Source organism: Talpa occidentalis, unplaced genomic scaffold (genome assembly GCF_014898055.3).
Source record: "Talpa occidentalis isolate TD23 unplaced genomic scaffold, MPIMG_talOcc4v2.1 talOcc4.12, whole genome shotgun sequence".
In the NCBI taxonomy this organism is placed as follows: Eukaryota; Metazoa; Chordata; class Mammalia; order Eulipotyphla; family Talpidae; genus Talpa; species Talpa occidentalis.
In genome coordinates, this window is record NW_023601212.1 from 81,522,532 (window position 1) to 81,666,710 (window position 144,179).

Here is a 144,179-nt window from a genome sequence, read left to right on the forward strand (position 1 = left end):
TTTTGGTTTGTTACGTTCTATTTGTACTTGAAAAAATGTCAACTTATTTAGCTTTCTGTTCTGTGCCAATACTTTCAAGTCTGTCTTCTTTAAACTTAATAAGCTCAGTTTTATAGTCTCTGTCTATATTAGTTATGGTAACATTCAAACCTTAAAATTCTGTGACTTAAACTAATACAAGTTTGTTGCTCACAGAGCAGTGCATTGCGGATTTTTCTCTGTTAGGAGCTTCTTTCTGAATGTCAAATTGGGGGACCCTGACTCTTTGGTTCTTGTACTTTCTTGTCATCAACCCATGGCTCGTAAGGCTCCTCTAGGGTTTGCGTCCATCCCAGGAATCCAGAAATGGGAGAACATGGAAGCTCATATAAGACGTTTTTATGGGCAAGACCCGAACTCACACATTACTCCCTCCATTCCATGGCCCAGACTTCAGTGACATGGCCACGCCTAGCTGTAAAGGATATTGGGCAAAGTGTCGAGGCCATGTGTGCAGAGGATGAATGTGACCAGCCAGCTCACGTCTGCCCCAGTGCAGTGATTGCAGCATCTGAAGCCTGTGTGGATGGAGCGTTGTGTCTACTGTTCTTGGTCTCCTATGTGCTGATCACAGACTTGGAAAACTTAAGATGTGGGATTCCTGGAGGCCTAGGGTATAGGAACCTAGGGAGGAGTCCAGAGAATCCAAGTTCTCTGCCCAGGGGGTTTGCACAGAGGTCACTCATCTTGGCCTGAAGTCAGTGCAAGGGTAGTTCTGTGACTCCAACTTCTCAGGGTCTCTTTTTTAATTTTGATTTTGCTTCTCAGTGCTAAGTTAATATTTTCCTTTGGTTTCTGAGGTTTGGCGCAGGATGGAGGGGCAGATTTAATTCCGATTCATTCCTCCCCTAAGAGTATGACTTCATATCAGTTTAGAAGGGGGCGGGGGCCTTTTGTAATTGTCCCCACTTTGTGTAGGACTTCAGCCCTCTTCCCCTATGAAGCTCCCAAATAGATGACAAAATTTCTCAGGACACAAGAGCACTAATCAGTCAGAATGGACATCAGCGGCATGGCCAATAGAAGCCGCAGCTGAATGTCATGGTTGTTGCCAGGCAGATTTCTCTTCACGGAAAACAGGCTAGATTATCTGAGCCAACCATCTCACTGCAAAGAAATGCCGGGTAAGATATTTGAAAACCATCAGTTAAGGAACACTGAAGCACTCACTGACAAAATAGTGGAGAAATTCTAGCACTCGGGTACAAGCACCTCCCAGGGGGGCCTGATGGAGGCGAGAGGGGAAGCAGGGAGAGGCCCTGCCCATCAACTGTCCTGCCTGGCAGTAACTAAACAGTCCTCAGTGAATAGTGAACCCAAAATTGCACCAGTTATGACCTGACACATGCAGTTAGCTAGGAAAGGGACATGTTTCCCAACAGGTGTCCATGCAGAAAAGAACACAGAATGAAAAGCTCTGATGCAGCTGGTACCTTGGCCACACCCACCTGCTTCCAGCTCTTGGGCAGGTCACTGACTCCTCCCACCTGTAAGCTGGGACTCGTCCCTCAAGCCTCCATGCAGAAGGCAGAGACAGGCCTCACTGCCATGCATCTCCTTTCCTAGGTTCCACATGGGGCAGATGTATGGTAGGTAGGTCTGTACCCACCCCCCCGTATTACCTGGTCCTCAGGATCCAGGCGCAGCTGTTAGGGTACTCATTGACTACATGAGATTTGTACTTGCCGGCTGGGGTCCTAGAAAGAGGATGGATCAATCAGATACTTACTTAAAACAACAGCATTTTAGGACTTGTAAGGGGCCTGAAGGGTTGACCAGGCTGTACAGGGAGTGACCACCTAGGATGGGCCTTCAGTGTGGCCGTGGAAACAAGCCTGGGCTATGCCTCAAGCAATTTTGCAGTCCTAGTTACCAGTACAGGTCTGTTGAATGACTGAATAACTGGAGCTCTTGTAGCAGGCATCCAGAGGGATAGATAGTCTCAGAGATTCCTTCTCAGGGTGCAAGTCTAGGTTGGGGTAGGGGCTGTCTCCACTTAAGGGACTCCCACCCCTCACTCTATGCCTGCACAGGAGCACAAGGACAGAGACCTCAAGTCTCATCCCCTTCACAAAGACGGTCTTCCTTGCACTACTCTGTTCCTGTCAGAGCCAAGATGTGTCGCCATGGAAACTGCTTGGCAAACATGCTGGTAGGCAGAGGCGGCAACAGCAGCCCGGGCGCCTGTCGGAGTGAGGGTGGAGGGGACGGCATGAGTGGGCAGCCTGTGTGTGTGACTGTGGAGAGTGAGGGCTCGGGCAGCATGTGCAGTGGGCATGTGGCCTGGTGTGCAGTGTCACTGTTAGTCTGAGTGTGCATGTGTGGATGTACCTGTGTAGATGGAGGCAGATGTGTCCATGTGGGTGTGTGGACTGCCATGAGCGGGCAGGGGTGTGGGTGTGTGCTGGGGTGGGGATTCTGAGCACGCTGTGATGCGTGGCAGCACGCTCTCCTCAGCTGAGTGCTCGCTCCAGGCTGGGCGCTGGACTAGGTGCTGACACAAAACAGAGTGGCTGTCGCCCCACCCCACAGCATGCAGCTCCAGGTGGAGGACAGCCAGTGATCAGGTAAGTGTCGCTGGAAGTGTTTGGGGGGTGGGGTGGGTTTCTGGGAAGAATGTGCTATTGAGCCTCAAACCTGTGTGGAGGGAGGGGAACTTGACTGTCATCCAGGTGAGGTCTGGTGGTGCCGGTAGATTAGCCTGGGGCTGCGGTAGTGTAAAAGATTTTTGGAGGTTGACCAGATGCTCCCTGGTGACAAGCGGATGAGGGAGTGGGAAGGAGCCTGGGTGATATGTTTTTGGGATGGGAAACACTCAGGGGAGAAGGATCTGGGAGGAAGGTTTGGGTTCCCTCAGGAAAATACCCACCAGGAATTCCCATAACAGACTGTTCTCCGAGCTCTTAGGTTAGACTGCACAGCTGCCAAATTCCAGCCCCTGCAGACACCTCCTGCCAGGCTGGCTGGGGTGTGTGACCCTCTAAGCAGGTTCTTCTGTAGGACTCCAGCTCCCTAGGACTACCCCAGGCGCCTCCAGAAGCCAGCTGGAGCAGCAGGAGGCCCCAGGCCACAGAACCTCAGGAGTGGGCCAGGGTACTTGGTTCCCTGCCTCAGTCTCAGCTGCCTCTTGGCCCTGAGATTGTGTTTTCAGGTTTGGATGCCGCTGGAGCTCCCCGCTAGCCCAGGAGGGAGGGGCCTGCCATTCCCACAGCCCACCTGGCTCTGGATGGAGATGGAGCTGATGGCACAGGGGGTCTCTGACACTGGTCTACTGTGTGCCAGAGGACACATTTCAGGGTGACTGACTCACCTTGGCACCCTACCCCTGCCACCTTCCCTTACTGACCTCTCCCCTGGGCCCCTTGCTTGAGTAAAACTTCTAGGCCATGGTTTCTGAGGACTCAAACCCTCCAAAAAGCTGGGCCTCCTCAGGCAGTGCTTGGTGTGGCCAGGGGTCCACCTGGAGTTCTGCTCCCTCAGACTCTGGGCCTCCCCAGTCTCCCTGTGGGCCTGGCCAGGGCCTCCAGGCATATCTGCCAGGAGGGTGGAGGAGGGACTGGTGGGTCCTCACTGGGAGTAAGGCTATTCCCAGTCCCACCAAACCAACCCTGAACCTTTGATACACCCACCCCCCTAAAGATGTGCTCAGCTACATGTGCTGGCGGGCTGCTGGGGCCAGGAACCTCCCTGGTCACTGAGCACTGATGCATTCCCACCCACGGACCCCATCATCGCTTTTCACTACCCAACTGGCCGTGAGGTAGCCATGGCTTGTGGTTGAAGAACTGGCTGAGCAGGGAGAGCACTCCATGTTGAAGCTTTATCATTGATGGTGGTGTTGGGACCACATGCAGGGCTGTGGTTCCCCTGAGCCCAAACAGGAAATGTCCAGGCCCAAGGGGAATGTCTTTAAGAGGTCCAGAGACCAGCTGACGCTCACAGGGACAGAGACAGGGCTGGAGACAGGGGTGCTTCCTGAGGAATGTGGGTGCCGAGCAGAAGTCTCTCGCCTGCCTCACTGTTTCTGTTCAAGAAGCGACATGTGGGGATTCTCTCTGAGCCTCTGATCACACAAAACCCCAGAGGAGAAGAGACTGAGATGGAGAGGAGACAATGACAGAGAGACTGAGAGCAAGACCCCTAGCGGGGGTCCCCAGAGCCCCACTCCTGATACCTAGGACCTCCACTCCCACCTGGGCTTGGCTGAGCCTATGGGGAGCTTAGGCAGGAGGGAGAGAGCCTGTGCCGTTTCCCTACCAGGGCCAAGGCCCTGGGTGTGTGTGTGGGGGAGGGACTGAGACCATCCCCCAGGCCTCAGCTGGCCTGGCTGCTCTCTCGAGGGAACAAGGGCTTTCAGAGTCCAGAGACCCAGAGTGAATGCTAATGGGGCTCAGAGGGCAGACACACAGGCTGGGGCAGGGTAGCAGGCTCTGTCTAGGTGCTCTGGCCTCGCTCTGCTCTTACACCCTCAGGAGGGCTTTTATCGTGCCCGGGCTGCTGGCCAGGCCCACCTGTCCTGCCTCTAACACCAGGGCTTTCCATTGCCCCCAAGCCTGAGAGGGCTCTTGGCTACCCCTGGACAGGGGATGAGGAGTGTCAGGGCCCCTGGGCTGGCCTAGGGTGAAAACTCAGTAAATGGTCAGTTAAAATAGCTGCCTGGACAGTTCCAGGCAGGTGAAATGTCCTCAGATTCCCCCTGCATTTTTGCAGTGAAAAAGCTCAACTTCAGAGCACCCCGGGACAAGCAGTCTGGGGAAACTGAGGCACAGGCAGGCAGCCCCTTGGGAAGCCTGGACCCTGCACTCCTGCCCCATCCAAGCAGACCCCAGGCCAACTCTGAGGTCCTTCTCCCCATCTCCTCCAGGCCTGACTGGGCGTTGGCTGCCTGACGGATCAGCTGGTCTTAGACTGAAAATCTGGGGTTTGGGGGTACTGGGCACCCCCATTATACAGTGGAAATCCTTCTGGATGAGCAAGGCAAACATGTGGGTCCTAAGTTTTGGGCAGATGAAAGGATGTTTCCCCGGGCCTGACACGTAATTACTGTTCCTGCCCCCGTTGTGCCTTCCCACCAGAGCAGAGCTGGTACCCATGTCCTGTGTAGTGCCCAGTTTGAGGAAAGACCCTGGAGCTGAACTTTCTGCCACAACAGTGATAAATGGGGACAAGCTCAGTTAGGCATGTAAAAGGGCAGTGTTGTGAACCACAATCTGTTTGTAGGGATTTATGCCAAGGTGGGGTGGGAGGGTAAATCCCTGTGCAACGAACGGTTGTGGGAACAAGAGTGACAGAGTGACATATATGAAATAGCAAGAAGTGGGGGAAGCCCAAATGTCCCAAACCAGGTTCCTCACACACGTAGCACAGCAGCTCGGACGCAGCGGGGTGCTGACTGGCAAGCAGGGAAGGGGGTTCGGTGACAGAGCTGCCGGCGGGGTGGAGTATGTAGTGCAAAAACCCCTTTAGATGTGGAGAAAGAATGGCCTGGAGGAAATCTGAGAAAAATGTTGAGAGCTTACATCTCCATGGTTGGATGGTGAGGTCTTCTTTTGTTTTCTTTATTTTTCGGCAAGTTGTAAATCTTCTATAACAAACATCTGTTGTTATAACTTCATTTCATAAGACTTCACCAAATAGGGCCTCCCCGGTGGCGCAGCGGTTGAGCGCTGGGTTGCGAAGCTGCCCGCAGCTTCTGCAGCGCTGGTTAGATCCCCGGCTGCTCCCCGGCCACCGGAGGAGGGTCCCACATGGCGCGCAGACCTCTCCTGCCACCCGCTGCTCCCCTCAGCAGTGTACTTCGGTCCTTCTGCCTGCTCTGCTCCCCGCTCTGGCTCTGGTGAATTCTCTCGCCCTCCTGCGCTTCTGACTATACCCAGTGCTTGTATAAACAAAACAAACAAACAAACAAACAAACAAACAAATAAATAAATAAATAACATTCCTCTATGGGGGGGGGGGGAAAGACTTCACCAAATTCCCGGGCAGCGTTAGGAGAAAATGGTGACAAATCCCTCAGTCATTTGTGGGGGCATTTCTCCAAAGTGAGGCTGGGCAGGTGGGGGGGGCGGGCTGCCTGGAAGTTGGCAACCCGGGGCCTGCACAACTTTCGGCTCCAAGGAAGGCCTTATCATAAAGGTTTTCAAAGAGAAAAAGGGCAGCTTGGGGGAAAAGTTTCCTCGTGGGAGCTGGACCATCATGCCGGCCTTCATCGCACGGCTCCTCCCTGCACTTGGAGTCCTTTCTACTCGGGGGTGGAAGCACAAGGCCAGGCCACTCTCACAGCTGGCCTGGCCGAGCTGCGGTGCAGTCCTCATGGCTGATAGACAGGAGGCCCCGGCCAGCCACGATGGTCAGGAGACGGGAGAAATGGTGACCCGCACTCAAGGTGTACGTGAGATTGAGCCTTGCCCGGCCCTGGCCAGCACCCCAGCCCCAAGCAGCCCTTGAGAGGACCCTTGGGGGGGACACAGAAGCCTCATGGAAGCTGGCAACAGCCAGCTGGGCCGACCTCCAAGAAAGGGCTCCTCACATCCCAAAAGTACAAGGGGGACCTCTCCCCTGGGAGGCAGACCCCTGACCCAGCCTGCAGAGATCAGGTTCTGGCAGCAGCCTCAAGGAGAAACAAGCTTTGTTGCAAACTGATGGCAAGGAGGCAGGAAGTGAGGTCAAATCTCTTGGAGTAAGAAAGGGAATGAGTTTATCAGGTTTGGGGGGCTGAGGCTGAGAACAAAGGAGTTAAATTGTATTGGCTGGGGAGCCTGTGAGGGACAGAGAAACGCGAACTTGGCGGTAATGCTTCGGCTAGTTACAGGCCAATCCACGTGTGAGCAAGTATGACGAGGCTCTTCTGCAGCTAACTGCAGTGCTGCATGGCTGTGGTGGCCCCTCACCTGCGGGGAGCCCCCTTCCTGTGTGCGCAGTCTCCTGGCTCTAGCCTTGAAGCCCGGCTCAAGGTTAGCTGAGAAGCAACAGCCCTGCTGTGTCTGTGCAAAGCAATCTCAGAGAAAAGTTCAGAGAAGTTCCTTTCTCCCTGCTGTGCTCTTAGGATCTGAGACCAATTTAACCACCCGGCCTCCATTTCAGGGGCGCTTGTGTATTTGTCCCCCCACCTCAACTGTTCAGCTTCTTGAATTAACAGCCACCTGCCTGGGCCCCGCCAAAGGGAGCGAACCAGGGTGGACTCACTGCTCCGCGTACAGCTGGTAACAGGACCCTGCGGACCCTGCCTGGCCTGCTCCAGCCACCTCCGGTGACGGTGCAGTGCGTGCGCTCCCCAGGCCCAGCCACCTGCAGTCGTCACGCGATGGGCACCTGACCACACTCGGCCATGGACACACTATCTGGGGACATTAGCACGCTGCCCGGAAGGAGGCCTGACAGCCCTGGGCTGAGGGAGGGCTTTCTAGTGTCTCCTGCTTAGGCAGCTGGAGGGGCGCCATGACACTTGTCGCCAGAAGGGGGCGAGGGTGAGCGCATACGTGCCTGTTGTGGCCTGGGCTTCAGGAGGCCCAGCCTTCTAGGGGTACAGGAGCCCCCTGACCCTAGACGAGAACCTCTCAGGGTTCAGGTGGGCCGTTTCCCCACCTGAGATAGGAGGATCGTAATAGCACCTGTGACCTCGCAAGGCCATGGGGCTGCTTGCCTTGCCCTGTGGAACTGCTATGCCAACTTGGGCCTTCCCCAGTTGCGTGATGGCAGAGTCCATTCCAGCCGGGCAAGGTGGAGGCTGCTGAGAGGACAAGGCCCAGAAAGGCCAAGTAGCAATTCCAGTGGCCACCCAGGGGACCCGTCCTCTGCTTTCATAGAGACCTGCCCCAGCACAGGCCCTGCCCGCCTCCCAGGAGCTGTTCTCCAGTGGGAAGATGGCACGTGGGCGACAGGCTGATACACGGGCATTGTGGAGGGATCTGTGGCCGCCCTTCTCCCAGGAACATGAGCAACCCAGACATGGCTCCTTGTTGGGGCCCTGCGGACCAGGGCCATGAGTCCTTTCAGTTCCCGGGACAAAGACCTCCAGGATACAAGCCAGCAGGTCGACTGCATCCACCCTCACTGGCATCCCAGGTGGCAATGAAGCCCCCACTCTGCCGGCTGCCTGCCTACTTCCTGACTACTCAGTTTTTCATCCATAAAGTGGAAACAAAAAGGATAGTTATCACACAGGCCTTTAAGAGGCTGGAATGAGGTCATAAATGGAAACATTTAGTATATTGTGCTGGCTTATATAAAGTTCTTTTTTTCCTCTAAAGATTTATTTATGCATACAAAAGCTGGGGTACAGGCTAGAAGTGTGGGCGGTGAGAGGATTCACCAGAGACAGAGTGGGGAACAGAACAGGCAGACTGACTGAAATACACTGCTGAGGGGAGCAGCGGGCCTGACAGGAGAGGTCTGCTGCGCCATGTGGGTAGCTCCCTGGCCAGGGGATTGAACTCGTGCTGCAGAGGCTGCTGGACAGCTTCATAAGCTTGCGTCTCAACCCCTTGCGCCACCAGGGGGGCCCGGCCTGTATAAAGTTCTGAAAAATCATTATTGCAGTTTAATGGGGATCCACCAAATGAAGGGGAGTTGGGGGGGAGTGATGAAAAAATCATGTTGGAATTGCACCCCCACATTACTGAACTCTGATGCCAGTGTCTTCCCGCAGCAGCGCTCACCCATCCCTCTCACCTGGGAGCCTCACAACAAGCTCCCCTCCCTCTCTCACCTGCGGCCCTGCGCGCACCTGGCTCACCTCTCTCGGGCTGGGCTTTAAGACCTCGGGCCCACCCCCGGGCCCACCCCCGAGCCTCCCCCGGCATTTCTGGGAGTGTCAGGGGTGCCCCAGCGCAGGCTGGGAGCGGCAGGGGCTGGCGCGGGTGGGGCCGGGGCCGGGGCCGGCCGCGGGGGAGCGCGCACGCGGGGGGTGGTGCCGCCCGGAGCCCGCCCCCCTCTCCGGGGCCCGTCGCTTTCCACGGGTGCTGCCCCTCCGCGGTGACGTCATGCCGGGACCTCCTCGATTTTCCGAGCCCCTGCCAAGAGCCCACGCTGCTCTCAGCCAACTTGCGGTCCCGCCGTCCGCGGGCGCGAGGGCAGCGCTGCCAGGTGGGAGCCGCGGGCGGGCGCGGGCGGGCGGGCGCGCGGCGCGGGGGGAGCGGCGCTGCGCGCTGGGAGAGCGCCGAGCGGGGCGGGAGGTCCAAGAGCTTGGGGGGGGGGTGACCTAGCGGGACCGCGCTGGGGGGCGCCGAGCACTCAGCGTCCCGTCCGCGCGGCCACGCGGGCGCCTGGACGGCGCGGGGAGGGCCCCTGGCGTGGACGCGGGAGCCCTGGGGCGGGAGGCGAGGGGCTCGGGCGCCGCGCCCGGGCGGTGGGGGCGGTGTGGGGTGGGGGGTGGGGTTGGCGTGGGACCGCGCTCTGCCCAGGATTAGGGTCCGGACTTCCCAGGTGGGGCCCCTGAGGGAGGAGACCCCGAGGGGCAGGGGAGCCGGGTAAGGAAGGGGCCAGGCTACCCGTCCCCATCTGCTTTCCGGGGGGGCGTCTCGGGCGCTGTTTGCCACGCTCTCGGCTCGCGCGTGGTGGGGGCGAAAAGGGAGTGGGACAGTGGGGAGAGGCGAGGAAAGGGGCAATTCCTGGGTCTGGGAAGTGGAGGACCCCCCCCTCCCCCGCCCTGACTCCCCGCCCTAGGGCCTCCGGAGCCGCAGGTGAGGATGGAGGAGGCGCAATTAGGTCCGCACACCCGGCAAAATAGGGCACGGGATTTAGACCAGAAAACCGGGGGTGGGGTGCAGAGATGCCAAACTTTAAAATGCCGCTAGGGTCAGAAGGGGGAGGGGTGTGGCCCTCCCTGCCTGTCTCCCCTGAGGCGTGTCAGGACCCGGATTTCCCATTCACAGGTACAGAAAGTCAGGGGTCTGGCTCGGGGCCCCACACCCTGTGGTCCAGCCCCGGACCTCCCCTCTGGTAAATGGAAACCTTCTGAGAAGTGTGAAACCCCAAACCCTTTACATGCCTTTCTGCATGGGGCTGCTCGGATGAAGGTTAGGGCTGACAATTAATGAATAACTCGATGCAGCTGCGGGGAGGTTCTGCAAAGCGCATTCAGAATAACAAGAATCAGAGTGTGGTTTGTTGCGCGGAGGCTGGGGCATGTGTCTAGTCAGATGGGGGAGCAAGTGCCCAGGGCCTGGAAGTTTGGAACAGCCTTGCCCCTCGGGGCTGCTGGCTGGCCCTCTCCTGCAGGAGGACGTGGCCTGCCCCAGGACGATGCTTTCCCAGCCTTTGGGCAAAACAGAGGCTAGGAGAGGAGCAAGTGGGTGACCCCGAGCAAGGCGAGCTGGCCAGAAGCATTCACAGTGGTGGGACAGAGATATTGCTGCCCGAGGGAGGCGACGTCCCGCCTGTGATTCTGGAACCCCCTTAGCAGGGAATTAGTTTGGGTTCTGGTGTGAGGCAGGCTTTGAAACCTGGCTGCTGCCCAGCTGTGACTGGTTGCCCACCTGATCTAGGAGGCTCATGATAGCACCTGGGACCTCACGAGCCCGTGGGGCTTAATCAGGAGACTCAGCAGAGCGTCCGGCCCACGACCAAGGTCTGTGCGCGTTGGCTGTGTCCTGTAGCGGGGTGTGATGGCCAGTGGCCCAGTCCCAGTGGCAGCAAGGAGCCCCGTACAGGAGGGTTCCCTTCTGGAGCGTTCCCCATCGGCAAGATTAATGGACTGGCAGGTAGCAGAGAGGACCTTGCTCTGTGTGCCCTCCCATGTCCCCCCCAACCTGCTGCCCCACCTCCCCACCCCAGACTAGCTGCCCTGCCGGGACACGGCTTCACCTCTGCCCCAGTCTAGCGCTGGTTCTGCATGAGAAATGGATTTATGCAGAAATAGCCTGGCAGGATGGAAAGGCCAGGTGGGGGTTCCCCTAACACCCCGGGAAGGTGAGGCTCCACAGGCTATTTGAGAGGAGAGGAACAGACATTCGTGTCCAGGACCCCAGAGAGTGGGAACTTTGTGGAAGGACAGAGGGACTTCAGCACCTTCTTGTCCAACCTGGACCCTCCCATCCTGTTGACCTGCCAGCCCGTGCCAGTCTGGAGTTCAGGGGCCGCCTCGATGCCTTTGGGCTTTCGAGGTGGCCGGTGGGCCGAGGCCTGCTCAAGGGCAGGTGGTCGTGGGGCATCCTCTGACGGGTGTCCTACACGGTGTGTGCTCACCACCGCCCGTGAGCGTGAAACGTCCCTGGGAGGAGGGTTTGGGCGGGACGCAGTTCTCAGAGTGTGTTCCAAAGACTGCAGCCATGCGGGCGGGCCCCGCGGTTTTCACAGCGGCATCTGCTCTCTCCACCTGTGGGCCTGCTGAGGGCTCTTCCCGCGGCCGCAGGACGTGTGTGACGCGATGGCGGCGTTGTGTCCTTGCGCTTCCCAGCTAGAACTTTGGCTTTGAGTTGATAGGAATAACCCATCAGCTCAAGCTCTTGGGTGTCTTTAGGACTTTGTCAGTGGTTTTGTGGGCACGCAAAGGGGCCCTGAGACCGAGGCTCAGGGGCCGCCCTGCAGAGGTGCAGCCCCCCAGCCTCCTTTGGAGGTGCTGGCCCAGCTGTGGGTCTGGTCTTCACTCAAAGGCCTATGCTCGCCCCTTTCGTCTTGCTCACCTTTGGGCCCCGCAGAGCTGGCCGCTGTGGCCCTTCCTGATGTCCTGGGCACCTGGTTGTGTCCAAAGCAGCGAAATGAGCCTGAAGTTTACAGTTTGGTCCAAGTCTCCAGGGGACAGATGTGTCAGGCCCTTGAACGTTTGGTAAAATGGGATTTTTCGGTTTTCAAGGATTTGTCTGGGTTAGAGGTATTTGCTGACAGCGACGCTCTGAGCAGGATTTGGGAGTGGCAAGGGGAGTGGGTGCTGGCAGGAAGGATCCTTCGAGGGCAGGAGCTTCTGTGAATAAGGAGCAGAGTGAGGGGCACTGTGTCAGGAGCCCGGAGAGCTGCGTGTGAGTCCTGGAAGGCTGAAACCTTGGGCAAGTGGCTTGCCCTCCCCGTCAGCTTCCTTGGCTAGCGGGCGGGTGAGAAGGTTTCAGGCAGTTCAGATGAGGTATCCTGTCAAAGTGGTGGTGGGGATGGTGGACTTGTGAGGAGGGAGGCCCACCTGGACCAGGTAGCTGCCCAGACATCTGAGCTGTCTTATTCTTGCCTCACCTGGAAAGCCGAGACACAGGCCCTCCTGGGCACCTGGTAGGGCCAGGCTGCTTCGGAGAAACAGTTTACAGGCCACTCCCAGTTCCCGAAGGAATCATCCTGAGCTGCTGTGACACTAAGCTGTCGGGGTAGAGCCCCTCGCTCCAGCAACTCGTGAGGGTGTTTGTGAGCAGGTCTGGAGAGAGCGCAGAGCACAGAAGTGGGGGCATGTGACCCACATCCAGAAACAAAAATAGGCTGGTGAGATGCACGTGACCGGTGCTGGCCCAGTGCACGCTGGCCCAGGAGGGCAGGTGGTACCAACCCAGTGTACCTGGGAGGAGTCTGAGGCACAGTGTTAGGGTTAAGGTCAGAGGGCCAGGTCATGCCAGAGCTGCAGCTGGCATTCAGGGACTTGGTCCTCAAGGGGTCCCGGGATCTGCTGGGATCTCATGGTCTCCTAACGCTCCTGCAGGCTCCTGCCTCAAGGCCCACCGTGCCTCGGCCGGCTGGGGAAGAGACAGGCTTCCTGGAGCCATGCTTGCACATGCGCACATGGCTCACGTCACCCCTGTCCATGCGGCTCAAGGTGAAGGCCAGATCCCTAAGAACGGCCTTCCTCGTGTTGTGTGATGTGCCGGCCCCTCCACTCCTGCCACGAGCCTGCCCCGCTGTCCCTGAGCCCGCGGCGTGTGTGTGCGGCGGGGCCTTTGCACGCGCGCCTCTGCTTGGATGCTCCTGCCCCGACCCCCTGCCCTGATGCCCTCCAGTCTGTGAGCCCGTGTTCCCAGGAAGCACTCTCTGCACACCCTCTTGAAACGCGCAGCACCCCCCGCCTCACCCCTCTCTGCCTTTTCTGCTTTCTGACTAATCAGCTCTTGGGAGATGCGACTTCTTGTCTGACCTCTCGGGAATTTAAGCTCCACGAGGCCAGGGACCTGTCTGTTTGGGCCACGGGTGACCAGGCGCGTGGGGACTATCTGCTGAAGGAATGAGTGAAGGGGCCCACGTGAGCCCCTGCCCTGGGCCCGCCCTGCCTCCTCTGGAAGCGCCCACGGTGTCTCTCGGGCCCCAAGACACTTGGCCACTTGGCTTGCCGCTGCGGCCTTCCCTGAGGGTTTGTCCGCAGGTGTCTGCACGGCTGGCGTTTTTGCTTACAGCCTGGGGGCCGGGGCTCATCCCGGTGCGAGCTGCCCGTGTTGCCCCAGCCTGGTGGCGCACAAGGGGCTCAGGCGGGGCTCCTGAGAAGGTGGGGCCGGGCTGCTTCTGGTGATGGCTCCTGGGGTGCGCGAGCAGTCAGTGAGCTAGTCCACCTCTGACTCTTACAAGTTATGGCACTGTGGTTAAGTTGGTTTAAATCACTTTGTCTCAGTTTCACCCTCTTGAAAATGGAGCTAATGCCCGTCCCTGCAGTGACGTCCGTCGAGCAGGGAGGATCCAGTGCTGACTTGGAACTCCCAGCGCTGGTGGGGGTGACTTGCACAGTCTTACAAAGCAGTTGAGCCACGCAAATCAAGATTCCTCACGGTACCTAAAACTGTCTGGAGGGGTCTCGGGGGCCCCCTCAGCTCATCCCGGCCCTCCTCTTGTCTGAGCTAGCGCTTGACTGCAAAGAAAATGGTATCTGTACAGATCTCTGGGGAGCTGATATCTTCTGGGGAAATTATATGCACATAATTCTCCAGAAGAAACTTTATAAGTTTTGTATCCACCCACATTTCCTGCACATGCACCCATGTTTATACGTGCTGCATATCCTGACACACACGGACACCGGAGTCTGTGTCTAAATTGATTTTTGGGGACAAATGATCCAATTTGGACTTGCTTGAAGGAGTGTGGGCTTGTTCATTCTCCCTCAGAATCCAGGCCCAGGGCTGTCTCTCCGGCCAGGGCTGGGGGCCTCGCAATGTGCCTTCTGCAGAGAAGCGCTTCGTGCGTCTGGCTCGACTTTCTGCATGCGGCACCAGCGTCCGCGGCTGCCTCTCCCTGGCTCTCCGCTGTTATTTGTGTAGCTTCTTTTCTCCAGTTGTTTTCCCTCGTGACCTCCCCCATCTTTATTCTGCGTGCACCCCACCCCCGCCGCCTCCCCCATCGGGTCTTAGGCCTCATCTGTCAGTGCTTCTCGGGATGTGGCTGTGCGGAGGGTGGGGAGGGGGAGCTTGATTCTGATGACTCCACGATGCACCGGCTGTGGCGCCCCACTGGGAAGGAAAAATCCTGTTTGTAAAGTGACTCTGTCACTGCTCCCCCCGCCCATCTGTCCCTCCTGCCTCTGCTTTCCCGTCCAGCCTGCCCAGCAGTTAAAGCCTCTCTGTTGCTTCTCCACAGCTCCCTGTTCATGGACTTCAGGGACTGGCACTGGGTCTGCCCAGGCTTGGGTGGGGAAAGTTCTGGGTCTGGGCACAGCAGGGGCTGCCTTTCTCTCCTCCTGGGCTGGCCTGGCCTGGCCATGGACTCGAGGATGGGACTCCCTTCCTGGGGCATGTAGAGCCTCTGCCGGGAAAGCTGGCAGTTGGGGCAAGGAGGTGCTGCGGGGTCCCGGGTGACAGGTGATCACGAGGAGACACTGTGGCTGGTGTGCTGCTTGGCGAGGCCCCTCTGGCTTTTCTGGGGCTCAGTGGTCTCCCTTGGAATGCCCCTCCTGCTGAGGGCTTGGGGCAGAATGTGATGGGCGTGGATGTTGGGGCTGCTATCCTTAGGGGCCTGTGTACCTTTTTGGGGTTCCAGAACTGGGGGAGGTACAAGGGAGGTTGGGTGCCCCTATTGGTTTTTGTCTACCCCCCACCCCCAGATCCTTCCCAGGCCTGGGTGGCACTGACTCTTGCTTTCCCTGCCTGCTCGGCTCACTGGTGCATGTCCCCCACCTGCAGGGTGTCCGGCGGCCAGGAGGTGTCCATCCTGTCCCCTGCTGTGCCAAGGAGGCCCAATGCTGGGCACATCCATCTGTGGGGAGCCCTCAGCAGCCACTCTGGTCAGACCTAGGGAAAATTCTGGAAGAGATTGTGGCCATCCTTGCATGGTTCATGGGCAGCAGCAGGGGTTCTTGGATGTGGCCAGGCCTGGGGGCCGTCCCTGAGTCCCCGCCTGTCCACCCACCATGCTGCAGTGCAGGCCCGCCCAGGAGTTCAGCTTTGGCCCCCGGGCCCTAAAGGACGCACTGGTGTCCACGGACACAGCCCTGCAGCAGCTCTACGTGTCCACCTTCTCCCCCGCCGAGAGGCTTTTCCTGGCTGAGGCCTACAACCCCCAGAGGACCCTCTTCTGCACCCTGCTCATCCGTACCGCCTTCGACTGGCTCCTTAGCCGCCCCGAGGCTCCTGAGGACTTCCAGACCTTCCATGCGGCGCTGCTGCCCAGGAAGCAGAGCCAGGCCCGGAAGCACATCTACCTGCAGCCCATAGGTACTGGCACGGGTGTGGGCCCACAGGGCCAGCAAGTGGGTGATGAGCTGGATGGGGCATCCTGACCACCAGGACCCCAAGAGGGGATGAGGCCTAGATCTAGCACAAGGTGGGGGTGTCTGTGCCTGGGCCCAGGGAGGACAGTACCGGTAGGTTTGGGGCGCAGGGGCGGCGGGGCAGGGGAGGCCCTCTGGGCTCAGACATTCTCCCACCTCATCTGGGACACTGTTTAGGAAATCTAGGGTCCTGGACCTGTTGGGCAGTGCTGTGTGCTCCTCTTTCAGACTCCTGTGTGGTGTGCAGTCCTGAGATTGGGGTCATGCTGCTTCGCACACAGGAACCCGAGGCTGGGCCAGGTCGCTTACCTGCCCAAGAGGCAGAGCTGGCAGTTGGTAGAGGCAGAATTTGCATGAAGGTTCCCCAGAGGCCCAGGTCTTAACCTCAGTCTATATTGCGAGGCTCTGGCTGAGCATGGCATGGCACACCCCATCGCCTCCCTGTCAAGAGGGGCTGAGATCCCCGAGGCAGGTTCTCTGGAGACCCGCTGGCTGGGTGTTGAGGGAGCCAGAGATCTGTGGGTATCCCCCATCTCCATAGATTCTGACCTTGCAAACCATCCTTGTTGCTCCAGGCCCTAACAGCCAGAGCAGCACCCCTCAAATGCTAACATGCAGTTTCTGGGGTTCCTTGTTCAGATGCAGCTTGAGTCTGGGTAGCCTGGGGTGTCTGCATTTTTAACAGCTCCTGGGCAAGGCTGATGCTGTTGGCCTTTCTCACAGGTCCCCCATCCATGTCCCTCTGTCCCCCTAAAATGTGGTCTGGCTGTGCTTCCTGCCATGGTGCCCTGCAGCCTCAGGACAGCCTCACTGCCCTGGGACAGCTCAGCAGTCGTGGGACAGTCCCGCCCACTTGTCTTGCACCTTTGCTGCCCCCCCCCCCCCTGCCAGACTGGCAGTCTTACGGGAGTAAGCCCAGCTGTGCCTCTACTGCTGGCTCCCGCCTTCCCCGCTGTCCTCTGGGATGGAGGGAGCTGGCAGAGGACCCTCCTCTCAACTTCCCACCGAGCAGACCAGTCGACTGCCACTGTGACGATTGTCCCTTACCTGGCATTAACCTCTCACCCCCTACCCCCACTTGTTTGTGGCCCTTAAAGAGAAGTGCTTAGTGTCTCTTAATGTGATCTCTGTGCCCGCCTCGGCCCTGTGAGGCCAGGCCCAGGCTCGGCTGGTGTTGGGCCTCCAGGTGCTGGGCACAGGCCGGCAGGGCCTCCAGGAGCCGGGGCAGGCTCAGAGCCGGGCTGACGGTGCTGCTCTGCCCCCAGATCTGAGCGAGGGGCCGGCAGACGCTCTCCTTGACCACCTACGGAGCTGCACGGAGGCCTTCTTCCTGGGCCTGCAGGTCAAGTGCCTGCCCTCGGTGGCGGCCGAGTCCATCCGCTGCTCCTCTCGCCCCAGTCGGGATGCGGACAGCCTCCAGCTCCACGCAGGTGAGTGAGGGGGCCAGCACAGCGCAGGCCGACGCAGACTCAGGCCTCCACCACCTAGTATGAGGCCCTTTCCAGAAGGCAAAGGGTGGAGGAAGGGGGCCCAGAAGGAAGGACCCCTATGCTGCATTTTTTTTTTTTTTTTGTGGAAAACATTTATTTCCTTGTTTTGTAAAAGGATTAAACAAGCGTCCCTTGACCTTACAGGCCAGCAGGGTGGGTCTAAATTTTCTGGTGTTTAGGGAATTTAGGGTACAGGGAGCAGCTGGTGTTGAATTTTCAGGTTTGACAGGGACTCACTGGCAGGGAAGGTGCCAGACTTCAGGCATGGTCATTCTGAGAACCATCCTGCTGTGCGCACAGCCTTCACCCATCTCCAGGGTCCGGAGTGGACCCGGGGAGCCAGGGCCCAGCCCCTCCACCTGCCTCTGCTCCCCCGTGTCCCTGCGGTGCTGTCCACCTGACTTGGGAGGAGTTTGTGTCCATGCCAGCTGCCTGGGGACTGGAGTGTGGCTTGGAGACCCCAGCTTGGCGGTGCCTGGAGTACATGTGTCACTCCTCCACCTCCTCTTCTGCTTAGTGCGCCTGCTCTGCTCTTGGCCCCACACCGCGGGGCGCATGGGATGCTGGGACTAGGTAGCCTCAGGGAGGTTCTTAGAGGCTGGTAGAACCCACAGCAAATGTGGGGTTCAATTCTTGTGGTCGGAGGAGCTTGTGTAGATTACTGAACTGGTTTCCTGGGCTGTCGTAACAAAGTACCACAGACTTGAGGGGCTTAAAAAGCAGAAATTAATTTTTTTCAGCCCTGGAGGTCACAGGTCCGAGAGGGAGGTGTGGGCGGGGCCCCGTTCTGTCTGCAGGCTCTCGGGCGGTCCGGTCCTCACCACCTGCGCGCCACAGCGGCTTTCAGACCTCCCCCTAGATACCACCTGTTTCCTGCTCTGCCCTCGGGGTCTTTGGTCCCGCTGCCCGCCCAGCTCCCCGGCCTTGCTGTCACACTGCTTTACTGCGGTCTCGCCCGCCTCCCCCTCCTGTCCACACCTGGGTAAACTCGACGCCCGTCTAGCATGAATACTTTCTCCTCTTCTTTTCTACCGGCAACCAAAGCGGAAGCTCCACACTTCCCTCCACGGCTCCCCACTGCCTGCACCTCTGCGCCTCAGTTTAGGGATGCCGGTCTCCCTAGGCCCTACCCCATACCCGCTCTCCTGCTCCCAACCCTCTTTCCCACAGCCCTGCCTGTGCCACAGGCTGCTCCCCGCTCAAAGGCTCTGCCCCCGTGTGCCCCCAGCTCCTCCACTCCGCTACTCCTTTCTCTAGCTGTCCCCTGGGAAAATCCCTTAGCTTGCCTCTCCCTCCAGCCACTCAGACCTCCCTGGTCTTGGACCTCGCTGGCTGCCCCACCTGCATCTCTTGGGGTCCCTCCTCAATCCCTGAGGCCTTGTCCTGGGTTCCCTCCCTGGCCCTGCAGCCAGGTTCCTGGAGACGGTTTCCTTTGTGCTGTAACAAGTCACTGCAAGGTCACTTAGCGGCTGAAACTTCTCTGCTCCTCTTGCGTCTCTGGGGTCAGAAGTCTCCCTGGAGTCTGCAGGACTGGTTCCTTCCATACCCAGCTTCCAGAGGAGCCCGAATTCCTCGCCTCGTGGCCCCTGTTCCACCTCCAGTCGGCAGCAGAGCCTCTTCAGCTCTCTCTGGCCTTCCTGCCTAAGACTTTGGGAAGACCCCAGGTCCACTGGATAATCCGGAGCTCCCTTGCCCCTTGCAGAGTTCAACGAGTCGCAGGCGCACAGGTCCTGGGCTAGGACGTGATGGTGCTGGCTGCCACTTCCCTGCAGCCCTGTCAGCCCAGCTGTCTTTTCAGAACTCCCCTGGCCTGGCCAGGCACCTTGGCCCTGCCTTGTTCAGGTCAGTTTTCTTGGCAATTCAGGAAATGGACATCCTGAGAACTTTTTGGCCCGGATGATCCATACTGCCTGACGCTGGGACTCAGGCCTGTGGCCCCACATTTTGCAGCTCGGTGGTTTGAGTTCTCAGCCTCAGACTAAAGCTTTCTCTGTTGGACTTTGCGAGGGCCTGGGAGAAGGGCCCTCTTGCCCTCACTCTGACCACTGGCCCTCTCCCCTCAGATGGCATCCTGTCTTTCCTGAAGAGCAGCAAGCCGGGCGACGCCCTGTGTGTGCTGGGCCTGACGCTGTCTGACCTGTACCCTTGCGAGGCCTGGAGCTTCACCTTCGGCATGTTCCTTCCGGGGCACGGTGAGCCAGGCCCCGCGTCACACAGTCGGCGCTCAGCAGGGGTGGAGCGGGGGGAGGGCTGCACTCAGCACAGGTGCATTGTGCATGACTGAACACGCACCCTCCTTGCTCTTACTCCGAGAATGCCCCCACTCCTCTACTCAACAGCCACACTTGAACTCCAGGCCCCATATTCCAGCTTCTCTGGGCAAGGGGCATTCCTCTAGCTTCTGCCCAGGGCTGTCTTCCCGTGGACACGCTGGCAGGCAGATCCTTTGGGTTCTGAGGATGGGGTGGTCTGCCCTAGGGCTCCCTGAAGCAGGGGCTGCCCCCTGAGCCCTCTTCCCTCTGCCTCTCCCCAGAAGTGGGCATCTGTAGCTTTGCCCGGTTTGTGGGGGAGTTCCTGCAGATGGGGCCCAGCGCCTCTGATCCAGCCCCGACAGAGGTGGCAGCCAGCGGCCCTGAGAATCCCCTGCAGGACAGAGGCTGGACCCTGTGCTTCAACGCCCTGGGGATGGCCCAGTGCTGCAAGGTGGGCATGGAGGCCAGGGCGCAGGGGGTGCTGCCCAGATGGTGGGAGAAGGTGGGGATGGGAAGAGGGTAGAAGGTTGGGGGCCCTGGGGAGAAGCTAAGGATGTAGAATCAGAAGGATGTAGTGGTCAGCAGTTGATCCCTCTGTGCTCACCCAGTTACTGTCCAGTTTGCACACGAGGATGCCCCTTCACTTAGAGTGAGGAAGCCAAGGCTCAGAGATGTTAAATCCTTTACCCAAGGTCACACAGCCATGAAACCACAGGGCTAGGGTTTGAACCTGTTTATGACATCCACGGTCCCGCTCACCTTTCTCTTGTGGCCCAGCGGGGCCTAGATTCTGCCCCACAGAGAAGTCAGTTGTCACCTTGTGCATTCAGGGGTGGGGCTGGAGGGGGTGCTTGGACCACTTCCCAGGAATAGGCCTTGGCCAGGGTGTTCAGGCTCCTGGCGGGGCTGCTCAGGAATCCTAGGGATGGGCTGGGTGGCGGGTCATGGCTGCAAGGGTGGTGGTGACCTTCCTTTCTCAGGTTGTGTGCCATGAGCTCTGCCACCTCCTTGGCCTGGGGAACTGCCGCTGGCTCCGCTGTCTCATGCAGGGGGCACTCAGCCTGGATGAGGCCCTGGGGCGGCCCCTGGACCTCTGTCCCATCTGCCTGCGGAAGCTGCAGCACATCCTGGGCTTCAGGCTCGTAGACAGGTACAAGGTGAGTGCACTCTGGAGAAGCCCTGCTGCAGGCCTTGAGCGCCACAGTGGCCACTGACCCGCCTGCTGCTCCTGGGAAGCAGAGGGAGACGGTCATGTGTGTTTGTAAGTGCTTGGGCTCTAAGCAGTGAGGGGGCCCAGCTTAAGCAAAAGGACCTGAGCTCAACTTAGGCTCTAAGTTAGCTCGAGCTGGCGTGCAGCTGCCTAAGCCGCGACACTGCCTGAGCGCTTACTGTTCTGTTCATGTTAGGCCTTGCACTGTAAAGGGGTATCCCTGCATCTCTGCAGACTGATAGTGTGGCTGTCCCTTGTGTAACCTCCCAGTGCACCGCCCCAACTTTCATGTTATGTGGCTCACTGACCCCAGAGCAAGTGCAGGCCCCTCAGGGGGTAGAACCAGACTAAACAAGACTCCCTTTGGAAAGTCATGCACTTCTTAACCCAGCCCAGCCTCTCCCTTTGCACCAGCGTGGCAATGCTGCCCTCTGCTGGGAGCAGCGGGCACTGCCTGGAGCAGGTCCCAGGACAAAGGAGGTCCTGGGACTCTTGTACCTGCTCCCCTGCAGGGAAAAGTCTTATTCTATGGGAAGGTCTGTCTGCAAACTCAAACACTTAACGCTGAGTTCAGAGTTCAAAGAAACCCACTGTTGAATGAAAACACTGAATTAAAGTTTTCATTCCAATAAAGGCATAAGGCCTCCCAACCAAATAGCTTTGGCTTAATTTTAAAAACAAAAGTTTTCAGCCAAATGCTGTAAATGAACCTGATTGTCTAGACTCTGGGAACCCTCTCTCCTCTTGGAGGTGGGCAGTCTGCACTGGAGTGGTGCATTTGGTCATGATGCTGGTTCAACTGGACTAACTGGGAGGGATTTCTCCTTTGGCACCGCTGGGGCTGGTGAAGAGTTTGCATTTTAACAGGCTCCTGGTGATGCTGCCAGTCTGGTGACCCCGCTTTGAGGTCCTCTGCACGAGAGGTCCAGGCATTCCACTAGAGGGCTGCCTCCCTGCGCGGCTCTTGTACATGGACTGAACTTGTACGGAGAGGAGCCAGCCCGCCTGGTGGGAGTGGGGCCTGCGCCAGGTCTCATCTGCAGGGGCACTAAGGAGGCCCCGTGAGGGGATTGTTAAGGCGTGCTAGCTCTGAGCCCCAAGCCTGCTCCCTGGGGCCAAAGGAAGCGCAGTAAGCAGCTCTACTTCCCTGGCAGGGGGAAGGGAGGTGAGGACTGGGGTTCACCTGACCTGACCTGTTACTCCGTTGATGTCACCACCTTTACACACCCACAGACAGGAGCTGCACCTCTCCCAACTCCTGTCCTGCTCAGGAGGCCTGGACCTCTTTGGATCTGAGCAGAGAGTGGTTCCTCTTTTCCACCCATGGTACTCTAATGGGGTCACCCTCCCCTGTCCCCAGTGAGCGTCATTCAGTGTGATACCAGAAGGGCCTGAGGAGGGCAGGGGGACACTCCAGCCCCAAGTGGAGGTGATGTACTGTACTCCTTGCCTTCCAGGCTGTTGTGGGGGAGGGGGTGCCATGCAGATGGGGCAGAACAGGTTCCTGCTGTCTATGTAAAGCCCTCGCCTGTGAGCTGGCAAATGCCAGCAGCCTTGAGCACAGTACCTGCGGATCCCCAGTGTAAATCCTCTCTCACCTTGCCAGTTGCCAGTGTCATCACTGAGGCAGAACGGGAGCAGGGTACACGGGAGCCATCATTACCCAGCGTGGCCACCATACAGGTGATGTGAAGCATGAGAGCAGAGAAAAGGAGTAAAAATGATGAGTTTTGGATATTTATCCCCTTTGCTTTTAACACAGTTTACTGTTGATGGTCGGGCTAACTAACTGGCTTGCAAAGCTCCTGAGACTTTCCCAGGGCAAGTGCGAGCTGGACTGTCCCCCAGGCATCAGCGTGAGAAGGGCCCTGGCACATTAGCCCGAAGTAGCCAGGGACAGTGGGGCCACCTCACAGGAGGGGTTTACCTAAGTAACTGAAGTCCGAGGCAAATGACCGCCTGGAGAACGCTTGGCCTATCTTTCCTCTTAGAGGCTCCATGCCTGGACTCGAGCAGCGGTGGGGCTGCGGCCCGGCCAGGAGGCATCCCTGTCGGAGGACACCCTGCCCTGCAGCGCTGACTCAGGCCTGTGCTGCGAGAGCGACTCGGAGCCCGGCACCAGCCTGTCAGAGCCCCTCACTCCGGATGCGGAGCTGGAGCCCGAGGACGGGCTGAGCTCCCTGGCAGCCTCCGAGGGCCTGCCGCAACTGGGAACCCCGGCAGAGGCCATCGAGGAGCATGGACGGTGGCTGGCGATGTGCATCCAGGCCCTGGAGAAGGAGGTGACTGAGGAGGAGCTGGCGAGGGTGGACAGGGCCGTGGACGGCCTTGCTCGGTGGGAAATGTTCACGGGCCGGCTCCCGGTCACCAGGCAGGAACTGCCCTGCGGCAGAGACGGAGACGGCACAGGGCTACGCAAGGTCCTAGGGGACAAGTTCTCCTCCTTAAGGAAGAAGCTGAGCACCCGCAAACTGTCCAGAACGGACTCGTCCCCCTGTCGCTGGAAGGAGGAGGAGAATTAGCACAGCTTGTGCACCATCGGCCAGGGCCTGTATTTCCCTGGGACAATGGTTCTACCCCCTACATTTGATTGTGGCCAAGGGTGGCCCCACTGTGGGTCAGAAGGAAAGGCTCTGCACTCGGCCACAGCCTCAGTGTGACCCGTGGCACTAACAGAGGATGGTGGGAGGCACGTGCCCCCATATTTTTGGCTGGAGCTCAGGGTCCTGTTCCTACAAACGTGGCTGCCAAGGCCCATAACTGGGGTCTCCCCTCAACAGGGAAGCAGAGTTTTTTACCTTCTGTCTAGAATATCTATCCCACACTCAGAAAGGGTTGCTTTCTGTGAGACTTCACTCAGGAGTCTGTGAGAAGTTCTGGAAGGTCACCACTCACCTGGAACTAGCTCACTGAGGCCTGCCATTTCTTTAGTTGAATGTCGCAGGAAAGGCGGGTGTCTAAGTTGCAGGTTTGAAGGTGCTGCCAGGCTACCTACTGGAAATTGCAGCAGGGTTTCCTTCGTGGGACAACTTCTGCCAAAGGTGACTTGCAATGTTAATAGCAACTAGGTCAAGGTGGGGGAGGGGCGGGAGGAGGAGAGAGAGAGAGAGAGAGAGAGAGAGAGAGAGAGAGAGGAGTGAGAAGAGTATTTACAGCAGTTGCTGAGCGAAAAACTGATATCAGGTTTTCCAAAATAGGAAGTTCCGATTTGGTAGGTTATGTTTTGGGTTTGGGAACATTCAAACATTTTTTTTTCAATAAATGAATGCTAATAGTGCTCCCAGACCTAAAACACAACCTCTGAATCAGGACATTCTACCTTCAGAACCTGGGGAGACCTGTCTATGTTAAAATACCCAGCCCTGATGTGGATATGACCGTGTTCCTTTCAGTTTGTCAAATCACACTTCCCATCACTGCTCTTTTACGTGCACCTACATTTGATTGATGAATCCCTCCTGCCACCATTATCAAATGCCCTAGCTGGCCTGCAGGGAGAAGCTGGTTTCCCATGTGGAAAGAGGCAAGAACAGGGGCAGTGCCTACATTTTGAAGGCAGCTTACACAGTTTTGGTGGTCTGGTAAGAAAAACAGTACAAAAAACAAATAGAATTAAGGGGGGCCTACCCGGAAGAGCTGAAGCTTCCTTGTAATCTGACACCAGGCACAGCCAGGATTCCACCCAGGAAAACTCAGAGATGAGTACACACTGAATTTAAAGTCGTTCCGGGTCCCCTGTTCTGTTCAGCAGAGCTTCCAGGAGGCATCATGAAGGTCTGGGAGGTAACACTGATGGGGGAAGGGAAGGTGAGGAGGAGCTGGGCACACCCCACAGAAGGGGAAAGGGTGCTGTGTGACGAAAGACCCAAATCCTGACAGCTTAAAACTCTGACAATCTATTCAGCTTATGACTCTGTAATGCAGTTGGGGGGTGGAGGCGGCAGGGGTCTGCTCCTGTGAGCTCAGCTGGCCTCGGTGTGTCCATGTGGCTTGAGCCTCCTCGCATATGAGGATGATGGCTGGCTCCCAAAGGCGGGGGTGCCCAGACAGTCAGCTGGAAGTGGGTAGTCTTTCAGACTGACCTTGCCAAGTCCTAGTGCATCACTGCTGCCATTAACACTTGGTTCTGGGGAAGGGACAGATTCCACCTCTGAATCCAAGGAAAAGTATGTGAGATGGGAAAGCACTTACGAAAAATCTGTCCCAGTCAGCTTCCACTGCTTGGTTTGGCCATCACACCTGCCACATAATCTTACCTGTTTTCCAGTTCCCTCCAGTCTTCTGCGAAGGGTTTGCTGCTGAAATGATGCAAGGTAAAATAGAGGTGATGAAGCTAGAACAGCCTGTCTCAGATTGAAGGTGGGCTTGGCGGTCATGTGTGTGCCATGGTGGGTACCAGATTCCAGCACCGTCCACTGGTGCCCATGGCCGTCACCTGTGATATGTCCTAAAGCACCTTCATGTGGAAAAGGACAAGCCACAAACAATAGGACTCGCCTGCTGGCCTCTACAGGCTGCAGATGGAGATGACTTTCTAAGATAGCTGTGGAAGAACAGAAATGGTTTGAAAATAGAGTCTTCAGGAATAGAGATCAGAAATGCCTTCGAGCAAATATTAGCTCCAGGTTCTGTCTGTGATGGAGCAAAGAGCAGTTTGGGAAGGAGATGAGGGAGAGAGATAAGGATGCCACCTCCTCCTGCAAAGGCATGGCTCTCAGATCTGCCAAAATTCAAGCTCAGGTGATCCAGATGAGCATCGGAGCCGAGCGGAACCGAAACATCTACAGACAATGGCTCTCGAGGAACAGGTACCCTGGGTTTTGTTTTTGAAAGGTAGATGTCAGTTTCACTTCTCTCCTTACTGTCCAAAGCCCCTGAGGTTCACAAGGTCAGGTCCCCCGCTTGCGGAAGATGCCCTTCTGAGAACCTCCCTCACACAGCTCAGCAGGCCCAGGCAGAGGGGCCCAAACGGAGCTAAAAATACTCTGGGGTCATGACAGTATCTGTGTGGCTGTTAGATTGCGGGAGGGGGATGGGAAATACATGTGGTCCTCTAATGTAGCTTAAACACACACCCAGGGATGAACAGCATTGCCCTGGCGATGAGGCAGTAAATCCCGCTTCCGGCAGCCTAGCATTCCTCTTCCTGTCTCATGGACCCCACTCTTCCTCCCTGGAGCCCAAACTCACCATCATAATGGTGAGAGGGGAATCATTTTGAACTCCCCCACCTAGGATGGGACAGGAGGAAACAGTCTCATTTCCAGAGCGTGGGTCAGGGAGGAGGAGGTGGGGCTGTTCATGCCATCCCAGGAGACACTGAGGCAGACCTTTCTGTGATGAGAGAAATCTCCGAAAGGGCTTAAGGAAAAATAAACACCATGGCTTAGCCAAGCAGCTAATGTTAAAGCTACGAGTCCAAATTTAGATACTACCAAGTTCAAAGAAGATGCTGCAGCATTCCCGGGACACTCACGGGTAAATGAGGGGTCCGCAGGGGCCAAACAGGCGGGGCTGGGCTGGGAAAGGACGCAGAGCTTCCCTGTAAATAAACTCCACTTTTGAACGAGTCCCTTCTAAGTGCCAGGGAATTTCTAACATCCCCCAGGCTTGATTCTCAAAACATCCCTGCAAGGCGGATGTTCGCAGCCCCATTTTATGGTGGAGGAGGCGGAGACAGAGACTTGGTAATCTGCCCGAGGCTAAAATGTGGAGGCGCTGTAGTTCAGGCCTCTTTTGTGCTGAAGCCAGACCTGTGTTCTAGGTCTTTCTTAGAAAAGCACACTGAATAGGTCTGGGCAGGAAGGAGAGTCGAAAAGAAGGCATGGGGTGGGCAAGCCCACACGCTGATTCCTAAATGGCACCCTCTCCCGGGCCCGCCCTTGGTTTCTGAGGTCACCGGGAAGAGCGCTGGCCACCGCAGCACTTTCAGGCTCAGGGCTCCCTGGAGGTCGGACAAGGGCCTGGGTGGGTGGCCAGGTCTCCTGGGTGAAGATGCCAACTTAAAGCCCAGAGTTGCTGGGGCTTCACTGATTTGTTTGTATAAAGAGGGCGAGTCCCCATCAGGAATATTTTTATCCTGTGAAGACTGGGAGAACCAAGGCTTCCTGGGGTGGTTCAGACCTCACCTGGAGCCTGGGAGAGGCCCTCAGAGAGGAGGCCCCAGGGCCTTCCGGCTCTCCCCAGCCTGCTCTCCTAGTGGGGGGCAGAGCAGCTGAGCCTTGATGGCTGTAGGGGCAACTCCAAAGTAGAGGCACCAGATTTCCAGAGAACAGCACATTTATGGACCTCAGGCCATCAGGCATGGAAGTTAAACACTGCAGCATAATCTAGGAAACCTATTTCTTTATAGCAAAGAACCATGGCTTTGAAAGCTGTTAAAATAACTGTAAATAAAGGGTAGAAACAGCTAACAGAGCCTGCCTTTTCCAGCCTCACAGCATCACCTTGATTAATGAGGACCCAGAATAACTGAGATCTATTTTTGAATTTGGCTTCTTGGGTAAAGAGGCAAATGAAAACAAGCTTATGTCGGAGGTTATTTTAAAAAGCAACTTCCAAGAAATGTCCGAGGGCCACTATGTGTTCAGTCCAGTCTGCCTCCACCTCCTTCTCAGTGAGGGCCCAGGCGACTGGAGGACTTGCTCATCAGATAAGCAGGTGACACCCTACTTCCTCGGCTGCCAGCGGACTCGCCCCAGGGAGAGCTACAACAAATGCACCAGGAACAAAACCAACCTGCTCTCAGTTCCCCAGACAGCCACACCCCGGCACTGCCACAACACACTGCTGTTGCTTTGAAATTCGGCCAGGCTGGGCCCATCGGCCATTCACAGCCCCTGCACCCCAAGCTCTGCAGTGCAGGGGTTCCTTACCGCAGCTTCCCTCTTGGCTCTTCCTTCATGCTGTCCGGTGCACGGCTGAAATGTCATTTCTTGGTTCCACCAATGTTCCAAGTGCATGCGTGTCCTTTTTGACCTGTGATAGTGGAGAACTAATTAGGAAGCTGCCTGTGGCTCACCTTGACTCCTGGGCCATTTCTAGCATGTGGAGGTGCGCGCCTGCTCACCTGCCACATGGACAAGAGGCCCGAGTAGAAGCAGAAGGTGCCTGGGGCTGTGTGGGACTGGTCTGAATTTGCCCATCACCTTCTCTTATCCCTTATTCAGCAGGAGTCCACTTACTTTCAGTTTCTCCCAACACCTGCTTAAAGAGAGAGCGGAACATCAAATGGAGTGCACTGACCCTTCTAAACAGGATGGACCTTCTCATGTTGGAAGCGGCTGAAGTTGTTTCAAATGGAAGCAGCCCCTCCCTCTGCCAGCCCTGGGGATGCTTCTGAGAGAGGCCTGGCACCTGCTGCAGGCCTCTCATCCTGTCCAACAGGAGTCACAGAACTGGGGTGAGAGGACAGAAGCTGGAGGACAGACAGGGAGTGACAGCGGCTCCTGGAAGTGGCAGGAGCACCAGTGGCGGTGGAGGGGTGCTGGGTGCAAAGACAAACTTTCTGAGGAACTTCATGAACAGGCAGGGCCGCAGCCCCCAGCACAAACAGGAAGTGATGTAGGAGGGAAAACCACTGAGGAGGCACCTTCTCGACTCCCCCCAATCCCCCACCTCATTCCCACCCTATTCCCACTCCTGTCCCTTGGGAATAACTTGGGGCAGCTCCCCCTGCATGTTCACTGGGGAGAGGCCCCATTTTTGTGGAGAGGGGATAGCAGTAGCTTGGATGCCACCCCAACATGTCAGATGACGTAGGACTCGCATGGAGCAGGCAGCTCCTTAGTCCTGTCCTGCTTCATACTGCTGCTGTCGGGGAATGTGGTGCTCGCTGAGCCAACCCAAGCTTCTGAGGACTCCAGAGGACAGCGAACCTACAAAAGGCTCTGGAAGGCAGAGCCCGGGCCTCAGCCCCAAAGCTGAACCACCAACAGGCCTCTCAGGGGCAACAACCCGTCCTAACTATGGGGCTTCGACACCTTGACCCAATGACGTGATTGGCATCCCTTATGACCGTGTCTTTGATATTCAGACTAAATCCTGTGCGGTTGAGAATTCTGTGAAGCTTATGTATAATTTTCATCCTCAAAACTAATAAAAATTATAAAACCAAATGGATAGAAAGCCTTTAGGGAAGAGGATAACATTCTAGAAGTCTAGCTGAAACCAAGAGAACTTACCGTCTTGAGTTCTCTAGTCCTCTCCTGCTTGGAGGGTGCCCCGCGCTCCTCGACACCGCAGTTTCAGGTCACTCTGCTGAGGTTTTTAAATTTTTTTTTTAATCAAATTGGATCACTTTGAACATACTTATTCCATGTCTGTGTTTTCCAGGGTCAAGGGTGATGCTTATGATGTGATAAAAAGAAATGGGTAGGCCTTTTTTTTTGGGGGGGGGGGTCATGTCTATGTATTCGAGTATCACCTAAGCGTTTTCCCACACTGGCTCTCCAGGTCGCTGGAGCTGCTTTCCCACACGTCACCCACACCTGGGGTCGTGCTTGTGTGGTTACAAAGCTGAACAATGACAGACTCTGCTATTGAATCAACACAGGATAACGCGTGAGCTCCCAGCCGAGGAAACCAGCACCAGAGGTGGGGGGGTGAGGTGATGGGAACAGGCCTCAGGAAGTTAAGGAGATCCAGGTGGCAGTGACCCACTGACCTTCCTCTTCTGCTCCAGGCCCTGGCACGTGACATGCATACTGCATGCACAGAGACACCCATAGGAGGCGCCTGCTTCTGGAAAGGTGCCTGTGAAAAGGAGAGCTTTACCAGGAAGCCCCTGGGTGAGCCACAGCGCGCGCACTCAGGGAGCAAGGGCACCAGACCTCACAGTGCAGCCGCCATGGGGTGGCAGGGGCTGCGTTCTGCCAGGATGCAACACACCAGGAATACAAAGTAATTTAAGGCAAATTTTAATAGAGTTATAAAAATCATATGTACAAAACCATGTTAGACTAACCACTGTAGCTATAAAATACATTTTTACACTTTGTAACATATGTTCTACCCCGTACACAGTATTCACAGAGCAAGACTTCTGGTGTAGGCCGAGCCCACTGCAGGTGGGTTTGGGGCGGTGGCGACACTTCCAGGGGAGGGCCCGTGATGGAGCCCTTGGCGGTGACTCTTGGAATTTCCTTTCTATGTGTAAAAAGACCCTAGGAGGGTTCAAAGCTTGGCTTCTCAGAGAATGCTAAAGCTGAAGTGCCACCTCTCCCTTCGTCGGCAGGGCCCTCGGGGTAGCACCCCCGCTGCACACCAAAGCCTGCCAGGAGAACTAAGCACACAGTGGGTGTGGGCAGAGGTCAAGCGTATTAACACTGAACTTCCTGGCTGCGCTTCTGCCAACAGAGAATAATAAACTCGTCAATGCTCGCTGGCTTGAAAGGCCTCTTGGAATGTTTTAAATCAATTTGCATAACAGGCGCTGAAGCTTCTAGAGATGGGCAGGCACAATCGAGGTCTATTTTAAATTTCTTCATAACCAGGTTTGCTGAAGACTCCAATGGGTAAAGTCTGAACAGGACAGTGTGATGAAGAGACTGGCCAAGGTTTCCTCAGGCTGCATTGGGTGTCTCCCGCATATATGCCTCACCCCATCGCCCCCCGGACACGGCTGTCCACCTGTCTGTAGGGGCCTCTGGAGAAGAGGTCTAGGCTCATCCAGACAGCATGGGGGAGTAAAAGAGCCACCGCAAGCAGAATCTGCTAGCCTGATCTGTAGATCAAGTTGGCTTCAATTTTTCAGCCTGAGTCCCAAAGTCACTTAGATGTGTGAGCTCTGAGGGCAGTTGGTACTGACCTTTTCTGAGGGAGGCAAAGTGAGAGGTGGTTGTGGAAGGAGATCTCATGTCACCTCCAGGCTTTGGGAGGTTCCAGAGGAGCCAGTTCCAGCATGGAGGAACAGGAGCCCATCTGCAGGCCCTCATGCCACCTGGAGCATTCCTGGCCAGTGGGGGCAGTACCGACCAGCCTCTGGCCCTGTCTGCCTATTGCAACAGAGGTCTTCCCAGCACCCGTTTTCAATCTCCCTTTCCACGGCAGGCATCCCCAATCAGTTGGCAGACATGCACCCGTGTACTAGTCCCAGAAAGTACCAGAATGGGGCTTGTTTATACCCTACTCAGAGAGGGTCAAGTTCTTAGTTACCCTCATCTGGACTTCCAGCCCCTCCTACCAAAGGACATGTGTAGTCAGAGCCAACGGGGTGTGTGTGTGTGTGTGTGTGTGTGTGTGTGTGTGTGACAGGAGCAGGACACCCCAGAGCTGGTCTGGCTCTGCCACCTGTTGGGGACACATAGTTCCACAGGAAACTCCACCTTGACTGTGAATAGCTGGGTTTATGTTCATTTGACTGTAATACATCAGCTTTAAAAAATACAAAATAAAGTGAATTCGGTGTTCACAGAAAGGTGCCGAATCGGCAGGTCTGACCAACAGCCCTTTATTTTCATGGAACAGGACAGGGCAGAAAAGGGAAGCCCTGTCCCAGTCACTCACAGCCTGGTGCCTTCCCACACTGCCCCGCTGCTAACCAGCCCGCCTGCTAGGAAATGCAGGCTAATTCAAGAACCCCAAAGCACGGCTCTAGCGTTTCATCAAGTTCATGTTACACACACATAAAACCATCTCAAGGAAAAAAAAAAAAACCTACCTTCTGTGACCCGCTCAAAAAACAGAACCTACTTTTCAGGTCAAGCCAGGTTTCTACTTCTGTGAAGTGAGCAGCAGTCACATTTATTGCCCATCAGCGGCAGTCTTTAGGGTCTCTTATAGTAAGAACCCCACAATGACATTTTAAGACGTGTCGTGAATACTGATAAAAGGCGTGAGCAGGGACAAGTTGCTGCAGGCTGGCGCTGGACATAAGAGCAATTCTGTGTCTCAGCTCCACCGTGGCTTGCGCAGCTAGGAGAGCGCGCTATTGTCCCATGTGTAGTGTGTCCTTCCGGGCGGGAATTCCATGGTTTATTCTGAGGTCACCCCATTTCCTAGCCGTGCTACTCACAGACACCAATTCCTAGGATTACACTTCCTGCCCAGAAATCTGAGCGCCCACTTGTTTCCTGTGGTCTGGGATTATAGCCTCGGGAAAGTTCAGCTTTCCTGGGGACCAGCCCAGCAAGACATAGATGAGGCAAAATCAACAGACTGCAAGGCCTAGCTCTGAGTGCTCGCGTCTCCAGCCTCTTGCTCTGAGGGGGTCCCTATTATCAAGATGAACAGAATCACCGCAGGCAGGCAGTTCACTGCCAGGGCCACTCTGGATAAGATGTATTAGGCTGAACCCAGGCAAGAACAAGGGCACTGGGGGTGCTTTGGCAATTAGTAACCTTTTGTGCTTTGTAGTAAGTTTTCACCTGAAGAGATACCAACAGCAGCATGGAAGTTAAACCCACTCATTTCAAAAGACCATCCTAAATACTGAGAAGCAACCAGCCTTCTAGTTCTAGCAAATTCTGATGGGAAGAGACCCAGTTGCAAAAGAGTAGAGACCCACAAAAGCAGCCTCTAGTGGCTCAAGTCCTCCCTCAGCCACTCAGAAGGCAGGAACAGGCTCCAAAATAGGCCTGTGACCCTGCACAGTCCTGCAAAGTCATGTGCCCAGAAGGGCCATTCACACAGCACATGTCAGCATCTGAACCTCCGAACTGAGCTAAGGAAACACCTCTTCTTTGAGGGATGCCACACCTTTCTCTTCAGGGCCCAACACACTTCTCACAGAAGGAGCTGAAGTCAGAGTTGGTAAAACCCTCCCATCAGTGGGTGCTGAGCCCTCGGCCCTCTCAGCTGCAGATGCGCTTCCAACACACCAAAACAGGGGGCAGGATTGTGCCTCACTGTCGTTGAGGCCCCAGAATCACATGTGTAAGGAACATCTATCCCTGGTCTGCTGTGGAAATGAAGTAAGCCTTAATATAGGCTTTTTCTTCAGTGAAACCTCCTAAATTTCCAGGAATCATTTTAGCGTGAGGTTGCTGAGCACATCTGATGAACATGACAGAGAAAGAGGGACCAAAAAGATCTGAAAGGACTGCCCACTGGTCTCGAGAGACCAAGTGAGACGACCTCACTCAAATCACCACCCTTTGCTGTGTCTTCTCAAGGCAGGTTGCTGCCAGTGAGGGGAAGACTAAATAGAATTTCATGGATCGGGAACGCTGCCCACACTGTCCACCCTCTCCTTCTGTTGCAGAACACAACCTCCTGAACAGCTGGGATCCAGGCACTTTCCAAAGACCCCCAGGGACCCAACGTTGGGGCAGGACTGAGAATCACCCTTTGGTTCAATTTTCCTAAGTGTAGAAACTGGACAAAGTGCTTAGCCCACTGCCATGGACGATGAGGCGTGTGATGTGCCCATTGCTGACACTTTCTGGAGGGATTTCTGACTTTCCCACCGTGGTCATTTTCAGCCCCGCACCGCAGTGTACACCACCATGCCCTACCAGGTGGTGTTCCCTGGACAACACACGCACTCCTCCTTCTAGGAGAGAATCCTGAGTGCCACAGACCGTGCCAACAGCTGGAAGTCCTTCATGGTGATTTCTCCATTTTGTGACTGGGACAAAAACCCCAAGGGTTGTGCTGACAGGATCTCCCACCCCACTGTACCCTTGGGTTTTCTTCCGGGTCTCTGGACATGTCAAATGTCAGTCCGTGGGTCCCCCTCCTTGGGCCTTTCCCAATCTCTCCCCCACACACGCGTGTCTTTACGCGTGTATGCCTCCATCACCTGTTCTGAAGCTGTGTTCCAGAGACTTCCATGCAAAACAGTTATTTATGACAGCTCTCCTGTGTGTCAGGCTCTGTGTAGCATGTGGAGATAAAAACTGGTTAACAAATCATGACCCTTCAGGTAAAATTAAGATTAGAGTTATTTGCTCTGAATTTTTGGGACTAAAAAATTAGTGTTGGTTTTGAATGCTGAGTGATATTTACATTAAGCAAAGAAAAACTAGGGATTTATTTTAATGACCATCTAGAGACTGAAGGCAGTCAAACCATCAAATCAGATCCTCCCAGCCAAGGCCACTACAGCGCACAAAGTATAAACCGTGAGCAGTTCTCTGGGCGGCTCTCCTCATGGTACCTTTATCTTTAATACCGAATTAGAGATCCCCAGGACCCCCGAGTTAGTAAGTCATCTTGTTTCAAGATTATTTTCTGATCTTGGAGTAAGAAGTAAAAAAAAAAAAAAAAAAAAAAAAAAAAAAAATTACAAGAAAAGATTTCTAGAAATCTCTATAAATTACAAAGCTCTAACTTGAAATCTTTGAAACAATTTCTCTCTCTACAAGAAGAGTTAAAAAAAATTTCAGTAAAAAAACCTACATGTGTTCTCATGTGTAAACAGTATAACTATGAGGAAAATATGTATACCGAGGAAGTTTATTGTTACATTTTTGCAATAATATTGATAGATCAGGCCCACTATCTCCTGCTTCTCCAACACGTTGATAAAAAAGACAACAGTGAAATTAAAATAAAAAATACAAAAGCCTAAGGTTTGGGAGATAATGACTACCATCTGTGTGCAGAAAAGTTGTAAATGGTTTTAGTTTAGCCTTGCAAATGGGCATCTTCTCTGAGTCAAGGGTCACAGAACTTGGAGCCTGGCACCTTTAAAGACTCCATTTTGTCTGGTCTGGTGAGCAGGAGGCCCAGGCCCAGGAAGGGAGTGGCATCAGAGGCTGCGTGTCAGAGCCACCCTGCCCCCTGCCTGGTCAGTTCAACAGTTGTGATCTCTCTACATATGTGCTTCCAGTTTGGACAGCAAGTAAATCAGTTTAAAGGGGAAAAAGCACTCACTGAAGAGGCTTCCAAACACATCAGGAAGGCAGTTCCCACAACCTCATTGGTTATGTCAGCCACAATGGAGAGAATCCCCTCCAGAACGCTGAAGATCCCTACTTGGGGAGGAACAGCCTTAAATCCTCCCAAACTTCTACGAGAGAAAACTGACCAGGAGATGAGAGGCCGCACAGTCTGGGTCAGGGCAGTAGAAGACATGGTCTTAGGCCGCCCTGATGGAGCCCGTCAAGAGTGTTCTTTCTCCTTTAAACAGTGGCCATGGCACCAATCCTGGGTCATGTCCTTTCAGTTTATGAAGAGCAACAGGAAGCAGGACAAAAACCCCAACTTCTTTCCAGCAAACATGACACAAAGTCTTGAGCACCGAAAGAGAAAGAGAATTTCATGTTGTCTCCTCATTAAACACACGGTGATAATAAGGATGACTCAGAAGCAGGGCTTCCCTCCTTTCCTTCCGGATATCTGCACAAGATCTATGCTTATCTGGCTTGCTGAAAATGAACTGAGAGATGGGGAACAGTGCGGCCTGAGGATAGGGCCCTTGGATGTGTTGTCAACCTATAGTAACATTCTGGTGCCAGCTACAGAGGGAGATCTTGCTTCTTTTTAAATGCTAGAAAAAGTCCTAAACATAGAGGACAGACTTTTTTTTTTTTTTTTTTTAGAACAGGAATACACAATGAGGAGCAGTTTGGAATGCAATGTATTTTTAAACACAAGGAAAGACATCTGGCAGGTAACTGGACAAGATAACTGAGTGTAACATGGACCATACACATCAGCATCATAGCCTTCTGTGGTCTCCCTGTCCCGAAAGCCATGGCAGATAGTTACTTGGTATGTGTGCATAACAGAAGCGAGAGACTACAACAGGAATCAAGATTGAAGGGAGGACTGAAGACAGGGACCAGCTGTCCAAAGGCATCAGGTGTAGTGGCAGTTTGGAGAAACTGAGATTTCTTCGGTCTGTGAACTTGCTGAAAGGTCAGCTATTAGGACTCACCAAGCAGCTGTGGCATTAACAAAAGCTCTGCCAGTAATCTTGCCAGCTTTCAGAAGCCCCTGAGAGAAATAGGAAAAGCATTGCTATTTCCAAAATAAGGAAACACTAATGCAGCCAACAGTGGGCATCAGAAGATGACTTGTAAGACAGGAAGGTCACCTGTGCGGCCAGGTGGCTTTATGTCTGCCATGGGTGGGGGCAGGGTGGGTGTGGGGCGGATAGCCCCACTGTGTGCCTATAGTAGAGGAACATTCACTGTCAGTGCCCGTCCCACACTTCCACTCTGGGTTGTACTGCTGGGCAATCTGACAAGGCAGGAAGACAGCACACATCGTGGGGGCATTAAGGCAGGTCCACACCCTTAGAGCTCATGATGCCACCCACTAAAGCTGGGGGCCCTTAGCTTAATCTAAAATGCCTGGGCCAGGGTCTCTCTGGAAATTGGCACAAGAGTTTTAAAAGGCAACGTGTTCACTTTGGGAGGTGGCACTGAGACACCAGGGTGAGGCTCAGGCCGGGCTTGGGCACCGAGTTCAGTAGCATCAGCCTGCATTTCATCTCCTACAAACTACGGTCAAAGTTCTCAGGTTAGTCTGTCTTACTGAAGACTTGCAAGTTAGAGAGAAAAGCCATCTGCAAGGCTGGCTGGTTTTTGTCATTAAAGACAGCGTACGCGTGCACACACACACAATCCTTGATTAAATGGTGTCAGAAAAGAATAAAGTTTCTGTAAAAAGAAAGAAAGCTGTGTTATTAGGTATTACAAGTTAATACCAGAGTGATCCCTTGGATTTTCAGTAGTTTCACTAGTCCCCAGGATTCAGTAGCTAACTTCAAAGTTTCCTTGTCCTTTTGCCTGGAGCGCTTTGGCGTGGCTGACTAGACAGCATTCCCGAGCCAGATGTTGGATGGCACAGATCTGAGAAACCCCTGCAAGACCTGATGGCAAGAGACGCCAGGGATATCTGACCAATGGCCTTGAAGGCATGTGAGGACGACAATAGCAGGGGGCATCCTCTTTCACTGCAACATGATATCTTTCAGATTCTCTTGCAGGATGGTGTCCTTCACAGCATGGAACACAAAGCGGATGTTTTCCGTGTCTATGGCGGTGGTGAAGTGGTGGAAGAGTGGCTTGCTGCGATTCCGTCTCTTCCGGTCGAAACACTGGACCAAGTATCGCTGAACGTCCTCCAGCCTGTGAGGGTCACCCTTGAAATCCGGGAAGTGCTTCTTGATGCTGACAGTCTTCACCTTCTCCACTAGGAGGTCCATCTTGTTGAGGAACAGAATGATGGAGACATTGAAGAAGAGCTTGTTGTTGACTATTGTTTCAAAGATGTTCATGGACTCCACCAGCCGGTTGGTACGTCTGTCCTCCATGAGGACCTGGTCATACTCGCTGGAGGAGACCATGAATAGGATTGAGGTGATTCCATCAAAGCACTGGAACCACTTCTGGCGCTGAGAGCGCTGGCCACCCACATCCACCATCTTAAAAGGGATCTTTTTAATAACGAAGTCATGTTCCACAATTCCCTTGGTGGCTTTCCTTGCCAGCAGGATGTCTTGCTTACTAGGAAAGTAATTCTGTAAAAATATAGGACAAGGGAGAAATTTAGGAGAAGAAGAACAGGAGAAAATAAGAACAAAAAGATAGGGAGGAAAGAAAGAGTCAGACTGCCTTTCGTGAGAAGTAGAGCCAAATGCCAAAAAGCAACTACCATGTACACAATTACATGTTTATCATGGAACAGACAATAGTTCATTTCAAAATGAACACAGACCTCATCTCTCTGAGGAAGAGTTATCAGAATTCTCACTGTTGGGGGTCCAATCTAAACTCTTATTTCTCTTCTTCTCTGGAGGAAAAGAAGCTTTTTTTTTTTTGGTATCTGGACCACAGTAATCTTTCCATTTTTCTAACTTCCTGAATATACATAACCCAAAGCCTTACCATGAACTAGCCTAGCGTAGGTATTGCGATGCTAGCTGAACTTAGTCTGTAATGTATTTAATATGCTGTTCTCTGAAAACCTTTAGTCCTGAGCCACACACAGGCAACTGCAGTAACTCTCAAACCACTGACTTTGCACCTTTCAAATGCTCCTGTGATCACGGCACGTAAGCCCTCAGGCAGCAGTCTTGTCAAAACCGAACAGGGAGGATGTGGCCCTAGATCTGACTACCAACCCACAGGACACACAGGGGAGGGAGAAACAGCTATTTAACACCCCGGGACAGGACAGCAAAATCCAGAACTGAGAAAAAACATAGCAGAGAAATAATCCAACTACTCCAACAAATAAATTGAAAGAAGAAAAAGAGGGAGAAATCTACAGATTAAAAGAAATTTAAGTACCAATTGTGCTGTACGGGTCTTACCACGACGTTGAGTCAAACTGTTAAAATACAGCAGCACCCACAAGAAAATATTGAGACAAGTGGGAAAATCTCAAAACTGGAAGAATAATAGTTGGCATTAAGGAATCACTGCTAATTTTTGAGGAGCAATAATGGTAGTGTAGTTATTATTTTTAGAGTCTTTTATTGATGAAATGACAGGATGATGGATTTGTTCCTAGGAGTGGGGTGGAGCCAGTGAAACCAGACTGAGCATAAATGATAATTGTGGGAACTGGGGTTTCATTATAATGTCTATTTTCTGGATGTTTGAGTTTCCCACAATAAAAGGTTAAAGGAAATCTTGATTTAAGGAACTGCTGTCTCTTTTATGGTAACTCAGGCAAAGGAAATCTTACAGAACACTACTTTACATCCTAGTTTAGTGGTAACTAAAGGTTTATAAGCAAATAAGAACTTGAGAATTTCCTCCATTTGAACATGGACATCCGCACTACCCGCATGTATTTTCCCCTCCACCCTAACACAACCTGTAGATCTAAGTGGACACATGACATCACACCACCACTCAAGGTCACCCGCCACAACAAACACGGCTCACAGCACAGTGAAAAGTCCTTCCTCTTTGCATTGTGTTGGTCTGCACAGTGTTTTCTCATCCTGATCTCAGCCTCTCGGGATTAGGGGGTGTTTACTCACCAGTTGGCCGATCCGGTCCAAGTTATCCAGGAAGTACTTCACTGATTCACCCTGTCATAAAGGAGAAATATTCAGCACTCAGTCTTAGTTGAGGGATCCTGACCTGGCAATGTTTGTCACCTACTGGTAATGTGAGTATCATTTTGCCACTGCAAAAATGGGAAGGGAAAGTAAAAGGACTCAGAGAGCATGAACATTTTTAAAAATTAAAGACACATTAAAAATACTAAAAATGCAGTTTTTCTAGCTTCAACCTCAAGACTCAAATGCAGACTGTTTATCAGAACACTGCTACTTGATTCTGGATGCGACCCCTCTCACCAGTCTAGTTCTTCCTTTCCTCACATGGGGCTGGCCTGCTGTAGGCCACCAGGGAAGGATGGACTGGAGCTAGAATTTCAGATTAAGTTCCTATGTCAGTTTTGCTTCTGATAAAGCAGGCCCCATGTACTTGAAACAGTCGTTAAAGACAGCAAATCATTAAAGAAGAGGCATATGACAAAACATTTTTCATTACTGAAAACAGGCCTAACATTTCATCATTCCTTCACACGTTTATATGACCAGATTTTTTGTATAGAACAAAGACCATTTTGAACTGGGATTTCTGTGCTGGAATGACTAGTCTGTCTTTGTCTCATCAGCTGAATGTTGATACACATGTGCAACAACTGGCAGGACACCTTTAGAATCATTCAAGGTCCTGGCTGAACTATCAAATGGATGGTACTCATGGAAGAATTTAGTGGGAGTTAAAATGTTACTAAATGGAGTTAGCTAGAAAAAGTAGTAAGTGAACCGATTCCCTTAAAAGGCATGAAAAAGTTTCCTTAAAAAAGTAGAATTTGGAAAATTAATTATACCACATATACACAATGGAAGTATCTTTTTTGGAGTTTTCACTTTGAAATCTTACTGGTGGTAGGTGCCACAGGTTACCTTACACTAAGGGTCAGTGTGAGAAGTTCATGACACGCTTGACATTTTCACAGAAGTGTATAATATAAGGCCATCCATGTGTGGGAGGCTGACATTGTAAACACTGATGGGGGAAAGAGCACCAGAAAGGTACGGGATTGCAGCTTGAACTTAAGACTTAAAAAAAAAAAAAAAGCAGAATGCTAGCAGCAGCTAATTACAGATGTTTCTTTCCTTTCTTGTCTTAATCAGGCCCAAAGGGCAAAACCAATGGTAAGTTTCCTTTTCAACAAATGGTGCTAGAAAAACTGGTGGTCTGTGTGACAAAAATAAACCATAGACCCTTATCTTACACCATATACAAAAATGAACTCAAAACGGATCACAGACCTAAATGTGAAAAACTAAAACTACAAATTTAAAAAAAAAATAGGCAAAAATCTTTGTGATCTTGGATTAGAAAAATATTTTTGTGTTGGCAGAATTGCATCTCAGGCTGGTGAGACCCCAAGACAGGACCCAATACACTAGGAGCATCAGACTCACTGCAATACAGAACATCCTGGTTCTTTCACCAAGTGTCACTGTAATAATTTGTAACCTACCAACAGAACTAAGACATTTTTAGGGGAAAAAACCCCAAGAGCCATAAAACAAAACATCTTCACTTATAGCTTTAGCCTCAGCACAGTCTTGTACTAAGTGGAAACTGAATGCTTGCTGGTAACAGCAAGGTAAGAGTTTTCTCAAAGTTGACTCTTTAACAGTAGCTTAAACACTATTTCCTTTCATAACCTCATAGATTCCTGACTTCCATTTGCTGTCTAGGACCTATCGAAAAGCCTACCCCCACACCAGAATGGCAATAAGGAGGAAGGTTCCTCTTCTTTCTTACCAATGGACCTGCCTGATTAACATAAAACAGAGGTACTGAAAAACTAATAATACATGAATGAAAAAAATCTCATGCTTAGGCATTAGTCACTAACTCAAATGGGTGAGTCAGAATCTGGTCTCTTTAGGCTCTTTATGGAAAGTCCCTATATTTTCACTAACTTATTCAAATAAAACAAAGGAAAAAAAACCCAAACACAACATCTCCAAAACTATCAATATTTACTGTACTAGAAATTAAAACTGAGAGAAATTAAATTTATAAGCATATATATGCATATATGTAGATAGCCACCACACTGGAAAATGCCACAGTACATTGAGAGTGAATGAAAGTGTGAAAGGCAAATAATGTCTCCATATTACTGTGAAGTAGTTTTTTTTTTTTTAAAGATTTATTTATTTATACATGAACTGGGGTATAGGCCAGATGTGCGGGAGGGTGAGAGGATTCACCAGAGACAGAGCGGGGAACAGAACAGGCAGACTGACTGAAATAACTGCTAAGGGGAGCAGCGGGCGAGACAGGAGAGGTCTGGTGCACCATGTGGGTTGTTCCGTGGCTGGCGGGGATTGAACCAGCACTGCAGAGGCTGTGGACAGCTCCACAGTTTTCGCTCAACTGCCTGCACCACCAGGGAGTTCCCTTTTAGTAGTTTTGACCTCATGGGGTGCTTGATAGGGTCTCAGGACCACAGACCACACTCTGAGAACCATGGCTCTGGAAACTCTGGTGCATGGGTACCAGAAAGCTCCCAGCAACAGGATCATCAAAGTTAGTTGGAAACAACCCAAGATCTCCTTGGTTTCAATGGGTAAATAAAATGCAGCATTTTCATATGATCAAGTACTGGTTATGAACAAGAGAGAACTATAATGCTGAATTAAAGAAAACAGTTATAGTAAAATAGTTACATGATTCTTTACATGTGAGGTTTTAGAAAGGCTAAAGTGAACATAATGAGAGTTACAACAGCTAATGCATATCTAGTGCTTGGATGCCAGGCACTGGTCTCAGCATCACACATATACTGATTCCATGAGCCCTCATGGTTATACTTTGGTGAGAGTTACTGTTACCCCAATAACAATAAAACTGAGACAAAGTGGTTAAGGAGCTGTTGCTCAGTAGTATTTGGGTATACATAGGTGGCAAACATCCAGATGAAAGGGAGGGAACAGCTGGAAATCACAAGAATGGCTATGCCTGATGGTGGGGTACTTAACAGTGGCAGGGTGTCTGGGGGGTTTTAAATCACTGTGATGTTCTAAATCTAGGTAGCAGTTAGTGATGCGTTTGGCTTATATTTTAATTGGCTTATTTTTTTCAAGACTGAGCATATGTTTTCAGATCCTTTTCTGTAGCTATACAGGATATTGGAATCAAGTATATATTCTGCAATTTTAAAAAAGAGTAAAAGAAAGAAACACACAATGCAGGTATTAGCAAATAATCCTTAAGATCATGCCACTCCCTCAGGATATTTGAGAAAACTGTGCTGGTCTCATTTACTGTGACCAAAGCCCTCTCCCCATCCCCCCACCCCCATGCATAGCCCAGGACTAGCTGGGTGGCTTTTAAAAAAGCCCTCCAGCCACAGGATTGCTTGGACTGGAAGTAAATATGGCTTTGTCATGTGACTACAAACACATTAAAATGACATGAATACTCAAATTTAAAAGTATCAAAAAATAGAACTACACCTTTAAGGTACTTTAAGGTACTTTAAGGTCAAAAAACTAAAAGTCAAAAAAGAAGAGCCATCAGCAATATGAAAATAAGGAACACGGCTGAAAAGAGTGCTGTGTGATTAGGTACATGTGTCTTCTGACAGCTGGCTGGCTCTGTCTTTTCTATTATGCACGTCTTTGCCTTGGGGAAGGAGTAGAAAATGTTGAGAGATGACTAAAAAGACAGTAAATTGTGAAATATTCAGGATTTCCAAGTAGGACAGTGATCACTTTTAACCAAATTATACTGTACAACTTATACTAAATAGTGCTGTCTCATGTAAAGTACAAATATCTCCTTTTCTGTATATCCCATGAGTCAATCCAAATGCTTTCTCAGCTTGCCAGTGAGCAGGCGCACACCCAGCAAGTCTAAGTAATCGATCTACAGTCTTTCCCACACACAATGGGAAGCACTCCAGAACTAAAAGTGCCCTTTGGTCATCAGTCAACACTGTGGTCCTCTTTACTTCTGGGCAGTTTATTCCAAAGACATGCCTAAGACATAATGGCAGTCAGGGACTCTCCTGGATACCACATCGGAGCTGGGTGAAGGCCCACCCAGGTACAGGTCACATTCCCAGTATACCATCCAACAGTCCCCTAAAATCTGTCACTGTCCCTTTAAGTCTCCCACCCTCTCCCTCCAAATCCATCTGCACTTCCTTCTACAGGCAGCTTATCCAGGGAGCTAAGTTTAGCTGCCACCATTTCTAATCTGTCCCTAGGGACATGTACGAGTCTCTGTCTGTGGGGTTGCCCCAGCAGATACTTGCATGGCTAGAAGAACCACGATTGTCAAATCCCTGGTAGGGTAGGGGTAGCTCCCTACAACAGGTTTTTTTTTTTTTCTCTTTTTTTCTTTTTGTGGATGTAGGTGGAGTATTCTGCTGACAGAAATCTTCCTCACTCCAGTTCACACTAGTTTGACAAGGTTGGCCTGGTCAGTCCTCACTGCACATGACTTATTCTGGGACAGGCTGTTGCTTTGGACCTAAGACAGTAAACTGTAATTGAAGTCACAAACACAGCATGTTATACTTCATAAAACCCAGTTAGTTTCCTACATTGTCTGATATCAACCCCAGGAATCATTTTGATTTATACTTGTCGAAGAAAAAACAATCACCCTCCTTAAGACATGAGCCTTAAGTCCATGACTCCTGGAGCTCTGCTGAAAAGGGTGGGGGGGCAGTTCTGTGCCTGTCTCCTCTCCTACAGAATCAGAGCAACAACCCCACTCCAATGGGGTTTTGCAGGCAACAGAGTTCACAGAGTAAGCACTGCAAAGGAAGCTACTGTCTCACTAAGCCAAAACATCTGCCACACTTGGTTCTGAGGATGGTGCCAATGACAGAATTGGAGCTATTACAGAAGGAAAGTAAAAGTAAAGAAGACCAGTAAGCTTCTTTTTACCTGATGTTACTCAGGCCAGAGAGAGAGACAGGGACTTTAAAGACTCATGCCCTCGGAACTGATTATATTACCCTTCAGAATCATTACCAGCTCATCTACTTAATTCTGAAGGACTGAAATAATTCCCACTGTGTATAGTGTACGTGCTCCTCAAACCAGCCTCTCAAGCCTAGACTCAATTTTACTTGCTTTATAATTTGCCAACCATTGGTTCTTCCTTCTGGTATAAGTGAATTTGCTAAAAAACACCCTCACAAGTAAGTAGTTGCCAAAATCGGTTGCTAGAAAACAAAAGGCCATTAGTATTGCTGTAATACAAAAAAGTGAATAGCAACTAAAAATGTTGCATTCACCCTTTAGGTAGCAGTTAGTGCCAACGAGCTCTTTAGGTGACTACTTAAAACTCAGCTCCTTTCCAGTCCATGTTTTCCCATCAGTCACACCAACCAATGCTAGAACCTGAGAGAACAGTGAGAGTCCAGTTCGCCCCCAGCCTAGCCATTTACAGAGCCTCACCATCCCTGACCAGCTCACAGACATCGCAAACACTGCACTGCTAGCCCATTCCTCACCATAACCACCATCTCTACTTCTAGCCCTTTTATAAAAAATGTAACCATGGAGAAATCCATGAAATCATGGAATGCGAAAAATATCAAGTCACAACATCAAAAGGCTTTGACATTGAGGTTAAGGCGGTGAACACTCCAATGGAACTTCCATTTCCAGGAGGAGTTATAAAGGTATAGCACAGAGCTCAGCTGATAAACGCGCACAGGTATCTGATATATGAAAGTCACAGATGGGGTGAGAGGTGCGAGGCCTGAGCAGCATACACTGCCCGCTGGGTTGGGGACAGGGCCAGCAAGAGCAACTAGGTGTCAAGCATTGTATTACACACTTGACATTACAAACATAGTCAACTATTCCCATTTTCCCGGTTGAAGAAACCAAAGCTCAGAAGTTAACTTGTACAAGGTCAAAGAAGCTGCTTAGGTCCAAAGGCCATGCTCTTCGCCGTTACAATTACAGGGCTGCCGCATGTCAGGCTTTATACTTAAGAGTCCCACTGCACTTCCTAAAAATTAAAAATTCAGACCAAAGATAGTAATCCCATTCCTGACACAGCCAAGGAGACGGAGCACAGAGCTGAAGAGAATGAGAGGACAAAGCCCCTGAACTGGGTAGAGTCTTGCAGCCAGCGGCCCCCTGGGTGGTGGAGGTGAGCCAAATGGAAGGTCAGAGTGTTCTTCAGCTGGAGGTTTACCCGCCCAGCCAGCCTCCCTACCACGGGTTGAACAAAAGGGAAGTGCAGTGCTCAGAGCAGCCTTCAGGCTGCCAAGAACTGAGTCATTCCCAAGCCTCGGCAGCAGGCTCTCTGAAGCAAGAAAAGGCAAGTTCTGCCTGCTGGCTGGGAGGAGCGGGAAGCAACAGGAGCCAGGGCAGGGATATCCCAGACACTCCTGTCGGCTCATAAAGGACCTTTGTGCTCTCTGCCCTCGCTAACAGGACCGTGGGCGGAGGGGTCTGGTGCTCCCAGGCCACAGGACCACTGACTCAGCACTCACCCCCTCCACAAACACTCGGACCATGTATGGCTCCTGATCGTCCCTGGAGACTGGCACACTACGCAGTAGTCTACCTCTCCTCTCAGAGAAGGGGCGGAGAAAAGGGGTTAGGAGGATTTCATAAGAGATGCCCCTCTCTGAACAACAACAAAACACACAGAGTGGTACAAACACTAAAGATAATTCACAGGAGAAATATAAGTCCTCACATACAGGAGTGACATTTGGACAGAATTACTGCACTGCGGCCCGAGTGGCAGCGTGCATTCGGCAGTTTATTTGCTTCATCTGGCAGAGAAAACTCAGAGTTCCAGCACAGGTAGCCCACAAAGGGTTTCTTCCTTTTGCCTTGCCAAATGTCTGAGTAAAGGCTTTGTCTGAAAAAGCTACCTGAACTCCCTCAACCCCGGCAACAGTTTGGTTCCACTGAGTGGGCTGAAGCTCTAATACACTTGTACTAACCTGTTTTTCAAATTTAAATGGCCCTATGATCTAAAGCTAACTCAAAACACAAAGAATGACTCCAAGGTCTAAAATATCTGGAGTGAGCTGCCATGAAAACATTTATATTTCCTTGTGATAAACACCAAAAAGAAGATTCTGGAAGTGGGGTCCTGTTGCAACTTGTATTTTTTTGTATTTATTACCAGATCATGCCACGGTACTTCAAAATGTGGCACTTGCTAACTGCTCTTAATGAACCTCAAAAAATCACATTAGTTATACTTCTGACTTAAAAAAAAAATCACCTTAAAAATATGAATCAGGCGGAACAAAATAATCTTTATTTAGGTTCTGGCTTATCCCCAAAAGAGACAACTTTAGTACAAGATAAGCCCAATAAAATCATTTATATATGTAACGTGCAGTTCAAGGCAGAAGATGCAAGTCTTATAGAAATTACTTTTGTGAAACTGATTTACCGAACAATTCAGAGATCAAAGCCCAGTCAGTAACTAAGCTTCCTGATCAATCCTGTTTTTTTTTTTTTTCCCTGCAGTAGAAAGGAAACAAATATCCAATCAGCTTTCTTCCTTCAAGAGTCAGTGCCAGCCAGCCAGAACTCTGAAATTGGACCTGCATGCAAGATACTCCTACAGGAATGTCTCTTCTTGGTAGAAAGACCCATGGCTGCACATGAACCCCAGTTCAGGCTACTTTGGGGATACCTCCTTAGAACAACAGCAGGTGTTCAGGAACAGAGCCAAACAAAACGTCAGCCTCCCACAGCCTGAGCACAGGGCCCTCCTGGACACTGGGCACATTTGAGACATGTCAGTAAACTGCTTCTCAAAGGAACATGTTTTCCACTTTCTCAAATGGAGAATTTTGCTTGATATTTCCAACATTTTTAAAAACTCTGTAAAAAAGTTGTAAACTTACAGAGTTGTAAGCTCTGTGAAAGAGTGAATTGTAATTTCACAAAATCTTGTTCTTAAAGCGCAGGGAAGACATTTAGAAGAATATTTTATCACATTCTGCAATAAAGCTAGTAAAGGAAGTTCTTTTTTAAATAGAGAGTATTAAGTAGCTAAAGTATAGATTTATATATATATAAAAAATCCCGTTAGCCCTCTCCTGTCCACCAAAAAAAGCAGCTCCTGGTGGGCAGCTCCTGGTGGGCTGCCTTGGCTGAGTGGAATGACAGGCAGGGAGCATGGCCACAGGCGTGGGAACAAGGCTCTCAGCTCCACCACTGCTGACTTCCTGACGCTCCACTGAGTTTACTCATCAAACTCACCATACCATTGAGGGATCCTGATTCTTTAAAAATATTAGATAATGGGGCCTCCCTTGTGGTGCAAGGGATTAAGCATCAGCACTTATGAAGCTATCCGCAGCTACTGCAGCACGAGTTTGATTCCGGCCAGGGAGCGACCCACATGTTGCAGCAGAACTTTCTTGTCTTGCCCGCTGCTCCCCTCAGCAGTGTATTTCAGTTGGTCTGCCTGTTTTGCTCCCCACTCTGTCTCTGGTGAATCCCCTCACCCCTGGCACCTCTGGCCTGTACCCCAGCTCTTGCATGCATAAATAAATCTTAAACAAAAATTAGATAAGAAGGGGAAAATATTATTTATTGTAAGAGAAAAAAATCGCCCCAGAAAAGCTTCACTTTAGCTCTATTAGAAGCCCCATTATTTGTATTTCTTTTAAACACACTGTGTAAAATGTTCACAGTAGCATCATTCTTTGTATCACACAGGCATGACACAACTGGTATATATGGAGCATATATATGGAATATTTATTCAGTAATAAAAACGATTGAAATGCAGATTTATGCTACAATGTGAACAAAACTTAAACACAGTAGCTAAATGAAGAAGTCAGACACAAGAGGCCACATATTGTATGATTCCATTTACATGAAAGAAATATCCAGAAACTCTACAGAGATAGAAAGTGGATAAGGGGTTGCCTGGGGCTGGGAACTGGGGTTGAGTGTAAATGGGCACAAGGGACCTCACTGTGATGATGGAAATGTTCTAAAATGGGTTTATAGTGATGACTGCACAACTTGGTAAATTTACTAAAAGTCATTAAGTTGTACACTTTAAAAAAATGCAATAAAAAGAAAAAAGTTTCTATAAAACCAAGTTATGTACTCAAGAACACTCCTGTTTTGCTCACACTGAGAATTAATCATCTCCATTTAATAACTCCTAAGTAGCTCAACACTGGTTCAGGCCTAAGAACTATTTCAGAGGCTCAACATTTTCAGGGAAGGTAAAGCTCCAATTATAAAGTCTGTTAAAGGACTGTTTCATCTTTATTAAGCCACAGTTATTTAACAAAATAGCAGCAGGAAGCTAAACAGACCCTGATGTCAATTAAAAGGAAACCAAGTTAATATCCCTAAATGGAACTGCAGGCTTCTGCATGTTGGCCTCCAAACCCCAGGACTGCGCTCCCACAATAAACGGAGCACAGGAATAGAAGGGATACTCAGAGCTCTGGTGTCCTGGCGGTTTGAAATTGATCCTTCTTGAGTTTTGTTCTCTTAGAACCTCCAAAAAATATAAAGGCAAAAGCAAATCTTGGGCATCCTATATCTTCTAGTCTGGGATTACCAAAGTATTACTCTCTGAGGATACTTCTCGTAGACAATGTAGGTAGAACAAATCACATCGCTTTCCTGGAGGCACAGGAAGTCTGTTCAATGGTGTTTTACCCATTTTTCTTACATTTATCTACTGCCAAAAATCCCTTTTTACATAAGTCTAAAAGTCAACCTACTTTTAAAATCAGGTAAGAGATCATCTTTATAAAACGTGCCCTTATGAAAAAAAGGTGGAAATCATTATCACTACCATTTATTAAAATATTTTGGCCTTTGACTGGAAATATATCAGGATGTCTGTATCTTACAACTCTGAGATAAAGAGCTGGCAAGATTTTTTTTTTAAAGTTCTGAAAAAAAATATGTAGAAGAGAGAATAAAATGGAGAGAAATGATGAATTAAATGTACCTGGGTGAGAGGTAGACCTAAATCCTCAGAACTTCTCTTACAACTTTTCTATAAGTATGAAATAATTTCAAAGCAAAAATTAAAAATTAAATTATCATCTGTGACATTTTGTGCTCATGAACACATGAGCTCTCTGAGGAAAACAGTTAACAATATTTCAAAAAGTCAACCAATTAAGTGCCTACTCAGAGTCTGTTTCAAGACATTCCCTTTCATAGATAAGGAGGCTGCTGCAGGGACTCACAGATAAAACAATCATGCCTGCCTGGTCATGTACTGAACTGTCCTATAAAGTTGTTACAGGGGAATGAGTCCAGAGTGCTCCCCTCAAGGGGAACTTGCATGCATTTTCTAGAAGCCTCACTGAGGCTGCTGCACAGATAACCTTTCCAGTTTATTAGTCACTGAGAAGTGCATCTTAAGTTCCTGGGAACTGCTGATCCAACTGCAGCTGAGATTCTGTATGAAGTTTATTTGTTCAATTATTTGAATTCTCCAAACCATTCAAATAACAAATACCTTATTTGTTATCATCAGTAGAGTTCAGCTTTTATTTCTTAATCCAGAATTTTCTTTGATGGCATCTGGGCAGCAGGTTTTGCTTTATTTCTAACATATAAATAAATTACCTTCTCTACCATAGTTTAAGTTTCCAGATTCATACTTTTACTTCATTCATACTTAAAGCTAAAGAATTTCCTCTTCCTCAATATTTTGCTAAAGTCATAACCTCAAACAATTTCAATTTTAATATTCTGCATAGCTAAAAGGAATAAAAATCTCCAATTCAGGGCTTATTATAGTCATTTAATCACAACCAAGGTCTAACCTCTGACCTGGGGTTGCATCTAAAAGCATTTACCTTTTCTTTGTTTTTTTTTTTGAAAACTGGAGGGAAGCTAGAAAACCAGACCTAGTAGTTTAGCCACATTTGGGTTCTTATGCAGCATCTGAAGTTTCCCCTTTCCTTTCTCACAGCATGTGCCAATGAATCCCTTAGGGAATGTAGAGATTAATTACAGCTGGACTTGCTTGAGCCCAGTCCTCTTAGTCAATGAAATCCTTGAGACTTAAGGAAACATTATTTTAAATGCTTCTGTTCAGGCAGCATGCACCAAGTGTTGAGGTTGGTCGCTGCATTTTGTATGGTAAGAAAGTAATATCATGAAGAAAATGAAAAAAGTTTTTAAATAGAGGGAAGCATAACCCAGGAACTCAGATCCCAGGAACCCAACTAGCTTTACAGAATCTTAACACTTGACATTCATAATCACTTTTGTTAAAATTTAAGAAAAAAGTAACATCAATTTTGCCAAGCTGATGGCAAAAGTCAATATAAGAAGATATTGTTAGGGGGTCTCCCTGGTGGCGCGGGGGGTTGAAATGCAGCCTGTGAAGTTGTCTGCAGCCACTGCAGCACAAGTTCGATCCCCAGGCAGGGAGCTACCCACATGGCACAGCAATCCTCTCCTGTCTCGCCTGCTGCTCCCCTCAGCAGTATATTTCAGTCGGTCTGCCTGTTCTGTTCTCCACTCTGTCTCTGGTGAGTCCTCTCACTCCCCAAACCTCTGGCCTGTACCCCAGTTATTGTATGCATAAATAAATAAATCTAAAAAAAAAAAAGATATTGTTAAATGAATCAATGGGCAAGAGAGAGTGGGTACTTGATAAACCTGAAATTTTACTTTTGAATTTTGTTATCCTGGACACTCCCAGTTTAAACCAATTGTCTTGTTAAAATTAATAGTAGGATTTCTTTTCACTCACAAAATGCCCTGATTTGTGTTATCAATTATACGGTCACACAAATTTTACATTTTGACACACTGTGGCTCAACAGAGTCTACAACCTCACCAAGTATGAATAGTCCAAGCCTGACATCATTCAGCTAGGCTTGTTACAGGGCAATGCTGATCCAAAGCTTTGACATTAAATGCTAGATTTAGACTTCACTGAGTAATGAGAACTAATGGGACTATGCACTTGTAACTTTGCCCTTGTATGCAGAGTCATTTCAGATCAGAATTATGGCAGTCATGTGCTCCTTTGCCATATACCAAAGGAATAACGGCGTTTCCTGCATACATGACAAGCCACCGTGCAGCATTCAGCACTGTTTCATTTATTTATTTATTTATTTTTGTGGGACCCTTGCCGGTGGCTGGGGATCGAACTGTCGCTGCAGAGGCCGCGGGCAGCCTCGCAACCCAGCGCTCAACTGCTGTGCCACCAGGGGAGGCCCTCAGCACTGTTTTAAGATTGTATGAACATGGCCCAGGTTAAGCATGAAGCTCTGATATCCTGTGGGACAAATGTGTAAGGAACAGAATTAGGGAACCAAATGGTTAAAATCAAATAAAAGAACCTGAGATGGAGAGTTCAGCTAATTCAACAAGCAATCTAAAGTTGCCAAACAAAAAACAACCTATTGTTTAGTGTGTTAAAATAAACTGCACCAAGATGGGGGCACTGATTTATAATCTACTTTCTCTCTCTTTCCTTCTAATCTCTAATAAAATATCTCTTCCTTCCATGTACACACGGCTTGTATTTTCCATAAAAAAGCCAAAAGAACTCCAAAGTTGAGATAATTCAATTTTTCTAATGGGTCCCAAAAGTTTCAATTTCTACATCAAACTTTCCACTTGAAGGACATACATTCTGTGTTAGTGTCATGATTACTTTGGTCCAGAAGAACTTGAAGGCAGTTTGTTTGGTAAACACATCCAGCAGACAATACACTTACTGGCAGGTTTTACCTAACAGATGTGAGCTAGGAAAGAACTATATAAATCAGTCTTCAAACAATTACACTTACATGTTCTATTTAAATAAAAAACGATAAGATGCTTTCAGGGGACAGATACTAAATCTGGGCCAATCCAATCTACAGAGAAGAGGTTAGTAGAGCAGGGCAGGTAGGGCCCCCAGATGACCCTGACCCAGTGTGGATAGGAAGAAGCCCCTCTGGAATGACAGGCCAGACTAAGGAAGAACTACTTTGTTCTAGGAGCTCTTTGAGGAAGGTACAGTTTTCCTTCTCTTCCCACTCGTCAAGTTAAATCCCAGGTCTTGTAGAACTGAGTAGATAAGATAGTGACATTCAAATAGCCTTCCTATGAATTACTTTCATATGACACCAGGAAAAGAGTCGATTTAAAACCTGTCCTAGTACCTCAGAGCATTATTATTATTATTTTTTAAAAAGAACTTTACTGAGATAGATATTTAAAAAATATACAAGAAACTATACACACTCAAAGTGCCCAATTTGCTAACTTGACATACGCATACACATACACCTGAGGCACCATCACTTCAGTTAAGTAATGAACACACATGCATCAAATGGTTCCCACATGTCCCTTCTCTCCACACACCCTTCCAGGCAACAACCGACCTGCTTCAGTCACCTGTTATTAGTCTACATTTTCTAGAATGTTATATTAAAAAAAAATCACATAGTATGAACTACTTTTAGTGTGGCCTTTTTCACTTAGCATTATTATTTTGAGATTCATTCATGCTGTTGTGTGTTTCGATAGCTTGCTCCTTGTATGGCTGAGCGGTGACCCTGAGCTGTAACCCAGGGTCTAGGCATGCCTGAAGTTGTTTGTTCATTCACTTGTTGATGCAGCAGTTTTCAGCCATTACAAGTACAGCTGCCACGAACATTTGCGCACAAGTCTTTGTAGTGACATAAGTTTCCATTTCTCTTTAGTAAATACCTAGAAGTAGAATGGCTAGCTCACATGAAAAGTGTACATTTAACTTTCAAGAAAATGTTACACACTCTCATGGCAGTGGTTCCATTTTAGATTCCTATCAGGAGCCAGGAGCGTCCCAGTTTCTCCACATCCACACTATCTTTTGTATGTTCAGTCTTAAATTTTAGCCATTCTAAGATGGGGCAGTGGTCTCTCACTGTGGTTTTACTTTCCATTTAGGCTGAGACAAATAATGCTGACTGAGAATGTTTTCATGTGTTCATTTTCCATCTGACTTTCTTCTTTGTTCATGATTGTTTACTTGTTGAGTTTTAGAGTTCTTTATAAATTCTGGATACAGGTCCTTTTTCAGATATGTCCTCAGAAATACTTTATTCTCATTCTCAATAGTTTTTAGAAAGCAGATGATTTTAAATTTTGGGCTTAAATAAAATTTTAATTTTTGATTCTTTAATCCATCCCATGGAACCATTTGCCTATATAATGTCAATATCATACTGCCTTGATTACTGAAACTTTCTAAGTATTGAAATCAGTCGATGTTAGTACTCTTAGTTTGCTAATCTTTTTCAAAATTGTTGTGGCTCTTCTAGGTTATTTGAGTTTCCATGTATATTTCAGGATCAAATCGTCAATTTCTATAAAAACACCTGTTGGGATTTTGATAGAAACTGTCAAACCTGCTGATTAATTAGGGGAAGAGCAGACATACTGATGATATGGAATCTTCTGACCCATGCACCTGGTTTCTTTAGAACTCCCTTAATTTTTTATGATTCCATTTTATCTCCTTTGTTGGCTCATTAGCCATTTACTTTTTTTATTTTAGTGGTTGCTTTAGCATTTATAGTATATTTTTTAAACTTATCACTGCAGTATACCTTCGAACAGTACTATACCTAGTAAATGTAAGATCTTTATGAAAGTATATTTTCACTTTTCTCTTTTTGTGCTATCTGCATCACACATTACCCTTTTGCGTATGTTACAAATGTCACACTACATTTTTGTTATTTTAGTTCAAATAGAAACTACTTCCCATTACTGTTTTTCTTCATTCCTTTGGATAGATCCAAATTTCTATCTGCTCTCAGTTCTCCTGCCTAAGGACTTCCACTAACATTTCTCATAGTGTAGGTCTCATAGTGTAGGTCTCATAGTGATGAATTTGTTCAGCTATTGTTGGAAGTCAAACAAAAATCTGTTTTTTTTTTTTTTAATTTTTGTGTTGAAGAACTGGGGTATAGGCCCAGAGGTGTATGTGTAGGAGGGGGATTCACCAGAGACAGGGTGGGGAGCTAGCAGGCAGATTTACTGAAATACACTGCTGAGGGGAGAGGGACGGGTGAGACAGGAGAGGTCTGCTGCTCCATGTGGGTTAGTTCCCTGGGTGGGGATCAAACTCAGTGATAGTGGTGATAGTGCTGTTAACCCCTAGGGCACCAGAGACGCCCCAAACAAAAACTCATTATAGCTCACCTTCACTTTTGCTTTATATAGTTTTCTATGTTGTCAGGGTTGTTTTTTTTTTTTTTTTTCCCCCCCGGTACTTTCCAATCCTGAAAAATGTCGTTCTGCTGTGTTCTCACTTGTGTGGTTTCTGACAAGGAATACTTGTCTTTGTTCCTCTGTTCATAATGTCTTTTTTTAAAATTTTCTTTTTATCAGTGGTTTCAAACAATTCAATTGTTTTGTGCCATTGTTCAAATTTTGGTGTTAGTTTTTCAAATGTTTTTCTGCTTTCATCCTTTTTGGTACTCAAAGTACAGGTGTAATGGGTATTAATCCCACCCTCTGTGGCCCTGGGTACTGTTCCCACTACTTCTTTAGGTTAGTCTTGGGCAGTATCAAGGCTTTGGATGATAGTACCATACTGAGTACCCAAGGAGGGTCCCTGCAGCTCTCTATGTGTACCATCCCTTTTCTGGTACTCCTGCAAATTCTAGCTCCCTTGGTCTCTCCATACTCTCAGTTAGACTTCCTCATCTCATCAAGTCCACTGGGGTCCATCTGGGTTCTTCCACTGACACCACACCGTGGAACTCTCTCAGGGGAGCAAACCTGGGCAACTGTGTGGTTCACTTTACTTGTTCTCATCTCGCAGCAATGAATGTCCTTCAGTGCCGAGGCTCAGTGTTGTAAACACTGTTGTGTAAGACATTTTTGTCTTTTTGTTGTTGTTGTTGTTTCAAGCAAGGACAAATCTAGTCCCTGTTTTCCATCTGGGAAAGCCAGATGGAAGCCAAGAGAATGATCTTTTGAGATCATTCCACCTCCATTCTCATCAGTTGGCAATATCCAAGGTGATGTTTGGACAACTCTATAATGGTGATGATTATACAACTTTGTAAATTTACTAAGAACCATTGAATTGTACACTTAAAATGAAAACAAATGAATTTTATGGCATGTCAGTCATAACTGAATAGTGTTGTTAGAAAGTAAAAGGCAATCAGTGTAGAAGACAAAATTTTCCAGTCTGGCAAAAGGCTCATGTCATGAAGTTCCACAAGTCAATAAGAAAACAATGGACAACTCAATAGCTATGGGTCAAAAGATTTGCACAAACATGTTATGGAAAAGGACACCCCACTAGTCAATAGATGTAAAAAGATGCTGAACTTATTTAACCAAGAACTTATTTAGAGTAACCAAGTACTTACTTAGAAATATAAAAGAAAACAGGGCCTCCCTGGTGGCGCAGCGCTTGAGCACTGGGTTGCGAAGCTGCCCGCAGCCTCTGCAGCACCGGTTCGATCCCTGGCCACCAGAGGAGGGTCCCACATGGCGCGCAGACCTCTCCTGCCGCCCACTGCTCCCCTCAGCAGTGTATGTCGTCTGTCTGCCTATTCTGTTCCCTGCTCTGACTCTGGTGAATTCTCTCACCCTCCCGTGCTTCTGACTGTACCCAGTGCTTGTATAAATAAATAAATAAATCTTAAAAAAAAAAAAAGAAAAAGATACACCAGGATTCTTAAAATTAGATAGTGCCAAATATTGGCTAGAATCTCACATGGTACTAGAGAGATATAAAATAGTACAGCTAATTTGGAGAAATATTTGATAACATTTTGCTACTACCCAGCAATTTCACTCTAAATATATTCTCGAGAAATGAGTATAAAAGTTTATTAAAAAGCATGTAGAAAAATGTTTACAGCAGCTTTATTCATGATAGCACAAAACTACAAAATAAACAAAATGTCCATTAACAGGAGAAAGAATTATGGTATATTCCTTTCATGGAAGTTATACAGAAATAAAAAAAGAATGAACTACCAGTAAATGTAACAACACAGAGGAATCTCTCAGTCGTTATGTTGAGCAAAGAAGCCATTGTTACTCCATTTAAGTGGACTTCAATATGGTGGTTATATGACTTTTTGTAGCAATCCCAAATGTCCATCAGCAGGCCAGTGTCTAACTAAATTAGCACACAATGCCACACAGCAATGAGTGGGCAATTAACAACTACCTGGCACAGTACAGGTGAATCTCATAAAGCATAAGCAGCAGCCATGTACAAAATTGTAAATATTGTATGATGCTACACACACGTGTGCATTGCAAAAGCAAGCAAAAGTCATGCATGCTGTTAAACATCAGGATTATTTACCTTTGGAAAGTGGGAGGTTGTGACTGAACAAAGAAGGGATTTTAGGGTACTGGTAATTTTGTTTCTGATCTGGATGCCTGTTACAGAGGTATGTTCAGTTTTTGAAAGCTGGGTTAAGGTATATGTATTTTTATGTATGTGTATGTGTGTATACATACACAAAACACAAAAGCATATGTATACATATATATAACAAATTCTCAACAAAAACAGTTAAAAATGAGACAGAAGTATCATGCAGTGGTGGCTTGAGTTGTGATTTTAATCTAGATGGTTCGGGAAGACTTCACTAAGAAGGTAACACTGAAGTCAACACCTTTGTAAAATGAAGGTAGAAGAGTATTCCAGACAGAGAGAGCAGCAAAAATAAAGGGCTGGAGGGCAGATCATGCTTAGAATATTCACAAAAGAGCAGGAAGACCTGTGTGCCTGAGCAGAATGCAGGAGAGCAAGAACAGTAGGATACAGGGCTGTGGGGAGACAGGAATCCAGATCATTAATTCATTGAATATTTTAATTATATAAGGTCTGGTTAAAGCACAAGGTAGAAGAACCCAAAGTCAACACTTGTCATTAATTATTCCTTTTAGGCTTAGATTTGTCTGCCTTTTTACACAAACCACTTTCAAAGATGAATAAAACCAAATAACTCTAAGAACAAAAATATGCATAACGTCTAGGCTAGTACTCTTTCCCTAAAAAACAACAACAACAACAACAACAAAACCCTCACATATTTTATGAAAATAAATCTGTGTTAAATAGCCAACTTTTTACTTAGTTTATGGTTCATGCATAGTGGCTGGCACAGTAAGCATTCAATATAGTGGAGACACTATTAATGTTATGATTATATAAAATAATATGCTAAAGGGCCTCCCTGGTGGCGCAAGGGGTTAAGACACAATCTATGAAGCTGTCTGCAGCCACTGCAGCACGAGTTCTATCTCCCGGCCGGGCAGCCACCCACATGGCGCAGCAGACATCTCCTGTCTCACCCGCTGCTCCCCTCAGCAGTATATTTCAGTCAATCTGCCTGTTCTGCTCCCCGCTCTGTCTCTGGTGATCCTCTCACCCTCCCATGCCTCTGGCCTGTACCCCAGCTCTTGCATAAAAATAAATAAATCTTTAGAAAAAACCATGAATTCTATAATTTACTGACATCCTTTTCAAGTTTGGTGTCACTATAATTTGGATTTTTTAGTGAGTTATGAACAATTTATAACTGAGAGATAACGACATTTTAAAATTAAGGTGCTGGAATAGATAACATACATGCACATTGCAGAGAACTCAAAGTGGAAAAAAAGTGGGGGAGGATGGATCCTAAGTTCTCCATTGTACTAGCTCTCTCTTCCATCGGCAGCCATTGTGACTAGCTTCTTGGGTTTTTAGGTTTAATTTTAATAGACTTGATAAAGCTATCCTTTTCTAGGAGTTAGTACATGGCTTTTTCTTCATTTTACAACTCATTTTGCATTAAATACCATGCTAGCTCTAAGAAATGAGATAGAGCCAGCTTGAATGGTCTTGAGAGGTTAGGACTTAAGAATTCCTGGAAGATCAAGAACACAGAGAAAAAATAATATGAAAACAGAGCCTCGACTCCCAGGCCCTGTTGTAATTGCTGGGGTTCAATGGAGCACTGTGCTGGTATCTCAAAAATGGGCAATGGCCTACGCTCCCTGGCAGGAGCTCCCTGGCAGCGTTAGCCAGTGCCAGGAAATGCAGACCTGCTCTTTATAACCAATCAGCCTGTTCTCAGTGGGGGGTATCCTGAGGATGGAACATCAATCACTAAATCCTGCCTGTGAACTAAGTAGGAGGAATCTGGCTCTCAAATCCTAGGAGTGGAGGTGACCTCAAGGTTACTGGGGTTCTCAACACCAGCCAGGCATCAGAAGTCCCTAGGCAGCCCTCCACAGAGATGGCTGCCGCACTCCTCTAGCCCAAACCAGATTATCCAGGATGGGAGGTCCACAGCTGCACCTTAAAGGAGGCCTGCACAGCCAAGTGGGGTGGCTGCTGAGTATTCCAGAATAATACCACACTTGAAAGTGTGGGTACTTCATGTGACTGATTTATATACCTTGTCTGGCAGTTGCACTAATGATGACTCCTTTAAAAAAGGGTGACAATATTGTAACTCCCCTCAATCACTTATGTGGCAATTTCACAAAATAAAACACAGTAAGGACATATTTATATTTATAGCCCAAAGAGATTATAAAACACACACACTGCTATTCCATGCTTACATTACTTTGACCGTGGTGAAGGTCTCACATGGATGCACATGCCAATACTTAGCAAATCATATTCTCTAGATGTGTGCAGTTTATCGTGGCAATTATAACTCAACAAAGCTGTTAAAATTCATTTTAAAAAGGAAAAAAATATTCAACATATAAAGATCAGGGGAATGTGTGATCTATTTTGAAAAAAGTTCCATCAAAGGGAATTAATAAAAAAGGATAAGAAGAAAATTCTAGTGCTAAAATACAGACACTTCATTTCACGTGAACCAAGCCAGTTGCTGGCAGCATTGGCTAAAACAGTATCATCCTAGCAACCGCATGTGCCTTTCCTTTACCTAGTGCTGTGCTCTCAGCACACGTGCGACACTGGCTGTGGACATGGCACACCTGAGACACAGGGGGATGGACTTTCCCTTACCGATAAAGGAGGTGGAGACTCCAGGCAGCTGCAGAGAAGGTTAACTAGGAAGCCTGTCTTCTGCTTTGCTGCCCATCTATTCCCACCCTCTCCACTCCCCACCCGAAGACAACTGCAGGCAGAGCTGGCCAGTGCCAGCCCTTCTCTGGCGGAAGCAGACTTCCACTGTTCTCTGCCATGACACCAGCAATGGGATGGAAAGCACATGCACTACTAAATTGGATGGGAAAGTATCCTGTAGAAGTTAAAGGGTAAAAAACCTGAAATGTGAGAATTAGGTAAGCAAGAATAAAAATAAGAGAGATGAAAGAAAAGGCAGCTGACGATTGGCAAGCTGACAGAGCTTGGATTAGACACCAACATGCTATACTCCTTCAGGAGGAGAGGGTGCTGGGGCTGTGGGCACTTCAGAAGTCACCACCTCGCCCAGGCATGGGGAGGTAGCCAGGCTCATCCCTTTGGGAAAATAAGCTCAGAAATGGGTTCTGGAGAATTTGCAAAAATGTGCCAGTATGATGCAAAATACCGACTGCAATAAACACAAAGTGAGTTCCTTTTATATCAGACATTGCTTAAGGGATGAGATCAAAGCCTCACTAAAACAAGTTCCAACCAGAACTGCTTATTCCATACACTGCGTCCACAACACCAAAGCTTTTTGTCCCACATTAGTTTGGTCTTCAGGAACTTTACAATTACAGAGGGTCATCGACATAGTATATGTCCAATTCTGTATAAAACTTGTGTTTCAAAGAATAAAGCTCAGTGACTGGCTAGGGAGTTCTGTACCTAGTGTTGCTGACACTGCGCCTGCCTTGAAATGGCAGAGTAGAAAGCCAAAGAGCAGAAGTACTGTCCTGGGGCCCCTGAGGGCAGAAGGCAGAAGAGGGAGCTGACTGTTTCTACATAAGCAGGCGATACACCCTACAGCTGATCCCCTGGGCAGACGCAAGCCCTTGTTCCTACCTTCTTTCAATTAATTCTGCTTTTTCTCAAAATTCATGGGACTGGGATTTCTTTTAGAATATAAATTTTAATGCAATTAAATACTCTGGGTTCAAAACTACATGGAGGAGGGAAATCCCATTTTAATTATAAAGACACTCTTATTTCAATATATGAAAATCATGACGACACAGACCTGGCAATAGAGCTAAACAGTAAAATTCTGTCTCATAAAGAAACACAAAGGACTGGAGTGAGCTGAGGGAAAAAAGGTTGGTTAGCGACCTTTGGGAAGGGAGCGGTGGAAGAGTGAGGAGGAGCCAGGTAGCTGACCTGGATGCATGCCTGTGCCACCCTCAAACTTTAGTGTTGAATCCCTAACCTTGGATGTGATGGTATGAGGAGGCGGGGCCTTTGGGAGATAACTGGGTTAGAGGAGGTAATGAGAGTAGAGCCCCATAGTGGGATTATAAGTGACCTTACAAATGTCCAGAGCTCTCTCTTCCCAAATGCACAAAGGCCATTGAGTAAAACAACTGCAAACTAGAAAGAGAGTCCTCACCAAGAATCATATTGTCCAGCCTCCTGACCTTAGACTCCCAGTCTCCAGAACTGTGAGATAAAAATGCCTGTTGTTTAAGCTGCCAGTCTGTGGTATTTAGTTATAGCAGCCTGAGCTAACTAAGACAGACACCACAGGGCACATATTACTACTGTAGAATCTTCACACTGAGATGTGAAAGGCTCACAAACAACAGCTGGGATTTATTTCTAAACCTCAAAACTTACAAGCAGAAATCACTGATTAAAAAGTTTTTGTAAGTTTTATGTATTTATTCATATTTTTGGGATAAAAACTATTGAAGCATTTCTGTTGATCCAGGTAGAGGTGTTTTCCAATATATTTCATGGTAAGTCACAACTGCATTCCTATTCACAAGTAACCCCTCAAAGGGAATGCTCAACACAAACTCATCTTGGCATCTTCACCTGAACTTTCTAAAGACTCACAAACAATCTTTGAACATTCCTGAATTATATTCTCCCTTTCAAATTCTTATTATTGTAAATTATAACATCAGAAAAGTGCATGAAAAGTAAATTACAATTTTTCAACACAACTACAAAGGTCAAGAGTAGACCATGCAACCTAGAAGTGCCATCATAAAACACCCTAACTTCTACAAGTACTGCTATCCTGATGCTGGCGATAATATTACTGAACTTTCCCTGCAGTTTTATCACATGCATGTATCCCCCAACAGTGTGGCTGAGTTTTAACATAATCACATGGTGCGCTTGCTTTTGTGTAAATCAAAAGGCACAATATGTATTCACGTCTGCCTTCTTTAGTTCAACATCACAGTATTTGTTGTTGGGAGCTGTCCTTTACTCATTTTTACTGTAGTACTCACAAATGAAAACTATTTACCCATTTTACTGTAGAGGAACATTTTGATCATTTCTAATTATGACTATTTCCAATGCTGCTTTGAATGTTTACCTATATGCTTTATATGTGCCCAGGAGTGGGACTATTAAGCCAATACAAAATATGTATCTTAAATTTTAATAATACAAATCTATTTCCTAAAATTGGTATACCAATCTGTGTATCTGCTAGCACTACCATGTATGAAAATTCCTGTTATCTACATCCTTGTCAAGCCTTGGACACACTGGCTATTTGTAATAGCATTGGGGTTTCTTGGACTGCTCTTATGAAGTTGTATGACTAGTCCCCAAGGAAACCAGCTCATGGATGGGGTTTCTTTTGCTTCGTCCCCCTTGCCTGACCTGGCCCAGCAGCTTGGCAATGCCTGAACTATCTGCTTTCTGTGGGTTTACTTTTGTTTCATCCCCACCCTCTGGAGTCCCAGTTCATTACAAGAGTCATCTATCAGATTCCCCAACTTTGGCAATCTTAATTTTCTATCTCCTTTCAAGACCCTAAAGACTGTCAAAAATCACAGCTCAGGCTCACAGTGTAGGCCACCAATGTCTCAGGGAAAACGAGCTGCTGTGGCTCTGCACCTCCAGCTCTCAAGATTCTCTTAGGGTTTGTTCTAGTGGCTCTTTAGAATTGAGTCAACTGCGATGCTTTTATAGTTATTTTTAACATTTTATCTAGCATTTAAATTATTTTCAGCAGAAGTCTTTGGATAACTAGTCCATTGGAACTAGAGGTTGGAATTATTACAATCAATGATTTAGGATAAATTCCTTGGAGGTGAACTACTGCCACAGGATATACACAATGTTTTGATAGAAAATGAGAATCAGAATCACTTTATACTTTCACCACCGATGTACAACAGTACCCATTTCTTACCCAGGGAATTATTCTTTATAATCCCTACCAATTGGACTGACAAAAAGTTAGCTCATTATAGCTTGAATTTGCATCTCCATGATCTTATTTCTTTTTTCACTCAGTCTCCTTTTATTCATCCTTAAGTGCTCTTTTACAAAAGCTGCAGCTTGTTTACACACTGTCTCAAGACAGAAAAAAACACTAATATGTTACAATTTTCTTTCCCACTTGTCATTTACCTTTTAGCTTTCTTTCTGCTGACTTTTGTCATACAAAAGTTAAAAATGTCTACTCAGTCAAATCCATTATTTTCCTTTAGGGTTTTTGGCCTTGTTATCATGCAAAATATGCCATTATTAATTCTGCTATGTATCATACTTTCACTCTAGGCCATTATGTCACCAGCTTACAAACCCTCTGGAGGTAAAGCTTTATAGCAAAATTTCCTACTAGGATCTATGGTAAAATGCATAACACGTCATTTCCCCCGTAATGGTATAGATTTCTAGAGGTCTTTGAGTATATAATACTACTCAAGACTAATGAAATAAAGGGGAAAGGCCAAGATCATGAGCAGCAATGCTTAGGTTTCTCACCAGTGCATGGTCCAAGAATAGCAAATACCTCAGCTTCCTGCTTCTGTGTCCTCAGGCAAGAACCTCCCCAGAGGAAACTAAGTGCCAGGCCTCCAGAGCTAGGATCAGGACCCAACAGGCCTTACAGGACTGGGCTACTCGAAGTTCTTTACATTTTAGTCTTGGTTAGGGCACTCATTAGCTTTGTTGCTTCAGGCAAAGTTCTTTAACTACCAGGCCTCAAATTGTCTCAACATCAAATAGGAGGAGTTGGTTAGAGGATTTTTCAAGTCTCCCCCTGCCCCCACCCCACCAGGACTTTAACTGTAAGTTTTAGTAAGGCTGGCGTTTCCCCTTATGAATCACATGAAGAAAATTTTGTTTGAAAGGTTAAAGAAAGTAATCTCTGATCTTTTAGTATCTGAAATATAACTCCATTTTCACAATAAATTACAAATTTCTGAGCTATTATAGAAGATAAAAAAACAATGAATTTTTCATATGTAAGTTATGTTTCTGTAAACACAACTTAAATAACTTGTATTTAACATATAGGATTAAATAAACAAACTGCACTATTCCATACTATGGAATACTTCTCAGAAATAAAAAGATACACACTGTTGATAAACATGACAACGTGAACAGATCTCAAGGTTATTATAATGAATGTGAAATATCAACCTCAAAAACTCACACTGTATGATTGCACTTATATATTCTTCAAATGACAAAATTTTAGCAATCTGAGAATAAACTAGTGGCTGGCAGGGATGAGGGCTGGTGGCGGAGGGGTGGGAGGCGTGACTAGAAGGGGCCTTATGAAGGAGATGGCCATGGTGGTGGAGCAGTTCTGTGTCATGAGTGTGGTGGTGATGACATGAATCCACATACACGACATCATGTCAGGGAAACACACACACACACACAATACCAATGTTAAATGTTCTGGTTTTCATATGCTGTGGTCACATAAGATGTAATACTGGGGAGACTGGATGAGGGTGCAAGGATCTTGCCACTATCTACAACTTCCTGTGAATCTACAATTATTTCAAAATAAACTTTTAAAAAGGAATAGAAAAAAATGGTGATAGTTCAAGTAAAACTTGGTCCTAACAAAAAAGCAGCAAAGGATGTCAATAGTGAACTCATGAAGAATATATGTAGTTAATAAACATAGAAAAAGAACAATCATGGGCATTTTTACTTATCAGACTGGCAAAAATCTAAGGATAATAAATCTAGAATGGCTGATGGTGCGGAGGAATCTTCTCATACATAGGAGGAATATAAGCTGGTACTATTTGCTGGCTTCAATTTTATTAATAAATCTACTTAAATACTAATTAAAGACTTTAGAACTCAACTAGTGCCCAACCACCTCAAAATGGGGACTAATGTTTTACATGGAGGTGGTGGGTGTGTCTAAGCTGAAACAGACTTCCCTCATCCATTCTCCTCCTTGCTCTCAGAATCCCTAACCTTAAGAGTCAAAGGAAATGAAGGGTAACTGATCACAGAAAGACCAGGATGCATCTCTTGGCAAAGAGCAAGGACTGTGAGGAGGTAACAGCAGAGGCATTCAAATGACACAGAACTTAGTGTTTCGTGCCTTGCACTCTGAGAGCAGGTTCTGGACACACAGGGTCAGCCTGGGAGCCACTCACAAAGAGAAGAAATGCTCTCCATCAGTGTCCCCATTAAATAAAATATAGAATAAAATACTGGACTCGATGTCAACCACTGGGACTGATGCAGAGGGAGTCTTCAAGTTGGAAGGGCAGTTAGACTATAGTCCTCCACATTCCTCTCAATTTTAATGTACACACACACCTGACCACTTCTCACTACCTCCCTCCATCACCACCACTGACACACCCCATCATCACCTTTCATTTCCACTATTACAGAGCCTCCAAAAGGACCTCCCTGTTTGCTATAAATGATGCAACTGCAAAAGCAATCCCATTAAGATGAAAATGAAACCATATCTCTCCTTTCCCAGAGTCTAAGTCATTCCAATGGCCCCTCACCAGTCCCTCCACAAAGCCCCCCTGTTCTACAAACCATATTCTCTCAATGCATCTGCTTGCTTGGCTCAATCTCAAAGGGCGCTGTGCTCACTATGCTACATCTGGACCCAAAGCTTGTTCCCACCCCAGGGCCTTTGCATTTGCCATTCTTTTTTCTCCCCTGGATACTTACAAGGCCTACTCTGCACCTCCTCCAGAGCTTTCCAAGTGCCACTTGGAAAGACTACATTAGTCAGGGCTATGGGCTAACACACAGAGGCTGCGACAATATGGACTAGGGTGCTGCAGCCATGCACTGTATGCCACTGCTGCTTGTGGTTTGCACTGACACCCGCGGTTCTTGATACCATCAGCCTACTGAAAGGAGGTTCTAAAGCAGTACCATTCAAACATACAACTGTGGTGGATAACATTCCTTTAAATCTAAAATTTTGCTTCGACATCCACTCTTTTCTCACCAACTCTGGTAATGTCACAAAGACTCAATACTTTTAAACTGACAGAGAGGATTCTTTGTAATAAACAGAAACATTTGATTTCCAGAAATCAAGAAACACTGCTATCCACACAAACTCACTCCTCTGAATGGAGTCTTCAACTCCATCTTCCAAGCCCAAAAGAATGAGGATATTTTCCAGAAAGCACAATGCCCTGCCATTTTGAAATAAGAACTGAAAAATATAGAAAAGTCATGATTCGGTGACTTTTTTTTAAACATCCAAGAATTCTGAAGCAGGGGGTAGCAGAGGAGAGCCCTTATACCAGGACAGTCTCCCTAACATCTCAACAAGCAAATGCTTAGCTCATAATCAGACATGAGGATGTCAAGAGAGGACTCTGGCAGCAAAATGCCAAGAGAACTGTCCAAACCTCTGAGTAAGAAAAGATACACCTCATCAGGAACAATTACATTGTTATATTTAGTTGATTAGTCACAATGTCAAAAATATATTATGAAATGCAAAACTGGCTTCATCTATTCAAGCAATTCTGTATCTAGTGATTTTCCCATACACGGGACACAGAAAATGCACAAAAATTCCTATGGCGTGTTTGGATGGAAGTATGATTATGAAGATGACAATTAACTGGTAAGCAGCAAAGAGCTGTGCAAAAGATTAGCTAGGAAAAAACCAGTAGCAGCATACCATGAGACATGTGGTCAAGCTTCAAAACCACTTCTGTCTGGGAGCAAGTTCTCACGATCTCAACCGGACTTCTAAAAGAGCCCACCAATTGACCTTTCCCTCCTATCATGCCTCCTTCCAGTTCATCTTTACACTGCCCATATGATTTCTGGAAAAATTCCATATTGGATCTGCTATTTTCTCCTTTAGACACCTCCACGGCTCCTCTGCTTCCAGGTAATTCCAAGCTGTTCTGCTCAGCATGGCACGAATGAAACAGGGAACCCTGCCATTAGGCCCCACCCCTCAAGGTACAGCTGCAGATGGCACATTTGCTCCTGAGAAAGGCCACCCCCTTTCCTATGGTGGCAAACGCAGGGATGGAAAGCAAACCTGCTAACCAGACCGGGCACAGCACTGCCCTGGCTACTGCCCCCCACTCCCTTGCCCTATTGGTAGTACGTGCTGATCAAGCCCTCTTCTGTTGCTACCACTTTGCAAAAACAGGGGAAGTCTGACCCGATCTGAACTAACACAGAGAAGTGGGCAGAGCCGAGAAAAGAGAAGCAGTTCAAACCACATATAAGCCTTGCCCGCCATCTCTAGGACTTTGTCCTCTAAGTTGATCAAGACCCTTTATCTTTTAAGCCAGCTTGAGCTGGGATTTCTGTTACCCACAAACAAAAGCATGTGCACCAATGCCTGGCCGCCCTGCCTGCCTCTCCAGGGTCAGCAGGTACTGCTCTCTGACCATGCAAAGCTTCTGGAGCCCCATGCAGTCTCACCTCCCTTTCTCAGAGCTCCTTGCCACCTCACTTCCAATTGTCCCCCTGGTTCATTCCTATCAAATCTTTAGGTAATCTCCCCCACAAATAGTTCCCCTGACCCATCGTTGCTCAGTGGAATTGCTCACTTTTGTCCTTTAATTAGTAATGTATCTTGTATATTCCTTGATTATATTTGTCACATTTTATTGCAATTATCTGATTGCATATGTCTGTCTTACCAGCTTTCTGGTAAGACTTGATCTAATTAAGCACAGTGCCTGGCACACAGGGCTCTGTGACAGCACCCACCACACTGCACTACCGAGAGGACTATGATGTACAAATTCACTCACTATCCGGGTAGGAGTTAGATAAAAAGAAAACTAGCACACCTATGCTATACCCTTCGAAAAGACCCCTAAATTAAAAGGTATAGTAGAAAGCAGACAAACCATAGAACTGTTATCCAGATTGTATTGCAATCATTTTAATTAAAGAATTTGCCAAATACATTTAAAAATTCAAAATTTTCTTATTAGAAAAAAAGCAAATCAACATTTATATTATTTATACTTATGACGAAAACTTCACTGTTTAGTGTCTTGTTATGCTTTACCAAATGTCTTTTAAAAGATAAGGTCTATCCTGCTAAGTAAAATGACACCCAGAAAAGTATGTCTCCATATCTCAGGGGCCTCCCTGACCCACTGGGAGTAAGGGTGGGATATCATATCGCCCTTGTTTTATTTATAAAATCCTTAGTTTTATTGCTGTTATGTTGCTTTCAGGAAGTTTCTAGAAAGTTCCTATTGTAAAAACCACAAATTAAATTGTACAGGATGCTGTTCAAAAAAATAAGAAAGATAAAGTCTATCACAGAAAGTTTATCTTTCTTTCTTATTAAGCTATAAAAGTTATATCAGATCCTGCATATAAATGGTGGTGGCATCAGTGACTCAAGGCACAGGTAGCTAGTGAAAAAAAGAGCAAGGCTCTCTCCCTTTGGAACAGCAGAGTCCTTTCCTAGCTTGCACGCCTGCCATGCTCTCCAAAGAGGAGCAAGGGTGCTCACAACGTAGCCACCAGACACCTTTTGCTCTTCTTTGTGTTTCTGCCTCTGCGTTGGATGACAAGGGAAACCAAAAGGGCCAAGGCAATAAGGAAAATTCTAACACCTGGCAGACAATTCTCAAAACACCTGTCTCTCCACCACTAGACGGTCAAAGGTCTCGCAGCTCTGTTCCCCCCTCAAGGAAGGGGGGGGAAAAAAAAAGCAAATAAAACCAAGTTGCTGAAATATCACTCTACAAAAGTTTCTGACATTCAGAAAATGATTCAAAGAAGAGAAACAGGGGTCCCACAATAGATGGGGAGCCAAGTGGAAGGCCAATCACATCACATTAAGATGATTATGTTTCCTTGGGAAACAATACAAGGGGCCAGAAGGAAAAAAAAAAGACAAAATAAGCGGGCAAACTATACAGAGCAGACATTCAGCACGGGAGGGGGAGGGGTAAAAATGGGAGGGAAGAGCACAAGAGTCTATAGTGATGGCTTACAGGTGTCTTGGTGGTGGGGGACAACATCTGAGAGGAGAAATCAAACATTGTAATGAACAATGGTGTAAAATATATATTAAAAAAATGAAAAAAAAAAGATGATTATATTCCTGACATTGTATATTCTGACAATAACGACTAGAAAGAGACTACCTAGTTATTTTAATAAAATGCTATAAAATGGTTGAAATAAAAAGAAAACTATAAAAAAAGGCAAAGTACAGGAATACTACGTATCTACCCACTAAATGAACTGAATCTTATCATATTTGCTTTTGATTATTATAAGTTTGTATTTCGAAATACATAATTGCCTTCAACAGTGTATTCTCCAGGTAGCCAAGTCTTCAAAAAGTTGAACTGTTTAGAGTACGAGAACAAAACATTGGGATGACTATTGACCTAAATTGTGGCAGCCTTATCCTAATCACATGCCATACTTAGGTCCAGATAAAAGACCCTAGGAAAAGGCTCCTTTTGGTCTTATTCACTGTTGTATCCCCACAAAATGTAGTGGCTAGCACCCATAAATGTTGGATGAATGAATGAATCTGGGAATAAAGAGGCAGACTCGTCTTTCAGACCTAAGTTCCTCATTGCGACTTCTAACAAGATATGGCCTTGGGCCAACCATAATCTCTGGGGCTTATTTCTATATCTTCAATACAAGGGCTCAACTTATTCAGTTGGCAGAGGGGGGGAGGGGTGTGTGTGTGTGTATGTGTGTGTCCATCTGTTCCAGCTCTAAATCACTGCATTCAAGGGAATAAAGCAAATGACAAAAGTGAAAAAAACAAAAACAAACTTCCTCATATGCAGATATAAAACTATAACAAAATGTCAGAGACCAGTGACTCAAAGTTTGGGCTCCTGGCTACTCAGGGGCAAAGGGATGTCAAAGTCCTGGTGTTCTGGATACCTCAGGTGTGTGTTAACATCAGCTGGACACATCTATTTTTATTTTAGGAGAAATACGATACTTTCCTTAGTATATAGTAATGTTGGAAGGTATTTAGGAAAAACCCAAAAACAAACAGGGCAAAACGACCCAGATGTTCTGATTATAGATTTGTATCCTAGTGAGTCTGCACGAGGAAAATGACAAGGTTTTTTGAAACTGGTGGACCTTAAAATGAAAGGAAAGAATTAGAAGGGAACAACTTGAGCGATCCAGATTGACTTCCACAGTGCTGATCTGAAAACACCATGATCTGCCAGTGTGAACAATATATGACACGCTGGAAAGTTGTTTTAGGAAGGCATTCCTTGCCTACAAGATCTACCTGCCTAGAGTAAATTAATTTTTCCCTCTTGAACCATTTAGATTAATTAATGTGTTTTTGTTGTTGAATATTAGGTTTTCCAGCAGTTATAAAGCTAGTCTGTACTTCTACATAGTTTTAAGGAAATACTTCTAAAGGTCAAAATTAGTTGTGTAAAACACACTCATGAAACCCAGAAGGAGGGCTTACTTACCAGTTGGAACTCGCTCCTCCGGCTGAAAGCTTCCCTGATCCCGGAATCCCTCCAGAGTGCACTCAGGGCAGGCACATAGAGCTGGAAGGTGGCAGGCTCCACAGGCAGCCCTGCTTTGTTCTCAAAGGCCATTAAGAACATCCCATGCTTTTCATTTTCAGAATACTGCCAAGGAATACCAAGCTTGTCTCGTGCATCAACAAGAACCCTTGAGCCCTAGGAAATAAAAGATGGAAAAAAGGATTTAGCTGTGCTCCAAAGACTAGGCTGTCATAAAGCAGGAAACTCACAAGCTATCAAATCTGCAACCAGAACTTGTCTCTGGGTTTGCTCTGTCATGGCACAAATGTCTTAAACCCATAGGAATGTGACCTACTAGGATGGATGTACACACATACCACATAATAGGTCTGCCTTTGCTTGCACGGATTTAGAAAGACCTGGAAGGATGACAACTGAATGGGGGAAGAAGTGGTGACAAATTCAGCAAAGTGAACACTGGAAACTGGACCTCAGTAAAGACTATTTAAAACAACAACAGAGACTCATTATTACTGAAACCTGGCAGCTCTTCAACACCAGGAAGATACAACTGCTTGTTCCAACCAACAGTGGGTGGGAGAACACACAAATGCAGGCAGCAGCAGTCACGAGACAGGAAAAGACTTAAAATGCGACATAAGTCGAGTGGTCCGCCCACTGAAACAAGAGCCGGGGGATCATGTTCTAGATTTAATGCCACCATTGTTTGTGATGATGAGAAACTATTTTTCATTCTTTTGCTTATTTCCTCACTGTTAAAAATAAATGTTTTCTGCCCTTTTTTTACCTCACAGATAGGGTCAAGGGGAGGGAGAAATAGCCTGAGCTAAACTAAAATAGTCTTAGGGAAGGCATCCAGACTGTGGAAACACTGACTTGGTGATAACCGCCTTGCTGTGCAGTCTCTTTAATCATCTTAGATTAGTGCTCAGAATAAGCAACACATACCTAAGGAAGCTTCTGAGTTCTTCTGAGGGGACCCAATGCATGGCTAATACTGATGATGCAAAAAGTATCAGGGGCCCTTTCTGGAAAAGCCTTCACTGCCCTCTCTGGGCTGGTGGGACCTGGTAGGACAGGGAACAGTGCTCTGTGCTCCGCCCCCAGCAGAGGGAACACCAGGACAATACTGCCTCTTGGCGCTTCATTTTTTTTTTTTTTTATTTTAAAGATTTATTCATTTTACACACGAACCGGGGTACAGGCCAGATGCGTGGGACGGTGAGAGGATTCACCAGAGACAGAGTGGGGAACAGAACAGGCAGACTGACTGAAATACACTGCTGAGAGGAGCAGCGGGCGAGAGAGGAGAGGTCTGCCGCACCATGTGGGACCCTCGCTGGCTGGCTAGGATTGAACCGGCACTGCAGCTGCTGTGGACAGCTTCACAGCGCAGCGCTCAACCGCCTGCGCCACCAGGGGAGGCCCCATTTTTTTTTTAAATGGCAGCCTTATTGGAATACAATTCAGATACCACACAATCCCATCATTTGAATCATACAATGCAATAGTTAGCAGTGATCCTAAAAAGTTTCATTTCCAATGTCTGGGGCGGAGCAGATAGATCAATTCTGCCCTCCTCATATCTCTACTGTAGTTTTATCAGTTTGGTGCTTATAATTTCTATTTCTGCCTGCAATCAATGGCAATGGTTACCAAAAAGAATAGCCACAATCTCTTCTCCAGACCTCGCTGGCCAAAAATGCATGGTTAGAGGTGTTCTGTGAGTTTCCTCCACACTCATCTACCACAGGTGACCATGTTCCGGTCTAGTCATCCACAAAGACGTGTTCATGCTGACTTAGGGCAGAGTACTGAGCTAGATGTGTGGGAAAACAGCGCCTAATGAACAGTGTCTGAGCTCTAGAAACTCAGAAAAAAAATCAAACTGGATTTTTTAAAAAGATTTTATTTATTTATACATACAAGAACTGGGGTACAGGTCAGAGGTATGGGGGGTGAGAGGATTCACCAGAGACAGAGGGGAACAGAATAGGCAGACTGACTGAAATACATTGCTGAGGGGAGCAGTAGGTAAGATAGGAGAGCTCTGCTGCGCCATGTGGGTAGCACCCTGGCTGGCAGGGGATTGAATTCATGCTGCAGAGACTGCGGATAGCTTCACAGTGCTGTGCTTAACCCCTTGCACTACCAGGGAGGCCCTCAAACTGGATTTTATCAAAATTAAACTTCTGTTTTGCAAAGACCCTTTTAAAAGGCTGAAAAGACAAACTATGGTCCAGGAGAAAATATTTGCAAACCATACAGAACTTACATATAGAATATATAAGGAACACTCAAAACTCAACAGTTAAACATTTCAATTTAAAAAATGGGGAAAGGACTATGAAAAGTGTTATTTCACCAGATAGCACATACAGAGCGCAAGATCAGAAGTCAAGGGTAACGAGATTAGGACCTCCAGGGGTGATCACTATAGATCTACTGTATCCGCTTAAAAAGCAAAACAAAACAGTGACACCAAATAATAGTGAGGATACAAAGATATTTGATCTCATCCATTGTTGCTGAGGATATAAAATGGCATAGACACTCTGGAATATAATTTTTCAGTTTCTTTTAAAACTTAGCATACATTTATACAATTCAGCAGTCTCATTACTAGGCATTAATCCCAGAGAAATAAAAACCTATGCTCACACAGCAACCTGTGTAGGAATAGTCATAACAGTTTTACTTATAACAGTCCTAAACTGAAACAACCCAGATGTCCTTCAATGAATAAATGGGTCCATTGGGCTGATCCATACCATGGAATATTACTCAGCAATAAAAAGGAACAAACTATTGATAAAAGCAACACTTTGGATGGACCTCAAGGAAATTATACTGAGTGGAAAAAAAAGTCAATCTCAAAACATCACATAAATATGATCGTTTATATAATAATCCTGAACTGATAAGATTACAGAGATGGAAAGCAAATCAGTGGCTGCAGGGATTAGGACCAGTGGCAGAAGGAGGGTGTATGTGGTGAGAAAGGGTAGCTGGAGGGAGCTAGTAGGTGATGACGAAGTTTCGTGTCTTGATAGCAGTGTTAGTTACACAAATCTACACAAATAATAACATGACATAGGACTACACACATACTGTACCACTGTCAACTTCCTGGTTTTGAAACTAAATTATGGTTTTATAAAATGTAACCATTGGGGGAAAAAATGGCCATCCCTCTCTGTGGTATCTCTATTCCCTGTGAATCTATAATTATTTCAAAATAGAAAGATTTTTAAAAAGTTAACTAGCAATCATGGTCATATGTGTTCCAACTATGTAATTTGGGAAGGGAAGATTCCTAGAAGGCAAAGGGAAATTAGCAGGAAAAGGTAAGGCTCCTAATCAGAGCTAGGTCTCAGCCTTTTTGAAGTGTGGGTTAATTCCATTAAGTGGCAGCAGTAGATTAAAGCCTATTCAGAGGGAAAATATGACAAGGAAATCCTCTGTTCCCATTCCTTCCTGTCCCCCCACCTCCATTTCTGGCCTCTGCATATTTCATATCTCCCCAACTTCTCTCACTGCGTTATGCCAAATTCCCATCTGCTCAAGGAGACATCAAAAAGGTTAATGAACACAAGGAAACAAAGATGTCTCATATTTTTCATTATGCCAACAAAGATGATCTTAAGACAGAGAGGGTCACAGTGCCTTTGTGCAAGTCAGAAAAGTGTTCCCCGCCATCCCCACACCTGGCAAAAGGAGAGGGGACAGGATTTCAACCTCTACCTGCCTCCTCTCAGCCACCACACAAGATGGCCCTGCTCATACAACTCAAACACAGCAAATTCTGTCTTGATACATATTTTCCAGTTTCTTTTTTTACACTTTAAGAGATTAACTTCAGCTTTTTGGTCATGATGGCAGAAGCAAGATGACGAAGGTAAGGTCATCATTTAGAAAGTATCACAATAAGATGCACACATTGTACCCTGCTGTGGCTCTAAGGTCTACCACCAGAAGTCAGCCAGTGGCAGATGTGGCCACCCCACCAACAGAAGAGAGGTGTCAAGGCCAAATGATGAAATACCATTGCGACTGATTAAATACAGCACCTGAAAATTGCATATTGCAGATTCAGGCAAGGATTAGGAACAACACCTAAACTGAAGAGGACAGCTGATGTAGCATCTAGTTCATCTTAAGGACTTGTTCAAGGAGTAAATGTTTTAGGATTAGAAAATATCTACTGTGCAAAGGTATATGGGGACTTTTAGTAGACTTGTAGTATGTGTGAATTACTATAGGCTGGGTTTGGGATATATCATATTTACCTGTTAAGTAACTGTATTGGAGTGCTATCTTTGAACTGGCTGCAATACTACTTAAAAGAATAAGAACAAACAAAATCCTAGAATTCCTTTAAGCCGGTAACACTGGAAGGTGATGTAAAGAACGTAGTAAGTTAAAACAGCACGGCACATATGGCATATACAGATACTTAAAATGGTAGAGTAAATGAGACAACTTTTAATTACTTTTATTTACATTGATCTATTACAGTCCAATGACTTTGGGGAATGATGGTCACTTCTATATGACATAGTATGGAGTACCACTGAGAACATTAAGGATATGAGTTGAATTATTTTGGGAAGGTGATCTTAACTCATTCTAGTATCGATACTTGTTTGGCACTTAACGTACAGATTGTGCGTGAAGTGAAAGGTAAACAGCTACATGAAAAAAAATTTAGAGTAATCAACCTACTAGATGTCAATCAATAAAATATGTAAATGGATTGAGTCCAAAAATGTCTGTAAGGCCATATGAAAATGCAGTGCATTGAGTAGGAAATAAAGAAAAACCAGGTGCAAACTCAGATTGTAAGCTGAAGGCAATGATAAAAAGGTTCCTGGTGAAATTGTTTTTAACCATCCACTGAGTGATCAATGAATTTTCTGTGTTAAGTAAAGCATCTGCAATTTGGGGGAAAATACAGCTTCACAAGGATGACGACCTCACTCACAAATTAGATTGGGTCTATACATTGACTCCTCGGGGAGTTTCATTTTTAGATGTGGGAGGTAAAAGCAGGAAATCAAAACACACTTCGAAGATGGAGTAATCATTTGCCAAGTTCAGTGTTGTTCAGTGCTGCACAAACCCGGCTTTCCCTAATTATCGGTGTGAATATAGGTTTGGCTTGAAAAAAAAAAAAAAAAAGGTCTATTCCAAAGCAACGTGTGCTCCCCCTGCACACTGCCACCCAACAACACTGGAACAAGGCCAAATTAACTTTACCCAAATATCGAGAAAAGACTCCGCACTTCTCTCATTTTCAAAATCCAAGGAAGTTGAAAAACCTGCTGCTAAACTTTGAATTAGACCACTTAACTACACAGTCCACTTTCTATATCTTCTTCACTTCATATGAAGGAAAAGAGTATAAAGAAAAAAATCTTTTACCTTTTTAAATTAGCTAGTCAAATACTGCTCTCTTCTTAAAAAAAAAAACAAAAACAAAAACAAAAAACTGCACTCTGCCAACTTTGTTCTGAACATACAAAACTGAGATCTATGGGAGTTTTCTATTTGGGACAACTGCTTAAAAATCTAAATCTACTTTTTTTCCTTTTCTACAGAGTGCTTAAAGTCTTTGGCAATATTTACTGTACTTTTGCAGAACTGACAGTTATTGTGTTATATAGCATTACTAATGCCTTGAAAGCAAAATACTTACATATTATAGGCAGACTAGAATAATAAAACACCTTGCCCCTAACCTTTTCCAATAAAAGGGCAATTTCCTAAAACATAGGAAGCCAAAGAAAATCCTAAAATCCAAATACAGTCAAAAGAAAATGAAAAAAATTAAGTCACAAGACACTTAAGTCTTGTTAATGGCTCTGAGAAAAGCCCCTTTTTTTCATAACAAATTACTTAAGTATTAATTTTTTGATAACTAGACATTTTATTCAGCCACCCAAATATAAACAGTTAAAGTCTTAAGTAGTTTGATGACTTCATCTCAACACTATGTAATAAACTGTTCAAAGAGCACATTTTTAAGACAACTTATAAATTCAGCAATTTAAACTTCTGTCAAAGAATAGATTCCCTGTCTGCTGGGGATGCAGATTTGGGGGTTTTCAGTTTTACTGGATCCAGACCAAAAATTGCAAATCCTGTTATCTCATTTCAAAATAGATTTTGTTAGTTTAGCCTCTAATCAAACCAAATCTTTTTAGATTACTCATTCCTTAAAATCTTCCCACAATAAATACTAAAGCTAAGATAGACATAAAATGCCAGTAGATCAAATTAGCTTTTTCTATAGAATGAAAGTTACACTAAGAAAAGTTTAAGGTTTTGAATGTTCACCCAATTGGACAATGGCACATGTACTTGGAAAACTTTTTTTTTAAACCACTAGCTAAGTTGTTTGCCTTTGGCCACCCTCCAAATAAAAGACATGTTGCCAGAAATGTAAACAGGATACATTTCTTTAAGTTAATGAGTCCAGTGAGCAAAGGCAGATGTCTCCTTTTGGTTTCTCTCTAAAACTGAAGTGGAGGAAACCTTCTAATTCTGAGGTCAGAGAAAAAGTGAGAAAGGGGAGCAGCAAACAGACAGACCCATCGTCAGCGCTGCCACTATTTTTATGACATAAAATTGGATGGTTTCCGAATCCATCCCCTTTAGTCCTTCATACCTCACACATGAGCTTTTGGGAAGAAATACATCATTTTAATAGAACAGGGTATTCTTCACCACATCATTTTCGGAAAGCCACCTACAGTGTTCTACCTGAAGCTGTACGGGTTTGCCTCACCCAAAGAAAAGTGCCAGGAAATAGGAAAAAACAGAAAGGTAGTAAACGTGGTGCCAGCTCCGACAGCTTTCAATACAGTCACAGAAGCAGGGCAGAGTTGACGTGCAGGCCAGAGACAAAAATGCCATCACAGGGAGGAGAAAGGCCAGCATTGGTGAGAGTAGGTTAAAGATGGCCTGTGGCTAAGTCTGGAACTGATTCTGTAGGAAGCAGCTCTGATGGAAGGATCCAGAGGGACCCTGATGAGGTCAGAGCTCTGTCCAGACTCCATGGAGGGAGGAGGGTGGCAGGGGAAGGAGCCAGTGCAGTGGGAGAGCAATCAGGAGGCCAGCCAAGGCTGTCACAGAAGAGATGACATGGAGGGAAGAGGAGGTATAAAGGCGAGAGAATGTGGAGAGCATGGGAAAGCAGAGAGGCTACTAGTTGGTTCTCCCAAGCTGAGTCTAGAGGAGAGGCTGGATGGGAGAGGTGAAAATTGGGTGAGTTTATGACAAATTAAATTTGGGCAATGGGAAATCCAAAACAAAGTTTCCGGGAAATAAACTGAATGGTTTTAGAAACTCTGGGTTTAGAAGTGCATGGGAGCAGCAAACTACCATCATTAGCTGTTTTTTTTGGTTACCTCAAAAAGATTGGTTCTCCTGAAACTTAAAAAATAATAAGAAATTCAACATCAATTCAGATTTCCTAAGCTCTCCTAAATAAGAATGAAAATCCATGCTAAATTTTAGATTTCAAAAGCCAGCAGACTGGAGACTTGTGAAATCACCTCCCTGGAGCCACATACGAACCAATTTTCCCTCTTCTACTCTCCCAGGTGTCAAGCTATAAAGCTTGGAATCTACTTTGACTAAGTATTTCATGAAATGTTATAAAGACAAACACTGGTATGAGGGGAAATGAAGCCTTCCTGTTGAGTACAGAAAAGATTAAAGAATTTGAGAAAACTAAAGATCATTTCAAAGAGGGAAAAATTCCATAAGCACTACAAACAGCTAAACATAGCTTACAAAAGCTTGCAATACTTTCAAAATTAAGCAGAATCTCCACTGTGAAATAATTTAGTGTGCATTTAAAAAATTAAATAGAATATAGCAGTAAATATCTGAATAAAATGTAAATAGTAAAAGTGTTCATAGAATTTTTTAGTGAAGTAGCTATCCATATGTGTGGAGATACAGGTATGCATCAGCATGTGTGTGTGTTGAGTTCCTGTGATAACATACATTTTTACTGTGGACTGTGCTCTGAGAGCCACTGGCTGATTCTTGCAGAGTCTGCTAGGAGGCTGGCCCTTTCCTGTGCCCCCACCACTTCAAATTTAACATTAACTGGAGAGAGTATCAAAAGTTCAAATAGTAATGAACTGGATTTGGGGTGGAAATTATTACAACATAGAAAGAAGCTGTGTGAAGAGGTGTACAGTGAGATCCCTGTCCCTTGGGCTATTGGTGACAATGGATTGGTTTTGATGTAACACAATCTTGGTCAGTTTGTCAGGGTCATCCTGGATGACAAGGTGTAGCCCTCACGCATTTCTATCACTAAACACCATGCTGAGAAGCAGCAGTTAACATTCACCCTAAAAGGACTGCCTTTGGAGTTAGCCAAAGATCAGATGTGCACGGTTTGTGCTGGAGGTTGTACCCCATGAAGTACACTTTAGCACCCTCTGCCTAGTAACTGTACTGTGTCCAACTTGATCGATTCTGGGGTCTTGACATATTGTGGTAAATATAGGTCACAGACATGCTATTTTTCCACTAAGTCTATAAATTTCAATCAAGGTGTCAAACGAGCAGATGGAGACCTATACAAAATTTATGGTGCCCCAGTAAAGCAAAAGGCTGTTTAGACATGCAACATGTTATCACTTACCATACTAAATGCTGGCATGACCAGTACCATGTTAAGTGCTTAATATCCATTAGCTCATTTTGGTTTTACAATGCTGTCAGGTGAACAGCATTATGCCCGTTTTACAGATGAAAAGATTGAAGTTCAAAGTTGCCAGTCACTGTAATTTGCAATTACAAATTACACAAAAATTGTACCAAAATTGTAATTTGGTGATTCTAAAACTAATGTTTTTGACTATATTCTTTAGCTCTATGGATATATATGGGGAGATAAGAGCGCAAAGAAAGAGGCAGGTCGTGAAAGTTGGCTGTCTGCTTCCATTTTCACACAGCTCATAGGCACTGAGTCTGGAACCAGGTCTGAGTTGACCTTTGAGGACCCAACATTTCTGGCATTCTCTAAAATGTTTTTAAAAAACAGTAATTACAATTTAGAAGTATGGGATAAGCTTTATGTTTGGCTAAATTAGAAGAAATTTGGTGATTTCGGACGCTGCTTTAATCTCCAAAGAGTAAAAAATACTTAAATTCATATACACACTCTTAGCAGCACAGAGTTAGAGTATCCATCTGGGACTATGGACAGGGAAAATTCATCAGTCTGAACTGTTACAAATACACACTGGATTTCAAATACTTAGTATGAAAAGTAAATGTAAATAGCTCTTATTTTTAAAATACTGACTACATGTTGAAATTATAGCATTCTGGATATTCAGGTTATTAATGTATATTATTAATTTTGCTTCTTTCTACCTTTTAAAATGTGGCAAATTTACCTACATTACCTGTGCAGTAGATGGCACTGCTATATGAGAACATTAATATGGAATTTGTTCATTTCTTACTACAAAAACATTTTAAGTGTAAGAAAAGGAGACATGCATTCATTAAAAAAATGAAACCTCAAAAATATTACTACTTAGAAAAAACTTGCTAACATCATAGACTATTATGTCTCATTTCTATAGAAATGCTCTCCCTGTGTGTGTATACATTTTAAAAAAATCTTTAAAAGGGTTTTTAGCCATAGATCATAAACATTTCCCCATATCATTAAACATTTCAAAATTTCAAGATTTGCAATTGCTACATAGTCCAACACAGGGGATGTGCTATAACTAAACTAATGCCCTGTTGTTGTACATCTGAACTATTTTCAAAGCATGGAAATATGAAAAACAATGCAAGGATCTCCCTGATACAGCCATATCTGCACATATCTGACTATTCTGTGATAAATTCCCAGAAGCTGATATGGAATTGCTGGGTCAAAAGTATGCACACATTTTGGGGGCTTGTGATAAAATTACTAAACTGACTTCCAGAAAGACATACTAATTTGTACATTATATTTGGCAATTTTTCAATTTCCTTTAATTTCTCCCCCCAATTTTTAAAAGTTGGTCCCTTTGCTTCGCTGAAATTGACCTCTTCGTAATATTTAACCAGTTATTTTCATAGCACCAAGAGAAATCTAATTAACAAGTGAAAAATGAAGCAATTGTATTCACACATATCCTAAAATTAAGAAAAAAATAGACACTTGCCTCTTATATGTCAAATAAGCTTTTTTTCCAGGTACTATTATTAATAAAATAAACAAGTGGTATCTAATACCGAAGTGTTCTGAAAGCCAGGCTGGTATTCTGTGTTAGAATCCACTAGAATACAGTTCTAATGACTATAAGTGGATCAAGATGAAACAACACCTCTTATACAAGTCACACACAAACACACAACCTCTCACAGCCACCAACTATGGATATAGATCAGTTTCTATGCTATGATAATCTCAGATGGAAAAACAATAATAATCTTTTTATCCTACTTCCATCCTTACATATCACTTCTTGAACTATATTTGTCCACCATGGATAAGGCAATCAATCACTCATGCACATTTCCTATGTGGGTCATAACACAAGTCAACCCTATAGGTTTAGACATAACTGATCTCATGGACCTTCAGTTACTGTTCATAGATAATGATAACAGGTGATGGTAATGGCAATTTAAGATTTAATAGTGGCTTTCTGTTTACAGATGTAAAATAAGCATTTAAAAACAATGAGTTAAATAGATTAATAAGTGGATACATTTAAAATAATAGTGAAAACAATAACATAACCATTAATGATAAAAATGCATGTTTGAATATCTAAAGTCACTTTCAATCAGAGAACAAGGATCAGTTAACACTCCAATAAAATATTTATACCAAGGCATAAAGGAAAACATTTAGCCAGAGTTCTTCAGAGGTTCAAAATCTGTAAGAGACTTGAATGTGATGGAAGAATTAACATCAATTCTTGTCCAGAAAAACAGAAATCCCTTTAAAATAGTGAGGCATTAAGATAAGGCGCAAAGTAGCCTCCATGTCACACCAGTTTGCTTACTGTTAGCATTCCTCCCTCTAAAACTATCTGATGGAAAGTTTGAAGACTAAGTGAAGAAAAGTTAAAAGATGAAATTACTATTGCAGAACTCAACTACTATGCCACTCAGTAAATTAACTGGTAACAGAAACATGTTACCATTATGCACTTAGACATGCCAAGACATCACATAGCAGCAGTAGGTGGCCACACACGAAACTGTAAAGACACACAGCATTTCCAATCCAGTTTCAGGGATAAACTAAATAGGGCTCAACAGAAGCAGGAGAGGGTGGCCGCTCAGCTCACAGAAGGGGACTCAGAACATTACAAACTCAGCTGCCTCCCCTCACACTTAATTAGCACACATAAAAGAGCAAAGAATTGGTCCCTACAATTTCAATTTATAATCCATGAATCTGTTAATATAGTTCTTTCCCCCTCATGCCTCACTTCCTTCTGTAAGTAGCAGTCACCTTAAGACTCCTTATAAAATGTAATAGTATAGTTCAGCAGTTAAGGACTTGGGATTAGGTTAAAGCTGATCTGGCAGTTCACAGCTCTGCCATCATTCTGTAATTTGTAAAGTTACTTCCATATTCTCTGCAGGTCACCAAGGCAGAGACCGAGAGAGACCAACTTGCCTTTGGAGCCTGTGCCTTCCCTTGCAGGCCAGCCACTGGCAGCAACCACCCCGCAGGCTGAATGTTGACCACAACATTCAGAAAGATCCAGAGGGCTTTTCTGAACAGAGGAAGATCATGCTCCCACAGGCCTCCTATACCAGTAGTTGCTAAGAAGCAGTCTGCAGCTAGGAGTAATAAATATCACCCCTCATCCCACTTTCAGCAAATGCTATTGGTGCTGCCTTCAAAATATACCCAGAATGTAACCACTTCCTGCCATTCTGCTGGCTACTGCTTTGGTTCAGGCACCAAGACCTCTCACCTGGATTATTACAAGTCTTCTAAATGCTCTCCGCATGTCTACACTTGCCCCCTTCAACTTGTTCTCAAAATAAGTCCATTTACTGCACTCCTTTGCTCAAAACCCGATAAAGGTGGCCATCTCATTCAGAGGAAAAGGCCTGGTCCTTACACACGCTGGCCATGTTTCTTCTATGACCCATTCCCTCCCGGCTCCCCTACCTGCTATTCTGCCTCACGAGCAGCTTCACTTCTGCTTCCTGGTGCCTGAACCCCTGTTGTCCTAGACCACCACACGACTCACTCTCTCATCTCCTTTGAGTCTTAACCCAGTCAGCATCTTAGCAAGGCTTTCCTTTGCCACTGTATCCAAGACTGCAATCTTCTTCCACACCATTCTTGGAGCTGGGGGATGCTAGGGGCCAGGTGACAATTTTAGACCCAGAAAGGAAGTCTGAGGGCCAACCTGGGCAGGGCTGACTTCCACTGACTCTAGCAACTTTCCTGTACACCGGGCCCCAGCAGGGACTATGTTGTGGGTGCCGGTGTCATGCCAGCTTACAAGAAGACCAAAGGCAACAAAGCCACAGGAACTCTTGCTTGTCAAAGGATGCAGTGAAAGCCCCAGGATTAACTAGGACTGTTACTATGTAAACATGTTTAAAAGGTGTAGGAGAATACATGTACTGCTTATTACTTTTACTATTAAGATAAATCTGATGTAATGACCATTAAAGTAACTTTTATCGGGCCTCTCCGGTGGTGCAGCGGTTGAGCGCTGGGTTGCGAGGCTGCCCGCAGCCTCCACAGCGTCGATTCGATCCCCGGCTGCTCCCCGGCCACCTGAGGAGGGTCCCACATGGCGCGCAGACCTCTCCTGCCGCCCGCTGCTCCCCTCAGCAGTGTACTTCGGTCCTTCTGCCTGCTCTGCTCCCTGCTCTGGCTCTGGTGAATTCTCTTGCCCTCCCGTGCTTCTGACTGTGCCCAGTGCTTGTATAAATAAATAAGTAAAAATAAATACATAAATCTTAAAAAAGTAACTTTTATCATATTTTGTTTATTCTATAGAGTTCTTTAAAAGATCATTTGAGAAGAGACGTCAAATTTGAATCTATGCACGTACCTATATGGCTATTGTCTTTACTCAATAGATTATATAGGAAGAAGGATAGTAAAAGCAAGAGCAATTTCTACCGTCAGGTGCCCAATGAGCAACATGCTGTGAAATTTATGTGGCTAACCCTTATCAAAGGTCTGATCCACCAGCATAACTAGGAGCTATGCCAGATTCTAGTGACCAAATAAGAATTTCAGCACTGAAAGGTGCTGAAGTAGGCATGCCCTTCAAATGGACTCTGCTGACTATTTAAAAGACAGCCCAGCCAGTCACCAGTGTCCACTTCTTAAAAAGTGCCTTTCAGGAAAAAGACTAATTATAATAAAGTAAAAATCAAAATCAACAAGCAACTATAAATCAGAAACACACTATGGGGGGGGTAGGAGGGAGTAGGATCAAAACAAGGGGGATAGGTGGGAATTGTATGGGGACTATAACCAAGATAAAAATGCACACATTGCACAAAAATGAAAAATGATGTAAAATATATAAAATTTTAAAAAATAATAAAAAAATAAAAAGACATAAAAAATAAAGATATTTACTTTAAATGCAACAGAAAACATCACAATGATGAAAGTTTAAAGCATTCTTTTTTTTTTTCCAAAGATTTATTTATTTATTTATACAAGCACTGCATACAGTCAGAAGCGTGGGAGGGCGAGATAATCCACCAGAGCCAGAGAGGGGAGCAGAGCAGGCAGAAGGACCGATGTACACTGCTGAGGGGAGCAGCGGGCGGCAGGAGAGGTCTGTGCGCCATGTGGGACCCTCCTCCGGTGGCCGGGGAGCAGCCGGGGATCAAACCGGCGCCGCGGAGGCTTTGGGCAGCTTCGCAACCCAGCGCTCAACCACTGCGCCACCGGGGAGGCCCTAAAGCATTCTTAATAAACACACACACACACACAAAGCGCCTTCCACTAGGAACACTGTGAAAAGTCACATTTTTCTTCATATAAAACCCAAGGAAATCTGACATCAACACATACAGCATTAGTTATTTCAAGTGTGAGGAAACCTCCCAGAAAGTCTTCCTCGTAATGCTTTACCACAGCTTCGTGAGGGACATCAAAAAGGTTTTTCAGTGTAAAACAAACAGCATTTCAGACTATTCATTAGAAACTGTGAACTGAGTTAATCCCTTTGTACTAATTCTATGGGGAAAATTTATTTTCAGTTTTCAAGTAAGAATAACTCCTTAAGGGTCCACATCTGCTTTTCTTCAAAATTATGATAAATCATCCAGACAGTGTTTTTCTTAGTTTACTTTCTATTTCTCAAAGTTTCTAAGACATGAACATAGTCTTTAGACCTTGGTAATTTGCTAAAATTGGGTGACTTCATGTTCCTGTTCAGTCTACCGAAGCCACTTGAACACAAACATTTATCACAAACTTCAAAGTCTATCTAGATAACATGAGGAGTGGAGAAGGAGAAAAAGACCCCATAATAAAATTTAAAACCATAAAACCCTTACCTTTAATTAATGGTAAAGCTAGTAAACAAAGTAGAGTTATTTAACATTTTAGATGGTTTTAAGGATAAACACATATATAAAATCAAAAGAAGCTAATGACCTTTTATGGAATTGATTTACCCCCAATAGTAAAAGGTTATGGTTTGTGTTTTTTGTTTTCTAGCTCTAAGATGAAACAGTTTTAAAATTATATCAGTTTTGATGAAAAAATGCTTTCTCAGCAGGATGGTGTTTTTTTTTTTTTTTTAAAGATTTATTTATTTTTATATAAGAGCTGGGGTACAGGCCAGAGGCACGGAAGGGTGAGAGGATTCACCAGAGAGAGAGCAGGGAGCAGAACAGGCAGACGGACCGAAATACACTGCTGAGAGGAGCAGCGGGCGAGACAGGAGAGGTCTGCCACACCATGTGGGAATCTTCCTGGCTGGCCGTGAATCGAATCCATGCTGCAGAGGCTGCGGACAGCTTCACAGCTCTGTGCTCAACCCACTGTGCCACCGGGGAGGCCCAGCAGGATGGTATTTTTTATTTTAAAAGTATTTAAAAAGTTCATGAGTACATGCCCACAGTACAAATTCCATGAGATACAAAGGATACTCAGTGGAATCTCCCTCCTCCAGTCCCCCTACAAGGGAAAGAGCAGTCTTCATCAGTGAGGTTCACTGAAGGTTCTGGACAGTAGGGAATGAAGCACATCTTGTAACGAACTCTGCTAAACCCCAATAAGAGCAGCTGCTATAGATGAAATGACAGTCATACACAGAGGGTGCTAGATGGGAAAAACTAACCATGCAGAAAGGTGAGGCAGACAATGTGAGAAGGTAATGCAATATGGAAACTGAGGCACAAATCAGGATGAAGTGCAAGACTAAACTGGAAAATCAGGAAACGCAGGGATTAGTTGGGAGACTAGAATTTTTGATGCTATGGCTTGCCATCTGCAAAGACTGCATCTAGAAGACGGAAGAGGAGCTCAGGAAACCCTGTCTTGCTCTGAGCAATGCTGAGGCTGGGGCTGAGGTGAGAAAGACTCAACCCTGGATGCCAATTTGCAATTAGTTGTGCTCAAAAAGCAGCAGACTTTCAGTTTCCATCTGGTATCCTGATTCAGGCACATCAGCATTGGCCTTCAAGAATCCCAATAACCTGAATTAAAGACAACTGAAGACCCCAGAATGAAGATCTTTCTCAACTCTGTCCCAACTCACATACAAAGTCAGAATCGCAGAGACTTTTAGGGATTTCTTTTCAAATCATGAAGTCTTTATTTAAAAAGTCACCCCAGGGAAGCCTTCCCTGACTATCCTAGTTAAAACCACAACCCCCACTGTGACACTTGATTTCCTTTTCCTGCTTTTTTCGTGGCACAAAATTTCAGAGTTGGAAGGAACTCTACAAGGTGCTAGGCTGAATCACCCTCCAGTGGTGAGTTCCTGATAAATGTCTCCTATAAGTGGTCATTAGCCCATGGTTGCCATGCTCTTATGAAGGGGGTCTCTGATATACCCCACAAACCCCATATACACCCCTCCTGTGCTTTCCAGGGTGCACTATACTCACATTTACCTCTCTGCTGTGCACTGGGCGTCTGTACCAGGACACATGCTCTCTAAGCACAGTGCCTGTGACATAGCCACCACTCATTCCTAGTGCCTGCCACACAGCAGGCTCTCGACACTGTATGTGGATGACAAGGAGATCATTTCTCTCCTGTAGCAGCCCCTTTGGTCCAAGTCAAGTTCAATCATCAAAGTCATCAGGTACAGGCACTGTGGCAAGTACCCAGGAAAGGACAGAGAAAGAGACTGCTGGAGCCCCTGATCTCATGAAGGTCATGTGCTAGAGGAGGAGAAATACAAAATGCAAGCCAACAGAAGACAAGGGAAACAGCCTCAATCCAGTTTCCGGGATCCATGCCCTAAAGGAAATTACAGTCAGCAGAGAGGAGGACAAAAGGAAGCTGCTGTCAATGGGGATATTGGGGAATGTCGCCAAGGTAATGTGCAAGTATCCATAAGCTTAGAGGGGAGCCAGCCACATGCTAAGGGACAGGACAAGTTTTCCTAGTGGAAGGCAAGCAAAGGCCCTGAGCCTGGCATTTTTGAAAAACAAAAACATCGGAGAGGCTGTAGTGAGAGGGAGGGTGGGAAAGAGGGTTTTAAAAGCAGTTATGGGCGCAGAGTTGTCAAGGCAGCCTGAAAACCCCCATGGGTCATTTGGATTTTTCCCTGACTACTGTTTGAAATATAATAAACTAAAATATAATAAACTGTTTGAAATATAATAGACAGGAAAAATTTAATGTTAAAGGGTAATTTTATCAAACAATCTTTAGAAGTGTACCGAAGCAGACTTAGCAACAATCCATTTAGGAGTTTAGTTTTGGGGTTATTACCTTATCCATATATAATAGTAAAGGTGTTTTCTGATTTTTCCACAATTGCCCAATTAGACAAAAAAAAATGGAGGACACTATTTACATCTGCCCCCGTCACAAAGCAGTAGAATCAGGGCAGAGAAGAGGGAGGAAATATTGTTTTGTATTTGCTGGCAAATTCAAAGCTCCAGCTTCCCCCATTATTCTGAGGTCATCTCAGGCTCCCTCCTCTTTAGCGCTAAGCTTTGGTAAGCAGCTTAGAATTCAGTCTGATTTGCATGGAAAAACACTGAAACTTCCAAGCATTATGACTAGATCTCTAAGGGACTATCACAGCATCAGAGAATAAAATGAGTTTCTTCCCACGCCACCCTAGTTCAAGAACTACCTGGGCCTGCAGGGATGCTATTCCACCTGCCTGCAGTGCAGAAACTGACAGGGACTCTGGGGTCTAGTCATAACTCAGCAGACACTCTGTGTGCTCACATCTGCTGAGGCAAATCAGCAAACTAGGCATGGAGGCCAAAGTCATCCTGTCTCATGATTTTGTCTGGTATTTGGACCAAGAAAGGTTCTTAGAGATGAAGATCTGCATTTGATTTGATGGTTAAGTACACTCACTTTGGATCCCAATTAAGAAAAATGTTATCCCTTCTCCCTGCAAGATACCTCCATTCTTTTCAATAGTATACATGTGGGATGGAAAATCATGAAAATTATGATTCCCTCTTGTTACATGGGCACTCACAAAGCCTCTGGTCTTTACAGAAAAAGCCTGCAGCTCTAAGGCTTTGGTTTCTTCCCTCCAAGGTAAGTTTATCTCCCATTAATGATCCTCCTGAGTGGTTATCAGAATCCGCTGCAAATCATTTGGGAAGTTTAAACATCCTGAAGTCCAAGTTATGCCAAGACCAATGAAACAGGACCTGTGGGGATGGAGCCCAAGTGGGGCACTTCCAAAGCTCACCTCCCAAAGTGACTGCTGCTCCCACTACTGCCATGCTTGGCTTGGAGGGTGACAGGCTTGCAGGAATAAATGAGCAATTTCATGTTTTGCCACATTCCAAATCTATGGCATACATCATTTTCTTTGGATTATTTCTTCTTGTATTAGCCATGTTTTTCTATTTTCTGCAGATATGATGCTTTGACATCTTAGAGGCCTTGCTAATACTAGAGAAAGAGGCCAGCTAATCCCCCTGTTTTAGGTAATCCAAGCAATCCAGAGTCCAAGTTCCCAATCCCTACCTCTGCAGATTTTACACTGCAGGAGGCAGAATTCCTCTGCCCTAATCATTGAGGGCCAGGTCTTGGACCACCCTTGTAGCTGGAAGCCCACCAAACTATCTAATCCTGAAATACTCACACTGCTCTGCCCCTTACCACAAAAATAAAGGCTCCTGGCCTTGCTTTTTCTTCTCTCCCTCTGCCTACTAGTGTTTCCGAGTGGGCTGGTATGGTATACCGTGTCTCCTGTTTCTAGGGATCTGTCAGTACAAACTTCTTCCTCATGACTGTTATTTCTAACCTGTATATCTTAACATTCCTGATTAAAACAAGTTTAGGGTATATTTTTCTATCTAGACTTTTCTGTAAAATAGATACTCAACAAGTCCCAATAACCTTTCTACTCAAACACATACTCAGTGAATTTTTCATTTATCTGAAGTAAAAAATATGTTTTTCCAATTAACAGCTTTGCTCACTAAGACTTTTCATAAGAAGCAATATTTGATAACATCTAGTTAAGCTGGAACTAAAAAGAACTGACCTGGCAATTTCACATCTAAGTATATACTCCAGAGACACTTGGCCACAACGCACGGCAGACGGGGACAAAGGCACACAGAGCAGCACTGCTGGTTGCAGTGAAAATGGAAAACCACCTAAATTTGCATCAGTAGAGAATGGATTACAAATTATGGTAATGAATAGTTAAAAATGCACAAACTAGATTTGTGTGTACCAATGTGCGCAAAATGTAAACATATTGCTGAGAAACCTATTTTAAATAATATATTCAAAATGACACCACATGAATTCTTAAAACACGTGAAATACATGTTTTGATTGTGGACATACATTCAGGTTGTTAAAGTATCCAAACACAAACCGAAAAGGGGTAACAGCAGTGGTAAAGTGAAGCTTACATTAGGTTCAGGCATTAACCAGGTCTCACAAGCATTAAACTCATTCAATTCCTAGCACACCCATGAGAATGCCACAATTATTACGTCCATTGCATAGAAAGGAAACTGAGGCTAGCAAGATGACAAAAAACCCACTATGCTCATTGCTACCACCGACTCCAACAACCGAGTCTCACATCTGGATTATTGCATCCTCCAAGGGATTCCCCTGCTTTCCCTATGGTCCACATTCCCAACAACCTTTGCTCTCTACACCACCACTTAGCACACAGAGTGATGTTTTAAAAACCAAAGTCCAATCATTTCACTTCTCTACTGACAACTTCCCAATGGCTTCCCCTTGTACTTAGTTTTATTTTGTTAATTATTTTCTTTTTTTTTAAAGATTTATTTTTATACAAGAACTGGGGTACAGGTCAGAGGCACGGGAGGGTGAGAGGATTCACCAGAGACAGAGCGGGGAGCAGAACAGGCAGACGGGCCGAAAGCACTGCTGAGGGGAGCAGCGGGTGAGAAAGGAGAGGTCTGCCGCGCCATGTGGGCATCTCCCTGGCCTGCCAGGAATCGAACCTGCACTGCAGAGGCTGTGGACAGCTTCACAGCACAGTGCAACCTGCTGCACCACTGGGAGGCCCAATTTTTTTTTTATTAACATTGGTTCACTACACTGTACGTGATTGAAGGGAATAGGTTCACACCTCTGCATTTAGTTTTAAATGTGAAATCCTTATTCTGGCCTGTGAGGCTGCATAATCTTCCTCAAGCCCTATACCCCTGTCCCTGATTACACCTCCTTTTTCTCCCCGGATCATGCTATTCTCTCCACAATTGTCTTTCCTCTGTCTCTCCAAACCCCCACAAGCTGGTTCCTGGGTTCCTAGGCTTCTGCAGTCACCGTCCCCCTTCTGAAGCACTCCCCAGAAGGCTGGGTGGCTTGCCTCCTAGTGTCTGCCAGCTGCCTGTTTTCCAGACCTGCTCATACAAGTTAGTTATGCTCTCCTGGTAGTGGCCACTGTGGCCTCACCCTTATTATTTTATAAGGATGAAATTGTAGCCACACTTTAATCAAAACAGACAAAACTCAGGGTCTACAAAAATGTTATCTAAGAGAAGTGCTAATCAATGATTTTCTGATTACTGTTCTTGTGAAGATGCTTAGCTTACAGATATTCTATGAAGGCAGGCTGAGAAGTAAAATCACTCCCATCACCCTGGCTTTACTTCAGAGAGAGACTTTCTTTCAACAGTGGGAAACCCGTTGCTTCCCGTGGCTAGGTGCCCAAGTCTTGGTAGTGCCCCGTCCAGAAAGACCATGTGAATGAACTACCCAACCAGCATTCCTGCCGGTGTTAATATGACAGTGTGAGAAAATGGATGTCAGTCTCCAGCTGATGCAAAGAGAAATAAGGCCCACATGTTTTCACTTCATAGAATAATGAATAGAGAATTGCTTTTATCGCTACTCAGGAAACTCCCAAATTGTATGAATGACTATATGGAAACAAAGCTTGCAATTCCAACTAACTCACTGGGTGGCCCCAAGTAAAACAATCCCGCCTAAACAATTCCCAGGTGAAAAATGGGGTTCCTCAGTTATCTATGTTTTTAGCCATCTGTCCCATCTTCCCTTCTACTTTAGCAAGAGAGTTCTATACATTGTACCAGGTAAGCCGTTTCACTTCCTTTGGCAAGCCTACCAGCACAGGGCTAGTTGTCAGAAATACAAGGTTAGACTATTTTCCTGCTTGGTAGACTCCTCACCTTCATGTTGCTAAAACATGAAAATTATTTATAAGAGCCTCAAAATTAAAATTTGTTTTTGAGTTCTTTCAGACTTTTTCCCTCTTAAAAGTATTTATTTATAAACCCAACACGAGCAGGCACTATGCAAGGCCTTAGGGACACATGGTACAGGAGGGCTGGTGTTCCAGGAAGCATGGCCAGACTACATACAAATGGGGCACACATGTAAGTAAAAGATTCAGGTTAACACCAACACTTTTTAATAACTCTACCTAAAAAGTGGATTTGCTCAGCTTTGCTATGCTCTGTCTTCCTGTGTTCTGAATTCAATACTGTTTAAGAAATTAGGAACACTTTATTTAAATCTGCAAATTTTGAAGCTGCTACTGGAAGCTGTACTTCCTTTGAGATGTTCTCCTCTGTAGGTGTTTTGTTTGTTTCACCTCCCAATTTCACTGGAACAATATTTGCAGAATTCCAAGACACTTGCTCAATCCACAGTATTAGCATCTGTAGAGAGCCCAGGAACCAGGAGTGGTAACTCTGAAGTGTGAAGATCGTAAGTCCCTTCCTGGGGCCCTAATACAGATCAAAGACAGTGACTTACAAAGAGTGGAATAAAGTCAACATTCTCAAGCCTCCCCAAATGATCTGCTACAAGCATCCCTGAAAACACTAACCAAAAAGATGCTGCATGAACTTATCAGAATTCCCCTCGCCCATTCCTTGACCTCACACTCTCTGGAATTCAATATTGTTTAAGAGATTAGAAACAATAAGTCTTTTTCAGTAACACTACAGTTACCAACCACTATCATGGCCTTGGAAAAAGTAATTTTAATTCTTAGTGACTATTCATACATTATTTGTAATAAAACAGTGAATTTGATGCATCTCTGGCAAGCTTTGTTGTGGGGGCCTCTTCCACACTTTCTGGTCAGGACCAGCCCCGGGCATGAGGGATCCTCCCCCGGCTATGTACAATACACAACTAAATTCAAGGCACCTGTTTTCCCATAACTGCGTGGAGACAAGAGGGGATTGTTTATATAAAAAGACAACTTATCTAACTCACGTGTTGATAGCACTAAGGGCAAAAGTGTGTCCTGAGACTATAACTGCTAGCCCAAATTAACAACCTCTTGATGGGATGGGGGAGGAGTTCCTAAGGAAGTTCATGGGAAAAGAGGCTATGATGAACAAAATGAGAACCTTAGACATCATTCTCTGGTCTTTGAATCATACTAACAATAAACCTCTACAGATTTAGGAAGTAAAACTATTTTGGGAGAGTCCCAGTCATTACTCAAGAGAAATAGATCAATTTATTCAATAAGTGCTTAGGAAGAATCTGTCACAAGATGAAAATAGAGAAAAATCAAAATAAAATTATGAACCTTAAAGAATCTTGCACTCTAGTTGGTTAGAGACAGTTAAAAAAATTAAAAGCATGTTATAGACGTAAAGTACAAACTACATGCAAACATCTATAAAATGCAATGCAAATAAATGATCTTAATAGAATAAATGGCATACAATTAAGTAACAGAAAAAAAGCAAAGCTTTTATTTTCTATAAATGTAATAAATGTGCATTCTAGAAAACAGAGGTAAGCAAAAGTAAAAATAAATCTTTTAATTAGAGATAACTACTCATTTTAATTCAGTCAATGCCATTATCATGTCCTCCCCCACCCCCCCAACTTATTACTTTTACACTCAAAATTTGGACCAAAAAATAGCTCACAATCTTTTCAGTTAAACAGAATCACAATCATGTTTCAAAGTCTAAAAATTTTTTTTCAACATCGGTACCTTCAAAACACTTCCAGAACCTGACCAGTGCTTACCATCCCTACTCTTAACACCCCGGTCTCCCTCAGGCGACACTGTCAGTGACTCTTTGAATGTATGAGTCCGATCACTTCACTCCTCTGCTGAAAACCCTCAAATGGAATCTCATGTCACCCACTAGTCACTAGTTTCTAACTCACAGTCATAATGCCTGCCCCAGGACCTTTGCATGAGCGTTTCTCTGTGGGAAGTGCTCTTCCCCACATAACTGCCACTCCATGTCTGTTCAGACTTCACCTCTGACTGTGACACTTTCTCTGGCTACTTCCCTCAATCTTGCCCTCTGTTCTTTTTCTTTTCCCATAGTAGATTTTAGACAAGTGACCCATTTATCAGGTTGGCCGTCTGTTTCTCACACTGGCATGTAAGCTCATTTTTTTTCTTTGTCACTAATGTAGCCTAAGCACCTAAAACATAGATGGCATTCAATAAATATTAGTTGGTTAAGCCACTTATGGCTGGGTAGTTCTCAGTATGTTATAATCTAACCAACTACCCTCAGAGTGAGGTTGTTCTCAGTCTTTACTATATGGATTAATTACACTGCTATGCATATACTTCATGTTATTCAATGTATGGCCTAAGGAACACCAGCAGCATAAAATGAACTTTAACAGAAATGCAGAGTACCAGGCCTAATTCCAGACTACTGAGTTGGAATCTGTATTTTCACAAGAATGCCAGGTGGGCAGCAAGCACTGGACAGCAGGAGGTTCCCCCTCTCTCAGGTCATGAAGAGTTTGGCCTGAGATTATATCTTTAATCACTGAATTTCAGACAAAGGAGAGGTTATACCAACTTATACCCAAAATCAATCCAGTTCCCCACAGGAAACGCACACATCACACTCAAATTTGGAATTAATTACTGGAGGTATGGGGGTCCAGAAAGCAAGCTTGAGGGAATAAATGCCTTGACCTCAAGCTCCCCATCTCCCATCTCTGATCAGGAACCCCTACTAGCTAACCACAAGGTAGAGAGCTCAAACCCTGAGCAGGTCAGCCCTCCTGTAAGAGAGCAGAGGAGAGAGGACTGGGACCAGAAGACAAGCCAGCCACAGCAGGAAATGAGACACTGGACAGGAGTTCTCTTAGTGCGGCCACCAGGAGAGCATCTGTGCCAAAATATAGCTATTGTGGTCATTTCTAGCTTAGAAATTATTTGATCTGAAGGGAGAATAAAGAAGGCTATAATTTCTTAAGCAGGAAATAGCCTTATGAAAAATGCCTAAGGAGATTTATGCTGGCAGTCAAGTAGAAGACACTGAAGGAAGAAGTATACAAAGGCAGACAAATCAGCAAAATGACTATTGTGGACGCGAGGCTTAATGCAATTAAGACAGCTGAAGAGAACATCTTTAAGTATTTTCGTTTCAATTTTACATTCCCAACATAGTAAAATTTTCAATTAAAATATCACTGGATATTTCCAATTCTTTGGCATGTGAGTCACAAAACTTGTCATTAGCTCTTAAATATAAGTCATTATAAAAAAATGATTAATCCTCAGATATGTTTGACTGAATAGAAAGAAATAAAAGTCAAGAAATCAGAAAGGAGAGCCCTAATCAAAAGCAGAACAAAACAAGCAAGTATATGAAAAAATCCCCAAAGCCACCAGGAACTGCAAACCAAAACCACAATGGCAATAAAACATAGACAACAGCAAGTGTGCTGAGGATGTGGAAAAGTTAGAACCCTCACACACTGGTGGGAACATAAAATAGCACATCACTTTGGAAAACTGTCAGTTCCTCAAAATGTTAAAGAGTTATTATATGTTCCAATGATTCCACTCATAGGTATATATACCCAAGAGAAATGAAAACATTCACACAAAACATGATCACATGAAGTGTTCACAGCAACATTATTCAAAAAAGTTAGAGTGGAAATGACCTAAATGTCCATCAATGGGATAAATGGATTAGCAAAATGTGATAGACCCATAAACTAGAATATTATTCAGCCATAAAAAGAAATGAAGCACTGATACATGTTACAGTGTAGATGAATCCTGTAAACATTATGTTAAGAGAATGAAAAAACAGACTAGGAAAAAAATCAGACTAGGAAAAAAATAATCCAAAACACATATCTGATAAAGGACTTGTATCTAAATTATATAAAGAATTATTAAAATTCAACAATAAGAAAATAAACAATCCAAATAAGTAATGTGCAAATGTATATTACTAAAGATGTACAGATGGCAAACGAGCAGATGAAGAGATGCTCCACACTGTATATCATTAAGGAAATGCAAATTAAAGTAACAATGAGCTACCACCACACAACTACTAGACTGGCTAAAATCCAAAACACTGGCATACCAAATGCTGGCAAGGATGTGGAACAGCAGGAACTCTCATAGGTTGCTGATGGGAACTCAAAATGTTACAATCACTCTGGAAGACAGTTTGCTGTTGCTTTTTATTTTTCATAAAAACCAGCATTCACATTCTTTGGTATTTACTCAAATTAGTTGAAAACTTATGTCCTCATAAAACTGCACACGGATGTTTATAGCAGCTTTATTCATAACTGCTAAAACTTGGAAGCCACCAGATGTCCAGGATGTCCGTCAATAGGTAAATGCATAAACAAACGGGTACATTCAGACAATAGCATATGATTCAGCGATAAAAAGAAATGAATCATCAAGGCATGAAAAGACAAGGAGGAATCTTAAATGAACATCACTAAGTGAGAGAAACCAATCTGAAAAGGCAACATACTCTGATTCCAATGATAAAACATTCTGGAAAAGGCAAAACTATGATCAGTGATTGATGGGGGGAAGCAGGTAAAGAGGGATGAACAGGTGGAAGACAGATTTTTCATGTAGTGACAATATATGATATTGTATGAACTGTTTGATACTGTAATGATGAATACATTTGCCAAAACCCATAAAACTGTGAAACATAAGAATGTACCTTAATGCAAACTATGGACTTCAGTTAATAATAAAGTATTAAGAGTGGTTCATCAATAACAACAAATGTACCATACTAAAGCAAGATGCTAATATTAGGGAAAATTTCCATGGGCGGCATGGGGATATGTGTGAACTTTATTTTCAGTTCAGCTGTAAGCCTAAAAATGTTATATAACATATAAAGATTTATTTATTTATACATAGAAGAACTGGGGTGTAGGCCAGAGGTGCAGGCATGAGAAGATTCACCAGAGACAGAGTGGGGTGCAGAATAGGCAGATTGATCGAAGTACACTGCTGAGGGGAGCAGTGGGTGAGACAGGAGAGGTCTGCTGTGCTATGGGTAGCTCCCTGGCGGGGCTCAAACTCAGGCTGCAGCAGTTATAGTGCTGAGATTTAATCCCTATGCCACCTGGGAGGCCCTTCTATAAGGATCAATGTTCAAACTATTTGTTTCCTTAAAAGTGACTTTTCTGCTCTATCACCTTAGTATCAATTACAAAAAAAAGAACTATTCACATACATGTATTATATACCTGATTAACTACAAAACATTGGACAAAATTTTAGAAGACAATTCAAGATTTAAGTCTTTTAATCTACTTCAAAAATACCTTCATTTAAAACATTCCCCTTATGCCCAATAAATTGTTTTTAAGAACTTTTTTAATTAATGAAAGACTAGAAAAGGCCATTGTCTGAAGAGTTTTAATTTGTACCAGATAACAGGAAGGAGAACTCAAGCAACTTGGTTGTTCTTTTCTTGAAGCTACCAAGAACTAAGAAACAAGACAAGTTTCCAATTAAAAAAAATGCTGAAGATGCTGTGGTCTCCTCAGCAAATATTTACACATTCTGAAAATATTCAAGATTACAAAAATTCTAAAGCAAGATGTAAACCACAAATTAAGTCAAAACACCTACATTTTAAAAACGAAACAACTTGGTAACTGCAGAAGAGTTAACATAGCAACAAAAGGCTTTATATAATTATTCCTAGATCATTAAATTATATTCCTAAGGATATTATATTCCTAAGGATATTCCATACTATAAAATTACTATTACTAAAGTGGTCCCTAAAATAATGTTTACTGTAGAACACATATTTTTTTTTTAAAGATTTTTATTTATTTATACAAGCACTGGGTACAGTCAGAAGTGCGGGAGGGTAAGAGAATTCACCAGAGCCAGAGTGGGGAGCAGAGCAGGCAGACTGAAGTACACTGCTAAGGGGAGCAGCGGGTGGCAGGAGAGGTCTGCACTCCATGTGGCACCCTCCTCCAGTGGCCGGGGATAGAACTGGCGCTGCAGAGGCTGCGGGCAGCTTCGTAGCCCAGCGCTCAACCGTTGCGCCACCATGGAGGCCCTAGAACACTTATTTTTTAAAGTAATAAATTCACAACCACTTCCTAGAAGATATAAATGCTTGGCATTTTGTTACTCTATTTTTGTCCTAGATATGGCTACATATATTTTTTTTTTATTTTTTATTTTTTTTTTAAATATTAAATTTTATTTTTATATTCCCCCATACAATTGCAAACGCCCCATTCTGACCCCAATCCTTCCCCTCCCGCCCCCCCCCCCCCAAAAAGTGTCTCTGGTTCATAGTTTTTTGTTGATTTTGATTTTCACTTTCTTATATTCATTTTCCTGGTCCCTTATTTAAGTTTTCTAGATTCCTGCTATGAGTGAGACCATCCGGTATTTTTCTTTTTCTTTTTGGCTTATTTCGCTGAGCATGATCCCTTCCAGTGCCATCCAGGCTACATATATTTTTATAACAGGATTGTAGTATACGAACTATTTTCTGCTGTGTAAAAATGTGAGTGTCTGAGTGTGTGAGAGTGTGTTTCCCTCAAGCCTACATGAGATCCAGGTGTGATTATGTTGACCGGTAACAATTATTACACCATATTTGAGTTCTTAAACTTGCTACTTATGTCATCTTACAAGAAAAATTTCAAACTATTGCTGGAAATGTTACCACCACAAAGCAATACCACCATTAAAAAAAAAAAAAGAGGAACCTAAGTAAATCAACACTGTCCAATGCCACCAGCTTCCCAGTAGGCAGTCATGCAAACAAAAGGTCGACTACTTCAGTTTTCTCATCTGAAATGCAGCCCATGCCTTGTCTTTTTCCAATATTGTGAAGCTGCCACATTTAATAAACAAGATAATTACATGAAAGGGAATTTGGAAACTGTGAAGCCACACATGCAGAAGTAGTCACTCTTGTTATATGGTAACGAAGACAGGCAGCTGGGAGCTGTCACCAAAGTTTGTAGGTAACTGCTCCCCAGTTCTCTTCTGCTCCCATTATGTGCAGGCATAGGGTTAAACACCCAAAAGAAAAGCAAAACTATTCCTGCTCTTGAGGACCTCACATTAGCAGATGGCCAAAGCAATTAACTTGCCTCTGCTCAGGGCCCCCTCCTGCAAACAGACCAGTATATAAATGCCTGCTCCCTGCAACGGGGGAGTATGTGGCACAGCTGGACACACACAGCCCAGACTGCCTCTACAGCTAAGGCTTGGAGAAACAGGAATGCACGCTTTCTGCGGCCAGGCCATGGTGGCCCAAGGCAGAGAAGCTGGAGAGCACTTAGTGCAACTGTCTCCCAAAATGGCCAGGCAAGCAGCTCACTCTCCTCCCATGAGCACAGCTGGAGGAAGGATGACCAAAGGCAGGGAAATGGCTTTAGCTGAAATCCCTCCATGTGGAAAGATGAGGCTAGAAAACCTAACTTTACAGGGTTACTGAGAAGATCAAATGAGATGAAAACAGGGTGCTTTAAAAACAAAACAACAGCTCCCAGTAGGAAGAAAAGGTATTATTCCTTCTAGGCGAACCAGTCTTTGTGAGTTCTACAGCATTTAGCATATACCCAACACTTTAAGTATTTGTTGACTTAGCTTCCCAAGAAGATTACTTTTAATGAGACATCTGCTTTAACTAGTATGTTCTGGTAGTTCTGGTATGTTTGTTTAAAAACACAATCTCACTACTTTACAGTTGTATCAAGTATGCACTGATAAGAAGGCAAATAACCAGTTTTCTATTTCTCAATTTGGACCAGCTAATCTCTCAGGAGTGTCTCTCCTTTTCCCTTTATTCCATACTTTGAACGAAAGTTTTCAACCTATGGCTATCTAATCAAATCATCAAAGTCCGGGGGAAAAACATTTCCTTTCCTATCTGAAAACTAAAATTATGCTACTTTATTTCTTTGAAAAAAGCTAAGTGATCACAAAAATCTAATTAATTTTTGGCCACCGTGGGTATACCAACAGTTATTGATAGAGAACTATCAGTGAAAAACACAGATTTAAAATCATGTGAACAGGCATTACAAAAATTCCTAAAACAAACCTCTGAAGCAGTTGTACCCTTTTACCTGTAATGGAAACCAGCAGTAAGGTGAGACTTGAATTACTCCCTCTACTTCCTAGTTAAACTTTAAGTCTTTGGTTTGCAACACTGTGTATAAAGTCTACAAAGATGAACAAACTTTTATCTTCAAAATTCATGCAATCTGTATCACCACATGGGTGTAGTGTTTTGCTAATGACCATGGAGTACCTGAACCTTGCCCTGAAACATTTGGTAGAAATTCTTGGCAGTCTGACTCACTGCTTTGGCCCCAAAATACTTATTTCTATACTAGCGCAGCTGAAACATTTATATACATTCTCCATGGCCCCATTCAGCTACATGTAGCTCCTCTTCCAGTATGTAACATGATGTCCATTCCCTGTCCTACCCTCCCTTGTGTTTTCTGTCTCCATAGACGCCAACTAGGCAAGAAAGCACCACAAAACAAGGCTTCACCACCGTGCCCTCATCTACTGCTCCCCCCTTTGCCCCTGTCAGTCCACTGACCTCCCTGCACTCTGCACAGTGCAGGAGGCCAGGCTCTGAAATACTGTGCATATCTTGCCAGGGCCCCACATTAAGCCTGGCCATTTCCAGAATGTAGCAAGGAACCTCCAATTAACTGGCCCAGATAAGCACTCGAGGCTTTGGTGGAATCCACACCATGCACAATCATCAGAACATGCTGTCTGCCCAGGTAATGACAACATAACACGGGTTAGGACACCAGCCCTCTGAGTCTGAGTGTTCCCTTGTTTACAGCTTCTGCTTAGTTCAATTTTAGTTATCTGGCCACCTAAGGCTGGATGCATTGGTTAACACCAGAGAACATTCACTGGGTCTGCAGTCACTGCTAAGTCTGATGTGACAGGGTCATTTGACAAAGCTGGTGCTGTGGCTTTTGGTATCAATAAAATGGATGCTGAAGTTCATAGAGGTGCTATTTAGCTGCCTCTGCTACCCTAAGAAAATGGACAGGGAACACTTTCTTGCCCTTTGCATCCAGAACAAATGAAGGGCTGCTCTGCAGTTTTCTATCCACTTGCAAGCACTCCTAAGAACAGCTGTTCCTTTTCTGCCCGGCGGATGCCTATTTCAAAGCACAAACTCCAAACAGAAGCAGTCCACCAAAACAAGGCAGAAATATCAGCCTCTCTAATGATATGGTAATACTAATGTAAATTGTGTTCCATTCTAGAACCTGGACCTACCTGAATATTTATCCTAAGATAGACACCTATCTTACTGCACAAAAGGAACATTCAGAAAAACTAATCAATCACAGGTCAGGAGCCATATTTTGATCACTCCAAAAGGGGAATCAGTTGAAATAAGCAGCTGCTTTGACAGTCCACTTGACAGAAAATGCAAAGACAAACTATAAGAGTAATACCATGAAGGCCTCCCTGGTGGTGTAGGGGTTAAGACAGGGCTATCACGTAATCAACACTGCAGCCTGAGTTCATCCCCAGCCAGGTTGCTGACCCACATGGTGCAGCAGACCTCTCCTGTCTCGCCCACTGCTCCCCTCAGCAGCGTATTTCAGATCCACCTATTCTGTTCTCCATTCTGTCTCTGGTGAGAACTCTCACCTCCTGCATCTCTAGCCGACACCCTAGTTCTTCTATGCAAAAATAAATGACTTTTTTTTTTAACAAAAAAATCTTCTTTAAAAAAAAAAAGTAATAACATGAAAGAAACCAGCCTGTCTTTTGAGATAGCATTACCCTTCAAGTAATGCAAGTTAAGTACCAGGTCTATTATACAACATTAGCTTCCTAGGTTTGAAGATCACCCTGTAATTACATCTCTAGATATGACTTGATTTAAATTTTCAGTTCCATTTAAAACTGATAGGATCCATGTCCCTACTCTCAACTATGTAATAGCAGAAGATAATTATAAGCTGTCAAGAGAACACTAGCATCAAGCACAGCTATATTATAAATCTCACGTGACTAAAAGACAAATACTGCTCACCTAAAAAAGATTTGATTAAAATAATCAACATGTAAATGTGAAAGCTGGAGGAGAAGACTAGCAACCACAGGCAAGAGGTCTCTGGATTTTTTTTTTTAACTGAAGATTTTAGTTTTTGGCATTACAAAAGGACCAACCATGTGTCCAAATGTAAAGTAAACCTTTTACTTAAATGCAAGTTGCCACAAAGCAGTAAAAACCCAACTGCTCTCACAGACCCCAGAAGCATCTTCAAGCTTCTGCTCTCATGCAAAGCCACCATGGCCTCAGCCCAAGTGATATGTCCAAACACAAGAAACAAACTCTGTGGGCCAGAAGTTTCAAAGTGTTTAAAAACATACAAGTGGCAAAGACTTTCTCAGTGTGCTACATGACTTCGCACAAAGTGAATGTTACAGCAATCAAATCTAAAAATATAATTAAAATATGCTCATTTATGAAAGTTTAACATAACTGTGATATTGCACAAAGTTCTTAAACTGCAGTCCACAGAGCATGTGAATGCTACTCTTGGGATTCAAGATGTTCAAGGAATTCCTTGAACTGCGGTGCATACATATATATGGACTTTCCAGGGAAAAGTTCCCTAGTTTCTAGCTAAAGAGTATCATGACTGTAAGTCTCCAGCAAGTCACCACATAATAACCACTCATTTGAACTAAAAAGTTCCAACTAGTTCCTTCACTCATTCTTCTTTAATACCTCTACTAGTAGAATGCACTGGCTTAGCTGACAAACAGACTGCACTAAGATGGTCTCTGGTGTGTTCTTCTCCACCTGTCAAAACCCTTGAGCATCTTAATTTAGCCCAGCTCAAATCACACCTCTTCCACAAGGCCTTTCCAGATACCTCTGCCATGTGGATTAATCTTCCCCACTGCCCAGAGAATCACCCTCTACCTCTACCATGACCTTAATGTGACATATATTCAGACTCTTTATTACAGTGTTGGTGCCACAGCCTTCCCAGCTAGTCAGAGAGTCTCAAGTATAGGGACTGGGCATTTCATCATGAAATACCATTTCTACCATTAGCACCCACCTTTGGGTCATGGTCATAAAATATTTGTTGAGTTAAATTCTTTTGTTTCAGTGCCAATGAGAGACCACTAATTCTAATAATCTATTTCTTCAAAAAGTTTCAAAATCATCAGTATACATATACACGGTCCCTCTGAATAGGCACACGATGCACCAATGCAATTATATGTGTAGAACTATGACTTCCAGTCTATGTAACAAAGGACTTTCCAACAGTTAACATTTTATTCCCTTCTGACTAGATGTGGAATTCAGTAATTAAAAATAGCTCTTGAAATTAAAGAGGGAGTGGAACCACTGTGAGCTGGGTTAGAGCCTTCCACACAAATACTAAGCACAGGCTATTGCCACTGGTGTTATTACACAATTTCTAAAACACCAAATAACACTAACTTTCAGGACAGCCCACTTGTAAATGAAAGACTATCGTCATTAAGATTATAAAAACAAAAAGAATGACTAGGAAGTCTTACTGGGAATATTTGCAGGAAGTCAAAGCAACTAACAGATTCAAATAATCAGTTGCAGGGGTCAGTGTGAGGTGATGAAGTTAAATAAATAATATTGTTCAAAGTCAGGCAGAACTGTGGACACAAGGGAAGAACCTGGAATTGAAAGACTAGGCTAACAAGGACTTAGGGTTCTGCCAAAAAGGAATAATTCCATGCCTCCCAGATCCTACCTCTCAAAGCTGAGAGTTCTGGAAATGACACAACAAGTAAGCATAGGAGGAAAAAAGCAGGCAGCTGGGACCCCTGGATGTGGGGAACAATGTGGCAATGAGTTCCCTTGATGTCCCTCCTTCTGTCCAGGATGTAATGCAGGAGCCTCCAGCGTGGAACAGCTAAAAGGGACAGATGAAAAGAGCTCCAAGAAGAGTTTGCTCTCCCTAGCCAGAGGACCAGGAAAGAATAGTCTTAAGTACACCCTATTCCACTCAAATACTAACAGGAAAACAGCATACATCACCCTCTGAGGTTTCCGTGGGGTTGAAAGGTAAGTTGACCTTCTGCCCGCTTCCTGTCTTGCAGAACCAGGTAGCATGTGCCACACGGCTTACCAGGCACTTACCAGGCACTGTGAGGCAGAGTCAAGAAGGAATCTCCTCCCTCATCCCCTGCCTAGAAATGCAGGGAATGCACCAATTCCCTGAGAGTAGGCAGGGCCCAGTGGGGAGTACATCCTCTATCCCCAGCCAGTCCCAGCTGGGAGGAGGAGGTGATGAGAGGTTAGGCTGGTGTCACTCTGCTGCCCTCTCCCCAGCTTGGTGTCAGTCAGGTGCAGGGGAACCTGGCATTACAATCTCACTTCAAAAGCAATAGAGTCTTAGAGACAAGGAGGTCAGTAACAAGAGCTAATATTCCTATTACCAAAGTCCCAACGGGAAGGAGAAAAAGTGTGAGACTAGAAAAGTGAAGAAATAAAGGCTGAAAATGCTCCAATTTGGGCAAAAGACATAACTGTACAGATTTAAGAAGAAAATTCCAAGTGTAAGCTAAAAGGAACCTATGTCAAGACAAATTATAATTAAACTTCTGGAAACTAAAGACAAAGGAAAAATCTCAAAAGCAGCCAGAGAGACTTGATGCATTTACCTACAGAGGAACAGCAATTCAGATGACATTTGAAACCAAGGAGGCCAGAGAATATGGCACATTGTTCAAGTGCTAAAGGAAATTAAGTGTCAACTGTGAATTCTATAGCTGATAAAGATCATCCTCAAGAATGAAGGGGAAATAGGGCCTCCCTGGTGGCACAGCAGTTGAGCGCAGCGCTGTGAAGCTTTCTGCAGCCTCTGCAGTGTGGGTTCGATTCCCAGACGGCCAGGGAGATACCCACATGGTGCGGCAGACCTCTCCTGCCTTACCCGCTGCTCCCCTCAGCAGTGTCTTCAGCCCGTCTGCCTGCTCTGTTCCCCGCTCTGTCTCTGGTGAATCCTCTCACCCTCCTGCGCCTCTGGCCTATACCCCAGCTCTTGTATAAATAAATCAATCTTTAAAAAAAAAAGACACCTAAGTATATTTAAAAAAAAAAAAAAAAGAATGAAGGGGAAATAAAGACAGTTGTGGCTGAAGGAAAGCTGAGAGAATTTGTTGTAAATAAACCGATGCTTAAAGAATGGCTAAGGGATGCTCTCAAGCCTTAAGGAAAGACAAGTTAACAGAAGACGACTAAACACTTTGGGAAGTAAAGATCATCAGAATAGGAAAAAATGGGTATGAACACAAACTATCCTGAGTTTCTTAAATGATATTTGATGACTGACATAAAGCCATCTGATGCACAGCATTCAAGTGTAATACAAAACACTTAAAACACTTATAATTTTAAAAATGGGTGGGTACAGATTTATGGTCAACTAATCTTTGACAAAGGAGCAAAGAATATGCATTGGAGCAAAGAAAGTTTGTTCAATAAATGGTGCTGGGAAAACTGGGTCGCTACATGCAAAAGAATGAAGCTTGACCACCACCTCACACCATACACAAAAATCAACTCAAAATGGATTAAAGAACTAGACATAAGACCTGAAACCATAAAATATATAGAAGGAAATATAGGCGAAACACTACGTGATTTGCACATCAAAGACATCTTTACAGACACATCACCCAAAGCAGTGATAGTGAAGGCAAAGATAAACAGCTGGGACTACATCAAATTAAAGAGCTTTTGCACAGCAAAAGAGACAATAACAAAAACAAAGAGAAACCCCACCAACTGGGAGAACATTTTTGCACCCAACACTAATGATAAAGGACTGATCACAAAAATCTGCAAAGAGCTGATGAGACTCAACAACAACAAAGAAAATAATCCAGTCAAAAAATGGGCAGAAGAGCTTAAAAGAAACTTCTCTGAAGAGGAAATGCAAATGGCCAACAGGCATATGAAAAAATGTTCAACATCACTTGTCATCAGGGAAATGCAAATCAAAACTACCATGAGATACCATCTTACACCAGTGAGAATGGCACATATTAAAAAAACTAGCAACAACAAATGTTGGCGAGGGTGTGGAGAAAAAGGAACTCTTCTGCACTGTTGGTGGGAGTGCAAACTGGTCCAACCACTGTGGAAAGCTGTATGGAGATTTCTGGACCTACTAAACATAGAGCTTCCATATGATCCAGCAATTCCACTCCTAGGTATTTACCCAAAGGACACAGAAACATCAATTCCAAAGAGCACCTGCACCCCTATGTTTATAGCAGCACTGTTTACAATAGCTAAGCTTTGGAAACAACCCAAATGCCCAAAAATAGATGACTGGATCAAGAAGATGTGGTACATATATACCATGGAATATTACTCAGCATTCAAAAAAGATAAACACATGCAATTTGCAGCAACATGGATGGCGCTGGAAGGGATCATGCTCAGCGAAATAAGCCAAAAAGAAAAAGAAAAATACCGGATGGTCTCACTCATAGCAGGAATCTAGAAAACTTAAATAAGGGACCAGGAAAATGAATAACTATAAGAAAGTGAAAATCAAAATCAACAAAAAACTATGAACCAGAGACACTTTTAGGGGGCGGGGGTGGGAGGGGAGGGATTGGGGTCAGAATGGGGGGGCTGCAATTGTATGGGGAATATAACAATAAAATTTATTTAAAAAAAAATAAAATAAAATAATCTATGGATCAGTAAAAATAAAAATAAAAATGGGTGGGTAAAGGAATCTACATGGAAGCATTTTTCACTTCACTTAAAGTTGTAAAACACAGAGAACAGCTGACTGGGATAAATTATATAGGTATATTGTAAAACTAGAGCAACCACCAAGATGATACAAAGCTTTGACATATTCAAAAAAATCAATCATCAAAGGAAGGTAAGGAACAGAAGGAGAAAAATGGGAGACTTATGCCCTGACATAATAATAATTACTTTATCTTAAATGTAAATGGGCTACACATACAAATTAACAAAGATTGACAGAGTTAAGAAAGTAAGATGTAATAATATGCTGTCTATAAGAAACTCACTTCAACAATAACGGAATGATAGATTTAAAGTACAGAAAAAGATATTTCATGAAAACATTCATAAAACATATCTGATAACATAGACTTTAGAGCCAAGAAAATCATTAGAGACAAAGAGGGACCAATCCACCAAGGACCAATTGGATTGCAAAAGGACCAATCCACCAAGAAGATATAATAATCCCAAGATTATGAACCCACACAAACATGCTCAACTGATTCTGACAAAGCTGCAAATGAAACTCAGAGGAAGAGTCTTATCACCAGATGGTAATGGAACAAATTGGATGTCCACGTAAATGTAAAATGTAAAACTATTAGAAAAAAATTGGAGAAAATCTTGGGATTTAGGACTTGGCAAAGACTTCTTAGACTTAGTGCCAAGAGCATGATGTACAAAGGGAAAAACTGGTAAATTAGGCCTTAATAAAATTAAAAACTACTGCTCTGTGAAAGACATTAAGAGAATGAAAAGCAAAAATATAGACTATATTTGCAAACCATTGATTTGACAAAGGATTGATTATCTATAAAAATAAAGAACTCTCAAAACTCAACAAAAAACAAACAACTTAAGGAGAAAATAGGTTGAAAATATAAAGAGACACTACACCAAAGAGAATATAGAGATGGCAAATGAGGACATTAAAGGATGTTCAATACCATTAGCCAGTAGGGAAAGGCTAATTAAAACAGAATGAGATATCAGTACATGCCTATCAGAATGACTGAGATAAAAAAATAGTGAAAATACCAAAAGGTGGTGAGGACACAGAAAAACTGAATCACTTGGACAATGCTGGTAGGTATGCAAAATGGTGCAGTTACTTTGGAAACGTGTGACAAGTTCTTATAAAACTAAACATGTAACTAATATACAACTGAGCAATTGCACCCTTAGGCATTTATCCCAGAGACATGAAAATTTATGTACATACAAATACATATTCATAGATTTATTCATAGTAGAACTGGAAACTCAGATGTCCTCCTACAGGTGTATAGTTAAATGGTGCAATGTAGTAAATCTATACCATGGCTATCCAGCAATCAAATGGCACAAACTATTGATACACAAAACAATTTGGGTAGATCTCCAAGGAATTCTGCTAATAAAAGCCATTTTGCATGATTTCATTATAGAGTATTCTTGACATAACAAATTATAGCATTGGAGAACAGTCATTGCCAGAGTCAGGGGGGAGCTATGGGATGGAATGGTTACAAAAGGGCAACATGAAGGATCCTGATGATGACAGAAATGTTCTCTATCTTGACTTTCTCAACATCAATATTGATGGTTGTGATATTGAACTGCAGTTTTGCAAGATATTTTCATAGAGGGAAAAATTTGGTAAAGTTTTCTCATGGATAAAATATATATAGACTCTGTATTCTCACAAAATGTGACTGTCTCAAAATTAAAGTTTAAATTAAAAAAAAAAGAAACCAGGAAAAAATGCCCCCCACCAGATTTGGTTCCCAGCTCTGCCAGAAGCTGTCAGGTAGCTGACCTGGAACAGATTTTAAACTTTCTCTTCAATGTCCTCACTGGCTAAATAGCATCTGATGCACTATAAAAGTTAAATACATATATGAAAGAAAATCAGGCTATGGGCATGGCACATGTTAAAAATAGGCTGTTAAGAAGCTACATGTAGACATATATATTCTGAATTGTATAATTCAAATACCTACTACAAAAGCCACAACAAAGCAATTTAAAAAAGTCTCTTCCCAAAATGGTCTGTCTAAATAAAAATAAGGTGGGGGGATTTTTGGTTTTAAATTGAAAGCTGAATTTCTAACTAGTAATTGAGATGGTCACAGTAAAGTGAATTTAATATGGAAGTGCAACCAGTAAAAAAGTTTGGAAGGAACACAGAAAGCTGGTTAACAAATCTTGTTTCTCTGGATAAGGAAGTTAGTAAAAGTTAATGTTCATATGCATTGGAAAAAGGTTAAGTCTGCGTTTTCTAAAATGCTTGCAATACAGATGTAGATTTAAGATTCTACGTTTCTAAATATTTTCTCTGTTTCCCCAGTTGAAAGAAATGGGGAGAGAGACACATTTTTATATACTTTTATATCTGCCTGGTTTAGAGGTCCAGAAAAGCAGCAAAAATAAAATCAGTCTTTGTGACAGAGAATTTTGAACAGGCCCTGAAAGACAATCAAATGCACTTTACTCTAGAAGACGAAGGGAATTTTTGAACACTGAACCACATTGGGCACCTAGACTTTGAAGTTCATTGAAGTACTGGATTAGAGTGGACTTACAGTGAGGCTTTTAAAGCGGTGAAAAGGAAAGAGATGTTTTATTTTTCAAATTATACGTGTTCACAAATGATCCTAAAAGAGCTATTTGTGTGAAGATGAAATCTTCCTAACACACACAGTGGGAATACTGGAGTGAGATTCTCAAGGCGAGCCTGGAAGAAGGCAGGCCTGGAAAGTCTGGAGTCCAGGGTTCCACAGTCAAGTCCCCATGAGAGGCCACTTCCAAGGTCAGAGCATCCTCATGGGTAAAGTGAAAGAAATGTACCCTATGGGTTCTACAGACCTCTGCTATATTTAAAGTCCCTCAGGCACCATAAAATCGAGTTTCCAGGCAGGTTTCTGGTATGACAAGTTTCTCTCTCTGTCTGCTTTAAGACAACTTTCTTCATGTCTATAATTGCCCTCTACCCCTACAAAAATTGGGGCAAGGAAAGAGTAGAGGTGAGAAACAAACAAACAAACAAAAAAAAAAAAAAAAAAAAAAGGAAAGAAAAGGAAGAAATGATCCTGCATAGGGTATATGAGACAGTCCACTTTACCCTCAATATCTCTTTCCTCCAAACTTCCTTTCTTTGGGTCCTTTCTAGTCTCAAGAGAAGAGAGACTAGAACCCAAATGTTGTCAACTATGAGAGTTATTTTCCACAAGAAATTGCAAAGACAGAAAACAGAGAGTCATGGGCCTCCCTGGTGGCACAAGGGGTTAAGACACAACCTATGAGGCTGTCCACAGCCACTGCAGCACAAGTTCGATACCGGACTAGGAAGCTACCCACATGGTGCAGCAGACCGCTCCTGACTTGCCCTCTGCTCCCCTCAGCAGTGTATTTCGGTCAGCCTGCTTGTTCTGTTCCCCACTCTGTTTCTGGTGAATCCTCTCACCCCCCTGCATCTCTGGCCTGCACTCCAGCTCTTGTGTGCATAAATAATAAATAAATCTTTTTTTCTAAAAAAAGAAAACAGAGAGATGCTGAAGATAGCAAAAGATATATTAAAAATTGCAATACACGGATTTAATTTATATCCCGATGGAAACAATTATAAGACAATGGAGTAAATCTGATTACCGGCAGGAGATCCAGTGATATTATTTTGAGGTTTGACAAGGGTACTGTGGTTATGTTTTTTAAACGAGGCCTTCTGTTTTAGCGATATATTAAAGGTGTCTCTAATGAAAGTAAACAATGGGATTTGCTCAAAATCGCGGGCAGGGGTATACATGAAACACGACCAGGACTGAATTGATCATTCAGGCCCGGGAAGCGTGGATACCTGCAGTTGGTTCTACTCGCCTCTACTTTTGTGTGAGATTTTCCTAATAAAAAGTTTCCAAAAGTGAGGCTTGCGGCCGGTTTCCTCTCCAGTTTACACGGTTCTTCTGAACTCACTGGTAGGGCCGAGCAAATATGGCTCAACGGCTCCAGAAGAGTGGCAGTGAGGAACTCGCAGATGCCATCCTGCAGGGGCGCGTCCTAGACCCCGCGTCCAGGAGGGGCCTTCCTAGTGCTCGGACCCCTCCTCCTCTCACAATCCCAGAAGTCGGCCTGCTTTTCTGCTTTCGCCTCCCCTCCCCCCGCCCCCAACAAGTTCCCGACCAGGACAGAAGCGAAGGCCACCACGCCGAGGGATGCATCCCCGGCCAGCTCCCCCAAAGCAGGGGCCACCTGCCCAGGTAGCAGACGCCGGGGGGACACGGCCAGGCCCGCAGACTCGCGCGGACAAAGGCGTGGGCGGGGGCCGGCCGGGGGCGCACCTGCGCGCGGCCTGCGGCCACCTGGGCAACACCTGCGCACAGGTGTGCGGGCACGCCCCTTCCGACCCCCCCGCTCCCCCCCGGCCCGCGCACCTTCAGGATGTTGTCGAAGATGGTGTCGCGGAACTCGAGCAACGCCTTCTGGTCGAACTCACGGCCGTGGATGATGCGCATCTGCTTGAGGAAGGTGGACTTGCCGCTCTCGCCCGCGCCCAGCAGCAGGATCTTGACCAGGCGCCGCACGGCGCGCCGCTCGCGGGCCAGCCCCGCGTCGATGTCCCGGCTGCGCCGCCGCGCCTCGCGCTCCGCGTCGCGGGCCCCGCTGCCGCCCGCCCTGCGCTCGCGGGCCCCGCCGGCCTCGGCCGGCAGCAGGCAGCGGCTCAGGGTCCGCACCACCCCGGACATGGCCGCTCAGGCCGCGGCCGCGCCCCGCCGCCGCCCGCGCGCCATGGACCCCGCCGCGGCGAGGCGAGGCGAGCCCCGCGCGGCACCGGCCGCTCCCTCAGGCCACCGCCGTCGCCGTCACAGCCGCTGCCGCCGCCCGAGGCCCCAGGCCCGCTCGCGCCCGGCCGCCGCTCGAGCCCGCGGAGGGGCGGGGCGGCACCGCCCGAAGCGCAGGGATTGGGCCGGCTGCCGTCCATCCAGTCGCATGAGGCCTTCGACTGGCTCTTGCCGCGCCGGGAGGCGGGCATCCCAGGCCCTAGGGGCGGGGTCGGAGCCGAAAGAGGCGGGATCTTTGGGGTGGAGGACATTCTCATTGGGCGCTCGGGCAGGGCTTCTTTCTTTCAGAATGAAAGGGAGGCGGGGTTATAGGGGAGGCGGAGCGGTTGTACGCCATCGCCAATTCTAATTGCTCTGGTGTCATGTCAATCAAAGCGAAGGGGCTTGGGATTGGCGGCTTCACGAGACAGGGCGTGACCAGAAGTGCCAGGTGTACAGAATGATTCTCCATGGGATCCCAGATTGAATCAACCTGTGAGATGAAGAGGTTCGTGCAGGGCGCTCCACGTTACGCGAACGCTGGGAGATGCCGATACGTGGTCCAGCTGTTAGTTTTGTGTTCCTAAACCATTTTCCTTCCAGAAACACTAGAGAGGAAATGGATCACACATTTCAAACAAATGCCTTCGCTTGAGAGTGGCATGGGCCTCCTGACGCTTTTCTCAAAGCTGGCTAATCATCAAAATCACCAGAAGCTTCCCCCAAAAGTTTTATGTGGCACAGTAATTGAGAATGGGGTCTGGAGTTACTGGATCAGAGTTGAAATATCCTTTGACCTCTTCCTAGTTGCACAATCTTTTAATCAAACTATAGAATCACTTACAAATTTGAGGGACTAGAAGTATCAAATACAAATCACAGAATAAATATATTTAATAGATCTAAAGAAATAAAACAGGGTAATGAATGTATAAGAAATAAGTGAATATAAAAAGAATCTGGGAAGATGTGAAAAAGAACAAAGTAAACTGAAAATGAAAAAAATATGATAAATGAAATAGAAACTTAATGGATACATTGAATTGCAGATAAGACACAGATAAAAGAGAATAAAAGGATATAGATTTGTAAAAGTTACATTAACTCTAACACTGACAAAGATGCAGAGGATAAAAGACAGGAAAAATAGAGAAAGAAGAATATCTAAGCAGAGTTCCATAAGTTAAAAGGGAGAATGAGGGAGAGGCAATATATGAAGTGATAATGCCTGAGAATTTTAAATTGACAAGTGACATGAAATGCTCAGCTTGATAAATTAAAAGGAGCTCAGACCAAGGTCCCTGATAGTGAAATGGAAGGATAATAAAGACAGAGAAATTCTTAAAGTAATAATAGAGAGTAAATAATAATAGTTGTCCTTTATATAATAGTTTGTGCCAAGCACTGTTCTAAGTGTGTTGCATATACTAACTCACGTAATCCTCACAGGAACCATATAAACCAAGAATTGGTGTTGCCACAACAAAAGTGGGAGCCAAGTGGGAAATAATATCTTAAGAGAATTAAAAGAAAATAGACACTATCTAGAATTGTAAACCCAGTTTAAAAAAAAAAAAGCCTCTCAAGAAAGTAAGGACATTTGAAACACATAAAGGCAGAAGATAATTTTATACTAGTAATGTGTGGTATGGATTGAATCATGTCTCCTCCCAAAACTTGTATGTTGAAGTTCTAACCTGTGATACCTCAGAATGTGACCATGTAGGATTCCCAGACTTAAGTCCAGTGTGTATATGTGTGGCGGCTTCCCCACACCAACAAGCAATTCTCAGATGCCTGCAGGAGGTCTGAGAATTCAACTCAATTTTGATACCAGGAGATAATGATATATTTCACATTTTAAGGAGTCAGTGTCCTAAGACCATTCTTCACTTCACACACAGTTGCAAACCCAGATCACTACCTATACTTCTGATCAGCTGGTTACACATTGGAAATTTCCAGGATCCCCTCTTCAGGTTTGTCTAATTTACTAGAGCGTGTCACAGAAGTGAGGAAACCTATTTACTCACTAGATCACAGATTTACTACAAAGGATATTATTATTGAAGAACAGTCACATGAAAGGAATGCATAGGGAAAGGGTGTAGAGCTTTCATACCCTCTCCAAGCATGCTACTCTTCCGAAATCTTCATGTTTGCACCAACCCAGAAACTCTTTGAAGCTCTTCCTTTTGGGCATTTATGCAGGTTCCATTACACAGACATGATTGGTTAAATCATTGCTCATTGAACTTAATCTCTAGCCCTTCTCTCAGAAAATCAGGGGGAGGGACTGAAAATCCCACTCTCTAAACATGTTAGTTTCCCTTGCAACCAGCCCTCATCCTCAGGTGTCTTCCAAAAGTTACCTTCATTAATATAACAAGAGAACTTTTATCTCTCTCTGATCTTAGGCAATTAATTCTAAGGTTTTGGGGAGCTGTGAGCCAAGAACTGAATGAAGACCACTATATATATATATATATATATATATATATATATATAAATGAGAAATATATTTTGGTAATCTAAATGACCTTGTGTAGGGTAAAGAAAATATCAGGCTTTTCTGCCCTTCCGCCATCAGGATAGATGATGGATCCTTGTCCTGAATGCATGCCTGATGGCGGGCACCTGGAATAGGGTGTGGGCATAGGTAGATGGGATTCAGCTGAGTTAAGACTGTGCTTTTTAAGGGCGGCGTCACGGGGATGCTATCAGCAGCAGCAGTAGCAGCAGTAGAAGCCGAAGCAGCAGCCGAAAGAGAAGCCGAGAAGCAGCAGAACGAACGCTAGAGAGCCCAGATAGAGTGAAGACTTGCTGGGGGCTGGGAGCCCTGCCAGCCTCCCAGCCAGCACCCCTGCCTGCCATATGCCTGGTGAACCCCAATAAAAGACCTGCAAAACCACTGAGGACTCTGACTCCTCCTTTACCCGGTCTGCATGGGATCAGAAAACCTGCACTGTGCCAGTCCTGTCCTTGCACCTTGTATCTAATATATATTTCTTATAAGTTATAATATTACAATGACAATTTGGAGATAGGGTTTTAAAGAAGTAATTAAGTTAAAATTAGGTCATTAGGGTTGGTTCTGACCACTATGACTAGTGTCCTTATAGGAAAAGGCTATTTGGACATAGAAATGCACAAACAAAACATGTGACAACACAGGGAGAAGACCACCACTTTCAAGGCAAGAAGAGAGGCCACAGAAGAAACCAACCTTGCCAAAAGCTTGATTTTTGACTTCTAGACTCTTGAATTGTGAGAAATTAATTTTCTGTTAAGTCACCCAGTCTGTGGGAGCATATCAATCCTTACAACATGCTTCAGGAAGAAGGAAAAATACTCTCAAAAGGAAGGTGGGCCATACAAAAAGAAATGGTGGACATTTATGAACATACAATTTTTGTCATTGACTGTTGTGGCAAGCAGGCCCAAAGCGAGCTGGTTCACTGTTTGGGCAGATTGGAGCCCTCAAAGATTTTACACACCATTAATGCTGAAGCAGGAAACCAGGTACACCAGGCACACCCCATAGGGAGTCTGGCATGCAGGCAAGGCAGGGGGGCTAGGAGACTGGCATCAACCAAGCCCCCAGCTCTGGGGATCTCCACATTTTCTCTTCTCTCTGGGTTTTCTCTCTCCTCCTCCCTCTCGTGTTTTGTCTCCTCTAGCCTGGCTGTCTTGTAATGATCTCTCCCAGGTGTTCGCACTTCTAGGTATGCATGCCTCGTGGTTGCTGGCTTCTTTGCACAAGTGTCCACAATTATAGGCACACAGCCCTGTGCTCATGCCTCTTGGCCCTGGTTGTCCATGCGTTGTGCCTCGTGCTTGTGCTCCCAAGCACTTTTTTTTTTACCACCACCACAATATCACGTGTTGGCAACGAAACCTAGGCAGAAAGTAAGACTACAGGTGCTGGCTGTAGAGGCCAGCGACAAGAAGGCAGGAAAAAGCCTAATTTAACTCCATTTTTCCTGCAACTCATGTTAAACACAGTAATTTTAACTTGTGGAGTTAAGAAAAAAACAGAACGAAATACTGGACACTAAAGACATGTTGTAGGGAGGAGGCAATCAAATTAAAGTGGTCTGAGTTCTTTCATTTATTGAGAGGATAATAAATATTTTTATAAATGGTGATATTTGTCAAGTTAGATGTTCATTTTAAAATTCTTAGGTTAAATGTGAAAAGAAGAGAGACAGAATGTATAAATTCCACACTAACAGAGGAGAAAAAAAATCAAACAATATAAAAGAATGTGAGAAAAGAAAAAAAGAAACATAAGAATAAAAACAAGGCAGATAGGGCAAAATAAGAAGGTGGAAACCAATCCAAATATATGACTCATTAAATAATTGTAAATAGACTAACCTAGTTAAAATACAAAGGCTGTCAAACTGGATAAAATAAAAAAGATTGAGCTACAAATCTAATGACCCAGAAAAAAATCAAACTAAAAGAATGGAAAAAGATATACCAAGTAAATATTAACCAAAAGAAGTGTAGAATGCCTAAGTTAGTAGGTGCCAATATATCAAAGCTAAAATCATTACTAGTGATAGAGGGTTATTTTATACAATAAAAGGTTAATTTATTAGTAAGACACAGCAGTTCTAAACTTTTATGCACTTAAGAATATAGCCTGAATTATTTAAAGGAAAAAAATGACAACCTTCAAGGAAACTGAGGAATCCACCATCATTGCTGAGGTGGGGGTTTGAGTTAAACATACTTTTTCTAGATCTGTGTAGGGCAAATGAAGCTATCAGACTTTTTTTCAGCCTCCTGCTGCTAGTGTAGATGCCATGCCAGGTATGAGCACCTGTAATTCTAGACACCTGGCCCAGACAGCGCAGGACACTTGCAGGAGTGAAGGCTGAAACCTATGCCTGGAGGCCAGGGGCGAAAGGGCAGTGTCCCTGAGACGACTGCTATGGCTAAGGTAGGATCACTCTGAGGCGAGACCACCAGACAACACGAGAGGGAGAACATAAGAGAGATCAGAGAAAAAGGACAAAGATTCATGAGGGGCCTGGGAGGCTCAAGAATCCTGCCTGGCGTCTCCCGCCTGGTGTGCCTGTGTACCTGGTTCCCTGCTCCAACATTAAAGGCCTGTAAAAATCTACTTGGTTCCCAGAGGGAGCATTAAAGCCCTGTAAAATCCACTGAGGGCTCCAGGACTCTCTTTACTCATCTGCCTGAATCCACAATGAACCTGCCCTGTGCATGCTTGCACTAGAATGTGGTATATATATATACACAATGGAATACAACTTAGATATAAAAAAGGATGAACTTTTATTTGTGACAACATGGGTGGAATTGGAGGGGATTATGCTAAGTGAAATAAGTCAGAAGGAGCAAGACAAGTACCAGCTGACTTCACTCATGTGGAATATAGAGGAACAAAAAAAGGAACTGACAAAACTAAACCAAAACAAACTCTAGAGCTATGACTGCAGGATTGAGGCTACTAGAAGGGGAGGAGAGTGAGGGCGGCAACAAAGAGGGGAAGGGGCCCAATGGTCTAGGGTAAAGGACTAGGGGTGCTTTGATGGTGGTGTGGTGACATACATCTGAGGTGGGGTGAACCTATTCCCCTAAATCATATACAGTGTTGTAAACCAAGGTTACCTTAATAAAGAAAAAAACCCAAATAAAGGAAAAAAAAAAAACCCTCTCCCAGTAATAGTGCAAGTAGTTGAAAAATGCAGTCGTGGTATAACCTATTACATCAGTAGCTGCCAAAATAAACCACTTCTCAGTATTCATGCCCTTAAACAATCCTTCCACTTAAATCTCGATTGGTCTTGGCAGAGGTGACCTTCAGCCAGTTTCAGGGGTAAGCCTTAAGAAAGTCTGATAGCTTCTGCTTTTGTGCTGTTGGAGACCTCCAGCCACCTGCTGGAGAGACCCCAGGAGCAGGTATAGGCCCTAAGGCTACCTGGAAAGGGAGAGAGCCCCAGTCACCCTGCTGTCCCAGCTGAGTCAAGCCCTCAGTCAGTCTGAAGCTGGAGGCCACAGGAAGGACTACAGGAGAGCTGCCCAGCTGAGCCAGGTTGCAGAATCATGAAGAAACAAAACATTTTGGAGTGATTTGTTAGCATCCACACACACACACACACACACACACACACACACACACACACACGCAGGCCTAATGATTAGAAAGCACATATTCTGTTCAAATACAAGGAACATTTAAAAAAATTGACCACCCTATAACAGTTCATAAAGCAAGTTTTGATACATTTTAAGGATTGCTATCATACAGACCCCATTTTCTGACCACGCTGCAATTACATCTGTTATCTTTAAGATAAATTAAAAATCCAAAGTAAAGGAGATTCAAGGCACACCTTTTAAATAAACTCAGCTCAGCTTGTTAAACTTGTTTGTTACTGCAACAGAGGAAAAAAGGCTCTGGGGTTGTTTATTACTGCTGCAGAATCTAGCTTCTCCTTACTGATACCATTTCTATGTGGCAATGTAGTCCAAAAGTTGGGAGCATGGACTCTGCATTTGAACCTGTCTCTATCCTCTACCCGTTGTGTGACCTCAAGCAAATTACTTAATCTCATTGTGCCTCGAATTTCCTTGTTTGTAGAGTGGGAATTATTATGGCCCTACAATAGTCCAACCTCATACTATTCACATGAGGTTGTGCTATTGATATCATTGAAAATTAAATGAAGTAGCATATACAAAATCCTAAACAGAATGACTTTTAGGTACAAAGTAAGGTCTCAACCTGAAACCATAAAATACATAGAAGGAAATATAGGCGAAACACTACGGGATTTGCACATCAAAGACATCTTTACAGACACATCACCCAAAGCAGTGATAGTGAAGAGAAAGATAAACAGCTGGGACTACATCAAATTAAAGAGCTTCTGCACAGCAAAAGAGACAATAACAAAAACAAAGAGAAACCCCACCAACTGGGAGAACATTTTTGCACCCAACACTAATGATAAAGGACTGATCACAAAAATCTGCAAAGAGCTGATGAGACTCAGCAACAACAAAGAAAATAATCCAGTCAAAAAATGGGCAGAAGAGCTAAAAAGAAACTTCTCTGAAGAGGAAATGCAAATGGCCAACAGGCATATGAAAAAATGTTCAACATCACTTGTCATCAGGGAAATGCAAATCAAAACTACCATGAGATACCATCTCACACCAGTGAGAATGGCACATATTAAAAAAACTAGCAACAACAAATGTTGGCGAGGGTGTGGAGAAAAAGGAACTCTTCTGCACTGTTGGTGGGAGTGCAAACTGGTCCAACCACTATGGAGAGCTGTGTGGAGATTTCTGGACCTACTAAACATAGAGCTTCCATATGATCCAGCAATTCCACTCCTAGGTATCTACCCAAAGGACACAGAAACATCAATTCCAAAGAACACCTGCACCCCTATGTTTATAGCAGCACTGTTTACAATAGCTAAGCTTTGGAAACAACCCAAATGCCCAAAAATAGATGACTGGATCAAGAAGATGTGGTACATATATACCATAGAATATTACTCAGCATTCAAAAAAGATAAACACATGCAATTTGCAGCAACATGGATGGCGCTGGAAGGGATCATGCTCAGCGAAATAAGCCAAAAAGAAAAAGAAAAATACCGGATGGTCTCACTCATAGCAGGAATCTAGAAAACTTAAATAAGGGACCAGGAAAATGAATATAAGAAAGTGAAAATCAAAATCAACAAAAAACTATGAACCAGAGACACTTTTTGGGGGGTGGGGGGCGGGAGGGGAAGGATTGGGGTCAGAATGGGGCGTTTGCAATTGTATGGGGGAATATAAAAATAAAATTTAATATTAAAAAAAAAAAAAAGAATAGGAGCCTGAACAAACAGAGAATTCTATTTTCCTTCTTTCCTACAATCCACTTCCAAATTGGGCATCCCAGGCACTGGTTTTCTGTGCACCCAGGAACACTGTGAACACCCATAAGGCAATCCATGCCATATTATTAATAAATATATAATGTATTTATATATATATAAAAAAAAAACAAAGTAAGGTCTCAAAATAGCAATTACTATTACTGATACTATCATCTTCACATTACATACAATAAAACTGATACTCAGCCATGCAGATTCACACACGGAGAAAGTGGCAAAACCAGAATTTCAATCCTGGTCTTTTGGCCTCCCTTGGCACCCTTATGCGCCCTTTATAGCACCACATGTCTCCCTCAGTGCAGCCGCTTCACAGGACAAAGAACAGGGTCCCCATCCCTTCCTCTTCCTGCCTCCTCCCAAGCCCGTCTACTCCGAAGAAGAGTTTGGTGATCCTGGTTCACATTCCAAGGAAAGATTGCTCTTGCCTCAGGGTCTTGGCCTCAGCTCTTCCCTCAGCACAGAAAACTGCCTCAGTTCTCTGCCAGGTTTCATCCTTTAGAGTGAAACACAAATGACACTTTCTCTGGAAGCCTTTCCAGACCCCGGGTTTCCCTACCACTACCCACCAAACTAGCCCCAGTTCCCATGATTTTTTCTCCTAGTGTCCCACGCTTTTCATTCCTAGCATTTATCACGTTTAAAATTATTTGTTTAATTGTATGTTAAATGACTATCTCCCCAACTATGTCCATGAGATAGGGTCTCTGTCTATGTAGCGCTGGAGCCCTTGTGCCTGCACACAGACACATAATCACTGTTTATTGGGTACATGGGTGGAAGGAAGGAAGGTAGGAAGGAAGGTAGGAAGGAAGGAAGGAGAGTAGATAGACTGATGTTTGCATGGATGGGTGATGAGTGGAGAGTTGGGTGATAGAATAGACGATGGCTAGCTGGATGAGTGGCTGGGTGGATAAATAGATGGCAGGCAGGCACAGCGCCTGGGGACCCTGAGAGCTTTAGGATGGGCCTTGCTTTCTCTTGGAAGTGAATAAGAGGATTCTCCGGGATGCTGTCAGTCATGATTTGGAAGAAAAGAGATAGTTATTTTGCTGGCTGATTTTCTCACCCAAAGTCAGAATGTTTTTAAGGAAAAGTTCATCATGGGATTCAGGAAGTGACGAAGCACTTCCCAGTTTGAACCTAGGTTCTACTTACTTGTTCCCCAATCCCCAGAAGAATTATAGTAACTAACACTCAGCAATTTTGAGAACCCAGTCAGCAGTCTGGATAGCTGGACAACTTTCTATCTCAGGCGTTGATCACAGCTCAGACATCACAGGTGTGTGTTATCATTTCATCCTTGGTACCAACACATGGAGACTTTCATATTACCTATGAGGAGTAGCCTAGGATCTGGGAGACCCTTAGGGGATTCTCAAGAAATAGTGAGCGAGCTCATAAGGGCTGCACAAATGCAAGGCGAAGCAAAGGGACCTACTGCCTTTAGACTTGGTTTATCTTCATAAAATTCTCCTAAACCCAAGAGTGATTTCTGCCTCCACCTGAAGTCCATCAAGGCGGTTGGGAGGTGTCTTCCATGTTGCTCTGTTCCAGGATCCAGGCTGAGCTGGCCACCACCACCCTGAACATCACAGGGGTAGGGTGGGGAGAGACAGCTCTGGAGGGCTTACCCTCACATGCAAGGCACAGCCTGGAGGGGACACACCAGTTCTGCGCACAGCTCAGTGGTCAGAACTTAGATGGTTCATTTCATGCGTCACTTTGACTAGGGCAGCATGCCCGGCATGTCATCAAACACAACTAGAGGTTGCCATGAAGGTGTTCCGTTGGGTGGTTGGCAGCTACAGATCAGCTCACTTTAAGTAAAGGAACTTACCCTCCATGGTGTGGATGGGTTCACCCACTCAGCTGAAAGGGCTTAAGAACAAAAACAGATTTCACAGAGAAGAAGAAATTCTGCCTCTAGACCCTGTCATCAACACCAGCCTGCTAAACTGCCCTCTCGATTTTGGATTTGCCAACCCTAAAATTCCATGAGCTCATTTCTTAAATGAAGAATCTTAATATACAAATTGATAGATATAATTATTATGTAATAATTAAATATGCAATATGTATATATTGGCTTTTATGTCTCTGGAGAACCCTCAACCCAAACAGACTTGTGTTCTAGGAGACCAGGAAGTACAATCTTACCATAAACCATGGAGCATGGAGACACCCCAATGTTTGATTGGTATTAAGAGTGATGGCAAAGGGTAGAGATGACCTGTGGAAAGCTCCCAGGGGACAGAGTCTATCCTGACTACACCAGACTCTGCCACTCACCAGCCATGCTGACTCTTGGGCAAGTTACTTAACTGCTCTGTGCCTCAGTTTCCCCTTCTATAAAATGGAGACTCAATAATGGAGCCCAGAATGTTTGTAAAGACTGATGGGCTAATATGCGTAAGGAAGACAGCACAGTGCCTGGCACCCAAGCAGAGCCTTCCAAGTGCTGTGGGTCCATCTAACTCTTTGCTCTTGGCCCTGTCATCCCATTGTAGCTTTCCTCTGGAAATTCTACCTAACTTCCTGAAGCTTTTTCTGCCCTAGAGGGCAGATAGCAGTGCCCTTCTCATTCCCCTGTCCCCTACCCCCACCTCCAAAGGACAAGTATAGTGTGGGGTGGTGGCCCTCTCTGGCTTGATGAGCCCCTCTTGGCCCAGTCTATGCAGGCCAAAGCCCATCAAGTATGCAGGCACAGTGGGCAGTGGGCTCAGAGCTTCTTCCCTGGGGAAAAGGGAGGTGGGAGCCTTGTTTCAGAGACATCCACAAGGTGCCATGGGGACCAGTATGTACAGAAACCCTGGAGCCTGAGGAGTGGGTTCTGTTTGCTGGCAGTGGCCTTGGGAAGCAAGGAGTGATACATAATTTGGGGGCCAGTGCAAAATGCAAATGCAGGACCCCTTGTTCAAAAGGTGTTAAGAATTTCAGTAAGTTGACAGCAGGACATTGGACCCAGTGCAGGGGGCTCATGAGCTCAGGCCCTGAGTTTCCTGAGCACAGACACTGAGTGGGTCATCTGGGGCCAATACCTTCTTGGGGAGTACTCCTGGGGACACGAGAACTCCTGGGTGGAGGGCCCCTCCTCAGCCACGATTGCTTGGTCCCTGGAAGAAAGAGGCCATTTCTGAAGGCTCTGGCCTCTGTCGGGAAGCACAGGAAATGGTTCGCTTTTTCCCACCAGTGACTCAGCCTGGTTCCAGCTTCTGCTTCCTGTCCCTTTGCTAGGGCTTGGGAGGATTTAATAATTTCCTGGGCATTTTGCGGCAACAAGAAGGCATGTTTGGTTGAATCTCAAACTTGGTCTTAAATACAATTTCACACTCATCTGTCCCTTTCTGCAGAGTGGCCAGGCCGTGCCCTGAGAGCCCTGAGGAGGGAGGGAGGAGGGGAAATCAGCTGCTTCTCCTTCTTTCCCCTCTGCTGGGCCCTGGGAGGTAGAGCAGGGGTAAGGGAGAGGAGGGGAAAAACCAAAAGTCTCTTACTTAACTTGCACTTGCTCCCACTGGCCTGCCTCAGGACTCCTGACTTCTCCAGGCTCCTGCTTACATGGCTGGGGGTGGGGTGAGGGGAGAGGGGTGGGGAGAAGGTGGGGGTAGTATTTGGGCCACCTCTTCAGGCCTGAGAAGAAATCTTATCCTTTTTGCTATTGGGTGGGGGCACCTGATATCTCATATGCCTCTAGTTTGGGGTCCCAGAACCTAATTCTGGGGCAAAAGGAAAGGCTCACCTCATAATGTAATTTCCAGTCAGATACTCAGAGCCTCAAGGGAAGCCAGACAACAAAAAGGCACTTGTCTGACCTCCTGTCACGATAATAATACAGTAACAATTGCTGCTAATGTTTACCTAACATTCTCCTATGTGCCAGGAGATGGCAATAAAGCATTATGTATTCCCAAGTAGGAGGCTAGTTGGCCTTCTCATCCCAGCCATTTTCACTGACAAGGAGACTGAGGTAGAGAAAGGTTAAGAACTCTGCCCAAGCTCACAAAATTAGGAGGTGGCAGAGTCAGGGCTGGAGACTGAGTTCCAAGTTCAGTGCTCATGGTCACTCTGCTCTTTGACCTCCCTCCAAGGCACATGAAAATCTGGCAGAGGTGGGGGCCTGATTCTGCCTGTGCAGAATCAGGGGGGCTTCAGGGGCCCTTACTTTGTTTTAAAGGGCAGATAGGATTTGTCAGGGGAATGAGGTAGAGGTGGGAAGAGCATTGTGCAAAAGCCCCAAGGCCTGGATGGCAGCATGGGTCAGGACTTGCAGGGAGCTGCCTGAGGGTGGGACCCAGGCTTTGTGTCAAGATGAGTGTTGGGAGATCAGGTTGGTAGATGAGGTTCTCTGAAGGCCCTGAGAAAGATTTTGGCCTCTACTCCTGAACTTTGTGAATTCTCACAGTACTAACACAGGATGAAATTATCTCATTACTTACATGTGCTCTCTGTCTCCCCCATAATGATGTGACATTGTGGCTTACAGATGAGATTTCCCCCTGCAAGCCAGGTATGTAACTATTTTTTGTTCCTGTCCCTAAAGCCTGGCATGCAGTGGGCATTCAATAGTATTTGAATGAATGAATAAATGAACTCCTTAAAGGGAGGTGACTATACCTCACGTCACTCTCTCAAAATCCCCCAGAAGTGGGGAGTGCTGCTGTGCTCAGTGGGTGATCTGCCTTTGCCTAGAGAGTCTTGGGTCTGGCTGGTGGGTGTCTGCCTCCTCCTGGACGTGACTGGAAATTCCCAACTCCAACCACCAGGTGTCGCTCAGGCCACACAAGGAAACCAACAAGGACCCCTGTTGAGTGCGAGTGGGGGTGCAGGCTGTGGGGGTACAGGCTGCCGGGGAATCTCATCTGTGAGGCACAAATGAGTTCTCCAGGCTGACGTTTGTTCTCATTAGTAGCTAGATCTCCTCCCTCAGAACCAGACAGGTGTGACCAGCATTGTGGGCCCCTCTCCCCAATAAGGCAACAAAGCAGGGCAGCACTGGAAGGGGGAACTGGAGGCCTGTGACTTCCAGCCAGCAGCCGTGCCTTTGCCCAAGACTCCTGCCCACTGATCTTGGCCCTGACCATTCAGGAAAGTTGCTTCTGCAAGGCCATTCATCAGCATTATTATAGTTGCCAAACATAGACCCTCCCAGGCTGCCAAATGCTCTCAGGTTCAGAGGGGCCAGGCAGTTTCTGCCACAGCTCCCAGGGCTTCTCCTGTTTCCAGATCGTAGCTGGGGTGGGTGCGTCCAGCTCCAGGGGCTGCTACTTCTGTGCTCAGCTACACAGCTGAGTTCTGGAAGCTTCATAACCAGCACGGGAAGAAAGTGGTCAGGAACTCAGGCAGTAGGGATGCATTTCTTGCTCATGGACTCAAAACCAAGACTGTGCTTTAATGTAACTCAACATAATTGCTGTTTGGAGCCCCTGTTCTGACTAATGGCAGAAAATGTCACATTGACCAATTCTAAGTTAACTCAGTGATGTAAGCAGTGATGGTACAGAGTTTCCCTTCTTTTGCCCTGGAGTGGCAGTTATCTCCCAGAGGCTGTATTCCTTATGGCTTTGGGAGGTGACTGACCATTGGTTGCCCCAGACACTGGTATCCCCCATAAGGATAGCATTAGGTCTGACCGCCCTCTTTTATTGACCTGAGGTAGCCAGTCCTCCACAAGTTTCTTCTGTGACTTCCTGCTCCATGTGCCCTCGACTTACTCTCCCTGGGTTCTGTCTGCCCCCTGGTGTCCAAACTTGGGCTTCTTAGTCCTCAGTGGCTGCAGGTGGCAGTGCTCACCTCAGAGGGCCATTAGCATCCACCTTCCTTTTTCCTACCCCAGCTGAAAGGAGTAGGAAAGGATGGGAGTGGGGAGAATCCATCCTCTGGATCTTGTTTTCTTCCCAAAATTTTCTGGAAGCACATTCTAAAACTTGTTTTTAAGAGCCAATGGTATGGTCAAGATTTTGCCTTCTATGTTCACCCCCATGAGGAGTTGGCTGCCCACCCAGCATGGAGGATGGGGGGAGGGGTAGTAGTGAAGGGCCATGCACACACAACAACACGTGTGTGTGTGTGTGTGTGATGTGAGTTAACACTCCTAGTATTGTCACCAGGTCTTTCTGAGATACTCCTGCTCCACACAGCAGGGTGCGGCTTCACTTCTACAATCTGGACTTAGTAAGCACCCCAGAACAGAGGCCTGCCTGTGTGGGCCAAGGCAGGTATGTGGTGGGCGAGGGAGCATTGCCAGTGGCATGCTGGACTCCCGTCCCTGCTGTTAGCACAGAGTTGCTGCCCTGAGCAATAGAATATAAATCACAGAAAGAGCCACGTAGGTAACTAGTAGATTTTCCAGTAACTTCATTAGAAAAGTAAAAAGAATCAGATGGAAAAAAAATGAAGAATGCATTTAACCTAGTATGTTCAAAATATCATTTCATTAAGTAATCAATATAGAAATGATTAGTGACACAGTTGAAACTCTTCTTTCTGCAGTCTCAGAAGTCTCAGGAGCTGGTGTGTTTTTTATACATACAATGCAGCTCAACTTGGATGCTAAATTTTAATGAGAAGTACTCATCCTGAATTTAGATTTCACAAAGCCTATAGTGGGAAAAGTAGATTCACATACCCATGTTGTACCAAATATACTTAAGTTTCCCAACAGTTGAATCTAGTATCTGTTTTTAAATTAAAATGAAATAAAACATTTAGTCTTCAGTCTCATAAACCGCAAGTTGTATGCTCACTGGCCACATGGGGCCATTGGCTACCCTATCAGATAGGGGAGGTCTAGAATGTTCTCTCTCCTTCTCCTTTCTTAACAGCTTTTCTCTTCTTCCTTTACCTGGTTAGTCCATCCTGACCCATCAGTCATAACTTTTCCCAGCTTCCCAAGTTGGTCCCAGTCTGCCTCCTCCCTGGCCTAGGACTCCGACCACACTAGTGACTTATTTTGCAAATAAATGAATGAGACTTTGAGGTTCATGAGGACTCACTTGAGAGAGTGGACCTTGGTCTTAAAATGATGTTGCAGCAAAACACATACTGACAAAGGACTTGTATCCAAAATACATAAAGAACTCTCAAAACTCATTAACAAGAAAACAAACAACCTGATAAAAGACAGGCAGAAGATTTGAAAAGATGCTTCATCAAAAACCATAGTTGGCACACCAGCTGATGAAAGATAATCATCATTAGTCATTCATGAAATGTGAAATAAAACCATAGTGAGAGACAAGCTTGTTAAAGTGGTTACAACAAAACACCACGAAAAATACTAGACACCAGCAAGAACGCAGAGCACATTATTGGTGGAGATAGACAATTGCTTTGAAAAGCAGTTTGGCAGTTTCTCATAAAGCCCAGCGATCTCATTCCTAAAAGAAATGGAAACCTACATCCCCACAAAAATCAGTATAATGTGATCATGGGCTTAGTTCATAGCAGTCTAAAGGTGGTGACCACCTAAATGTCCCTCCTCTGGGAAATGGTTAGACATTCCCACAGTGGAACACCACTCAGAGAAAAAAAAAATAGGGAGACAACACATCCATGTGTCAGTGTGGAGAGAGCCAGGCTCAAAGGTGACGTGCTTTATGAGTTCATTTACACAGCATTCTGGAAAAGACAAACTTTAAAGATAGGAACAGATCAGTGGGTGCAGAGGCTGCAGTCAGGAGGTGGGGTGGATTTCATAGGGCAGAATGAAGGAATCTTTGCTAGTGATGGAACTGTTCTGTATTCTAACTGTGGTAGCAGTTGCACAACTGTATCTATTTATACATACAGATACACACTCCAAAGAGTGGATTTTACTGTATTAAAATTATACTGCAACTGAAAAAAAAAAAAGAAGAAGCAAGCAACCAAGATGTTCTTGAGAAGGTGAATGGATAAACTAGTCCATCCAGACAATGGAATAGTATTCAACACTAAAAAGAAATGAGCTATCAAGCTATGAAAAGACCTGGAGGAATCTTAAATGCTTGTTATGAGTGAAGAGGCCAATTTGAAAAGGCTATGTACTGTGTGATTCACTTTCTGAGGCATTCTGGATAAGGCAAAACTATGGAGACAGCTAGAAGATCAATAATTTTTAGGGCTTGGGGCAAGAGATGAATTGAGCCCAGAGGATTTTTAGGGAAGCAGCTACTCTGTGTTGTATTATAATGCTGGATATACATTTTTATTCATTTGTTCAAATCCATAGAATATCCAACACCACAAGGAAACCTGTGGACTTTGGGTGATTATGACAGGTCAGTGAAGGTTCAGGGGACCATTATGGTGAGTGATGTTGGTCATGGGGAAGATTGTGCTTATTTAGGGGTGGGGGGACATGGGAAATCTCTGTACTTTTTTTCCAATTTAATTGTAAACCTAAAACTGCTCTACAAAGTGTTAAAAAAAAAAAAAAAGGAAAATACTCCCCCAAACAATAGCAAAGAAGTTGCTATTCACAACTTCTCACAAATCTGGAACACTCACCATGTGTTAAGTGCTTTACCAACATCTATTGGAACTTTACAACAACTTTGCAAAGTCAATATTATCCTTATTTTATAGAGGAAGAAAATGAGGTTCAGAATGTTTAAAGCTTGCCAGAAATCATACAGCCTCTAGTAGTGGCCTCAGCGGGAACCCAGGGAACCCAGGTCCCAAAGCCCCTGAGGGCCTGTCTGCTGCCCCCAGGGGTCTTCATTAGCAGGTCCTTCCGGAGAGCACACTGCCAGGTGGGCTCGATACCAGACGCTGGGAAATGGGTGGCGAATCAGATGCAAACCTTGCCCCTGGTGGAGCTTCAGTCCTCGGGAGGGGGCTTACATTAGGGGCTCACTATGGGTTTAACCATTTGTTATCCATAGCAGTTTGGGCTGCTTGGAAAGCAAGGGCCAAGACAGAGGTAGATGAGTACAGGATATATTAAAGACAATGCCTGTGGAAGCAAAGGGGAAAGGGCGTGGGGTGACAGGACACCGTTAGACCCGGATGCAGATGCTGAGAAAAAAGAAAGGAGAGTTGAGCAGGAGAGCCGCAGGCTGCAGGCAGCTCTGGCAAGGTCCTGGCCTGGCCAGTGGGGAGTCGGAGATGTCCTAGGTGGGGCAGGGCTGCCTCCAGGGTGAAAGCTCCTCAGGAAGAGCTGACAGACAGGCTGCTGGGGGTGAGCATCAGGGTCCTGCCCATGGGTATGGGTTGGGGAAGCTTCTCTGGGGAGGTGACTGACCGCTGAGGCATTAACTAGGAAAAGGAGTGTGGGAATGCTGGGACCCAGACTTCTCTGAGGGACTGAACCAAAAACAGCATTGAGGGGTCAAAGTAAGGGGGGTACTCATGGTTCTAGGTGATGCTGTGCAGGTGGCAGGGGTCACTCTCGCTGGGCCTGTGGGGCTCATGGAGGATATTGCTCCTGTGTACCCATTCATGTTGCATGCAATGGCTAGTCAGGCTGAGACCTGACTTCCCCTGCTACTTGGCCCAGGTCCTGGCCCAGCCAGCCTTGGCAATACTGCCCAGGCTTTCATGTGCTCCTGCCGGAGATGCTGGCCTGATGTCCTAGGAGGAGGTCTAGGAAGCTTTTCTTCAGTGAGGAGTTTGGAGAATATCCAGGTGGGACAGGTGGTAGCATTGGAGTCCAGAGTTACTCAAAATACCATCCTTGGCCCAGAAGAATCATCATCATCATCAGAGGATTTATGAGAAATGCAGAACCTCAGGCCCCACCCCAGACCCACCTAGCCAGTGGGTCATGATTCTAATGTCCACCCTACTTTGAGAAACCTGCTGGTCTAGGGCCATCTCGCATTATACTTGTGTGAGGACTTATGCCCATGGGCTGGCCAGAGGGCTGCTAATTGGGGATGGAAACATATCGGATCTTTAGGTTATAAAGATGGCAGTCATTTGGGGGACCCAACTTACGACTTGTCAAAGAACACCTGGGTGGTTGTCATCATGAAATAGAGCTCAGTGGCTCATTCTTCTGGAAAAGAAATCCATCCATCTGTTTGTGATCAGAGGAGGATGTTTATGTGATGCCAGATGTACTTTTGGATGCCATGGTAACGGCATGATTTGGTGAAGACTGTGCTGTTCTGCATACAATTTCTGAAAAAAAAGAGTTCATGGAAGGTAGAGGTGGAGGTGGTAGATGTAGCAGTGGCCATGATGGAGGTGGAGGTGAGGGTTGAGGCAGGGGTGGAAGTGGAGGTGGAGGAAGAAGTGGAGGAAGAAAGAAATCCCCTGCTCATACTTCAGGTCTTGTTCCTGCTCTCCTAAGAAGGTTCCCTCCTGTTCTGTTTGTCAGACCCCTGCTTACTCTTCAACGCCTAGCCCAAGCATCTCCTTTTCCCTTGCACCCATTGACATCCTCACCTCATCTCCAGGTGTCCTTTGTTCTGGTGCATCTGTATCAGCTTCACCACCTCTGCTATCTACCTCCCATGTCCACCACTTCCACCCTCTCCTCCACCTCCATCACCCCTACTTCCAACACTTCTTCCTCCACCTCCACTTCTACCCCTGCCTCAACCCTCACCTCCACCTCCATCATGTCCACTGCTACATCTACCACCTCCACCTCTACTCCACCATTCCCATCTCCTTCCCTGTCCTGGTTAGGATGGAGGGAGCTACATTCCTCAGGGATGGGGACGATCACACAGCAAAGGTTGCCCAAGCCACCCTGCTGTGGAAGGGCCTAAAAAGGTGTCTCTCTCAGGTAGGTGCTGGCAGTTGGGAGGCAGGTGGGAGCAGCTGCAGACTGCTGTGAAGTGAGAAAAGAAATCCCATGACCGCTGGAGGGCCAAGGCCAAGCCACTCAGTGGGGACAGAGCAGCAGACAATGCAGTGGCAGTAGAGAATGCAGTGGGCAGCTGCAGGAGGGAAGCATGTGCCCTCAGTGAAATGACTCCTGGCTCCCCTCATCTTTTAGGGACTCAGAGAGCCACAGGAAAGAGGGCTGTGGAGTCTTATCATTTGGCTATGAGAGCTTTTGATGCAAGGTCTCTCAGACAGGTTGTTCACAGTCTTTCAGGGCACACACTTGAGCTGTTCCAGCATGTTCCCATTCTCATGGTGGTGCCACGGCTGTTCTGCTTACAGAAGGGGAAGGAGAGACTCAGTGCAGTGGGAGCTTGCTCACAGTGCCACCCTGTGCATGATGAGGCAGGGGCTTGGGTCAGGACTCTTAGGTTCTGAATTCACTGTGCCCCTTGAGGAACATACTGGAAGAGCAATCTTTGGCTTCCACCCAAAGTTGACACCGAGGCAAAACTTTGGGTACAGGTACAATCCTGCACTATTTAGCTGTTTCAGCCAACAAGGCACTGAAGTTACGATGGTGCCTTTGTGCAGCTAGGTGTGTGGCTGGTTGTGCCACCTAGTTATGTAGCCACACTCTGTGACTCTTGTGAAACCACCTCAGGATGGGTTCCTTAGAGCACCTCCCAGTCCTTCATTGACCTATAACTGTAGTTGATTTTGAGGGTAACCCCAGGAGCACCTGGGAACTGAACTAGGGAGGGGAAAAAAGGCCAGAAAGGCTGTTTGGGGAGGGTGCTTTTCCTTTTGCTGTTGTCCACAAATAGCCACAAACCAAGTGACTTAAAATAACAGGAAGGTATTACTTCACAGTCCTGGAGGCCAGAAGTCTGAGATCAAGGCTTTGGCAGGACCACACTCCTCTGGGGGCACCAGGAGTGTATCCTCACTGCCTCTTCCAGCTCCTGGCGGCTCCTGGTGAGCCCCAGCTTGTGGCACCATGGCTCCGGGCCTACGAACATTGCCATGTGGTCTCTGTCCTGAGAGTGAGTGTGTCTCCATTTCTCTGCACAGTGCTCGCCTCTGGCCTCTGTGTCCTAATCCCCTCTGCTTATAAAGATGTCAATCATTGGCTTAGGCCCCATCCTCTTATATGTGCCCTCACCTTAACTAATTATATCTGCAATGACCCTATTTCCAAATACAGTCATATCCACAGGCTCTGGGGCTTAGGACATCAACAGATCTTTTAGGGAGAACATGATTCAGCCCCTGACAGAAGAGATTCTAGCTGTGAGCAGTTGAGGTTCAGGTGTGCTGGCGATTCTCTAGGGGAGCATGTGGAGCCTCAGAACTGTCCCCCGAGCTGGAAGGCAAGCAGCTGGGGGATGGATGCCCCTGCCCACCCAGGGGTGCACGGGAGCTTCTTGGGCCAGTGGGAGGGACCATGGTTCCTGGCTCTGCCTCCAGCGGCAGCGCACTGCTGGCTTGACGTCAGCCATGGGGCAGTGTTTACACCAGAAAAATGGGCAATGGTACAAATTGGGGCTTCTTCCCTTTCCCTTTCCATTGCCAGAGAATCAAACTGCTCCCTCTGCTCATGGGTTGAGGGTCAGCCCTGGCCCTCTGGCCTGCCCTGCCAGTCAGCTCAGGTGCTCTGTGGCCCAAGGCCACTCCCAAGGCTGAGTGGGCTGCACCTCCAGGCCACCTCTGGGCTGGGTTGAACACAAAGAGGCACGGGGGGCCGGGCTGGGAGACAGCTGGGTCCAACTTCTGGCCTCCCAGGGGACTGGCCAGCCCCGCCATTCCTGAGACCTGGTTTGCCCAGGGGAGTGAGCACGACTGTCACTTGGAGTCTAAGTCATGCTGACAGGTGTGGCCAAAGGGCAAAGGGTGTTATTATAAAAGAGAGACTGTGATTTACAGCAGCAGCAGCCAGGCTGGCCGGTCGGCTTGTGGACAGCAGGAAGATGGAAGAGAGCTGGCAGGATGCTAACAGGATGAGGGATCCCCATTTCATTGAGACGGTGTGCGGGAGTCCACGCTGGCTAAGATTAAATAGCCCATCCCCTGAATGCAGAAAGGCAGAAATAAATCAGGCTTTACTGCAAGCAGGGTGGCAGGGAGTTAATTAGGAATGGGAAAAAAATACATTTCAACTCACAAAGAAGCCAAGTGATGAAGCAAGAGCATCTCGGCCTCCCGGGCTGCTGCTCTTGGGGAGAGGCAGCGTCCCCTCCTCCCAACAAAGGACCTGCAGGGCCTGGAGGATGTCACCTGGGAAGTGCTGGGGCCCTGGGCCAGAGTGGGAGCTTCTGACTGTTCCACGGAGCTGGGCCTGCCTGTCAGCGTGGCTCATCAGGTTCTGTGCTCAGAGGTCTGCAGGACCGTTTGGTGAAGGGGCAGGTGCTGTGGGTCACACTCCATGGGGCTGAGTGGTGCTCATGGAGGGGAGTGTTCCTGAATCTGCCACATGCCTTGTTGTCCTCTATCCCCCTCCCCCAGTCTGGGCCGCTCTCCACCTCCTGCACCTCCTGCTCCAGGCTGTTTCTGCCTTTGCTCCTGGGCCCTCCTGGGCCCTCCGCACTCTCTCCTATCTAGTGACTGCCCACCACTCAGAGCCTAGCTTGTTTCCAATGTGTCACTTTAGTTTAGCAATCATTTACTGAACCACTATTCTGAGCTGGGCCCAGCACAACAGGAGCCAGACTCCAATAGCCCCTCTGTGGTGGGGGGGTGAGGGTGAGGGTGGGGTGTCAAAAAAAGGTTTCCCACTTAGTTTGCTTTTTTGAGAACCAGTGTTCATGAGAGCCTCTTGCATTCCTGAGGGCTACGCTATCCAGGCCCAGTCTCCGGCCTCCAGGGACTCACAGGCTCAGATGAGAACAGAACCAGATGCATGGAGAGTCAGACAGGATCCAGGGCCAATATGTCCAGTCTGGGCAGCAGTTCTGCTGCAGAGCTGCAGCCAGGGTGTGTTGAGGGGAGGGCCCTGGAGGCCATAAGTCCACGTCACCATAACCTCCCACATGGCCCAAGAAGGGCCCTCTCTCTCTATCCCTGGTTCCCTCTGCCCTGCCCTCGGGGGCTCCCACTGCCCTCAGGACAGAACTGTCCTTCAGTCTGGTTTCCAACAGCCTGGTCTCTGCTTCCTGCACCGAATTTATCACCATGCCTCCTACACACATGTGAGCACACACACACACGTGTGCATAACATGCACACAGCACACACAAGTGCATGTGCACACAGAACTGCACACATGTATACACAGAAACCGATAGGTGCAGTGCTCTGTCGCACCTGCACACATGCAAAGACACTTGCACACACAATGCACTGATAAATGCATACTCACAAACACTCACAGATGCACTTCGCACACACTCATACTGCACACACTCAGTCACACCTGTGCATGCAGTGCACACTCATACTGCAGCCACATGAGCACTTTGCTGCCCTCCTCCCCTGCCTTTGCCCGTGCCATCCCTCCTCTGGCTGGCTGCTTCCCACTCCTTTAAACCTCTGCTGGGGTAGAGGCTGCTCATGCATCAGCACTGGGTCCCCTTTCCTTTTCATCCACAGCTGGTTAACACTTCCTCTTTCTGAGGTTGGGCTGTGCCAGCAGCTGTGGCAATTACCAGACGGACCATTGCACTGATAGTGAGACCCTCCTGCTCCCGCCCCCTTCACAGCAAACCAGCACATGCTGGGGGCATGAGGGGCACGAAAAGTCAAAGCTTCCTGGTCTCTGCCCCAAGGACCACTGGCAGAGAGACACGTGGACCCACAGTCAATCATGTGTGACCATGAAATGAAACCTTGTCGTTGTAAGTGGCAAGATTCCAGTATGTTTGTTACACGTTAAAATGTAGCCTAATCTGACTCACACACATCAATCCAGGTGCTTTTCTCCTAGAAGTTTCCTGATCACCACCCCTCCCTGCCACATACACACACACACACACACACACACACACACACACACACACACTAAAGCTAGCTGGCCCTCTTTAGCACCGAGCCCCTGAACTTCCTATAGTTCACACTCAGCATAATTAGCACAGCCTGCCCCATGTCAGCACCCCATCCCACTAGACAGTCTAAGCCAGAAACTCGTAAGGATGGACTGGAGTAGAAATGATGACTTGGGATGGAAGAGTTGGGAGATGCTGCCTAAGGCTGCACTTTGGACAAGTCCCAGCTTCTCTACTTCACCTGAGATTCTTCCCTGCCTTGTGCTTCCAGCTTTGGCCAGTCCCTGAGGCCCACAGTTCTGTAGTCCCGAGTCAGCATTCTGGTCCCCATGGCCAGTGAAGGAGACCAGAGGTCAGGGACACTAACTAGGTGTCCCAGTTATGTGAATAGAGCTCAGGGACCCAGCAGGTTGGGCTTGGGGAGCATTGACTGCTGAGCCCACCCAACCAAGGACCAGCATGAACATCATATGCCCAGATGGGGTGTGGAAATTTCCAGATGCAGCCAGATGCTCTGTGTGGGGGAATACCGGTATTGAGAAAAGCTTTATGGTTTTTTGTCATGACAGAAGAATTTTGTGCTCATTGCAACATCTGGATCTATGCAAGGTAGGAGTTGAATACTCCCTTCCTTCCCCCAATTCCACAGTTTAGAGAAAAGGCCCACTGATGTGTTCACACACCCCAGAACTTCTGTGCACCTCTAAGCCGGCAGAATTACCTACATGTGTTTCTCTACATCATTTTCATTTACTTCTGTGTGCCAATATGTCTCGGACTCTTTGCCTGACAGGATGCATGGAGCTGTCCCACTCTTTGTCCTAAGTCAGGAAGTCTGACTTAGGAATTCCTGTTAATTATTTGCTCTGTGGCCTATTAAGTTTGTTCTTTTGCTTCAGTTTTGGGCAAGAAGAAGCAATGCTGCAGTGCAATGGGGTAAGAGTTTTGATTGTACAGATGGAGGGTTAGAGAGTTTGCTTCTGGTCATGGCTAAACATGAGCTCTGCTGTTAGCTAGCATGGTGTGGAGGCCGGCATCTCCTAGGCACACTCTTGGGGCCTCAGTGTGCTGGTCTGTGGAATGGGATTCCATCATCCCTCCTTTATAGATAGACGGATAGGTGTGTTAGCACCAGTGTGGCTTGAGCACTCTGATGGGGGGGTCTATTCCTGGGGGTGGGTGTCTCCCAGTCTGCACCCAAGATCCTGGGCCTCCATCAGAGCCTGGATGGTCGGAGAACAATGCCCAGCTCTGGAGAACAACAGGCCTTTCCCTGGCTGTCAGGGCGTGAGGATTAGATGCAGAATAATGCAGTCCCCCATCAAACCTGCAGCTGTAACTCAGGCCCCAGACGCTGCCAGCACCATAAATTTGGGCGGAAAGTGCAGCTCTAGCATTTTGTGAACAAGAGCGGGGGAGGCCGAGTGAATTACAGCTGGGAGGAAGCAGAGGCCCCCTGCCCGGCTTTGTTAGCTGGAGCCAGGGATTGATTGCTCACTGGCTTAATGAAATTGAATTTTAATTTATATCCCAACCCACAATGGGGGGTGGGGCTATGCCTGGCCTGAGGTAGGCCCAGCCCTAGGATGGGGGCTGTTTTGGTGGGGCCTGGGGGCTGTGACCAAATCTTATAGGAGGGAATGGTGCCACCCCATGGTGGCAGGTGCTCCCTAAAGTTTCAGGGTCTTGCCAGGCCTGGGACTTTGGGCAAGTTGAACCACCTTTCTGAGTCTTGTCCCTGTCTAGGCATTCCTACCTGGCTCAGGTGTAAGCCTCTAGTAGACTCCACAAAGGCAGGGTCCCCACTCCTCCCCTTTGTAGGAACTGGAGGCCCCACCAGGTGCTAGGACCAGGTGTGCTAGAGATGTTGAGGGAGGGGAGGATTTATGATTTTGGGGCTCTTCAGGAGTCCCCAACTCCCCTCTCCCTGCTGCTCTTATTTCCACACAGATATAGCATTTCCAGGGCCGCTGAGCATGGGACATGCTTCCTGTGGGCATCTGTGTGGCATTTCCTCCCAGCCAGGAGTGCACAGCACACGTAGGTTCTGGGTGCTTCATCAGGGTCAACACCACGGGGTGAGGCTGGCCTGCTCCCAACACCACTTTCCTCTCTGAGTCTCAGTTTTCTCTTCTAATGTTGGGGAAGATGAGAGCGCCTATGTCCAGGGTGTCCTGAGGATTCACTAGGTGGCGTTTTTCAGTGTGTGGCTCAAGGTAGAAGCCAAGTCTGTAGGGGCTGTGGTTCTCCAAACTTCCCAGATGCTGCTCATGGCTCATGGCTTCCGGGGGGTCGGGGGCACAGGCATCCTGGGAGCAGAGGTCAGGTGGAGTGTGTGCTCTGAGGTTGCACAGAGTGGGAAGAGAGGAGGAGCAGGGAGAAGCTGAGGCCTCACCCAAACCTGCCTGGAGACCAGGAGCAAAACCCAGATTTTCCTTTGTTTTCCCCACTCTATGGCCCCCCGCAGAGCTTCTAGATGGTCACCTAGGCCATTCCAGCGGGTTTCCTGTTTACCCTGGACAGGTTGCCTCAACTGCAGGCAACAGGTCCCTGTTAGTAGAGTGGGGATGGTGGCCTGGCTCCTGAGGGTCCTCCCACCCCAGCACTCCCACTGCCCAGCAGAGAACCCTTGGGGCCTCGGGGCTGGTCCAGCTCCCAGAACACCCTGCAGGCCCCAGGGTACCAGTGGAGCCACCTCAGCAAGCTAAGATGGGTTGATTAGGCTGAGACTGATATGTGAGGCATAAATTCATCCACTTCAGAGAGAGACCGTTTCCTGCTGCCTGGATCTGTCAAGTAAAGCTGTTAGTTTATTTTTTTTATTTTTATTTTTTTAAAAAGATTTTTCTTTTTTTTTTTTTTTTAAACATTTATTTATTTATTTATACAAGCACTGGGTACAGTCAGAAGCACAGGAGGGTGAGAGAATTCACCAGAGCCAGAGCGGGGAGCAGAGCAGGCAGAAGGACCGAAGTACACTGCTGAGGGGAGCAGCGGGCGGCAGGAGAGGTCTGCGCGCCATGTGGGACCCTCCTCAGGTGGCTGGGGAGCAGCCGGGGATTGAACCGGCGCTGCAGAGGCTGCAGGCAGCTTCACAACCCAGCGCTCAACCACTGCGCCACTGGGGAGGCCCAAAGCTGTTAGTTTAGATGTAGGACACGTGCATGAAAGAGACAGTGGGCAGGAGAGGGAACCCTGACCTGTCGGTGCTGTGGTGCCCCAAGAAACCATTAGAAATCAGCTCCCACCTTTGATTGAAAGATGGAGGGCCAGAAAGGGGCAGGCATTTGCCTGAGGTCACACAGCAAGCAAACAGAAGAGCTGGAACCAATCTGGGTCACGGGGACATGGACCTGGATGACTAGCAGTTGGGCCTGTGGGCCCCATGGGATGACGAGGATGGAAAAACATAGTTTGTTTTTGTGTCATCAGATAGAAAGGAGGTCAGGTGTCTTGCCCTCTATCTTTCAAACCTCAAATTCCAGCATCACAATTGTGGATGCACAGACGATCCCTTTGTATATAAATAAGATGCCCATGCTCTGGGCAGTGCAGATGGTGTGGCCTGGGGCAGGCACTGGCAGGACATCAGCCTCACTCAAGATCCTCCCAGACACAAAGGGCCTTGATTAGCATCTGACCCCAACTTCATCTTTCTTTTAGTCAAGTCACCTGTTCTTCAACATAAACTGATTATAAAAGAAAACTCGGCCTTGTCGTGACTTACGAGAACCCAGCATTGCCTGCCAAAGATAGACAATGACACAGAAATAAATATCTCCAACACATTCTTAGGTTCTTATGTTATATGTATCTATGATACACATGTCTCTGTGTTGATATTATTCATATATATTACATATATGTCATTGTAGAGATATTATTTAAAAAACTTGTGCCTCTCCCTAAAATCACTTGCATGTTGTATGTTGGAAAATACTCCTTAGCCTGAACCTGTGACTAATTGTCTTGGGTGCAGGTCTCTAGAGATGGACAGAGCAGGTGGTCACTCAAATGTGCAGACTTTAAACGAAGCAAACCTGCTCACAATGGCGGGATCTTGCAGGGAGGAGCTGCTCAGGGTGGCTCTCCTGGGCTGGGGAGGGGCAGAGGGCAGCTGAGTTTTGATGGGGACAATCTGGCATAGGTCAGGGTTGTGGGTACTGGGCAGCAGGTGGCAGAGATGAGGCAGAATGGGAATCAAATGAATGCCTGGCACTGGACTAGACACTTTGAATCTTCCTCCCAGCTACAGCCCTCAGAGGGATTTTAGTGTCCTCACTCCATTAACTTTCTTCTCATGAAATAATGCAGGACTTCAGAAAGCTTTGGAGGGGAGAGAAGAACCTGCTGAGTAAACCTGCCTTCCAGCTCCATTGAATTCTATTTCCTATGCATTGCTTTCTCTGAATTTTATGAAAGAAATAGCCCATGACAGATGTTATTGAAGGCCTTCTCCCCCTGCACCCCACCCCAACCCTCTCCACGTCTCTTCCTCCTTAGAGCCATGCTATCACTAGACTAGTCATCCTTCCCTTGCACTTTATACTATGATTGTGCTTGTATGTGGCCAGAATGATACATATGGTGGTGTTTCCCGGTCTTATACAGATCTACCCATTTCACAGTTGGAAATGCTGACACACACACAAACGTGTTCGCATGTAAATGCCCACAAATTTTCACCCTGGCTCAAACACACAGATACATACACACCAACACATCTGTGCACTCCAAACATATGCATGCACACAAATACTCGAGCACAGCAAATACCCACATAAACACACACATGCACGTGCAAACAAACACGCACACATTAAAAACACACATGCACACACTAAACACACAGCGAACACAGTGAAGCCCTTCCCGCCACTAGAGGGCACTAGAAGTCTTCCTCAGCCTAGAAATTCACTTGCTGAAACTGATGTGCATGTACACACACAAAACCAAAAAAAGAAGAAAGAAAAGGAAAAGAAAATCTTTCAAAAGATATAGTAGTTGATAATTCCGGCAGACAAGGGCTATAAATCCTGGTGGCTGATAACAATAATGACGTGTGAACAGCATATGCCAGATTAACGGAGATATTTAATGCTTTCCCTTCTGTATCAATACGCCACACTTAGATTTTTCCTGACATACACACCCTGCCAAGTGGCCTCTTCTCCAGACTTCAGGCTCTGGGTACCCAGCCTCCCCTATACCCCCTCCTAACTTCTCTGAAACATTAAGAGCTATGAGGAGGGGCTTGGGGGATGGGAAGAATTGATGTAACATCCCTAGTCTGAGGGCCATCCCGTTCCCCCTCTGTGACCTGAAATGCAGCAGGAAGTTGGTATTGCAAAAGTCACCCGGCCTACTGGGTGGGAGTCCTGTTGGGATTCCAGCCTCAGGACAGGCCTGCCTTTCCCTCGCAGCCCAGGGGCACGGATGTACAGCGCAGGGCCCCGTCCGCTCCTCGCCCTTCTTCAATCAGGACTGGTATGAGCTCTTTGCAGTTGCTAACTTCTTGCTCTCACCTGGTGCTAAGGTGGCTGTAAATGTGGGGAGTAGCTTATTTTAAGCTGGCAGGGCTTCCAAGGACAGGGAGAGCTGGGCTTTCTCAAGGTGAGTTCTGGGCCAGGCTTCTGGCTCATGTATTATTAGAAGGTTTGCTTCTACAGAAGCAGGCCCCTTACCACAAAGGGGCCCAACAGCCCACCCAGCAATGCTCAGGGCCAGACACACTCTCAGTGTCTCTGGTAAGAAGTCTGAGGGGCCTCTGCTTCGGGACCCTCAGCCCAGAGTGTGCGACTGCTGGTTACACTTCCAGCATTTTGCTCCCCAGGCCTTCTCTCTCCTTCCTGGCTGGGAGGCAGGGTTGGCCTCCTGGGCCCCTGTCTCCATAATGTGTCCTGCAGACTGCAGGCTTCACTAGGGTTGGGGTTAGAAGGATGAATAAGATGGGTTCCCAAGGGCTGGGAGTGGCCAAGCTCCCCTCACTTGCAAACCAAGTGATGATGCAGGCTGGGCACTGGGTGGTCAGCACTGAGCCCCAGAGGGGAGTGTGCTGCAGGGGGCAACAGCAGCACTTCCCTCCAGACACAGGATGATGTTTTTGAGAACTATTCATTCTTTCCATAGCCACTTAGTAAGCACTTCTGTGTGCCGGGCTTGTGACTAAGAAAGTGTCACCGCTCTGTTGGCTCTGTTGGGGTTTAGACTCTGTGTGTGAGTGTCCTGGGCTGTCCGAACAAAGGACTACAACTCACTGGCTTAAAACAACTTAAATGCATTCTGGAGGCCAGAAGCCTGACATCAAGGTGTCTGCAGAGCCACACTCTCTCAGGAGGGTCCAGGGAGGATCCTTCCTGCCTCTTCCTGCTCCAGTGGCTCTAGGTAGCTCTTGGCTCAAGGCCACACCTCCCCAGCCCCTCCCCTGGGCCACACATGCCTTCCCACTGTGTGGCCAGAGGGAGCCAGGTCTCCCTCTCCATTCTTGTAAGGACACCAGTCATTGGGCACAGCCACCCGGAATCCAGTATAACTTCATCTTTTTTTTAATGTTCAGAAAAGCTCTTTGACATATTAAAATTGTATATATTCGAGCTGTACAACTAGATGTTTTGATTATGTATAAGTTGTGAAAAGATCACCACTATCAAGTTAATTAACTTACTTATCACCTCAAGTTGTTACCATTATGTGTGGTGAGAACATCTAATTTCAGAACTATCCTCTTAGCAAATTTCAAGCATATAATACAGTACTTTTAACCACTGTCACCGTGTTATATACTAGTTCCTAGGACTCCAGCATCTTGTAGAACTGACACTTTGCATTTCATCTTAAACTACCGGCCTCTGCAAAGATCCTATTTCCAAATAAGATTATCTTCACTGATACTGGAGTTTAGGTGGTCCACATATCTTTTTGGAGAGTTAGAAGGTTGAGGGAGGCACATACAGAGGAAGAACAGCTGGAAAGGCTTTAGATGAAAAGAGTTTGGGGAACCAATGGGGCCATGCCAGTGTGGCCAGGCACAGAGAGCAGGAGGAAGGAAGGCTCTGGAAAGTACTTGAAGGGTTAGATGGGGTTGGGCTATGGAACCAGGCAAGCCACTCTTATTTCATGCCAGCAACTTCTAGAAGGAAGGTCTAAAGCAGAGAAGGGCCACAATCCAATTTATGTTCCACAAAGCTCCCTCCATCTAGGCTTCTTGACATGGGTCTGTGAATAGAATCCAGGGCTGGGGGAGGTCAGTGAAATTTGACTGGAAACAATGACATCTTCATTTTTCCTACTGCCTAATTGAAAGTTAGCGACTCCTCTCATTATGATGGCCATGGACCACAGGAGTGAGCGCACAGCCCCTGGGACCTACTTACCAACCGGACGCTGAGTCTGGTATCTGTGGCTGCCACAGGTGATTTGAAATGCCCTTTGCACTCATCCTGACCCTGAGATAATGACAGTGGTTGGCCCCTCACTAGATCTTGCTGTTGAATCTTGTTTTCTGATGCAGTCATAAAACTGCACATAAATTACCAGATTACAAGTTTGATTTTTCAATACTTTGATAACTGTATGGTTTCTTTTGCCACCCTGGTGTGTTCTTTTGCACACTGGGTTAAACTGGGAATTGAGGTTGACTGTTAGGCTTCCAGCTTGAATGACTAGAGGGGAAGAAGGGTAGGTTTTCGGGGGGAATTGGTGTGTTTATTTGGTTTTGAAAATTTAATTTGGGCCAATCCAACTGGAGAAGCCAAGCGATGCTGGCCTCACGAGACTAGCAGTTTAACAAGAGCTGAGCTGGAAATGCCAATTTTCTTCACTTTACCATGAGGAAATAGAGACCTGGGGAATTACGGGAAGTCATCTGCAAATGGCGTCCCAGCCCCACACCTGGGATCCAGCAGCTCCTTGCCCACAGTCACCGAGGACACTTCCCCTGCAGCGCATGAGCCACAGCCGTCCCTGGATGCCTGCTGTCTATGCTGCCCCCAGCCCTACAGGAGACCCGGAGGAAGGAGTTGGGTGCGTTCTGGGGGAGCTGTGGTCCTCAGTCCTGGTCTTACCTCTCTGTGCCTGTCTGTGTTTCACTCCTCTCTGACTCTCTCCTCCTCCCTCTCTTGGCACCTTTCTTCCTCTCCCTCCCTCCCAGTACACACACACACACACACACACACACACACGCACACATGCACACACACGCACACACACGCACACACACGTCAACCTAATTCCACAGCCACAAACTTACATTCACTCAGGCACACAGCAAGTTGGGGGACACACAGACTTAATCAAAACAAGATCAGAACAGATCATGACATGTGATAGGAAAGAGAGAAATTCCTGTACTAGAGATTTATTTCCAGTCACCCCAACCAGCTCGGAAACTTTCAATACAATTTTTAGACAAGCACCTGGGGTTTCGAAGCAGCCAGTACAGAAAGAAGAGAGTGTGAGCCCTCAGCCCCCTCATTTACAATTGGCTAATTTTAGTATCCAAACAAACCAGACCGCCAAAAGTCTCAAAGCTCTTTCTCCTCCACGCCCCCTTATCACCTACCATCACCCACAGTCTTCCTAGGTGGCTGAGCTCTGCCTAAGCCCATGAACCCCACATTTCCTGCCAATGGCCAGGGCCCTGTGGGGTAAGAGATGGGGATAAGGCCTGGGGACCCAGGGACCCAGACCCAGGTGTTCCTGGGGCAGAGACCTTGTTTGTGTCGCTGGTAGTGTAGGGAGTGGGTGGTGGGCAGCCTCAGAGAGGGTTAGCATGGAGGCGTGGTGGGTGAGGAGACAGGGAGGGATGGAGCCAAGACCCACCGGCCTCTGGGTAGCTGTGGACTCTCCATAGCCTCCTTGAACATGGGGATACCACCCTCTCCTTCAGCACCTCTGGGAGACCTAACTACTCCAGTCTTGCTGATATTGCCTGACCTTACCCCTGCCCCTAGAATAGAGGTTGATGTGTGCCCCAGGCAGGCCTGCGCCAAGGAAGCCCCTGGCGCTTGTGAAGCAGCCCCCTTCAAATCTCAGTTCTGCTGCTTCCCGGCAGCCAGCCCCTCTGAGCCTCAATTTCTCCATGGAGTAAATGGGGGTGATCTTGCCACTGGAAGACGGGTGCCTGGTTTGGAAATAACACAAATGACAAAGTCCCCGCACACAGTAGGCACACTCGTCCACTCTTCAGCTAGTTTGGAGGGTCTTCTCTGAAGTCAGAAGCCCGGGAGCCCTGAAGCAAAGGAAGCCCCGTTCTTGCCCTGCTCACCTGAAGCTGTGCACAGAGGCACAGCGAGCAAGGTGCTAATGGAATGAGATGGACAATCGATGTGAGCTAGGAAGGCTGCCTGGCAGGGCCTCAGCAGCCCCCTCAGTGGTGCTTTGTTTCGTCAACAGCAATCTGGTAACAAGAGGCCAGGCGCTGCTGGGGTGGGACCGGGGCTGCCCTGGGTGGAGGGCAGCAGTTGCCTGGGCAGGCCAAGCCCCATGTTGACCCAGGCCCGCAGGAGAGAGGACTTTGACTCCTCAGTGGCACACAGCTGAGCCCAGCTCCCCAGAGACCCCCATGTGCGAAGGTGACCTCTGCCTTCAGTTTACAAACTTTTAAAAAAGGCATAAAAATTCACCAAAACAATTGGATCAGAAGAAAAGTTAGGTGTGAGCCAAGTAAGGGTCATGGAGGGGGCAGCAATCCATGAGGGGCCCTTCCTCTCCCCACGAAAATGCATCTCTGATGTTTCCTTTGGATTTTTTCCCTTCTGCTAAGGCTCAGTCTGTGAGGAAAGCTGCAATCATAGCATCAGGAGGGCCCTTGGGTCTCTATGGAGTAAGTGATCTGGGGTGCCCTCCTCCATGACCTCTTTTCCAAAGATGGCCAGTCTCCCAATCCCCCTGGGGGTCACAGCTGGTCACACCAGAGGCTTGACGCGGGGTGGTCCAAACAGATCCCCCCACAGAGACTTGGGTGCTGCCTGGGCAGTTGGGCCGGTGGCTCTGGGGTACTGAACAGCAAGACATATGGATATGAAGCCAAGTATAAGAGGAACAACTGGAAAAGAGAGGAAGCCGGTGTGCCAAAAAGCAGATGAGAGGAGCCACGTGGTTGCCGTCAGGGGGTCTGTAGACAGGGGTATGTAGACAGGGGTGTGCTCTCCACAAGGACAGGGCCTGGATTCATGACTAGCCATTTCCTGTGGTGTAAACACTTCCACCACGCTGCTGTCAGCTGCCAGTGTAACTGGGTGGACAGTTGTAAGAAATGCCCACAACTGGCTCTGCCCACCACTGGTGCTGCCTGGGGGCCTGACTGCTCTGCACTTCCCAGAGATTTCTGGTTACTGATGTTCTCAGCCCCTCTGAAGATTTGACCCAGGGCAGTTTCTCAAAAAAGACCAAAACCAAGAAACAGTTTGGGAACTGGAGAAGGAATTCTAAGATGCAACTTTCTTAATAATATGAAGCAAACAAGTCTTTCACCAAAACAGTCAAGATATTTTCTTCTTCCCTTCCATTGACTTTTCTCACACTGCAGCTGCTTCCTCTTTTCTTGGAAAATATCCCCCCGGCTCCAACCCATACTTCCCCAAAGGCCCCCCCCCCCCCACTGGTAGAAGCTGAGTAGGCACCCAGGCTTCGGTGGTGGAGGGAAAAATGTATCCCTTCACACAGCCAGTCTGTTTTCCATCTCACTTGAGTTTGCTTGGACAAGTTTCAATGTGTTAGACCTCAGAGCCTTTCTCCTTGGCTGTTTCCACTGCTTGACGGCTCTGGCCCCACATCTTTGAACAGCTTGCTGCCATTCCCTTGAAGCTTCTGCTCAAATGTCACCTTGTCAAGGAAATCAGCTATCTAAACAAACTCCTCTGTGGTAATGCTGTTGCTTATCTCCAAAGCCACCAGTCCTGTTTTTTGTGTTTGAGTGGTAATGTGCATAGTCCTTGATGGGTAAGGGACTCAGTAGTGGCCAGACATAAGGGAAGGACTCCTGGGGGCTGCTGAGAAAGATGCTCCTCCATGATAAAGGAAAGATCCTCCCTTCTTTCTTTGGGTACCAGCATGTGAAGATGTGATGGCTGGAGCTGTGGCAGCCATCTTATAATGATGAGATCAACAGCCTGAAGAGGAAACAGTTCTCTCGAATAGTCAGAGGATGTGTCAAGACAAGACTTTCTTTCTACATGGCACCAAGCTGCCCCTCTTTGATGGATTATGTGCTTGCCTGTTTGCCATGGTTCCTACCTGTTCCTATCATTCTACCCTGGCCCACTTCACTCATTTACATCCTTGCTGGTCCCTGTCTACTCCAATGGCAATGCCATGATTTTCTGTTACATGTTCATCCCAGCAGGCTAGGCACCCTGTGAAGAGGGACTGGGGTCTAGCCCTGCGCTGTTTTTCCCCACACTGTCATCAGGTGTTTTTCCCCATTACTGTCTGTTTTTCCCCATCACTGTTATCACCCCTCCCTTGGGGCACATCTCACCTGTGAATGTGTACATTTCAGGGGCATCTTATATATTCACAATGTTCCAAAACATTTTCATCACCCCAAAAGGAGACCCCTTACCCAAAAGTCAGTCTTTCCTCTTCACCCCAGAATCTACTTCTTGTCTCTATGGATTTGCCTACTCTAGACATTTTATATAAATGGATTCCTAC

General features: G+C 46.2%; 2 protein-coding genes, 1 long non-coding RNA gene and 1 pseudogene across 8 annotated transcripts; 2 read left to right on the forward strand and 2 right to left on the reverse strand.

Annotated features, from left to right (window-relative positions):
• Nucleotides 1-8,968: 8,968 nt before the first annotated feature.
• On the forward strand, nucleotides 8,969-28,857 carry AMZ1 (archaelysin family metallopeptidase 1). 4 transcript variants are annotated; one of them, XR_008551220.1, is made up of 8 exons: nucleotides 8,969-9,123; nucleotides 15,051-15,581; nucleotides 16,903-17,067; nucleotides 19,191-19,319; nucleotides 19,661-19,830; nucleotides 20,360-20,536; nucleotides 22,581-25,397; nucleotides 27,759-27,796. XR_008551220.1 is itself a non-coding variant. In XM_037507053.1 (7 exons), exons 2-7 carry the CDS (start codon nucleotides 15,278-15,280, stop codon nucleotides 27,798-27,800), a joined length of 987 nt encoding a protein of 328 aa, XP_037362950.1. In that variant the 5' UTR covers nucleotides 8,969-9,123; nucleotides 15,051-15,277; the 3' UTR covers nucleotides 27,801-28,857. The 4 variants fall into 4 exon arrangements, 3 of the variants coding, with proteins under 3 accessions (XP_037362950.1, XP_037362948.1, XP_037362951.1); XM_037507053.1 differs by lacking the exon at nucleotides 22,581-25,397 and having other exon boundaries at nucleotides 27,759-28,857; XM_037507051.2 differs by having other exon boundaries at nucleotides 22,581-27,801.
• On the reverse strand, nucleotides 17,207-27,751 carry LOC119241631 (uncharacterized). Of its 3 annotated transcripts, none has more exons than XR_008551223.1 (3): nucleotides 27,659-27,751; nucleotides 23,485-27,567; nucleotides 17,207-22,210 (listed from the first exon to the last, which is right to left on the reverse strand). It is a non-coding gene; the product is annotated as an uncharacterized LOC119241631 (long non-coding RNA). The 3 variants fall into 3 exon arrangements; XR_008551222.1 differs by having other exon boundaries at nucleotides 23,485-27,583; XR_008551221.1 differs by having other exon boundaries at nucleotides 23,485-23,653; nucleotides 24,217-27,751.
• A 537-nt stretch (nucleotides 28,858-29,394) lies between the features above and the next one.
• GNA12 (G protein subunit alpha 12) lies at nucleotides 29,395-109,777 on the reverse strand. Its single transcript, XM_037507055.2, has 4 exons — nucleotides 109,466-109,777; nucleotides 69,294-69,509; nucleotides 38,477-38,527; nucleotides 29,395-37,003 (listed from the first exon to the last, which is right to left on the reverse strand). The coding sequence occupies exons 1-4, from the start codon at nucleotides 109,775-109,777 to the stop codon at nucleotides 36,434-36,436; spliced, it is 1,149 nt and encodes a 382-aa protein (XP_037362952.1). The 3' UTR covers nucleotides 29,395-36,433.
• Nucleotides 73,225-73,495, forward strand: LOC119241630 (60S ribosomal protein L37-like; annotated as a pseudogene).
• Nucleotides 109,778-144,179: the final 34,402 nt, after the last annotated feature.

Bases quoted from the DNA above. Each gene is read 5' to 3' on its own strand.
- AMZ1 (XM_037507051.2), top strand. From the start codon at position 15,278: ATGCTGCAGTGCAGGCCCGCCCAGGAGTTCAGCTTTGGCCCCCGGGCC. The intron at 15,582-16,902 runs GTACTGGCACGG...CTCTGCCCCCAG, and splicing joins CATCTACCTGCAGCCCATAG to ATCTGAGCGAGGGGCCGGCA. The intron at 20,537-22,580 runs GTGAGTGCACTC...CTTTCCTCTTAG, and splicing joins GGCTCGTAGACAGGTACAAG to AGGCTCCATGCCTGGACTCG.
- GNA12 (XM_037507055.2), bottom strand. From the start codon at position 109,777: ATGTCCGGGGTGGTGCGGACCCTGAGCCGCTGCCTGCTGCCGGCCGAG. The intron at 69,510-109,465 runs GTGCGCGGGCCG...TTTATTTCCTAG, and splicing joins TCTTCGACAACATCCTGAAG to GGCTCAAGGGTTCTTGTTGA. The intron at 37,004-38,476 runs GTGAGTAAACAC...ATATTTTTACAG, and splicing joins TGGACCGGATCGGCCAACTG to AATTACTTTCCTAGTAAGCA.